This window comes from Ovis canadensis, chromosome 8 (assembly GCF_042477335.2).
Source record: "Ovis canadensis isolate MfBH-ARS-UI-01 breed Bighorn chromosome 8, ARS-UI_OviCan_v2, whole genome shotgun sequence".
Classification (NCBI taxonomy): domain Eukaryota; kingdom Metazoa; phylum Chordata; class Mammalia; order Artiodactyla; family Bovidae; genus Ovis; species Ovis canadensis.
In genome coordinates, this window is record NC_091252.1 from 20,107,081 (window position 1) to 20,251,259 (window position 144,179).

The following is a 144,179-nucleotide window of genomic DNA, read 5'->3' on the forward strand; positions in this document are numbered from 1 at the left end:
AGAATTGATGCTTTTGAACTATGGTGTTGGAGAAGACTCTTGAGAGTCCTTGGACTGCAAGGAGATCCAACCAGTCCATCCTAAAGGAAATCAGTCCTGAATATTCACTGGAAGGACTGATGCTGAAGCTGAAACTCCAGTACTTTGGCCACCTGATGCGAAGAACTGACTCATTTGAAAAGACCCTGATGCTGAGAAAGACTGAAGGCAGGAGGAGGAGAGGGTGACAGAGGATGAGATGGTTGGATGGTATCATCAATTCAATGGACATGAATTTGAGTAAACTCCGGGAGTTGGCGATGGACAGGGAAGCCTGGCATGCTGCACTCCGTGGGGTTGCAAAGAGTCGGACACGACTGAGTGACTGAACTGAACTGATCCCTGGTGGCTCAGATGGTAAAGAATCTGCTTGCCTTGTGGAAGATCCAGGTTTGATCCCTGGGTCGGTAAGATCCCCTGGAGAAGGGCATGGCAACCCACTCAAGTATTCTTGTGTGGAGAATCCCATGGACAGAGAAGCCTGGTGAGCGACAGTCCACGGGGTTGCAAACAGTCAGACATGACTGAGCAACTAACATAACTTGTTTCTAGTTTTATGAAACTGGAACAGCCTTACAGTTGCTGCCAGTCCTAAGTTCATTGTAATGAGAATGGCTCTAGTTCCTGGTTAAACCAGCTCACTCTCTTCAGTAGACATCTTCTACTACTGCAGGCATGAATTTGTTTTAGGTGCTATTTTTTTTCATTAATAAAATTATGTGCCAGAAACAGATCAGAGCCCCAGTACTGTGTTCCAAACAGCTTTCCATGATGAGTGGGATCTGAAAAAAGTTACTTCACAGGGAAGGCATGAAGCCCACAATTTAGCATCTATGTCTCCTCTAGTCACATATTCTTGAGAAGGGTGACACAGAGAGAGAGATTCCTAGAGGAGCATCTTACTACTGAGTCTCATGATTTTACTTTTTTTTCAGACCTTTGGCTGGCCCCATTGGCCTATGAGATCTTAGTTCCCTGACCAGGGATTGAACCCACACCCTCTGCATTGACAGGTGGTGTCTTAACCACTGAACCATCGGGAAAGTCCCTCATGATTCCACTTTTAAGAGCAGCATAAAATAGTGTCTAATAAGTTACCAGAAAGTTCAAGCACTAAGAGAAACCAGAAGGACATAGGAGGAAGGCTTTTCTTACTATATGCCCAGGAAAACTCTGAGTTAATGCCTACAGAGAGAAGAGAAAGAGATGCCAACATAGACTAGTATTAGTTTAATTGAATCTCCATATGTGATTTGATTAAGACTTCTGAAGCGGGGGCAGAGGATGGGGAGGTATATATAGGGTTGTAAGATAGTGCATTCATCACAACTTTGCGTGCCATGTTCTGGTTATATAATTATGAAATAATTAAACTGCCCTCATAAAATTATATGAACATTAAATGATTACATTTTAGAAATGAAGCCCTTGATCCTGCTCAGTTTCTAACCCGTAATAAACTTGGCACCACTGGAGGGAGTTGGAAGGGAGACAAAAAGTGAGCATGGCTTGGCATTCTTCCACTAAAATTCCTGCTGTGGAAGGTTGGCCCTTTCAAAGAACACCAGATACCAAACTGGTATTTAATTTAAAACTCTTTAACAACAACTTGCCCAACAACCACTTCAACTTCACCGCATGTCAATTCTAACTAGCAATTATGAGACTGCTGCTAATGCCATCAACAAAATGGGAAACTTTGAATTAGGGAAGTAGAGGGATTCTGAAACCACAGCGATCAAGAGCCCAGCATCCTGTTTCTGAAAAGGCAAATTCTACAGTAGTTTAGCCAAAATTCAGAACAGAGGTTTTGAGTCCTTTTTAACTGAAAATTGCTTTAGACAGGTGTACCTCATTTAGTTACTTTCTAATTAACATGGCAAAATGATAGTAAAATCCATGTTCTAAAAGCCTCTATCCTGAAACATTTGTTTTCGTCATATTCATTTTCACAGTTAACAGAACCTCGATGAAGAAAAGATTAAGTGGGAGGTGGGAGGGAGGTTCAAGAGAGAAGGGACTTATGTATAAACTCTGGCTGATTCATGTTGCTGTATGGCAGAAACCAACACAACATTGTCAAGCAATTATCCTCCAATTAAAACTAAATGAATAAAAAAAGAAAAGATTAAGACCAAAGATGTCCTTTTGTAAATGTCAGGGAACCATGAGAGGAAGACCGAACTTCCTTAAGAAGAAATGCCCTGATGATGGGATATTTGGGGAAATTAGGGATCTTGACTGCGATTCAACAGATACATATCTCAGCAGACATTCTATGAGGGCTGAGTCATCCATTCAAGTACATCCTATTCAAAACATTTTAGACTTGCCCAGCTTGTCTTATATTTCCATTTACATTCGTGTTTCTCAGTTTATCCATAAGGTCAAGACAGAAAGAAAGCAAGCACAACAGGAAGAGGGCCTGAGAAACACATCTGAGGTCTCTGAGGTCAGCATGGTAAGGACCAATCTCTGTCAGCTGCTAGTAAGCACGTGTTGATTGACACATGCAGATTTGATCAGCTTCTCAGTGCTGGTACCAGAGGAGAGCCCTCTGAGAAACCCAGAAGTACTTTGGGTCAAGATAGAATTCTATCTTGGAAGAAGATAGAATTAGAAGTGGAAGAAGCCCACAAAGCCCAAAAAGCCAAGCCCGCCTCAATTCCAAATGCGAGATCAGTCTTCAAAAGGGCACGCTGATCCTTGGAAACACAAATAAATTAGACCATAGTTTCTGATTTGGCTTCATTTTTTCTAATTTTTACTTTCTTTCTATGTGTGTATGTGTGTGTGTGTGTGTGTGTGTGTGTGTGTGTGTGTGTGTGTGGAGGGGTTGTTTATTGATTTTTAACTTTGCTAGCGGGGGCCAGCTTTTCAAACTCTGGTCTTGTCTGCGTAAAAGCATATCCTTTTCATAAATATAACTGATTAAACCTTTGGACACATTCACATAGTTAGCATTTAAGAACAATAGGTTTAAGTGAGAAGAGTTGGAAGAGAGCATCTTTGTATTTTCAGTGGGATGATCATTGCTGTTTTCTTAGATTATTAACATTTTTCTCTTCTCAGCAGAATCTGTTTTGCAATCAGAAGTGGAGTGGCAAGAAAGTTTAAAGTTAAAACAGCAGTGCAACAGCAATTCTTCTGGATTTCCAGCGTTTTTCTGGCTCTCCACTAAGCCGATTAAAACTTTCTCAGTGACAAAAAGGGCCCCCATGATTGGATATCCCCATAGGAGGTAAATCAAAACTAGAATCAAGCCTGGAGATTCTAAAAATCAGACCCTAATACTAATAGTAGCAATTGTTTTCTAGGTTCATTTAAACAGTCCCTCAATGAAACGTGTATTAGTTGCTCAGTCGTATCTGACTCTTTGCCACTCCATGGATTGTAGCCCTCCAGGCTTCTGCTGCTGCTGCTGCTGCTGCTGCTAAGTCGCTTCAGTCGTGTCCGACTCTGTGCGACCCCAGAGACCCCCGTCCCTGGGATTCTCCAGGCAAGAATCCCATTTCCTGGAGTGGGTTGCCATTTCCTTCTCCAGACCTTTTAAACATCTGTGCCACTAGATGGCACTATATAGACACCTTTATTTTCACTTTTCCCATCTCAACAAAATCGGAAGGAGGCAAAATATTAAGGGAATCCATTCAGTCCTTGAAATTGCTATCGTTTATTAATTTAACGAAATCTTTAAATTATAAGCCTAAATACCTTGTAACCAAGTTGCCAACACTTTAATTCTCTAACAGCAAGTACAGTTCCATTGATGAGAGATTGGCTCAAAAGCAGCTTTAGATGCGGCAGCTAGGAAACTGAATAAGAAGAAGGTCAGAAAATTGATAATACGTGAGAGGGCATATAGGAAAAAAGAACTACATTTACAAGAAATTGTCTAATCTTGCCTTCTCTTTGGTTTCCATTAAAACTCGCAGTGCCTCAGAAGACAGTCAGTGTAATGTTCCATCAGTAGAGCTGAAATTTATTCTTTTGTTAGACCTTGAGGATGGGAGACGAAAAGGCCCATGCTAGCTAGCAGGAGACACAGGAAGAGATTATATATGCAAATCATTCCATTGCTCTCTACCAAGAGAAGGTTTGTCTTGTAATATTTCTTTTAAGTCGCACAGAGAAATCTTTGGTTGTTTGCCAAAAAGCAGAACTGGGAGGTTAAAAAGAAGGGGAAGAAAGGAAGAGACGATTTGAAAGGAGCACGCAAAGCTGTGATGAACAGTCAGAAGATGTGTGATAACTGCAGGGTCTGTGATTTCTTTCTTTTTATTTTTTAGGAGCTGAGAATGGAGAGGATCTGAGGGGTGGGTGAGGAATGCAAAGCAGTTTGGAGAAGCACGGTTAAGTGTATTCAGGCCTGGGGAACTGAGGACATCTGGTCAGATACAGACCAAAAGTAACCTGGGAGGCTAAACTGGCAGTGGGCAGGCATAACCCAGGTCACCTGCCTTCCTAATCCAGGATGGCTACCTCTTGATCCCCCTTCCCAGGAGCAGACAGCAGCATTCCACAGAGTGCCAGATGCTGCTTCTTTGCCCGAAAAAGACAAGTGGAAACTGAGACAGAATTTTAAAGACATCAAAGAGCCTGAGTGAATTATGGCATCCCTGGAGCTGGCCGAGCTACTGGTCCAGTAAGGTCAGGCAGGATGAAGAGGAAGGAGCTGAAAACTGGTAGGGATGGGAGTAGCGGGTGATAGAGAGCTGGTTTGAATGAGCTTTCTTCTTCCTCTAGCGTAGAGTCAGTAAACTTGGTTTTCTTTGTACTTGAGCTTACAAACACTGGCTGCTCTCTGAAAAGGTCACCCTGCTATTCAGGCAGAATTTGTGACTCTCAGCAGCTGGGAATACCTTGGAACCAAAGAGAACTTATTAGGAGAGGAAAAAAAAAAAAACAACCCGAACTCAATCGCTAAGCCAAAATATGGGGGAAAAGATTAACCTCTAAAGGTTTTTTTTTTTTCTTTAATTACAACAACAACACAACATTTCTCTTTGATTCATAACCTTAATAAATTCTGCTTATCATTTGCAATAATTCTAAGTTATTCTAAAGACACTTTTTTATTGTTAGAAAAGAGTTTCATGTTAGTCTAAATTACTTTAGGAAAGAGATGCCCTATTCCACCACTAGAAGTTATGGAAAAATCCATAGGAGGACATGTTTTATTCGCCCTAATGAAGGAAGAACCTAATAAAGGATTGCTGAATTTTGGAGAGGGGGGAGCTGTGTTTATTATACCCACAATAAAATGTTAGGCTGCTACATCAGAAAAGCCTTGGTTCATTTATTTTGACACAAGCATTTGAAATAATTTAGTTTCCTTGGTAAATGGTCTGTAGAGCTCTTTGCAGTGTTGTTAGCTAAAATATTATTAATGTGAATTCACTCAACACATCTCATATTTTTGCTGAGAAGTGAGATGTGAACATTGCATTTTATGGGAACACAAATTGGATGAGGGGAGCAGAGAGAGGCACAGGGATGAACAAACAGTGGGGTTGAGTTTATGAAGTTCTGCCCCCACTGGCTCAGTGGGGAAGAATCTGCCTGATGCAGGAGCTGCAGGAGATGAAGGTTCGATCCCTGGGTCAGGAAGACCCCTGGAGGAGGGCATGGAAAACCATTCCAGTATTCTTGCCTGGAGAGTCCCATGGACAGAGGAGCCTGGATGGCTACAGTCCATGGGGTCACAAAGAGTCGAACAGGACTGAACTGACTTAGCACTCACAGGGCAGGAGCAACAGGAAAAAAGAAATCAGGAAACTTAGATTTTGCTATCAGTTATTCAGATTCAGCTTAAAAAATAAACTCTGTGGTTAATAAATGTACTGGGGATGGTTTCACATGAACTGTGGGCACATCGCCGGGATTTTCCTAAGCATAATTCAGCGTCATCTGGTTCCCACGTGCTAAATTCATTCCCTTCACAAATGTTCCCTGTGTCCTTGTTCATCTAGTATTTCATTAAGTTGATGCTCATCATCAAATTCTAACGTGACAATGCTCCCAGCCCTACCCCAGGCTGCATCAGGGGGCCCTATTCTGTGGCTAGGAGGTTGGTTGACCAGTTATCCCAGTTTGTCCAGGCCTGAGCAGCTTCTTAGGATGCAGGATTTTCAGTGCCTAAATGGGGACAGCAGCAGATAAACTGGAAAAACTGGTCACCCCAGCACTGCTACCCCCCACCCCCCTGAGTAAACTTCCAATAGAGCTCTTATAAACAGACTACCATTTTGATTTTATTTCTCTCTCTGGCTCAGAGGATAAAGCGTCTGCCTACAACATGGGAGACCCAGGTTCGAATCCTGGGTTGGAAAGATCCCGTGGAGAAGGAAATGGCAAGCCGCTCCAGTACTCTTGCCTGGAAAATTCCATGGATGGAGGAGCCTGGGGAGCTACAGTCCACGGGATTGCAAAGCGCTGCACACGACTGAGTAACAACCTCACTTTCTCTCTAGACTGAGTTTCTTGTCTCTCTGAATCCCCAGCATCTAGCACAGGGCCTACTATTTCACTGACACGGATGTTTGTTGCACAGTTAAACGAATGGAGAGACGTAAGGAGAGAATGCCAACAGTTTTCCTTCTTTATTTCCCCATGAAGGGGAGAAACTTATCCTGTCTGTGTTGCAGTCCTATTATAGACGTGCTCATGCTCAGTCACGTCTGACTCTTTGTGACCCCATGGACTGTAGCCCTCCAGGCTCCTCTGTCCAGGGGATTTTCCGGGCAAGAACACTGGAGTGGGTTGCCATTCCCGTCTCCAGGGGATCTTCCCAACCCAGGGATCAAACCCAGGTCTTCTGCATGGCCGGCGGACTCTTTACCGCTGAGCCACCTGGAAGGGAAGCCCTTACAGAAGGTTTTCAGAGAAAGGAGGCCATCAGAAGAAGGCAGGGTTTCAACTGAAGCCCAGAAATTCCTGGATAACTTGTGCACTCTCTTCATAAGGAAGAGGCCCAAGGAGACACTCTGAGCTGCCCATTCTCTCCCCTTTATGGGCAGCTCAAGCATTTTCTCTTTTAAAATGAATTCTTTTACCCTCTGGCTTTCCATTCTGGGGCTTTTATTAGCATTTATTTGTCTCCTCTACTACTCCGAAAGTGTGTCTGTGTGCTAAGTTGCTTCAGTCGTGTCTGACTCTTTGCGACCCTATGGACTGTAGCCCTCCAGGTTCCTCTGTCCCTGGGATTCTCCAGGCTTGAATACTGGAGTGTGTTGCCATGCCCTCCTCCAAGAGATCTTCCCAACCCAGACATCAAACACACATCTCATGTCTCCTTCATTGGCAGGCAGGTTCTTTACTACTATCGCCAGCTGGGAGGCTCTGAGGGCACTTTTTAAAAATTGAGGTACAGTTAATTGACAATTTTGTGTCCATTTCAAGTGTACAGCAAAGTGATTCAGTTGCATGTGTGTGCGTACACATATGTGTATATATATATGTATATATATACTTTTTCAGATTCTTTTCCATTATAGGTTATTACAAGATGTTGAGTATAGTTCCCTGCGCTGTACAATAGGTCCTTGTTGTTTACCTATTTCATACATAGTAGCGCATATGTGTTAATCCCAAACTCCTGATTTATTGCTCTAAGGGCATCTTGAATTGTCTCTTATTTGTTCATGGATCACCAGAAGCTATCATTGTATCTGGTCCATAGTAGGTGAGCAATAAAGGAACAAAAGAAAATGTTGAAAATACAGAGGAATTCATTCACAAGCATTTCATCAGACTGACGTAGACATCAGGGGTGCTGAATTTAACGAGAAGAGGCTCATAATAAGAACACAGACTTAGTAAGCACTCTGTATTATTTTATTTAATCCTCACCACAAACTTCATGAAGTTTGAATCATCCCATGAAGGAGGAAATGAAAGGTCAGAGAGATGAAGTAATTGCCCAAAGTCCCAGAGTTCACAAGAGGCACAGTCCAAGCTGGTTTCACATTCCATTTCATCTCACCGGCTTTTATCTGGGGACAGAGGTTTTTGATGTGGACAAAGAAAGCAGGAGTTTGAAGAACTACCTCCAGTATGTATTAGTGATGAAGGATGGGGGTGGACAGGACATGCTGAGAAGGACATACATTATGACTGGAAGAATTTGTGGGGACTTCCCTGGTGGTCCAGTGGCTCAGACTCCACACTCCCAAGGCAGTGGGTACAGGTTCGATCCCTGGTCAGGGAATTAGATCCCACATACTGCAACTAAGAGTTTGCATGCCGAAACTAAGACCCAGTGTAACCAAATAAATAAACAAATATTGAAAAAAAGAAAAAAAGAATTTGTGGAACCAACCAGCTCCAAAGCTCCCTTTAGATGAGATATTAAGCATGACTTTCTCAAAGTTCTCATAAAGGATATACGTTCTTTATTTCTATAAGAAAAACTTTTGAAAAGTGAAGAAAACATCTTACCTTGATAGTCTCTAGAATAATCTGGAAGTTTTACCCATTTCAAAAACAATATTCAATTATATTTAGAGCCTTTTAAAATATCCACGAAAGTTTTCTCTGACAATGCAATCATTATGTTCCAAGGTTGTAAAAAAAGTCCTGTCCTGTACTCTCAGTCATGTCCGACTCTTTGCAACCCCATAGACTGTAGCCTGCCAGGCTCCCCTGTCCATGGAATTTTCCAGGCAAGAATACTGGAGTGGGCTTCCATTTCCGTTTCCATTTTAAAAAGTATTAACCTTCTAATATATTTGATAATCACATACTGATGCATACAGTATTAAGTATAATAAGAAAAAAAAGTTTTTCTTAATGTTTAATATCCACTTTTGACACTTTGACTTTTGGGATGAGATAATGTAAATCAAAGATAGCTATCAATTTAATTAAAACTGAGTTTTCTAATATTGAGATTAGCTGACAGTGATATCAAAGGCATAGCTGGTTAATTTACATTGATATTGGGACAAGAAAAATTTTTATAAACAACATTTATACCTCTGGATTTTCAGAGATCTTCAATAGGGAAAGGGAACGAGATCAAAAGATAATGGAAAGCACATTGGTTCTAACAGAAAGAACTAATCTGAAAAGAACGGAAGGTAGAGACCCAATTAACTCCAGCTGTGCCAAACCACATGAGACGGAACCAGTGTTAACTCTCACCTTTGCTTAGATTTATGCGACTTTCCCCTGCGCTGACTTGTTCTGCTGCTAGCCCAGTTAATACATTCATTTAACCTAAATGTGTTCCCTCCATATTCACACAGCAGTTATCATCGAGGTAAGGAAGTGGCCAATGCAGCTTTCCAACAACCAGGCAGATTTTTGTGGCAGCTTCCTGTCAATTTCAAGCTCAGCTATACCAAAGGGCTTCGGGTCCCCTCTACCCCTCCCACCTGGGACCTCACCTCCATCACTTCACAGTGGACACAGAATAGGAAGAAAAGTCTCTCATCCTTTTCAGATCTATTTTAGGCACATGGATCAATACCTACTGAACACCCACTTTAAGAAGCCACAGAGACCTTTACCTTCTTTTATATTTTTCCAATATTGATCATTCTTTATTTCCTATATTCAGGGAAAGTATGGGACAGGTAGAAGGCTGCAAGAAAAGTGGTCCTGTGGAATTCACAAAAAACAAAAATAGAGACTTCCCTGGTAGTCCAACGGTTAAGACTCCATGCTTTCAATGCAGGGGGGTGTGGGTTTGATCTTTGGTTGGGGAACTAAGATCCCACATGTTGTGTGGCACACCAAAAAATAAAAAATAATGAAAGAAAGGGACATCCCTGGCTATCCAGTGGTTAAGACTCTACACTTCCGCTGTGGGGGAGCATGTGTTTGATCCCCGGTTGGGGAACTAGATTCCACATGCCACACAGTAAGCCAAAAAAACAAGCCCCTAGATGGTGATGCATCGTGAAAATGCCCAGTAAGCATGAATAGTGTTGGTATCTAGAATTGAGGGCATGGCTATGATCTGAAGATCCTTAGGGAACTATAACTGTGCTGAATGTGCTCTAGTAAAATTATGAGAGAAGCAAATTTAAGAGATAATAATAGCTAAGATTTATTGAGTAGTTTCTATGTATCAGACATTTTCTTACAGGCGTTATTTTATTTAATTTTCACAATCCCATCCTGAGGGAGGTACTACCATTATCCCTACTTTACAGATAAAGAAGTGAGGCACAGAAAGGTAAATTGTCTAGCATCACACACTTAGTAAATAGTAGAGCACTTATACTCAGGGTTGCTGCTGCTAAGTCACTTCAGTCGTGTCCGACTGTGTGCGACCCCAGAGATGGCAGCCCACCAGGCTCCCCCGTCCCTGGGATTCTCCAGGCAAGTACACTGGAGAATGGAAATGGGTTGCCATTTCCTTCTCCAATGCATGAAAGTGAAAAGTGAAAGTGAAGTTGCTCAGTCGTGTCTGACTCTTAGCGACCCCATGGACTGCAGCCCACCAGGCTCCTCCGTCCATGGGATTCTCCAGGCAAGAGTACTGGAGCGGGGTGCCATCGCCTTACTCAGGGTAGACTGATACAAGAGGCCACGCATCTGTTTAGTCTCTATACCTCTATACAAAGAAGTCTATACAAGATTGAAGGCAGGAGGAGAAGGTGGTGACAGAAGATGAGACGGTTGGATGGCAACACTGATTCAATGGACATAAGTTTGAGCAAGCTCCAGGAATTGGTGATGGACAGGGAAGCCTGGTGTGCTGCAGTCCATGGGGTCACAAAGAGTTGGACACGACTGAGTGACTGAACTGAACAAAGAAGTCACATAATCATGATAGACACCTCAGTGAATTAAAAAATGAACTGCAGGGCAGGAATAAGTCCTTGCATATGGTCAAATGATCTTTGACAAAGATATTAAGAACCCTCGATGAGAAACAGTCTCTTCAACAAATGGTGCTGGGAAAACTGGATATCCACATACAAAAGAATGATGTTGAAGCATCATCTTACACCATATGCAAAAATAAATTCAAAATGGATTAAAGACCTAAATGTGATACCCTGGGGACTCCCCAGTGATCTAGTGGTTAAGAATCTGCCTTGCAACACAGAGGATGCAGGTTCGATTCCTAGTCGGGGAACTAAGATCCCACATGCCATGGGGCAGCTGAACCCATGTACCACAACTAGAGATCCTACCTGCTGTAACTACTGAGCCTGCATGCCGTAACTAGAGAGTCCGAGTGCTGGAATGAAAGATCCCGCGTGATGCAACCAAGGTCCAGCCTGCTGCAACTAAGACCTGACAGCCAAATAAATTTAAAAAAAAATAAATGTATTACCCCAAATTATAAAATCCCCAGAATAATTTGGGAACATAGGGGAAAGTCTTCCTAACAATGTATTTGGCAATGATTTCTTGGATGTGATAGCAAAAACACAAGCAACAAAATAAAAAACAGACAAATGGGACTACATCAAACTTTAAAACTCCTGTGCATCAAAGGATACAGTTAAAAAGGCAATCTAGAGAATGGAAGAAAATATTTGCAAATAATACATCTAATAAGGAGTTAATATAAAGAACTCTTATAACTCAATGACAACAATAACAACAAATAACTCTTTAAAAAATAAGCAAAGGACTTGAAGAGACATTTTTACAAAGATAACATACAAATGACCAACAAGCATATAAAAGAGGCTCAATATCACTAATCATTAGAGAAATGCAAATCAAAACTACAATGAAATATCATCTCACACATATTAGGATGGCTACAACTGAAAAAAAACAGAAAGTGTTGGTGAAGACACACAGAGATTGGAACACCTGTACACAGTTGGTGGGATTGTAGAATGGTGCAGCTGGAAAACAGTAGTGGTTTCTTAAAACATTTATCATAGAACTATCATATGCTCCAGCAATCTAGGTACAGAGCCAAAAGAATTCCAAAAGAATTGAAAGCAGGGTCTCAAAGAGAAGTTTGCACATCCATGTACGTAACAGCTCTGTTTACAATAGCCAAGAAGTAGAAGCAACACTAACATCCACGGATGGATGCACAGATAAAATGTGGCATACACATGCAATTGAATATTATTTAGTCTTAAAAAGGAAAGAAATCTTGTCACTAGAAATCTTGTCACAAGAAGTGCTACAGCATGGGTGAATCTTGAAGACATCATGTGACGTGAAATAAGCCAGTCACATAATGACAAATACCGTATGACTCCACTTAGAGTGGTCAAATTCACAGAAATAGAAAGGAGAAAGGTGGTTACCAGGCAATATTTGGGAATGGGGTGGTGGTGGTGGATCTGGCAGTTGTCTAATAGATACAGAGTTTCTGTGTTTTAGGATGAGATGTTCTGGAAATCTGTTGCACAGAGACGTTCTGGAAATCTGTTGCACAGCAATGTAAATATAGTTGATATGACTCAACTGTACAGTTAAAAATGGTTAAGGTGGTGAATTTTATGAGATATATATACCACAATCAAACAAGCAAACACACTGGAGACACGGGCTAGCTGAAAGGCGCATATCGACACTTTTCTTCTATGATTTCTAAGATCTATTCCTGCTCTGATGTTCTTTTGCAATATCCCAAATTGTGCACGGTGATTCCTTATCTCTTTGCAGAACTTCTTTCTAAAGTCATCAGTGTCCACAATCTCCAGTCCTATCCTGTAGTCCTGTAGTACTATTTAGAGTCTCAATTCTTCTGAGTCCATCATCTAACAGCTTTGCAAATAATGAGGCTCAGATTTATCAGATAAACCAATCATGTTAACATACCATCTCACTAAAACAGTACCCAGTCCCTTAAGCTGGAGATATACAGATTGACTATGCCAAAGCCTTTGACTGTGTGAATCACAACAAACTGAAAATTCTGAAAGAGACGGGAATACCAGACCACCTGACCTGCCTCTTGAGAAATCTGAATGCAGGTCAGGAAGCAACAGCTACAACTGGACATGGAACAACAGACAGGTTCCAAATAGGAAAAGGAGTACATCAAGGCTGTATATCGTCACCCTGCTTATTTAACTTCTATGCAGAGTACATTATGAGAAACGCTGGACTGGAAGAAACACAAGCTGGAATCAAGGTTGCAGAGAGAAATATCAATAACCTCAGATATGCAGATGACACCACCCTTATGGCAGAAAGAACTGCCATAAGGGTGAAGAAAAACTAAAGAGCCTCTTGATGAAGGTGAAAGAGGAGAGTGAAAAAGTTGGCTTAAAGCTCAACATTCAGAAAACGAAGATCATGGCAGCTGGGCCCATCACTTCATGGCAAATATATGGGGAAACAGTGTCAGAGTTTATTTTTGGGGGGGCTCCAAAATCACTGCAGATGGTGACTGCAGCCAAGAAATTAAAAGATGCTTACTCCTTGGAAGGAAAGTTATGACCAACCTAGATAGCATATTAAAAAGCAGAGACATTACTTTGCCAACAAAGGTCCGTCTAGTCAAGGCTATGGTTTTTCCAGTGGTCATGTATGGATGTGAGAGTTGGACTATAAAGAAAGCTGAGTGCCGAAGAATTGATGTTTTTGAAGTGTGGTGTTGGAGAAGACTCTTGAGAGTCCCTTGGACTGCAAGGAGATTCAACCAGTCTATCCTAAAGGAGATCAGTCCTGAGTGTTCATTGGAAGGACTGATGTTGAAGCTGAAACTCCAATACTTTGGCCACCTGATGCGAAGAACTGACTCATTTGAAAAGACCCTGATGCTGGGGAAGATTGAAGGTGAGAGGAGAAGGGGACAGCAGAGGATGAGATGGTTTGGATGGCATCACCGACTCGATGGACATGGATTTGGGCGAACTCTAGGAGTTGGTGATGGACAGGGAAGCATGGCATGCTGCAGTCCATGGGGTTGCAAAGAGTTGGACATGACTCAGCGACTGAGCTGAACTGAACTGAATACAGATGTATCCATCAGGATACCCTCAGAAAATCAAACTATATCTGAGAAAGAAATGTCCCATTGAAGGAAATTTTTTGTTAGGAAGCAGGGGCAGGAAGGAAGAGTGTTTTGCCTCTCAAATAACTGGGTGGCTTTTCAGTCCACCAAGAGGAACATTAGGCCAGGGAAGAAACAGTGTGCCTGGAAGAGAAAACAATACCTGGGGATTCAGGGAAGATGGCAAAGACAAGGAATGGTTCTAGGAGAGCTGAAAAGAGAGTCTGGTTGTTGGTCAATTAATTTAGGCCACATTAATAGTCAGCACTGACTGGATTATATTACCTTCTTTCTTCACAGATGCCAGGTCATTGCTTTTGGAGCTAGGTTTTTCCCTCCTATCTTTGCATGCCCAGGACATCACACCAAATGAGACTGTCATGCCGGAATGTATTACAAGGGAGCAGTAGAAGAATGAGAAAGATAGTAAGGAGGCTAGAAGACCCAGTGTGGAGGGCACATTCCTCCCTGTCCAAGATGAGAAAGATGAGAATGATCTAACAGAGAGAAACAAGATGATGACCACTAGCAAAGATCTCTCCCTTATTAACAGCAAAGAGAGATTTTCTCTCCCCAGGTTCCACAGGCAACCGTATCTTTTGTTCATTGGCTTCCAAGAAGGTGATAAATGAATAGATTACCGCCAGAGAAATGGAATAAGGCCTTCTAGACAGAAGAGATGACAATCCTACAGGCTCAAAGCCAAGAGGGAACTAATTCAGTGTGTTATTTCGGCAAAGGCTCTGCTAGTCTTTAAAGTTCTTGCTTTCGTGTTAAAGTAAGATCAACCATCAGTCTCTTTCTGCTATTTTGCGTAATGCAAAGTCGTATCATTTGATGATAGACTTTTTTTTCTGCCTTTTTTCTTATTTCTCTTCAGATCACAAGGTTGCATATTCTTGGCATAATAAATGGATATACATGCACATATGTGGAGACCATTTTTCATTTATGAACAAATGAAATGAGTTCCAGAAGTTCACATGTGGAACTTTAGTCAGTTGATTGGAACCTGGAATGACTGTATATATAAAAATGTTAGAATTTAATGTTTTTAAAATTATGCTCCCATGAGGCCTTGGTGTCCCACAAGGAACTCTTACAGAAAAAATATGAGTAATAGTCTTTCTCCAATTTTCAGGGTATTGTAATTATTGTGTATTGCTTTCTTGACTTTAAAGGGTTTCCTCCATATATTCTCTCTCAATAATACAGGAACATTTGAAAGCTTACTGTGAGATAAGTGTTTTGAATACATCATCTTATTTAATCTTCACAAGGATCTTATTTTATAGATGGAAAAATGCAAATGACTAATTTCCTTCCAGGCTACTCCAATAAGTGAAAGAGTTAGGTTAGTGAATTTAAAAGAAAGAAAGAAAAAGAAAGTGAAGTCGTTCAGTCGTGTCCGACTCTTTGCCACCTGATGGGCTGTAGCCTACCAGGCTCCTCTGTCCATGGGATTTTCCAGGCAATAGTCCTGGAGTGGATTGCCATTTCCTTCTCCAGGGGATCTTCCCAACCCAGGGATCAAACCCGGGTCTCCCGCATTGTAGGCAGACGCTTTACCACCTGAGCCGCCAGGGAAGTCCACCTGGATTTAAACCTGACCACAAATTTTTTCACATTTCTCCCATTGAGAGGTAGGTCTCCTTCCCTGGAAACTGGGCTGGCCTTAGTAGCTCACTTGTAAGAAACAGAATCCATGGAAGTGACACTGTGTAACTTCTGAGGCTAGGTCAGAACAGGTCATGCAGCTTCTGCCTGGCTCTTTTGTGATGCTTGTTTTGGTAGAAGCTAACTGGCATGGAAGAAATTTGGCCATCCTGAGACCTCTATGCAAGAGAGGCCACACACAGGCCCTCTGGTCATCAGCTCAGCACACAGTGAACCATTTACTTTTCCAGCACGTGGAGAGGGTATGGAGAAAAAAGAACCCTCCTACACTGTTGGTGGGAATGTACTGGGTTGGCCAGAAATTTCATTTAGGCTTTTCTATAATGTTATGGAGAAACCTGGATGAACTTCCTGGCCAACCCAATAAATTGGTGCAGCCACTGTAAAGAACAGTATGAAGGTGACTTAAAATACTAAAAATTAGTTACCATATGACCCTGCAATCTCACTCCTAGACATATATAAGGAAAAGACAAAAACTCTATTTCAAAAAGATATATGCACCCCAGCGTTCATAATAGAACTATTTACAATAGCCAAGACATGGAAGCAACCTAAATGTCCGCTGACAGATAAATGGATAAAGAAGATGTGATAGATATATATATATACACACACAATGAAATATTACTCAGCCATAAAAAGAATTAAATAGTGCCATTTGCAGCAACATGGATAGACCTAAGGCAGAAAAAGACAAATATCATATATCCCTTATATGTAGAATCTTAAAAAATGATACAAATGAACTTCTTTACAAAACAGAAATAAACTCACAGACTCAAAAGACATAGAAAACAAACTTATGGTTACCAAAGGGGATGTGGGGAGGATTAGAGATAAATTAGGAGTTTGGAATTTATATATACACATTTGTTGTTGTTTAGTTGTTAAGTCGTGTCCAACTCTTCTGAGACCCCACGGACTGTGTAGCCGGCTAGGCTCCTCTGTCTGTGGGATTTCCTAGGCAAGAATACTTGAGTGGGTTGCCATTTCTTTCTCCAAAATATACACACTACTAATATAACACAGATAACCAACAAGGGCCTACTGATACTCAATATCTTATAATAACCTATAATGGAAATCTGAAAAACAATATATGTACATATACACATATATGGCTGAACCACTTTGCTGTATACTTGAAACTAACACAACATTGTATATTCACTATACTTTAGTAAAAACATAAATTTCCAGCACAGCCAAACCTTTAGTTACCTGTAGCCCAAGATCGACTGCAAATATATGAGACTCTGAGTGAGAACTACTGGCTGCTGGGTTTGAGTTGGGGTGACTCTTATGCAGAAGCAATAACCAGAACAGCCAGTAGTAGAACCCAGGTCTGCTGGACCCTAACACTCATCTTAAGCTATACATCTCACTACATTCCTTAAATGTTTGATACTGTTATTACTTTTCCACAATGAAATCAAGTATGAAATTCAATGTCGTATATACTCACCATCCCTAACAAACCAGAAGATCACTACTTTACAAGTTAACAGTCAAGCTCTCATTCACTCAACCAACTTTTTCTGAATGCCTACTATATGCGAGGCAGTGTAAAAACTGCTGTAGATACAAAAATAAATTAAGTATGAGCCTCATCCTCTCGTCAATGATGTGCATGCTAAGTCACCTCAGTCATGTCCAACTCTTTGTGACCCTAGGGACTGTAGTCTGCCAGGCTCCTCTGCCCATGGGATTCTCCAGGCAAGAACAGTGGAGTGGGTTGCCATGCTCTCCTTCAGGGACTCTTCTCGACCCAGGGATCGAATCCACACCTCTTACGTCTCCTACATTGGCAAGTGGTTTTTGTCTTGTTTATTTTTAAAGCTACCTGGGAAGCCCCTATCAATGATGGGGAGTGGGGCTGGAAAACAATGGGAAAAGATGCACATATACCAAACAACAAACTAAGAAGACTTCCTTAATGGAGGAAAGCACAAATGAGATGCTGCATGAGCAGTCTAGAAGTTGAGTTTTGGAGGTGACTGGAGGGAGGCGGGGAGGAGAACAGAGAAGGGAAAGACCCCCTGGTCTAGTTCATCTACTAACCTCAAGTTCTTGCTCCAAGATTCCTTGAGCTCTGACCAGTCAGAGACAGATGGTCTGCTGGAAAAGCAGTCCCGGAGGGATGTTGAGCTTGAGATAGTCCAGAGGTAAATATCAGATGCATTTCAGTCAGGAACAGTTTCTGATTTAAAGATTGCCTACATTCAGTCTACCAGGCATTGACTTTGGATAAAGACAGTTTCTCTCTCTCTTTCTCCCATAAAAGAGTCTTAACGGTTCTAACTCCTAAACTGATTGTTGTTTCAGAGTAATCACTATGGAGAATCCTGATTTCCCTACTAGGAAAAAAAAAAGCAAGTTTCAGGGAATGAAATTATCGTTATTCCATAGTATAGGTCTACATATTGAGTATAAGGAAAACATCTCTCTATTTTTGTTCAAGCAGTGAGCGCTGCTCAAGGGAGCTATTTTTAACACATTGTATCTCTTGCTTAATGAGGTAAGCTTTTCTCATAAACTTGTCTTGTTCACGTAGCCTCCCACAACTAGCGACTGTCCTATTTATTTAGTTAACAAGTTAGCAATTTTTGTGACTGTTTTTACTTTCTTATTTGAAAAAAAAAAAAAAATCTGCCCAGCCTCCTTCTGTTTTGGAAAGTCTTTGGGGAACTGTTGGGGCTGCTGATAGTATGATTTTACCTGGCTTATTAGGAGCGAGCCTCTGACTTACGCTGACCAATAAGAGTACTGTATTCTCCTCAAACACTGTGATTGGTCCAGGATGGGCACGTGATCCAAGCTGAGCCGGAGGTCTTTCAGGGATCCACATGGATGGTCAGGGAGAGAGCCTTATTTATTTGTTCGAGGTCGTGAGCCATAGGATTATGTAAATCTGATTCTGTCAAGACTCATCTTCTCTATTACATAGACACAACCAGCCTGCAAATTTAAAGCCAACACCTCCCTGCCTTCTGGGGGCGAGGGGTGGAATTGGTAAATTAATGATTCCTGGAAACTTAAGTATTTGGTTCTATGCTGGGAGTCACCAGTCCTTGAACTTTTAGGTTAATTAAGTCATTCCCCCCACTCCCCCATCCCCACCCCCTCCCCCCACCCCCACCCCCGGCTTAAGCTAGAAATTCAATTGGGTTTCTGTCACTTCCAACTGAGAGATGTGGCTAATCAAATTTGTCCTTGTATATAGTTCTCTTTTGGGGATCCTGGACCCAATTCCAAGGGGAGGGGCTGGGAGACTTCCAACACAACACCAGGTAATTCTTATATACCAGTTGGTGGGCTGAGAATTCAGCACAATTCTAGTATCTATTTACCTGGAGACAGCATCAGATTCCACAGGGCAAGAGTTCTGTCCTACCAGACTTGCCCAACCTCCATACGACCCCCACCCCAAAAAGGAAAAACCTCAGACACAGACAAATGCACTACAGATGCCAGTCACAAGCTCAGGCTGATACTGGTGTTTCTGACTGACTAGCCATAGATCACTGGAGAAGGCAATGGCACCCCACTCCAGTGCTCTTGCCTGGAAAATCCCATGGACAGAGGAGCCTGGTGGGCTGCAGTCCATGGGGTTGCCAAGAGTCCGACAGGACTGAGCGACTTCACTTTCACTTTTCACTTTCATGTGCTGGAGAAGGAAATGGCAACCCACTCCACTGTCCTTGCCTGGAGAATCCCAGGGATGGCGGAGCCTGCTGGGCTGCCATCTATGGGGTCACACAGAGTCGGACACAACTCAAGTGACTTAGCTGCAGCAGCAGCAGCCATAGATCACAGGTTCCTAAGACTTCCCCCCTCAGGTTCAAGTAATTTGCTAGAGCGGCTCATAGAACTCAGAGGAACATTTTACTTACTAGATTACCAGTTTATTATAAAAGGATACAACCCAGGAAGAGCCAGGTGGAAGAGATGCAGAGGGCATTGGAGTGTGCTAAGTCACTTTCAGTTCAGTTCAGTTGCTCAGTCGTGTCCGACTCTTTGCGACCCCATGAATCGCAGCACGCCAAGCCTCCCTGTCCATTACTAACTCCCGGAGTTCACTCAGACTCGCGTTCATCAAGTCAGTGATGCCATCCAGCCATTTCATCCTCGGTCGTCCCCTTTTCCTCCTGCCCTCAATCCCTCCCAGCATCAGAGTCTTTTCCAATGAGTCAACTCTTCGCATGAGGTGGCCAAAGTACTGGAGTTTCAGCTTTAGCATCATTCCTTCCAAAGAAATCCCAGGGCTGATCTCCTTCAGAATGGACTGGTTGAATCTCCTTGCAGTCCAAGGGACTCTCGAGTTTTCTCCAACGCCACAGTTCAAAAGCATCAATTCTTCAATGCTCAGCCTTCTTCACAGTCCAACTCTCACATCCATACATGACTACTGGAAAAACCATAGCCTTGACTAGACGGACCTTAGTTGGCAAAGTAATGTCTCTGCTTTTCAATATGCTATCTAAGTTGGTCATACCTTTTCTTCCAAGGAGCAGGCGTCTTTTAATTTCTTGGCTGCAATCACCATCTGCAGTGATTTTGGAGCCCAAAAAAATACAGTCTGACACTGTTTCCACTGTTTCTCCATCTATTTCCCATGGAGTGATGGGACCGGATGCCATGATCTTCATTTTCTGAATGTTGAGCTTTAAGCCAACTTTTTCACTCTCCTCTTTCACTTTCATCAAGAGGCTTTTTAGTTCCTCTTCACTTTCTGCCATAAGGGTGGTGTCATCTGCATATCTGAGGTTACTGATATTTCTCCCAGCAATCTTGATTCCTGCTTGTGTTTCTTCCAGTCCAGCGTTTCTCATGATGTATTCTGCATATAAGTTAAATAAGCAGGGTGACAATATACAGCCTTGACGTACTCCTTTTCCTATTTGGAACCAGTCTGTTGTTCCATGCCCATTTCTAACTGTTGCTTCCTGGCCTGCATACAGATTTCTCAAGAGGCAGGTTAGGTGGTTTGGTATTCCCATCTCTTTCAGAATTTTCCACAGTTTATTGTGATCCACACAGTCAAAGGCTTTGGCATAGTCAATGAAGCAGAAATAGATATTTTTCTGGAACTCTCTTGCTTTTTCCATGATCTAGCAGATGTTGGCAATTTGATCTCTGGTTCCTCTGCCTTTTCTAAAACCAGCTTGAACATCAGGGAGTTCATGGTTCACGTATTGCTGAAGCCTGGCTTGGAGAATTTTGAGCATTACTTTCCTAGCGTGTGAGATGAGTACAATTGTGTGGTAGTTTGAGCATTCTTTGGCATTGCCTTTCTTTGGGATTGGAATGAAAACTGACCTTTTCCAGTCCTGTGGCCACTGCTGAGTTTTCCAAATTTGCTGGCACATTGAGTGCAGCACTTTCACAGCATCATCTTTGAGGATTTGAAATAGCTCTACTGGAATTCCATCACCTCCACTAGCTTTGTTTGTAGTGATGCTTTCTAAGGCTCACTTGACTTCACATTCCAAGATGTCTGGCTCTATATGGGTGATCACACCATCGTGATTATCCAGGTCGTGAAGATCCTTTTTGTACAGTTCTTCTGTGTATTCTTGCAATCTCTTCTTAATAGCTTCTACTTCTGTTAGGTCCATACCATTTCTGTCCTTTATCAAGCCCATCTTTGCATGAAATGTTCCCTTGGTATCTCTAATTTTCTTGAAGAGATCTCTAGTCTTTCCCATTCTATTCTTTTCCTCTATTTCTTTGCATTGATCGCTGAAGAAGGCTTTCTTATCTCTCCTTGTTGTTCTTTGGAACTCTGCATTCAGATGCTTATATCTTTCCTTTTCTCCTTGGCTTTTCGCTTCTCTTCTTTTCACAGCTATTTGTAAGACTTCCCCAGACAGCCAGTTTGCTTTTTTGCATTTCTTTTGCATGGGAATGGTCTTGATCCCTGTCTCCTGTACAATGTCACGAACCTCATTCCATAGTTCATCAGGCACTCTATCTATCAGATCTAGGCCCTTAAATCTATTTCTCACTTCCACTGTATAATCATAAGGGATTTGATTTACGTCATACCTGAATGGTCTAGCGGTTTTCCTTGCTTTCTTCAATTTAAGTCTGAATTTGGTAATAAGGAGTTCATGGTCTGAGCCACAGTCAGCTCCTGGTCTTTTTTTGTTGACTGTATAGAGCTTCTCCATCTTTGGCTGCAGAGAATATAATCAATCTAATTTTGGTGTTGACTATCTGGTGATGTCCATGAGTAGAGTCTTCTCTTGTGTTGTTGGAAGAGAGTATTTGCTATGACCAGTGCATTATCTTGGCAAAACTCTATTAGTCTTTGCCTTGCTTCATTCCACATTCCAAGGCCAAATTTGCCTGTTACTCCAGGTGTTTCTTGACTTCCTACTTTTGCATTCCAGTCCCCTATAATGAAAAGGACATCTTTTTTGGGTGTTAGTTCTAAAAGGTCTCGTAGGTCTGCATAGAACCGTTCAACTTAAGCTTCTTCAGCATTACTGATTGGGGCATAGACTTGGGTTACTGTGCTATTGAATGGTTTGCCTTGGAAATGAACAGAGATCATTCTGTCGTTTTTGAGATTGCATCCAAGTACTGCATTTTGGACTCTTCTGTTGACCATGATGGCTACTCCATTTCTTCTGAGGGATTCCTGCCCACAGTAGCAGATATAATGGTCATCTGAGTTAAATTCACCCATTCCAGTCCATTTTAGTTTGCTGATTCCTAGAATGTCGATGTTCAGTCTTGCCACCTCCTGTTTGACCACTTCCAATTTGCCTTGATTCATGGATCTGACATTCCAGGTTCCTATGCAATATTGCTCTTTACAGCATCAGACCTTGCTTCTATCACCAGTCACATCCAGCTAGGTATTGTTTTTGCTTTGGCTCCATCCCTTCATTCTTTCTGGAGTTATTTCTCCACTGATCTCCAGTAGCATATTGGGCACCTACTGACCTGGGGAGTTCCTCTTTCAGTATCCTAGCATTTGGTCTTTTCATACTGTTCATGGGGTTCTCAAGGCAAGAATACTGAAGTGGTTTGCCATTCCCTTCTCCAGTGGACCACGTTCTGTCAGACCTCTCCACCATGACCCACCCGTCTTGGGTTGCCCTGCAGGCATGGCTTAGTTTCATTGAGTTAGACAAGGCTGCGGTCCTAGTGTGATAGGATTGACTAGATTTCTGTGAGTATGGTTTCAGTGTGTCTGCCCTGTGATGCCCTCTTGCAACACCTACCATCTTACTTGGGTTTCTCTTACCTTGGGAATGGGGTATCTCTTCACAGCTGCTCCAGCAAAGCACAGCCACTGCTCCTTACCTTGGATGAAGGGTATCTCCTCCTGCTGCCCTTCCTGACCTTCAACATGGGATGGCTCCTCTAGGCCCTCCTGCGCCTGGGCAGCCACCACTCCTTGGGCGTGGGGTTGCTCCTCCTGGTCACCACCCTGGCTTGTCGTGTCCAACTCTTTGCGACCCCAAGGACTGTAGCCTGCCAGGCCCCTTTGTCCATGGGATTCTCCAGGCAAGAATACTGGAGTGGATTGCCATGCCCTCCTCCAGGGGATCTTCCCAACCCAGGGATCAAACTGGAGTCTCTTAAGTCTCCTGTATTGGCAGGTGGGTTCTTAGCCACTAGGGCTTCCCTGAGAGCTCAGTTGGTAAAGAATCTGCCTGCAATTCAGGAGACCCCGGTTTGATTCCTGGACCAGGAAGACCCACTGGATAAGGGATAGGCTACCCACTCCAGTATTCCTGGGCCTCCCTGGTGGCTCAGCTGGTAAAGAATCTGCCTGCAATGCAGAAGACCTGGGTTGGATCCCTGGGTTGGGAACATCCTCTGGAGAAGGGAAGGGCTACCCACTCCAGAATTCTGGCGTGAAGAAGGCCATGGACTGTATAGTCTGTGGGGTTGCAAAGATTCAGACACAGTTGAGCGGCTTTCACTTTTTGTTACCACTAGTGCCACCTGGAAAGCTCAGTGCAAAGAGCAAGTACAGGGATAGGGCACCGGGCTTCCGGGGCCCTGTCAGAAGCACATTCTCCCAGCACTGCTATGTGTTTGTTCACCAATCCAGAAGCTCTCTAAACCCTGTCCTCCTGGATTTTTTATGGAGTCTTTCTCACCCAGGAAGTTCTGACTAAATCACTGGCCACTGGCAATTGATTCAAACTCCATGAAGTGGGCCTCAAAGTTCCTATCCTCTAATCATGCTGTTGGTTCTCCTGGCAACCAGCCCCTGACCTAAGGTGCTTTCCAAAAGTTGCCTCATTTTCACAACAAAAGACACCTTAATGACTTTCAACACTTAGGATGGAGGACTTGGGGAACTGGAAACCACAAACTATGGATGAAGACCAAATATAATGAAAAATACATTTCAGTCATCTGAATGACCAAATATCTATTTCTTAGCAATCACAATATCACAGATTCAGAACTCTGGAAACAGCTTTGACTATCCATGCTTTATACCATCTCACTGTCCTCCTTCTAAACTCCCTGGCACACTCATACATCGTGTTAGGTGCAAAGATGCTGAACACAGACAAAACTGGGTTTTCAGCTCTACCATGTACAAGCTGTATGTCTTTGAGCAAATCAGTGGTTTCCTCAAATTTTCTCTCTCTGTAAAATAGAGATTTTTAAAAATTTTAGTCTGAAATAGAGATATTTAAGCATGCATCTTCCGCATTTAGTTTGAGGTGAATAATTTAAAGCACTCAGCTCAGGACCTCTTTTGCAGGCTATCCCAGACAGAAAGAAAAAAAAATGTGAAGGGGAGCTTGGGCAACATATATTGGGTTAGCCAAAAATTTCCTTTGGGTTTTGCCATGCCATCCATGGAAAAATCCAAATGCAATTTTTGGCCAAGCCAATACATCCAAGGGTACCTCTCTCTTTCACTTCTCAGGTCATGTCAAAGTTAACTTTACAGAGGCCAGTATTCTGTGCTTACACATTTCATGTCACTCCCTGACTCCACAGTAAACCCTGAAGACTTGCAGGTCAGAGCTATACCCTCATACTATGATTGCTCCTGGAGTCAAAGTGGTCATTGACCCAGTTAGGGAGTTGGGTTGTAACGAAGTCTCTTCCAGAAATTCTTCCATCACTCTCTTTGCAGTTGCAGACACAACCAGATGAAGGAGCAGCAGGCAGTGGGCCAGGTTGGCTGGCAGTCCTTAGGGGTGGATATTGCTGTTCCATTCTCTGCAAAGATCTGCAGCCATCCCCTCAAATTCGTATTCAGCCCTGAGGAAAGAATCAACACTGCATCCTTTTCTCCAGCTTTTGGTAATCTGTTTTTGCCTCACTGATTTCCAAGAGGAATGTAAACTCTTGTTATGGTTGGTTGAGAGTTTGAGTTTAGAGGCAATAAAAGAGAATATAAAGTTCAAAAGTGTACATCCTTGATTGAGTCTGACTTCTCCCAATGCTTAACTTGACTTCTGGATTGGCTGTGGCAGCTTGGTTTTATGCTTCAAAAATTGCTTTACTCTTTCTTATGATACAGAGGGTTTGGAGCTGATCCATGGTGCAAAGGAGTTGGCCACAAGACCAAGGGGAATACCACTCAAATACTTCCCTTACACCGTGCTCTGCCCAGAACTCAGAACTTTCCCCAGGAATGGGGAGGGAGGGGAGGCCTAACCTCTGTCTCCACAACAGCTCCTGGGTATTAGGAGGGGGACAATGTGCAGGTGAGACAAAATTTGACTCCAGTTACTTCTGCCTTCTAGGAAGTGGCCAGCAGTGGTCCAGCCATCCTTCACCTTGCTAAGTTTCTGTTTTCAACATTACACCAAATAAATACTCAATCTGTTTTGGTGATTCATCATCACCCAATCCCACCTGACCAGTTCGGGGCCTGCAGACTCCTTCGCCAGGGAGTCTCCCCTGCCTTCTGACTTCTGGTTGTGTTCAGCCCCAGGGAAACATCTGCAAGAGCTTGGAGGGCAAGGGGAAGGAGAGATCAAGGTACATCTTTGGGGCCTGTAATCCCTGAAACAACAGCTCTTCCTGACTCTTCCCAGCATGAGCACAGAGACACCACTTCCTCTTCTTATTCCTTCAGCCCTGGGAGTGAAATGCTGCCACACTGCCCCTGTCCTGGGGGTCTCAGGGATCCTTGCTAGCTTCTCTAACCTGCCCACACCTCTAGAGACAGTCCCTTAATTAAATTCTCTTCCTTTTAAGCCCTTTGAGTGGAACTTTGATTTCTGCAGGACTTTGACTGTCATGCAATTAAGTCAAAAAGAGTTTGTTTGCTATGCAAGCACAATTTCAAATCAGATTTTCTCCGTTTCCATACAATTAGACTAAATCTACAGAGCCCCTTGTACACAGAACTTCTGGAACTCTCATGAGTAATGTCATACTTCAATCTGGGGGGTGGAATGGAAGTATTAGTCGCTCAGTCACGTAAGTGTTAGTTGCTCAGTCATGTCCAAATCTTTATGATCCCATGAACTGCAGTTCGCCAGGCTCCTCTGTCCATGGGATTCTCCAGGCAAGAATATCAGTGGGTTGCTGTGCCCTCCTCCAGGAGATCTTCCCCACCCAGGTTCTTTTTATGAACACATCATAATGAGATGGTTATCTTGGTTGAGGACGGTCCCCTTGTCATTTGCCTGCGGGAAGGGGGAGAACTTATCGGTATTTCTGGGGAAAACCTTAAAGAGAGGAGTGAATACATGAGTAAAGAGCCTGAGAAACAGGGAAAAAGAGAAGCAAGAAGGGTCATGAAAGAGAGGAAACTCAAGATCTGGCAGGAGGGAGGCAGTGCGAAATTCTCAGCAGTGGGAAATGGCTCAGAAGTGCCAGGGAGAATGGTGTCTGAAACTAAGGTAGCTTTGTGTTCTGTATTGAAATGGCAGCTATTGTGTTCTCTTTACCCTATCTTCTCCCACCACACCATCCCTTCCTCAGAAGATCAATAACAGCTACCAATAACAGTGAAATTAATGCCCCAGGGGCATGAAGAAGAGAGTGGAGTTACTAGATCATGTTTGTTCAGTAGCTCAGTCATGTCCGACTCTTTGTGACCCCGTGGACTGCAGCACACCGAACTTCTCTGCCCTTCACCATCTCCCTGAGTTTGCTCAAATTCATGTCCATTGAGTCGATGATGCCATCCCACCATCTCATCCTCTGTCAACCCCTTCTCCCCCTGCCTTCAATCTTTCCCAGCATCAGGTTCTTTTCCAATGAGACCCAGGTGGACCCCCTCGAAGAAAATGGAGCTTTGTTCACATTGAGAGGGATGTGAGAGAGAAGTAGGCGTGGAGAAGCAGCCAACTAGGAACCCTAAGGTGAGCTGTGAGTCATAAAAATTTCTCAGAGATGTTGAAGAGAATATATAGGACTTCTTTCATCTTGGATATAAAATGATACACAATGAAATAGCCCCAGAAGGTAGGAGAGTTTAAAGATAGCTTGACGAGAGCAGTTGGGCTGCACTGGCATGTGCACTATTCTTTAATTAATACTATAGCTGTTAACTCCATTGGCTGTTAACTCCAGAAGGCAGGAAATTGTTAGTCACTCAATCGTGTCTGACTCTTTGTGAGCCTACGAGGCTCGTCTGTCCGAGGAATTCTCCAGTCAAGAATACTGGCGTGGGTAGCCATTTTCTTCTCCAGGGGATCTTCCTGACCCAGGGATTGAACCCAGTGAAGGCAGATTCTTTACCACTGAGCCACCAGGGAAGCCAGAGCTCCAGAAGGCAGAAGTTGCATGCATATGGTCACAGGACACTTATATGAATCACTGAGAACAAGTAATAAGGACAATAACATCAAGATTAACCATCCTTGAAAGTGTGTTTCTGAGTATGAAACTTTTAAATAGGATTTCTAAAGTCAGAGGTGAATGCTTGGGTATCTGCACTGACAAACGAGAAATGTTCTCTAAGTGTTTAGAATGGTACCTGGCACAAAGTAATTGCTGTATGTGTGTTTGGTGTTTGATTGTTTCAGATGAGAAACTTCCATTAACAACTAACTTCTTAGTTAGTTGGATAGGACCATACAATTACAGTAGCATAGAGAGAGAGAGAGAGATGAGTAGATAGATGGATGGCTGGATAGTTGGAAGTGTGGATAGACAGATGTAAAATAAAATATTCAACAAATGATAGTTCTTATTTCATTGTTGTTATAGTTACGACTTGGGCATTCTTGTTCCCTTTTTGTTTTCTGCACATAAATTGTACCTTCTGATTCTCATAAAAGTCACGCTGCTATATATTTTAATAAATTTTGATTTAACTCAAGAACATGAATGTAACTGTGTGTTTATGGTCAGTTGAAAGCACTGTTGATGGAAGGCTTCCCTGCTGGCTCAGACGGTAAAGCGTCTGCCTGCAATGCACGAGACCCGGCTTTGATCCCTGGGTTGGGAAGATCCCCTTGGAGAAGGAAATGGCAACCCACTCCAGTACTCTTGCCTGGAAAATCCCACGGACAAAGGAGCCTGGTAGGTTACAGTCCATGGGGTCGCAAAGAGTTGGACCGACTGAGCGGCTTCACACACATGGTGGATGGAAGAGATAACATGACCTTTACAGGAAAGCAGCCACACTAAGTGTTATTCTTGTCTACTGTGTGCAGCACTGCCTTGCAAACCCTTTAGATACATCTGATACTTAGAGCTACCTTCCTCTTGTCATCCCATTTCACAGAGGAGGAAATGCGGCACAAATAAGTTAATCAACTGGTTGGAGATTTCACAACTGGCAGGTACCAGCACTAGGATCCAAACCAAGATAGTTTGATTCCAGAGCTGAAGCCCTCAATGACTAAATTACCTAACCTGAAACCCAGAAATAACTAGTCAGGTAAACATCCCACCTTGGTCCCTCTCCCTAAATATTTTATTGTCATCTTTGGGGGCACAATGCTAAAAGTGCATAAAATATACTAATTCTGTATCACTGAATGTGGGAAGGATACAATCTGTTAGGGATTTTTAATTTTATTGGAGTATGGTTGATTTACAATGTCGTGTAGCTTCAGGTGTATGTAAAGTGATTCAGTTATGCATATGTTCACTCTTTTTTAGATTCTTTTCTCAAAAAGGTTATCACAGTCTAGTAGGGAGTTAATCATTCTTTCTACAGGTACTTAGTAAGCATCTACTAAGTGCCAGAAACTCTTCTAGGCAGTGGGGCAATAGCTGTGAACATATGGACAGGAATCCATCCTTCATGGAGAGTAGCTTCTATTAATAGAAAAGTGGACACAGGTGAGAAACAAAATAAGCATCCATACTTATGAAGAAAAATAAACCGGAAAAGGGTGAATAGACAGGGAAAACCTCCACAAGAGATCTTTGTTCAGGAGGCTGTGGGGAAGGAAGGGAAATCTGTGTCCTTTCCCCTTTTAAAAAAATATTTATTTAAGGAGTATGTCAAGGCTGTATATTGTTACCCTGCTTATTTTACTTATATGCAGAGGACATCATGCAAAATGCCATGCTGGATTCAAGCTGGAATCAAGATTGCGGGGAGAAATATCAATAACCTCAGATATGCAGATGACACCACCCTTATGGTAGAAAGTGAAGAGGAATTAAAGAGCCTCTTGATGAAGGTGAAAGAGTCAAATGAAAAAGCTGGCTTAAAACTCGACATTCAGAAAACGAAGATCATGGCATCCGATCCCATCACTTCATGGCAAATAGATGAGGTAAAAATGGAAACAGGGACAGACTTTATTTTCTTGGGCTCCAAAATCACTGCAAATGGTGCCTGCAGCCATGAAATTAAAAGATGCTTGCTCCTTGGAAGAAAAGCTATGACAAACCTAGAAAGTATATTAAAAAGCAGAGATATCACTTTGCCAACAAAAGTCTATATAGTCAAAGCTATGGTTTTTCCAATAATCATGTATGGATATAATACTTGGACCATAAGGAAGGCTGAGCACCAATGAATTGATGCTTTCAAACTGTTGTGCTGGAGAAGACTCTTGAGAGTCCCTTGGACTGCAAGGAGATCCAACCAGTCCATCCTAAAGGAAATCAGTCCTGAATATTCATTGGAAGGACTGATGCTGAAGCTGAAACTCCAATACTTTGGCCACCTGATATGAAAAATCAATTCATTGGAAAAGACCCTGATGCTGGGAAAGACTGGAGGCAGGAGGAGAAGGGGGAGACAGAGGATGAGATGTTGGATAACACCACCAACTCAATGGACAGGAGTGTGAGCAAATTCCAGGAGAGAGTGAAGGATAAGGAAGCTGGTGTGCTGCAGTCCATGGGGTCACAAAGAGTCGAACACGACTGAGCGACTGAACGAATTTGGCTGTGTTCCTGTTCTAATGAGGTGGATGAAACTGGAGCCTATTATACAGAGTGAAGTAAGTCAGAAAGAAAAACACCAATACAGTATATTAACGCATATATATGGAATTTAGAAAGATGACCCTAGATGCGAGACAGCAAAAGAGACACAGATGTAAAGAACTTTTGGACTCTGTGGGAGAAGGTGAGGGTGGGATCATTTGAGAGAATAGCATTGAAACGTGTATATTACCACATGTGAAATAGATCACCAGTCCAGGTTCAATGCATGAGACAGGGTGCTCAGGGCTGGTGCACTGGGATGACAGTGAGGGATGAGATGAGGAGAGAGGTGGGAGGGGGCTTCAGGATGGGGGACACATGTACACCCATGGCTGATTCATGTGAATGTATGGCAAAAACCACCACAATATTGTAAAGTAATTAGCTTCCAATTAAAATAAATTAATTAATTAAAAAACAACAACAACAAAATGTGGCTGTGTTCCGGTCTCAGTTGCTGCACACGAGGTCTTCATTGCCGCATGTGGGATCTTTCGCTGGGGCTGGCAGGCTCTTCATTTTGGTGAGCAGGCTTCCCTCTAGTTGCAGCATGTGGGCTGTTTCCCCCTGGCATGTGGGATCTTAGTTCCCTGACCAGGGTTCAAACCCAAGTCCCCTGCATTGCAAGGAAGATTCTTAACCCCTGGGCCACCAGGAAAGCTCCCTCCCCTATACTTGTATTCTCCTTTCCGCCAAGATGACACTTGAATTTAGTGGGTGCGAGTTCGCCCCAGGAGCCCGCTTACCACAAGTGTAGAGATTCACTCTTCAGCCAGTGCAAAGCCAGAGTGCTCTCACTGGGTTGTTGCCACTCCTCATCAGAGTCTCCTTTAGGTCCTTTGAGGTTGCTGGGCTTTCCCATACAATGCTACCCTGTGCTGGGGGCACTCACATGTCTGTAGTTCTCGGAAGATCCCTCTAAGCCAAGGAAGCTCCTCCCTCTGAGGGACTCTTCACCCAAGTGATACGGAGGTTTGAACTTTACCCAATGCTAGGCATGTCAGGGGTCCTCGATCGTGAGACACCCGGTTTATCAAGAGATGAGCTGGATTCTTTGAGGCTTGATCTCAAACTTGTCTGCAGTTAAAACATTGACTGATGAAATTTTCCCTTCTTTTTCTATTTTGTATGTATTTGTATTTGTGCTAGAAAGACGACGTTGTCATAGAACCTACAGAAATAATCATTAAAGAACTATCAACCCGTGGTAGGAAATCACGCTGACCAAGTATGGGTTTTCCATGTATTCTCACAAATAATCTCATCTACATATTCTGAATAACAGTCCCCAAACCAGGATAAAGAAAATTTGAGCAAAATCCCCAGCATGAAAAGAATATATTTTGACTCACCAAAGGGTTTATTTCCACTCATTGAAAAAAAATCTCCAGAAATCTGAAATGGTCACCATTTACCTGCTTTCTCTCGGCTTCTTGAGGAAGGGCATTTCTTCATTCATAAAGCGGAACCTCAAGCTACTCGTCTGGTTTTGAATATTATGGAAAACGTAAGCTAGGGTCCCAGTGTACCCACGGTGATGCTGTAGCTGTGGGGTGGTTTTACATAATAGTTCTCATAGCCAGTGCTTGACTTCAGTCCATTCAAGCATGAGAACAGGTGGCAATGAGCAGAGAGGCGCATTCTCCAGGGGGCATCCTCACCACCCAGAGTGCAGCCTTCTTTCCGCCCCACCTGTTTCCTCCGCATCCAAAGCTAGGTAGCAATGACCGATTTCTCCTGTCACCCTTCCCTCCCCTCTTTGACAGTTTATTCCTGGATTCACAGTCCTTCTCAAACTTGAGAGGAAATAGGGATCTCCTCAGAGCCCACTAGACACATTTCTGAATCCCTCCTCCCATTACACAGACTTTTTTAGGACTATTATTTCCCCAAGCTTTGTTGATATATAACTGACATATAACATTGTGTAAGTTTAAGGCGTACAAGGAAATTATTATATATATATGCACACACACATATATACATATCTTGTAAAATGATTACTGTAATCAGGTAGCTAACACCTCATAGTACCATCATTTTGTGTGTGTGTGTGCGTGTGTGTGTATATGTATCTTGTGTGTGGTGAGAACTTTATAATACTGTTAACTATGGTCATTCTGCTTATACATTTGTTCCCATCCTCAAGATTTTGATTTAAGAGGCTTGGGTCAAGGCTCAAGATTCTGGTTTCGTTGTCTGTTTGTTTTGCTGCTCAGCTTGCAGGATCTTAGTTCCTCAACCAGGGATCGAACCTGGGCCCTGGCAGTAAGGAGTGCCGAGTCCTAGCCACTGGAACATCAGGGTATTCCCAAGATTCTGCATTTTAAATAAGCATTCCAGATGATTCTGTTAGAAGGAAGCTTGAGGATCACAATTTAAAAATGGTGTTAGTGGCAGCAAAACGTCTCAGGCGAGGATGCACATAGAATGTGAGATTTCACAGACGTTCAGTGTAGAAAGAAGATGAAACCTGAGACCTGTAGAGACATAGCATTATGGGCTATGCAGGTGGGAAGGAAGAACAAGTCTGGCCTCATGCCTTCGTTTCACACACAGGAGATACAGGCTCTGGGAAGTTAGGTGATATGTCCAGGGGTTTACATCACATTTGTGGCAGAATCGGGGCTAGAAATAGGGTCATCGTTCCCCATTCAGGTCTTCTCTTCTTCCATCTTCCATTCTAAAATGAAGCAAAATTACTACTGTATTAAATAGAAAACTAATAAGAGCCTTCCCCATAGCACAGGGAACTCTACTGGGCTCTGTGGTGACCTAAACGGGAAGGAAATCCAAACATATGTATCTGTATGGCAAATTCACCTACTTTACAGCAGAAACTGACATAGCAGTGTAAAGCAACAATGCTCCAATAACAAAACAAATGAAATGAAGTAAAACTAGGAGGATTAGTTAGAACAGTTCTTTCGTCTTTTGCAAACTTTGGTAGCACTCTAGAGTTTTTCTAATTGTCTCTCAAAATATAGCTCCAGTCTATTTAAACACTGGAAGGGTAACAAAGAAGCTGACTTCCACAAAAGCAGAAAAGAGCACAGAAAAAATACAGCTGGTAGAGGACAAGCTTTTCTCTGCAAAGAGATTCTAAACAATGATTTTATGCTTCAAATACCTGTAATTAGACCCCTCTGTATAACCATTTCAGTCTCCTTTTGTTTTTTTTCCCACATAAAATCTGTTTTTTCAGCACCACAAGGTCAAATTGTACACAGGATGAGCATGGTGTATGTGTTATGACTGCTAACACAAATGACTTCTTTATTTTCAAGAACCAGGTATTAAGCACCAACAACACCAACATGGAAAAACAAACCTTGGACTCTAGCATGTCAAACACTTCTTCATGTTGATAAAATAAAAATCAAACTCACAGTTATGCTGTTAAGAAGTTTTATAGGATATTTGTAGTTTTTAAACGCAGTGATTTTCACGTGGAAAAAAGACAAACCTAAGTAACATAGAAATTTATTATACAAATTGCATTGCCTCAGTTGCTTGGAACATCTAGCACCCCAGACATTCTTCTTCAAGGGCAAGGGTTCATCAGGAAGTAAACGGCACATTCAGAACTTGAAATCTGACTTTCTTTGTTTTTTTTTAATGTTCATTTTTAAAATTAAATAATTAATTTATTTCAGGTGCACTGGTCTTCGTTGCTGCGCATCACTCGGGCTTCAGTGGTTGTGGCACATGGGCTTAGCTGCCCCGTGGCACATGGAATCTTCCTGACCCAGGGACTGAACCTATGTCTCCTGCATAGGCAGGCATATTCTTAACCACTGGACCTTAGGGAAGCCCCACAAATCTGACGTTCTCGAAGGAGGAAAAGTTTCCGCTCTTACCACAAGAGAGACAGTGGGATATACTAGAACAGAAGGAACACTTTCTGTCCAGGTGACAGAAAGACCATGGTTTGGCTATTACAAGTTTTAATTTCAGTTTGCTCATATGCCAAGTCAGGCTTTCCTAGCCTATCTGACTGTCATGAAGCTTCCATGAGTTTATATTGTATAATTAAATAAACATTGTTCTTTAGTAACTCATAGTGAAACTAGTATTAGGGATACTACAATATGTGGTATGAGGAGGAGACTGTGACAATGTTTACCATTAAATAAGACCAATGCTTATCTTTGGCAAGCATCAGTCAGTTCAGTTCAGTCACTCAGCCGTGTCCGACTATTTGTGACCCCATGAATTGCAGCACGCCAGGCCTCCCTGTCCATCATGAACTCCCGGAGTTCACTCAGACTCACGTCCATCGAGTCCATGATGCCATCCAGCCATCTCATCCTCTGTCGTCCCCTTTTTCTCCTGCCCCTAACCCCTCCCAGCATCAGAGTCTTTTCCAATGAGTCAACTCTTCGCATGAGGTGGCCAAAGTACTGGAGTTTCAGCTTTAGCATCATTCCTTCCAAAGAAATCCCAGGGCTGATCTCCTTTAGAATGGATTGGTTGGATCTCCTTGCAGTCCAAGGGACTCTCAGGAGTCTTCTCCAACACCACAGTTCAAGCAAAGCATCAATTCTTCGGCGCTCAGCTTTCTTCACAGTCCAACTCTCACATCCATACATGACCACTGGAAAAACCATAGCCTTGACTAGACGGACCTTAGTTGGCAAAGTAATGTCTCTGCTTTTCAATATGCTATCCAGGATGATAACTTTTCTTCCAAGGAGTAAGCATCTTTTAATTTCATGGCTACAGTCATCATCTGCAGTGATTTTGGAGCCCAAAAAGATAAAGTCTGACACTGTTTCCACTGTTTCCCCATCTATTTCCCATGAAATGTTGGGACCAGAAGCCATGATCTTCGTTTTCTGAATGTTGAGGTTTAAGCCAACTTTTTCACTCTCCTCTTTCACTTTCATCAAGAGGCTTTTTAGTTCCTCTTCACTTTCTGCTGTAAGGGTTGCATAAAACATGATAGTGGGACTTCCTGAGTGATCCAGGGGTTAAGAATCCTCCTGCCAATGCAGGAGACATGATCCGTGGTCCAGGAAGACCCCACATGCAGTGGATCAACTAAGCCCACGCACCACAACTACTGAAGCCCATGCCCTGGAGTCCGCAACGAGAAAAGCCGCCCCAGTGAGTAGCCCACAAACCGCAACTAGAGAGTAGCCCTCACTTGCCTCAACTAGAGAAAGCCCATGCACGATAACGAAGACCTGGCAGAGCCATTGATCAATTAATTGAATTAAAAGAAAAAGTCAGACACTGAGCGACTGAACTGAACTGAATGTTATTCCGTGTTTCCCTAGGGGTTTGGAACTAGCTTGTAGGTATCAACTGGCTCAAATCCCAAATCTCCATTCCAGGCAGGAATTAAGCCCAGTATTGACAGAGAAGCATGTCATAGGGGAGGGTAGAGATAAAAGAGTTACATTCTTCCTACAGCTTTGTAATTCCTTGTTATTGTTGTTTAATTGATAAGTTGTGTTTGACTTTTTGTGATCCTATGGACTGTAGCCTGCCAGGCTCCTCTGTCCATGGGATTCTCCAGGCAAGAATACTGGAGTGGGCTGCCATTTCCTTCTCTAGGGGATCTTCCCCACCCAGGGATCCAACCTGCATCTTCTGCACTGCAGGAGAATTCTTTATCACTGAGCCACCAGGGCAACCCCAATTCCTTGTACACAAGCCCAAACTTAACATTTTTCTCCAAGTGGATCACCCACTGCAAGCTCTTTGCTTCTGTAACTTAAATCAAATTCACTGTATGAGAAAAATCAACAGCAGTGGTCTGAGTGCCCCTTGGTCGTAATCAGAGTTTGGGGCTGGAAGGGAGGCACTTTTAGAAGTGCTTCTTAGTGCTTCTAACCAGGTTCGGGAATCAAACTCAGCTTTCGTAATTGAACTCAGGAGCTCTCAATCTCTGCTAGAAGCAACAGGGGAATTAAAAAAATTACCCAGATTTTTTTTTTGGACTTGCACATCGAAGTTTTCTAAGTCTCAAGATGTTTCTAACATGCAAGAGGGGGTAAAAACAATTAATCTAGTTTAATTCCTTATTTAGTGAGGAAACTGAGTTCCTCTCCTCTTCTTTAGTTGCTAAGTCATGTCCTACTCTTTGTGACCTCATGGACTGTAGCATGACAGGCTCCTCTGTCCTCCACTATCTCCTGGAGATTGCTCAAACTGATGTCCATTGAGTCGGTGATGCTATCTAACCATCTCGTTCTCTGCCATCCTCTTCTCCTTTTGCCTTCAATCTTTCCCAGCATCAAGGTCTTTTCTAATGAGTCTGCTCTTCCCATCAGGTGATCAAAGTATTGGAACTTCAGCAAACTAAGTAATTAAATTTCTATAAGCACTTACAAATGGCGACTACTCAATTCAACTCAAAAAATCCATATTGAGTACATACATATCTATGATATAAAAACTGGTCTAAATGACTTCATCATAAGAGGGATGAAAACCATTCAAAATTATACAAGGCAGAATAATGTAAATGATTATAGAGTAGGAAAAACAGGGTGTTTTAGTATTCCAAAAGGCTGAGAAATAACTTGAGATCTTTATCAGGAATATGGCAGATGATTTCTTACAATCAGAGGATGCCGACTCCTGAAAGCTAGTGAGTCCTAAACTTGCGGAACTGTAAGTAATCATACAATATGGATACTGCAATTCTATCTCATGCTTTGAAAGTTAGCCTGTGTGTCAAACAATTGTAAATACTTTGCTTATCACAGACAATAGAACTGCAAAAATGTCCTGAAAGGAATGTTGCTACAAATCAGAGTAAATTTTGATTTCTTTTAAGTATTTAATTTATAAGCATTGCACTATTTCCCAAGTCCTGAAAAATTAGTTGAGAATGACTATAGATGATGGTCATGGAATATGTGGTCACTCCTGGATATCTTTTAAAATACTTTTTATACCTCCAAAATATGTTCTACTATGTCACTACTCCTATTTCAGAGGTATCCACCTAGTTCAGGGTCTCATCTTAACCATCCCAAAGTCTTCCTAGTTTTCTTTTCTCTAATGTCTTACCTCACTCAATCCATTCTACATAATGTTGTAAAGTAAGGCATTCTAAAACACTGTTACAAAATGTTTTAAATGTAAAATGAAATTTTACTATACATACTGTTATACTCTCCATTTATTTTCTCTCTTTTCAAGGTTTAATCATTGTTTATCAAAGTAATATATTTAATATTTTAAGAACAGAAAATATTACAAAGCTTATAATGGACACAGCTCTCTCCTGCTTTATCCCTTTGTGTTCCCAATTGCTGCTCCCCAGAAGAAATTGTTTTCAAGTATCTTACAGGTTTCTACTGGTATTATTTGATATGATATGTTTGTACTGTTATTTTAAGATTTCCCAATATTAGACATTGCCTGTTGATTTTCTATCTGAAGGATGGTGATTTATTTCAGTTAAACATGCCTTGCTCCCATCCATTTTGGAAATAATTGGGGACATATCAATGGATAAGACCAAGTCCCCATCCTTAGGAAATTACATTCATTCTGGTGTGAAAAAATAAAAAACAACAAGTAGCCAAATAATTGGAGAATTCCAGAAAGTGATCCATGACATGAAAAAAATTAAGCAGAGGAAAGAATACATATTCCCTTCCTCCACTCACCCAATATAGTTCTAATAAAATGTTTGGTGCTTGCATGGGTATAACTAGATAAGTATTCCTCAGCACTGCAGCATACATCATATTATGATTAACTTTCACTTATTGTACAACTATTTTCTCTGAGTCTGAAAGGGCCTTGTTATTGCATTTCCTGTTTTCCATGTACCAAGAGTGAATTCATTCCTAAACATGCTGCCAGGACTGGAAAATGTCTCTCGAGACGATCCAGTCCTCCAGCTGATCTCTCAGTTCCTCCTCCTCCTCCTCTTCCTCTTTCATAACCCCTTCTGAGACCCAGGCCCTCTTTCCAGTGCTGTCTGGGAGCTTTCCAGGTAGCACAGCTGTTACCCCGGGGTCTCCTTTACCACCTTCCAGGATCTTCCTCTGATCCGCTCTTCCTTGCCTGGACACCACATCCTCCTCATTCTTTAGTCTTCCAGTAGCTTCTTGAGAAGCAGTGCACAGGGAGCGAATGTCTGCAGCCTTACATGACTGATGCGCCTCTCCTTGCCGAGGGCCTGCTATAGAACTCTAGACAGGAAAGGATTTTTCCTTAGAGATCAGGAGTGATCGCTCCCTTGCCACTTGGTGTGCATCGAGTGCTATTGAGAATTCTGATGACATTCTTGTTCCCAGTCCTGGGTGTGTGACCTGGAAGAATTAGCGTTCTAAAATTTCAGAATAATTGGGATTTTTGCAAGATTTTTTTTTTTTCTTTTTCTGGAGAGGCAAAAATGTGTGGTGATTAGGAGCCAGATTTTAGAGCCAGACTGCTGGGTCTGTCACTTAACTAGCTCTCTACTTTGCAAGGTACTCAACTTTTCTATGCCTCTGTTGGCTGTAAAATGAGGTTAATACTAGTACCCCCATCAGGGTCTTGGTGAGGATAAGAGGAATACTTCAAGATGTTTAGAACCATGCTGGGCACAAACGCTCTCTGTAAACACTAGCCATTATTATCATGTTATTACTATTAACTTATTTCTTTATTGCACTGGATATTTAGTAGACTATTGTAATTTGGAAACTCAAACTTTCACAGTTGGGACATCTGCTTGTATTATTTCTTTAATAATTTCCTTTCACTTCCTTCACACTTTTTTCCTGGAATCCTTGTTATCAGTCAAATTTCCTCAATGTTATATTTTAATCTACCAGCAATATTTTAAATATTCAATATTTTTGTCTTATCTTTTGAATATGTGTATATATATATATACACACATATGTATTTTATGTATATATAGTATGCATGGATGTATATTATATGTGTTTGTGTGTGTTCATCACTCAGTCACAACCCCATGGACGGTGACCCGCTAGCTTCCTCTGTCCATGGGATTTGTCAGGCAAGAATACTGGGGTGGGTAGCCATTCCCTTCTTCAGAGGATCTTTCCAACCCAGAGTCATAACTGGGTCTCCTCATTACAGACAGATTCTTTTATGTCTGAGCCACCAGGGAAACACTTACATATATGTGTGTGTTAGTTGCTTAGTCGTGTCCGACTCTGTGACCCCATAGACTGTAGCCCATCAGACTCCCCTGTCCATGGGATTTCCCAGGCAAGAATACTGGAGAGGGTTGCCATTTCCTTCTCCAGGAGATCTTCCCCATCCAGGGATCAAACCTGGGTCTCTGGGATTGCAGACAGATTCTTTACCATCTGAGCCACCAGGGAAGCCCTGCCCTTGGATATACTATATATGTATTATATATGTATGCATTGTGTGTGTGTGTGTGTGTGTGTGTGTGTGTGTATGTATATATCCCAGGGATGGGGGAGCCTGGTGGGCTGCCGTCTATAGGGTTGCACAGAGTCAGACACGACTGAAGTGACTTAGCAATAGCAATAGCAATAGCAATAGCTATATATATATATAAAGCTTTGGAACTTTCCAGGTGGCTCAGTGGGTAAAAAATCTGCCTGCAATGGGGGAGATGTAGGAAACAAGGATTCCACCCTTGGGTTGGGAAGAGCCCCTGGAGGAGGGCATAGCCACCTGTTCCAATATTCATGCCTAAAGAATCCCAAGGACAGAGGAGCCTGGCGGGCTATAGTCTGTAGGGTCTCAGAGAGTAGGACACTACTGAGGTGACTGAGTGCATATAAAGTTTTTAAATGAATATAGTATTTTGTCTTTTCTTCCTAAAGATATTTCTTAAAAGGTTTATTTTTATTGTTGAAATTTCTTGCTGCTTTTTTTCTGTTTTGTTGAAGGCTTTTCTTTGGTGATTCTTGAATGTCTATTCATACTAAAGGTAAGGCTGTTAAGCTCTAGGACTTGTCAACCAGTGAACTTTGTTGTAGGGAGACTGGGTCAGAGTTGAATCCCCTGAAGAGACAGGTGGGCCGGCGTAAATGTCAGTTTCTGCAGATCTTTGGCTTTGAGCTGGTCAGTGTTTTATAGTCTCTTGCCTGGGAGTATAGTGTGGCTATTGTACTCTTGCCTGGAAAATCCTATGGGCGGAGGAGGCTGGTGGGCTGCAGTCCATGGGGTCGCTAAGAGTCGGACATGACTGAGTGACTTCACTTTCACTCTTCATTTTCATGCATTGGAGAAAGACATGGCAACCCACTCCAGTGTTCTTGCCTGGAGAACCCCAGGGACGGGGGAGCCTGGTGGGCTGCTGTCTATGGGGTCTCACAGAGTTGGACATGACTGAAGCAACTTAGCAGCAGCAGTGTTCTGGGAGCTGAGATGTGGCAGGAATGGAAGAGAAATGTTTTTCATGTAGATTCTCACACAATCCTCTTGCTTTTAACACATGGGACCTAATTAAACTTAAAAACTTTTGCATAGTAAGGGAAACCATAAACAAAACAAAAAGACAACCTACAGATTGGGAGAAAATATTTGCAAATGATGCAACTGACGAGGGATTCATTTCCAAAGTAAACAAACAGCTCATGCAGTTCAATATCAAAAAATCAAACAATCCAACTGAAAAATTGGCAGCAGACCTAAGTAGACATTTCTCCAAAAAAGACATACTGCTGGCCACCAGATATATGAAAAGATGCTCAATATTGTAAATTATCAGAGAAATGCAAATCAAAACTATAATGAGGTTTCACCTCACACTGGTCAGAATGTCTGCCATCAAAAAGTCTACAAATAAAAATGCTGAAGAGGGTGTGGAGAAAACGGAACCTTCTGACACTGTTGGTGGGAATGCAAATTGGTGCAGCTACAATGGAAAATAATATGGAGGTTCCTTAAAACGCTAAAACTAGATCCAGCAATCCCACTCCTGGGAATATACCCAGAAAAGATGAAAACTCTAATTTGAAAAGACACACACACCCCAAAGTCATTGCAAAGCTATTTACAATAGCCAAGACATGGAAGCAACCTAAATACCCATTGATAGATGAGTGGATAAAGATGAGGTACACAAATACAATGGAATATTAACATTACTCTGCAATAAAAAGAATTAAATAATACCATTGGCAATAACATAGATGGACCTAGAGATCATTATAACAAGTAAAGTGAGTCTGAGAAAGATAAACACCATATAATATCAGTTTTATGTGGAATCTTACAAAATGATACAAATGAACTCATTTACAAAATGGAAATATTAACAAATTCACAAACATAGAAAACAAGCTTACAGTTACCAAAAGGGAAAGGGCGAGAAAGGATAAATTAGGAGTCTGAGATTAACATACATACACTACTTATAAAGTAGATAAACAACAAGGCTCTACTGTGTAGCACAGGGAACTATACACAATATCTTATAATAAACTATAAGAGAAAAGAATCTGAAAGAAAATGAAAAAATATATATGTATATGCATAACTGAATCACTTTGTTGTATACCTAAAACACAGTAAATCAGCTATAGTTAAAAAAAAAAAATTCCCCCTTGGATGTGAGAATTGGATTATAAAGAAAGCTGAGTGCCACAGAATTGATGCTTTTGAACTGTGGTGTTGGAGAAGACTCTTGAGAGTCCCTTGGACTGCAAGGAGATTCAGCCAGTCCATCCTAAACGAGACCAGTCCTGAATATTCATTGGAAGGACTGATGCTGAAGCTGAAACTCTAATATTTTGGCCACCTGATGTGAAGAACTGACTCACTGGAAAAGACCCTGATGCTGGGAAAGATCGAAGGTGGGAGGAGAAGGGGACAACAGGGGATAAGACGGTTGGATGGCATCACCGACGCGATGGACATGCGTTTGAGTAGGCTCTAGGAGTTGGTGATGGACAGGGAACCTGGGGTGCTGCAGTCCATGGGGCCCCAAAGAGTCGGACATGACTGAGCTACGGAACTGAACCCTTGTTTTTAAAATGGTGTCTCCTGGGTTCAATCTCTCCACCCTCTCTAGGATGGAGGTAGGTTTTGTGGGATCTCAAGCTTATGTCATTTGGAGGACCCTCTTGCAGACAAATATAAAATTATGAAGAACAATTACATCGAAGGCCTTGGAAGGGACCCCGGTATGGGCAGCCCCAGGCCTACACTTTAGTAGCCTCAGGATCAGGCTGCATCCTGCCTTCTCCCAGATGCTGGAGGGGTATGCCTGATGTTCCTGGCTGCAGAGGGCATCTGGAGTCTTATTGTCACTTACTGTCATTCAACTCTTTACTTTTTAGCTCCATCCCACACCCTGGTTCTTCAGGGATAACCAGTGTCTTCCTATCTTGGAGCTTCATGGTATTTATGGTTCAGCTGGTCCACTTCTCGTGGGGCGGGGTGGGGAGCATCTCTCACTGCAGGCATGTGGGCTTCCGTTTCTCTGGTGAGCTAAATCTCACCATTCAGTCGTGCCCTTTCCACCTTCTAGAACCACGTGGCCATCTCTTGGCTGCTATTATTACCTACCTTGTTCTCTTTGTCAGAGTGGGTTTATTCCTTTTTTCATTCCACTGCTGCCATTGATGAGCTTTAGGAGAGTGCAGAAATACACAGGCTCAATTTACTGTGTTTAATCAGAAGTCTTGTTCTGACCTCAGATAATTTATATTTGTCATTAACACTACTGTTGTATTTTATTCATTTAAGTAGGTCAGGTGGTGCTAGTGGTAAAGAACCTGGCTGCCAAGGCAGGAGATGTAGGAGACATGGGCTTGATCCCTGGGTTGAGAAGAGCTGCTGCAGGAGGAAATGGCAACCCACTCCAGTATTCTTGCCTGGAGAATTTCATATACAGAGGAGCCTAGCGGGCTACAGTCCATAGGGCTGAAAAGAGTAGGACACGACTCAAGCAACTTAGCACACAGGCGCACATTCTAAAACTAAACATTTGCTGTACTGTACACTTGAAACATAAATACTTCCATGTTCTCCTAATCTGGTACATTCTGAGACAATAAATGAAGCTAGTGTGTGGATTAATCAAACTGAATATTCTGTAAAGGAGAATATACCAGAAAATGTCTACAATTTTTTAAAACAAAATTACAAAGTGATTCATATTAATAAAGGAGTCTACAAAATCCTTATGTTTTACGAAAAAATATTTAGTCTAGTTTATTGCTCTAAATGGTGTTCAATAAATGTTTGTTAAATAAATGAATGCTCCCAGAAATAGTCCATCTCATCCACTCAGATGACATCATTTCTATTAACACACTTCCTTTTCCCAAATGACTCTCCAAACTCTTGGTGAATGAGATGCAGAAATATTTATGGTAAGTTTTCCCAAACTGTGCTCCTTGGAATCTCAGATTTGCAAGAATACTCTAAGAAAATCATGTGGGGCCAAGAACATTTTATAAACTCTAAGTTCAACAAATTTCTTTACATTAAGGACTCCTTAGGGTCTTAACTATGTTAATATGAATTGTGAATCTTTTAGAGGGGGATCATGATAACTATTTCTCAAATTTATTTCTTACCAATCCCATTTAGACAGCATACTATTTATTCCTTCCAGAGAAAATTGCATCAAAATACAATTTAGAACATTTTTTGTCAACAGTGAAAGTGAAGCTGCTCAGTCATGCCTGACTCTTTGCAACCCCACGGACTATAGACTGCCAGGCTCCTCCACCCATGTGTCAACAGTGGGTTTCCTAATTTTGGACCTTGAAAAGACCTCTTTTTCATCCTGAGGAGGAGGTTTCTTTCCTCCCATGCCAACTCTATTCTAGATCTTAATCCCTCAGCATTACCTCTCCTTGAAACTCTCTGGAATATCAGACTGACTGTCCTCCCACAGGATCTCAATGATCCCGAGTGAAATAAAGCCTGTGTCAGAGAACCTTTGATAAGAGCTACTGGGGGAGAAAGCAGAAATGAATAGAGGATAACAGTGAGGTGGCCTCCCAGCTGACGCCAGCGGTGAAGAATCTGCCTGCCAAGGCAGAGGCCTAAGAGACCCAGGTTCAGTCCCTGGGTCAGGAAGATCCCCTGGAGGAAGACATGGCAGCCCGCTCCAGTATTCTTGCCTGAAAGATCCCATGGTCAGAAGAGCCTGGCCTGCTGTAGTCCATGGAGTCACAGAGGTGGACGCAACCGAGGGCGGCACTACTGTGCGCTTCTTCCACACAAAGGTGCTATAAACTCTGCTCTGTACCTTGTTTTGAGAAAATCAGGTAAAAACCTAACTTATATCTTGGAGATTTTTATAGATTGAATTGGGTCCCCAAAAAGACATGCTGAACTCCTAACCCCCAGTATCTTAGAAAGTGACCTTATTTGGAAATAAAGTCATTGTAGATGTAAATAAAGTTGAGATGAGGTCACAGCGGAGTAGATTAGCCCTTAATCCAGTGTGACTGGTGTCCTTATAGTAGGACGTACATGCCTGGTGACACTGTGATGTGGTGACTGACATCAGAGGCAGGCATGGCCAGGGCTTTGCTACGAATGATCACCAGAAGCCGAGATCAGGCAAGGCGCCGTTTTCTAAGTTTCAGAGGGAGCAGGGCCCTGCCAACACCTTGACTTTGGAACTTTTAGCATCCAGAACTGTGAGCAATACATTTCCATTGTTTTAAGCCACACAGTTTGTACCTCTTTTTCCCAACAGCCCTAGATCTTTCCAAATCCATGGAGAGATGCTTCATTCTATTTGACAGGCACATAGTATTTAACTGCATGGCTGGACAATGATTTACTTTTAATTTCATTTATTTCATGCATTAGGCCATGCAGCATGGTTTGTGGGATTTCAGTTTCCAGATCAGGGATTGAAGCCAAGCCACAGCAGTGAAAGCACCAAGTCCTAATCACTCGACCTCCAGGGAATTTATCTACTCAGTTCTCTACTGACGAACATTTCAGTGTTTAATTTTGTCATTAGAAACAACACAAAGCAAATAACTATATACATATATATTAATATAGTCATATAACATAACTTATTATAACTTACAGCTATATTAACATATAATATATTATATATATAGTATACTATAGTATAGTAGAGCTTCCCTGGGGGCTCAGATGGTAAAGAATCTGTCTGCAAGACAGGAGACCTGAGTTCAATCCCTGGGTCTGGAAGATCTCCTGTAGAAGGGAGTGGCTACCCCCTCCAGTGTTCCTTGCCTGGAGAATTCCATGAACAGAGGAACCTGGAGGGCTACCGTCCATGGGGTTGCAAAGAATAGGACAGGACTGAATGAATCTCACAACACGATAGTATAGTATAGTTATATTCATAACTATATATTAACATATAACTATATACATTATATACTATAGTATGTGTGTGTGTGTATATATATATATATGTAAATATATATATATATATATATAAAATTATATGTCATTTCAAACAATTGTGAGACTATCCTGAGATAAATGCACAGGAGTGGTGGATCCTTAAACTGAATAAGATGTTTTGTACATGAACAAGTAAGAAATTATTATGACTTGAATAACCTTAAGTTTCCACAAACAGAGAGTATAATAAAATGGTGCTTAAGCCAATAATGATGCTAAATGGCATAGCTTTGTCCTGACTTCTCCGCCATCTCTCTCCCTAACTGTCCCCCTGCTGTGTAACCTTTCAGACAAGCCTCCTTTCTTTTCTCTGGATCTCTGCTGCACTTGAATTTTCAGGAGTTTTTTTCTTTTTTTTTTTAAATTGTTGTATAGTTGATTTACAACATTGTGTTAATTTCTACTACACTGCAAAGTGATTCAGTTTTATATGTATATTCACACACATACACACATATATATATATTCTTTTATATATTCTTTTCCATTATGGTTTATCACAGGATATTGACTATATCCCTGAGCTATAGTAGAATCTTGTTGTTTGAGTTTTTAGTACTTTAATGTTTAATTTTTAAAATAAAATTTAATATTTAATATTTTAAGGTAGATATGAGAATAAAATTACAAAAAAAATTATGAGAGTAATTGCCCTATATAAAGATAGGAATTTCTATGTTTTTGCCTGCTTTGATTACTTTATTATGCCCTTCATCCACACTCTGTCCTCACTAACACACACACACACACACACACACACAGCTGCACCGGGTAATATCTGTTTCTCACATTTGTTGTCATGTATTTAGAAGTTTCTTACTGTCTCCTCTATATTTGCCCACAATAGTTAGCCTATTGTCTTTTCCACAGATGTTACTACCTGACTTATAAGTATCTACCCAGCGCTTTCATATGCTAAGTTTTTCATCAGTGAAAATTCTCTATCTCCTGAAGGCAGCCTGAGGATTTACTTTTATGGATTACCGTTTCTGTGAACCTCGTTCTTCCTCTTTCTTCTTTTCTCAGAACAGAATAATGGTTGGGGATATATAATTTTAACCAACATATTTTAAAAAATCAGTACAAGATACATTTGATTGTCACGGCTAATCCATGATGACAGCCCCATAAAGGAAGGAGGTAATTTACCTTGATTTCCTAGATCATGGAGACTTTTCTTTCTAGAAAGGGTTTAGGATTGGAACTCTGGTCACGTGGCTATTATTCTTAGTATCCTCAGCCATGTTGCCTGCCAAGAATCATTGGAGCTAAGAGTAGGCTGCTTATATGATATAATTGGTAAAGTGCTGGGAAGAGGCCTAAGTCTCCACAGGTCTCCCCTAGAGCGATCCAAAGTACTTAAATTGTTACCTTCAGCATCAAAGCTTTCTCTTACTCAAATGTAAATAGCCTGAAGGGATATCATAATAAACCATTATCAGAAATCAGCAACTCAGTGGGAATGGGTCTCTTAGATTCTTTTCCTGCTAACACTAGTTGGCCAAGAAGAAAGTGAGAATTCAGCCAAGACGTTTTCACTGAAGTGAGCTGAGTCCTGCGTTATTGCTGTCGTGATGAGAAAAGGCTGGCCAGTTACATGGCCCCCATCACTCTCTCTACTGACCAGGAGACTAGAGCTCTTTTGTAAAGAGGAACTACCGGGATTGGAGAGGTCTAGGGAACTGGGTTACAAGGATCTTCTTCACTTGCGTACAGGGTCAAATGGATCATGAAAAGGTAGCTGTTAAGTTTTTCTAAACTTTCAGCACAGCAAGCTGATGATTCTGGTAAAGCTCAAAATGGCATCTGGCAGTCAGAATGGTTCATCACATTTTTTAAAACATAATGTTGGAAGCGCCTGTTTTTGAACCAAGCTGTGTAGCAAGATGAAAGTACTCTGTACTCTCCTCCGCTTTCCCTTCTCCCCACTTCTCTGATCATGTGGGTCTACGGGTCTCCCGTACTGCCAGGGGCTACTGACTTCCTTGATGAATATTTATGGATAACAAAGTAGTCACTATTTTCCACTGGGTCTTACTAATGCTAATTCCCAAACCTGAGATCTACTTGGGGATTGACCGCCTGGTTAGTTGAGATAGATGTGTTTGTCTGTCTCTCCTTTCAAGTCTCACATGATTAGAAAAACTGTTGGAAGGAGGTGATCTAGGTAGACCTGCCCAGACTCTCGTTCATTTCAGAAGAAGTTACATTCATTTCAGAAGCAGTAAAGAATTACAAATTGAAAAACTGAAAGTGCTCCATGGAGGAAATAACTTACTTTGCCTGAGAACAGCCAACAAATTGCAGGTGCTTTCATAAATTAGATTCACCCATCGTTGTTTCAACTCAAATATTACTTTCTGTTACTGATTTATTGAACTTGTCATATTATCTCTTTGTGAAATTCATCCGTTATGAAACTATCTTATCTAAGTAAAGAACTCTCCGCTTCTTACAATAGTATTTTTATTCAGCTACTGGCCCTTTCTCTTCCACCTAAAAACATGCACAAGCCTCTCTCCATCCTAAAATTAAAAAAAATTCCTTCTTGGCGCTCTTTCCTACTCTAGTGAATGATTCACGTCCCTCTTCTTCCTGGTAGACTTCTTGAGAAGCCCTTATGTCCTAACTTCCCATTTTCTCTTTAACTGCAATATATCATTAATAATAATAGCTAATATACATTGAGTGAATGATGTGTGCCAGGCACTGCGCAGCTTATATGTATTATTCAATTTAAGTCTTCCAAGCACCCAACGCAGTAGGTATCATCAGCAGCTCTGTTTATACAGATGAGAAGACAGAGGCTTAGAGAGTGCTTGTCTGTTGCTTACTCAGACAGTGAGTGGGTGGCAACAGAGCAACTCTAGTTTCCTCCTGGAGATGCTGTCTATATTACTGTTGCAATGCGCAATGTGTACTATCTCTAACAACTTCCTGCAACCAATCATAGCCTAATCATCATATCCATGGGTCTACAGTCAGTCTTCATTCTACTCTTTCTTCCAGCAGCTGCCACTGTTGGAACTTTGGACTTTTCTGCATCCTTCATGTCTATGATGATGTACAACTGTTGCTTCTACATTTCTAACTATATGACTTTCTGATTTGTCCTCCCTTTCTCTCTAAAATGTTGGGTTTTCCTTCTTTTCAATGTCTCCCTTAGGTGATCTCAATGACTCCTATGTTCTCAATGATCAGCTCAGTTCAAATTCCGCTGTCCCTTTCTCCTGATCTCCAGGTTCATCTGTACTTATAGGTACTAGAAATACACAAGTCAGGTTTCATTATGTGTCCTTTAAAGCCTGTTTCTCCCTCTGCATTTCCTCCATAATTTAAAACATAGATTATCTAACATACAAGCTGAAGGATGGCAGAAAGGTTTTCTTTTTTTTTTTTTTTTACATTTATTTCTTTTTCACATCTGCATTTAGTTGGTCACTATATCCTGTGTATTCTGAGTTTTTAATTAAAACATTTGTCCATTCATTTCCATTACCATTCCTGCTGCTTTAACTCAGACTCTTACCCTATCTTATCCCTTTTAAGGTCAAGTATTGTGTGTTGTACTTCATAGTAGTCCCTACAATAGCTAGCCCAATTTTGCACACAGATATAGATTATCAGGCATTTGTTCAGTGATAAAGTGAAAAAAAGTGAAAGTGAAGTCACTCATTTGTGTCTGACTCTTTGTAACCCCATGGACTGCAGCCCACCAGGCTCTTCCATCCATGGAATTCTCCAGGCAAGAGTACTGGAGTGGGTTGCCGTTTTCTTCTCCAGGGGATCTTCCTGACCCAGGGATTGAACCCGGGTTTCCCGTGTTGCAGGCAGACGCTTTACCGTCTGAGCCACCAGGGATAGATGAACATCTATTCAACACTTAACATTTCATGAAGATTATTCTACATGTAAATATTCTATGTAAATATCCTAATATTTACATAGAACTTGCTCTCATCAGACATGATTTTAAATACTCTAGCTGTATTACCTTAGCTAATCGTCACAAATTTCTTCTGAAGTAGGTACAATTATTATGCCCATTTTATAGATGGGGAAACAGAGAGAGGAACTGACTTGCTCAAGTTTATAGAGCTAATAAATGGCAGAGCTGGAATAAGATCACAGTCTGGCTTCAAATTCATGTTGTTAGCCATTGTACTTCCTTGTTGTTTTAGTTGCTAAGTCATGTCTGACTCTTTTGTAACTTCATGAACTGTAGACTCCAGGCTCCTCTGTCCATGGGATTTCCCAGGCAAGAACACTGGAGTGGATCCATAGTGCCTACTCCCGGGGATTTCCCAACGCAGGGATTGAATCCATGCCTCCTGCTTGGCAGGTGGACTCTCCCACTGAGCCACCAGGGAAGCCCATTGTACTTCCTTATGTTTCCCTTTGTTCTGCTTCTGTGCATCAGACTGAGATCCCTATTATTTTCCATTAACAATTTTGATTCTTTTGTCCACTTCCTGTTAGATCTGATTAGATGGCCATTATTTTTATACTGCAATTTGGCTGACAGAGAGCTTTTTCTTAGATTCAGAAAAGTGTCAGTAATGTCATTTTCTTGTTCACTGGCTCTTACAGATCAGCAGTATTTTCATTACGAAATTTCCTTGCAAAATCTTTTCAACAAGTGGGAAGCCGCTGTAGAGCACAGGGAGCTCTGCTCTGTGACCTGTGGTGACCTACAGGCGTGGAATAGGGGTGGGAGCTCAAGAGAGAGGGGATATATGTACACTTACAGCTGATTCCCATTGTACAGCAGAAACGAAAGCAACATTGTAAAGCAATTATACTCCAATTAAAAACTGAATTAAAAGGGAGTCTCAGAAATAGAAAGTAGTCTGCTGTAGCCAGCCAATGAAAATATAACATCCAATAGAAAAGAAAAATCGTTTCAAAAGGGGTATCCATTATATGAGTGCTAGTTAACTAGAGCATGTAGTACGTACTTTTCATTTCCCTGACTTCTTGGGTTCCCTCAAGGGAAGGACTAAGTGCAGGTCACTTTCTGGGGAGCTGACCCTTGGAAGCACAGGGAAGGAGCAATGCAGTGAGATACAGGGTGTGATGAGGCTGCTCTGGGCTCAACCCCAATAGTGACCTTCAGAGAAGCCAGGTGAGATATACCTCAGAAGCCCGTGCCTGGATGCATTGCGGCTGCAGCACTTAGACAGCAACTTCCAGTCCCCGAGGGTTGATGGACGTCCCTCAGCGGATGGTGGCTTTCCATCCGCTTGACTTCTGGGTTGCCACTGTCTTTGGCAGAGCAAACTCCTGTGGTGCTGGAGAACTGGGAGGAAGAAGAGAGACATTGGTGGTGCTAGAGGTAGGAAGTTTTTAGATCGCAGCCGACTGCATCTAAGGTGAAATCAGGTATGTCTGGCAGGTATGGGGCATGGTATCTACAGTCTCCACTACACTGGGTGAAACTGAAGTTGCTCAGTTATGTCCAACTCTTTGTGACCCCATGGACTGTAGCCTACCATGTTCCTCTGTCCATGGGATTTTCCAGGCAAGAGTACTGGAGTGGGTTCCCATTTCCTTCTCCAGGAGATCTTCCTGACCCAGGGATGGAACCCAGGTCACCCACATTGTAGGCAGACGCTTTACCGTCTGAACCACCAGGGAAGTCCAAATCCTAACCTTCTCCACCTGGTGAAGGTTAGGATTAAGGTCAGGATTAGGACACTCTGACAGAGAAGGCAGTGGCCCCCCACTCCAGTACTCTCGCCTGGAGAATCCCATGGATGGAGGAGCCTGGTGGGCTGCAGTCCATGGGGTTGCCAAGAGTCAGACACAACTGAGTGACTTCACTTTCCCTTTTCCCTTTCATGCATTGGAGAAGGAAATGGCAACCCACTCCAGTGTTCTTGCTTGGAGAATCCCAGGGACGGGGGAGCCTGGTGGGCTGCCGTCTATGGGGTCGCACAGAGTCAGATACCACTGAAGTGACTTAGCAGCAGCAGCAGGACACTCTGATGAAGCAAACTAAGAAAGGAGGGCACCAGCATCTATTTCTTCCTTTCTTTGCTCAGGATGTATTGAGTACCACATTTTGGCAACCATGTATTAACCATTAGCAGGAAAGCATAATTTCTTTAACATTTTGGGGCTTCCCAGGTGGTGTTAGTGGTAAAGAACCCACCTACAACGCAGGAGACAGAAAGAGACACAGGTTCGATCCCTGGGTTGGGAAGATTCCCTGGAGGAGGGCATGGCAACTCACGCTAGTATTCCTGCCTGGAGAATCCCATGGACAGAAGAGCCTGGCAGGTTGCAGTCCATGGGATCGCAAAGAGTTGGACACGACTGAAGCGACTTAGCACACATGCAATATTTCCTTTCCACATTTAGAAGATTATCTCGTCTGTCTCTTGGGAGCCTGCCAGGTGTTGCAGGCTCCAGCAGCCTTTGTGCTTCCAATGCAAAATTGTGGGTTTCTGCATACTCTTCAAGGACAAGTGTCAGAATATTCTGGAGACCTCTGGAGGGCGCTGAAACATCAAGGAGCCCTCTTACAAGAAGTATTGCAGGGAGCTGCTGACTATTCAAGAAAATGAACTAGAGGAAGACGATGATACCTTATTTACATATATGTTGATCTATAGACAACATAGATCAATATTATGTTGCTCTAAGTTTCAATTATGTCATTGATGTATATAATCATGGTGAAACTAAAACTTTCTCTAAACACAACTTTGGCATTGTCACAATTCTATACTTGAATTTAAGAGAAATTAATTGAATAATCTGACATTCTAATGGCATTGATTAGGTAACTCCTGTATGCTAAATCTCTGTAAAAAGTGGTATGAGTTATAAAAAGTTGAGTGAAAGTCAGTCTCTTACTCACAATGCATTAGAAGGAGTGAGCATGGCATATAAGCAACCATAAAGCAAGGTGGAAAGTGATAAGATCCACACACAAAAAATACCATGGGCTGTGAAAATTCTAAGATAGAAAAATTATTTCTGCACCAAGCGATTTATTATTTCTTCTGGTAATATTAATAGCTAAGCCTCGCCCAAATGACCTGGAAATTTCATTAAATGTGGCCTACTTGCTGGCCCACTTGCCAGCCCGCTAGTTGAAGTTTAATAATAAGCAGACTTGGGCTTAGAAAAGACAGACAGGTCCCAGATGGGCCTTTAACTCAGTGATAACTGCACTGGTCTCTAAAAATGCTCTCAAGAGGAAAAGCAAAGTCCTTCTCTAATTCTTAATTATAAAAAAAATCTAACATCATGTGGTCTGCTTTTAAGCCACAAAATTTTAGGTATACAAAAGGAACATCGGAAACAAAAATTGTGCATTATTTGTATTGACAAAACTATTGTTGAGTTTTCTTGAACATGAAAATGTTTTTCTCAACAAAGATTTTATCATAAAATAGAAATGTTAGGTGTCTTTTTTCTTAACCAAAAGTCAATTTTTAATGAAATTATGCACATGAAAGAGTCTATAGCAGATATTTTAATAGAAAACCAAATTCAGCTAAACCATTGAGAATTATTATAAATATTTCATGCTCAAATAAGTAGGAACTCAGTACTTTTCGCATTGGATACAACTTGTGATCACTAAGTATATTTTTTCATTCTGTCCAAAGACTAAAAAAAATGTTATAATGAATTGCCTGTGATAACATCCATTTGTTACATTGTCTACATTGTCTTAGACAACTCTTTGAAAACACGTTTCAGACACAATCTCCAAATTAGTATTTACATATAATTATACAAGGTTATGGAGCTTGCAGCTCAGATGGTAAGGAGTCCACCTGCAACGCAGGAGACCGGGGTTCAATCCCTGGGGTCAGGAAGATCCCCTATAGCCAAGGGAATGGAAACCCACTCCAGTATTCCTGTCTGGAGAATTCCATGGACAGAGGAGCCTGGTCGGCTACAGTCCATGGGGTCAGAAAGAGTTGGACACGACTGAGCGACTTACACTTTTACTTTCATGCATAGTTATATTTTATTTAATTATATATAATTACAATTTCATACATTTTCTTTATGTGAACCTGATAAGTGACTTCCCTGGTGGCGCGGTGGATAAGAATCCTCCAGCCAATGCAGAGGACAGGGGTTCGACCCCTGGTTCGGGCAGATTCCACACGCCGCAAAGCAACTAAGTCCAGAGAACCACGAATACGGAGTCTGCTCCCTGGAGCCTGTAAGCTACAGCTACTGAAGCCTGCATGCCTGGAGCCCGCGCTCTGCTTCCAGAGGAGCCGTTGCAACGAGAAGCCTGCACTCTGCGGGGAGGAATAGCCACCCCCACTCACTGCAGCTAGAGAAAGCCCACGGAAAGCAACAAGACCCAGCGCAGCCAAAAATAAATAAATAAAAATATTTTTAAAAAACTTCTAACACCCAAAAAATGGAAGTATCAAGCTAAATTCCATTGTTTGAACAATGACTATTGCAATAGTGAATGTATATCATGGGAAGTCTATTATTATTTTTTAACTTTTTTTTTCCCCATGGAGTACTTTTTTTCCTTTAGGAAAAAGAGTAAGAGAAAGATCAGTTTGCATGAAAAGCGATGTTATATAATCTCTAAAGCTTTTTCTGAAAACTTAAAAAATCATTCTAAAAGTCCTATTAGTTAGGAAGCCATCAGATTTATCATTTAGGTACTTCAAACTACCCTAAGATTAAAGTAGATGATTGAGAACTTGTAATTAGTTTGCAATTTATCCATCCATCCATCCAGTCCTTCAATAAATGCTTTCCTTGACACTGAAGATACAAAGAAGGAAGGACTATAGTCTGATGTAAAATTCAACCATGTAAACAAATAATTATCATACATGAGGAGGCATAATTTGCATGGGTGTTGCAGAGGAGGGGTCAGTACATGCTATTTGAGGCCAACATATGTCAAGAAGCTGATGTTAAGCCAAGTATGAGAGAATAAATCTGAGTTTACCAGGCAGGTGTAGAAAATGTGTGTGTGGAAAGTCCTCTGAGCAGAGTGTTGAATGCTCAGAAAATAGAAAGAAAAAAAATATGACAGGTTTAGGGAACCATAAACTGAACGGTATTGCAGGAGAATGGAATACAAGGAGTAGTTTCAGGCAAGTGGTGTGAGCGGCTTATTATACTAAAGGTCCATTATCTTACTCTGGAGGTAAGGAGCTACCATTAGGGCATTGAGCAGGGAATGAACTGCTCAGAATTTTGCCTTTAGAAAGACCTCACCTGTGATAGTGTGAAGGGCGAGTTAGAAAACAGACAGACTGGAAGTACTGGGTTTGGTACATGTATTTCTACTCTCTATATGAAACGGATTCACATCAGGTTCTTTAATCTGTGAGACTGGAAGTTTAACACTTCCACAGATTTCTCCCAGGACTCTCTTACTTATGGTCATTATTATGTCTGAAACTTACTTGCCCAATGGTGTTTCTTTTTAATTAAAAAATTTTGCTATTAACAGTTTTGAGATATAATTTACATACTAAATAATCTATTTAAATACTAAATTAATTTTTGTGGATACACACAGAGTTATGAAGCCATCACCAAAATCAAATCAATTTTGGAACATTTCCATCACTTCCCCAAAGGAATCCGTATGCATTAGCAGACACTCCCTATTTCCCCCACTACCAGTTCCAGCCTTGGCCAACCACTCTACTTGTCTCTATACACTTGCCTACACTCGATATTTCATAAAACTGGAATCATACAATGTGTGACCCCTTTTGACTGCCTTTTTTATATAGCATGATATTTATGATTCACTCATGTTATAGCATATATTAGTATTTCATTTTTATTGTCAAATAATATATCATTTATTGACATTTTTATTGTCAAATAATGTACCATGAAAATATTGACATTATTATAAAGAAATATGACTTTTACTTTTCACACTCCTACAATATTTTTTTTTTATAATTTACCAGTTGTTAAAGATTTGGGAACAATGTCCAAACACTGTTCAAAGTGTGAAAACACTTTTTGGCTAGTACGCCTAACGCTGCTATGAACAGTCATTTATGAATTTTCATGGGGACATACGTATTCCTTTCTCTTGGATATTTACCTAAGGGTGCAATTGCTGAGTCACGTGATAACCTTTTACTTAACATTTTGAGGAGCTGCCAAACTGTTTTCCACAGCAGCTGCATCATTTAACGTTCCCACCAGCAGTGCCCACAGACTCCAGTTTCTCTAAATCCTCACCAACGCTTGTCATTACTTGTCTTTCTGATTATAGTCATCCTAGTGGGCTGGAAGCATTATCTCACTGTGGTTTTATTTTGCATTTTCCTAATAGCTAATGATATTGAGCCTCTTCTCAAGGACTTATTGGCTATCTGTATATCTTCTTTGGAGGAATGTCAATTCAGATATTTTGGCCATTTAAAAAGCAGGTTTGTATTTTTGTTGCTGAGTTGTAAGAGTTCCTTGCATATTCCAGATATAAATCTGTTATCAGATATATGATTTATATACATTTTCTTCCATTCTGGGAGTTATTGTCTCATTTCTTGGTAGTGTTCTTTGAATCATAAAAGTTTTTAGTTTTGATGAAATTTGATTGATAGATTTTGTTATTAATATTGTTGGTGCTTTTGGTGTCATATCTAAAAGACTTCTCCTAACCCAACGATACAACGATTTATTCCTATTTTTTTTCTAAGAGTTTTTTAGTTTAACCTCTTATATTTACTTCTGTGATCTATTTGGAGTTAAATTTTTTTGTATATAGGTAAAGAGGGAAACCAACTTCAATTCATCTGCATGCGGATATCTAGTTGTACCAGTACCATCTGTTGAAAGACAATTCCTTCCCTTTGAATGATCTTGGCACCCTTGTCAAAAACCAACGAAACTTAAAGGTGAGGGTTTATATACAGACTCTCAGTTCTATTTTACTGATCTATAAATCTATCCTCATGAAATCACCACTCTCTCTTTTTCTTTTTATCGGAGTATAGTTGATTTACAATGTTGTGTTAATTTCTGCTGAACAGCAAAGTGATTCGGATGCACACACACATTCTTTCTAATATCCTTTTCCGTTATGGTTTATCACAGGATATTGAATATGGTTCCCTGTGCTATACAGCAGGACCCTTGTTGTTCATCCGTTCTGTAGATTGTATTTGCTAATCCCAAACTCCCACTGTCCCTTCCCCACTCTCCTTGGCAACTACAGGTCTGTCTTCTGTGTCTGCAACACCACACTCTCTTGATTAATGCAGTCGTATGATACTAGTTGAAGTTGTCAGGTGCGTGAGTCCCCCAACTTTGTTCTTTCTCAAGGTCATTTTGGCTATTCTGGGTCTCTTGCATTTTGTAAAATGCTTTTAGGATCAACTTGTCAATGATTTGTAAAAAGCTCAAGTGAGAATTTAATAGGGACTGTTTTGAATGTGCAGATCAATCTGTAGCATACTGTCATCTTACTATTAAGTTTTATGAGCAAGGGATTTCTATCCTCTTATTTGGATCTCCTTAAGATATTTCAGCATTTTGTAGATTTCATTTTTATTGAGATATAATTGAGGTATAAAATTATATATATTTAAAGTATACAATGTGATGATTATATACATATGTCATGAAATCATTACCACAATCAAGTTAATTAACACATCCATCAACTCACATAATTACTTTTTTGTGTGTGGTCTATAAGATCTATTCACATACTCACCATGCTGGGATCCTCATAATGTATTCATCTTATAACAGTATGTTTGTACCCTTTGAATAACATCTCATTTCCATCACTCTCAGACCCTAGAAACCAATATTCTACTCTCTGGGTCTATGAAATACAAACTTTTTTATTCCCTATATAAGCAACACCATGTAGTATTTGTCTTTTTCTGTCTCGCTTATTTCACTCAGCATATGCCCTCCCAGGTGTATCTATGTTGTCACAAATGGCAGAATTTCCTTTTATTTTGTGGCAAATAATAGTCCCTTGTGTACATATACCACATTCTATTTATTTATATGCTGATGAACAGTTAGACTGTTCACATCTTGGCTACTTGTGAATAATGCTGTGATGATCATGGGAGTGTAGAAATCTCTTTGAGATACTGATTTCATTTTCTTCAACTATATATGAAAAAGCAGAGTAGTGGGATCATTTTGTTTTTTAAGTTTAAAAAATTTTTTAATTTAAAAATTTTTTTGAAGGACTTCCATATTGTTTTCCATAATGGCTGCACCAATTCTCATTCCCACCTAACAATGTATGAGGGTTTCCTCCTGCACGGTTGGTGGGAACATGACTTGATGCAGCCACTTTGGAGAATAGTATGGAGGTTCCTTAAAAATATAGTCCGTAATCATATGATCTTGCAATCTCAATCTTGGGCATATATCTAAAGAAAACTCTTCTTTGAAAAGACACAAGCACCCCAATGTTCAATGCAGCACTATTTGCAATAGCCAAGACGTGGAAGCAACCTGTGTCCATCAGCAGATAAATGGATAAGGATGATGTGGTGTATACACAACAGAATATTACTCAGCCACAAAAAAGAATGAAATGATGCTATCTGCCACAACATGGATGGACCTAGAGATTGCCATACCAGGTAAAGTCACACAGGAAAAGACAGGTATCATATGATACCACTTATATGTGGAATCAAAACCAATGATACAAATGAACTTATTTTCAAAATAGAAACAGACTAACAGTTATAGAAAACAAACTTATGCTTACCAAAGGGGAAAGGTGCAGAGGGAAGATAAATGAAGAATATGGGGTTAACAATACATACTACTATATATGAGGTAAACAACCAACAAGGACCTACGATATAGCACAGGGAACTATATTCAATATCTTATAATCTATAATGGAAAAGAATCTGAAAACCAGTATGTGTGTGTGTTTGTATGTGTACATATATATAACTGAATCACTTTACTGTGCACTTAACACAACATTGCAAATCAACAACACTTCACTAAAAAGAAATGTTACCTTTTCTATATTTGGAAAAATTTATCAAAAATTAGAACTCTTATTTAAGTGTTTGGTATAAATTACCTGTGATGTTGCCTGGTCATTGGCTTTCCCTTGTGAAGTTTTTTGATTATTAACGAAGTCTCTTTACATGTTAGAAGTCTATTCCGATTTTCTACTTCTTTTTGAGGCAGTTTTAGTAACGTCTTTCTAGAAAATTTTCCATTCATCCAAATTACCTCTTTTATTGGTACGCTCTTATTCATAGCATTCTTTCATAATTCTTTTTACTTTTGTAAGTTTGGTGATAGTGTGCTTTCATTTCTGATTTTAGTAATTGGAGTCTTTTTAAAGTTTTATCAATTTTGTTGACCTTGAAGAACTAACTTTAGCTTTTATTGATTTTATTATTTTATCCATTTCATTTATTTCAGTTCTAATAATTATTATTTCTCCCTTATCCTTGCTTTGGATTTAATTTGATCCTCCTTTTCCAGTCTCTTTAAAAAATATATATTTATTTTCATTCAGTCGGCTGTGCCGGGTCTTAGTTGCGGCACGTGGGAGCTAGTTCCCTGATTAGGGATCAAACTGAGGCTCCCTGTACTGGGAGCACGATGTCTTAGCCACTGGGCCACTGCAGAAGTCCTCCCCGTATCTTAAGTGAAATGTTTAATCATTGTTTGAGATTGTTTCTTTTTTCCCCCTCATGCAGGTATTTGTTGTTGTTCAGTTGCTAAGTTGTATCTGACTCTTTGTGAACCCACGAACTGCAGCACGCCAGGCTTCCCTGTCCTTCGGTATCTCCTGGAGTTTGATCAAACTCATGTCCGTCAAGTCAGTGATGCCACCCAACCATCTCATCCTTTGTTGTCCCCTTCTCCTCCTCCCCTCAATCTTTCCCAGCATTAGGCTCTTTTCCAGTGAATCTGCTCTTTATATCAGGTGGCCAACGTATTGGAACTTCAGCTTCACCAACAGTCCTTCCAATGACTATGCAAGGTTGATTTCCTTCAGGATTGACTGGTTGGATCTCCTTGCAGTATAAGGGACTCTCAAGAGTCTTCTCCAGCACCATAGTTCAAAAGCATCAGTTCTTCGGTGCTCAGCCTTCTTTATGGTCCAACTCTCACATCCATACATGACTACTGGAAAAACCATAGCTTTGAATATACAGACCTTTGTTGGTAAAGTGATGTCTCTGTTTCTTAATATGCTGCCTAGGTTTGTCATAGCTTTTCTTCCAAGGAGCAAGTGTCTTTTAATTTCATGGCTGCAGTTACCATCTACAGTAATTTTGGAGCCCAAGAAAATAAAATCTGTCACTGTTTCCATTGTTTCTCCATCTATCTACCATAAAGTAATGTGATCACAAGTAGGTGTTTACAACTATAAATTTCTCCCTAAGAATTTCTTAGCTTCCCTGGTAGCTCAGGTGGTAAAGAATCCACCTGCAATGCAGACGTGGGTTCAACCCCTGGGTTGGGAAGATACCTGGAGAAGGGAATGGCAACCCAGTCCAGTATTCTTGCCTGGAGAATTCCACAGACAGGGGACTCTGGTGGGCTATAGTCCATGGGGTCACAAAGAGTTTGACAGAACTGAGTGACTAACACGCATGCATATGAGAATGGCTTAAATTACATCTCGTACATTTTAGTATATTTTCATTTTCACTCATTCATCCTAAAATATTTTCTAATTTTTCTTTTGACTTCCTCTTTGACCCATTGGTTATTTAGTAGTGTACTGGTTAAATTCCTCCTTATTTGTGAATATCCCAAATTTCTTTTTGTTTCTAATTTCTAATTTCCACTGTGATATACTTTCTATAATTTTAATCCCTTTAAATTTGTTGAGGATTTTTTATAGCCTAGCATAGTCTATCCTGAGCATATACTCAGACAAATGTGTTTTCTGATGTTGTTGGGTGGAATTTTCTATAGATGTCCAGCAGACTGTTTTGCATATAATGTTCAAGATTTCCATTTACTTTGTTGATAGTCTACTTTGATGTTCTACCCATTATGGGGGAAAGCAGTGAACTCGTGAACTGTTTTTGCCAAATTGTCTATTTTTCCTTACATTTATGTTTGTTTTTATTTCATGTATTTCTGAGCTCTGATGTTGCAGGCATATAGGTCTATAGTTATGATAACATTCTGATAGTTTGACTCTTTCATTATAAATTGCCCACTGTATCTCTAGTACCATTTTCTTTTCATTTTAAAGTCTATTATATTTGATATTGTTGTGGTCATTCTCGCTTTCTTTGGTTGCTATTTACATGATTTTATCTTTTTCCATTCTTTTACTTTCAATCTATTTGTATCTTTGAACCTAAGAAGCTTTTTCTGTAGAGAGTAAATAGTTGAATCATGTTTCCTATCCAATTTGACAATTTCTGCCTATTGATTGGACTATTTAGCCATTTGCATTTATATTGATATAGCTGGATTTATGTCTGTCATTTAAATTTTTATTTTCTACTGTCTAATGTAATGACTAAGGTCCGTCTAGTCAAGGCTCTGGTTTTTCCAGTGGTCATGTATGGATGTGAGAGTTGGACTATAAAGAAAGCTGACCACTGAAGAACTGATGCTTTTGAACAGTGGTGTTGGAGAAGACTCTTGAGAGTCCCTCGGACTGCAAGGAGATCCAACCAGTCCATCCTAAAGGAAATTATTCCCGAATATTCATTGGAAGGACTGATGTTGAAGCTGAAACTCCAATACATTGGCTACCTGATGCGAAGAACTGACTCATTTGAAAAGACCCTGATGCTGGGAAAGATTGAAGGCGAGAGGAGAAGGGGACAACAGAGGATGAGATGGTTGGATGGCATCACTGACTCCGTAGACATGAGTTTGAGTAAACTGTGGGAGCTGGTGATGGACAGGGAGGCCTGGCGTGCTGCAGTCCATGGGGTCGCAAAGAGTCGGACACGACTGAGCGGCTGAGCTGAACGGAACTGATGTCTTTTTGTCTCTGTCTCTCCTACTGCTCTATTTTGAATTAAGTGAGTATTTTCTAGAGTGGTACGTTAATTACTATGATTACTTTTTCACTATTTTAAAACTTATTTTGTTAGTGATTGCTCTAGGGGTTAGTATGTACATATTATCAGAATCTATTTCAGATTTAAACATTCTTAACTACAGTGTGATATAGAAACATTACTTCCATGAAGTGTTATTCTCTCTTTCCCCTTTCTCACTATCATTATTATACATGTCACATGTATATATGCTATTAATCCACCAATAGTACTATCTTATATAATTTTATGTGTATTAAACAGGCTGAGAAAAGATGGGAACAAGTTTATTAGAGTTTGTTAGAGTAACCTTTCTATTTACTGATTTTGGTTCCCTATGTATGTTCTAAGGATTCAAGCTACCATCTGGGTTCCTTTCCTTAGTACAACACAGCTTTGCTCTCATCTATCTTCTTGATGTTGTTATTGTCAAATATATTACATTTCTATATGTTCTGGTCCAACAGTACAATTACAAGCAAAATATACAATTGTACTTTAAATTAGTTAAGAAAAGAAATATGAAGACATATTCATTTACACCATCTTATAACTAGAATGAATTATTTTATTGAAAAAGTTAAGTTTGAAATAAAAGATTGAATATTGTGTGGCTCCATCCACCCACTTCCTAACTCATATGTTAGCACCCAATGTGCTTATGTTAGAAGGCGAGGCCCCTGGAGGTAATTAGGTTTAGATGAAGTCATTAATGGGAGGCTCCCATGAGGTTAGAATTCTTACCAGAAGAAGAAGAAACACCAGAGCTTCCTTTCTTGGCCATACACACAGAGGTTGTATGAGCACGAGGCAAGGTGATGGCTGCCTACAAGCCAAGGTAAGAGGCCTCAGACTGTAACCCACCCTGCCAATACCTAGATTTTGGACTTTTCTAGGCTCTAGAACTTTCAATTTCACTTTCATGCGTTGGAGAAGGAAATGGCAACCCACTCCAGTGTTCTTGCCTGGAGAATCCCAGGGATGGCAGAGCCTGGTGGGCTGCCGTCTATGGGGTCGCACAGAGTCGGACACGACTGAAGCGATTTAGCAGTAGCAGCAGAAGGCTCTAGAATTGTGAGAAAAAATGTTTAAGTCACTCAGTTTATGGCATTTCAATATGGCTTTATGTCACTGGCAGCCCGAGGTAAGACATTAAATTAACACTATCTCATTTAAAAACATCTCTAAGATTTGTTTTGACAAAGAGGGCTTTTCTTAGCTCTCTCTTTCACTGACTCCCTGGTGAACCGGTTAGACTATGGTTCTGCTTGTTGTTTTTAATTATAGGAGCTTTTTTTGGGGGTGTGAGTGCCCTAATTTAATAGGTTAAGTATTAGTTTCTTTAAGATATAGTGATCAATTGAAAAAAATTAAAAAACCCATTGGAACTAAATGGGCAAAAGATATGAACAGGAGAAAATATAAATTGTTTTTAAACATATGCAAAGATTGTCAACCTCACTTACAATTAAAAAATACAAGTTAGAGCTATGCAAAAGTAACATTTTCATGTGCAAGATTGGTAAATATAAAAAATGATAACATACCCCCAATACTGTTGATGGGAATATACAGTTACAATAACCTCTAAACAGTGCTTCCCAACACCTATCAAAATTACAAAAGCTCATCTTTTAATTTTGAAGTTCACGTCTCAGCATTTATTCAAAGAGATACTGGTATATACGAAAGATGACGTGTATTTAGTCATCCATGCATTGCTTGTAACAGCGAAAAGCTAATAATCTCTTAATGGGAGGTTGTTGAAATAAACTGTGGTACATCAGCTTCAGCATGTGATGTGCCTTGGCTGACAGCACGGTGACAGATGTGATGGACGCAGTATCTTGAAAGGCATGGATTAGGCTTGCTCCCTCCTGTGCTTCTATTGCCTCGGCTGCTATTCCACTGGTCTTGGAAGAACGTAACAGCCATTTGGAACAGAACTGTCTTCAGATAAGGTAGTTCAGTCAAGCCCAACCTAAAATACAACCCACCAATCAATTTGCAGAAGTGAGAGCCAGCCCAGCTTAGCCAAGTTTGCCAACCAAGTCCAAGCCAAACCATCTAATCCTCAGCCAACATACAGATGCATAAGCTTTGCTTATAAAGAATTGTTTTAAGCCACTGAATTTTCAGTGATTTATTCAGTGTTTTTTTTTTTAATTCAGTGAGTTTCAGTGGTTTATTAGACAGCAAGTGAGGCAGCTAATTACACTGTCCAGTGAATACTGTCTGCCCATCAAAGAAGTCTTTAATACCCAAATAATGTAGAATCTCCGAGTCTCATGGTTCAGTTAAATGTGGTTCAGAACAATGTGCAGTGTTCATTTTGTGAATGGAAATTTGTGAAGTGGAATTTGCATACACTTGCATAAGATCTACCTGGCAAGATACATACAGAAACCGGATAAAAGCTGGTTGTCTGTGGAGAAGGTGAATGGAAAGTCAAAGACAGGAGTGAAAGGAGGTTTTCCTTTTATAAACTTTCTTCCACTTTTGAATTTTCAACAGCTTAAATGCATTATATATTCAAAAAAAGAAATTATTTTTTAAAAAACTCAGTCTATTCATAGAGCTCCAAATTCTTCTATTATCTAATAGAGCAGAAAAACACCTAAAATCAGTTAACTTTTTATTCTCTTGACAAGGGCCAATTTTGCTTCAATAACTGCAGAATCTTTATTATTTCCTTACATTAGGAGTGTCAACTATGTTTATCTAGGAGTAGAACTCTATTATTATTTCCTTGTAGCTAGAATACATATATAAAGGACTCTTAAAACTCAGCTGTAAGACAAATGACTCAATTAAAAAAATGGACAAATCAATTGATCAGATGCTTCATGAAAAAAGAAAATACAGATAACAAATACACACATTAAAAGGTGCTCAACATCACTGAAAAATTAAAAGCAAAATTAGATACCACTACACACAATTTAGTATATCTAAGATTTAAAAATCTAATGATATTAAGTATTGGAAGTACATGGAGCAACTGGAACTCTTCTTCACTAACGTAGAGCAAACACTTTTTCACTAATGGGAAGTAATGTAAAATGGTATAATCACTTTAGAAACTCAGTTTGGCATTCCTGATAAAGTTAAAAATGAATCTACCATATGACCTAATCCCACCTCTTGATATTTGCCCAAGAGAAATGAACGTATATGCCCACAGACTCAAATGCGAATGTTTATCACAGCTTCATATGTGATAGCCCCAAACTGGAAAAAGTCCAAATGTCCATCAGTAGGTAAAGGGATAAGTAAATTTTCCTATATCCATATCACAGAATACTACTTAGTAAAGAAATGAATATGAATTTCTGATACTCATAACATGCATAAATCATAAATTAATTATGCTGGGTGAAAAAAAGGCAGATGAAAAAAGAGCACATACTATACGATTCCATTTATATAAAATTCTAGAAAATTCGAAGTAGTCTATAGTGACAGAAATCAAATCAGTGGTTGCCTGGGCATGGCTTGGGGTGGGGGTGACATGTAGATAGATTACAAAAAGTCATGAGAAAACTTTTGAGGGTGATGAATTCATTAATTTTCTTGAATGATGGTTTCAAGAATGTTTGCATATGTCAAAACTTACCAATTTGTCATTTTAATTATCTACAAAAGAAAGCTGGAGAAAAAACCAAATGATAGGATTTGTCAAGCTGAGTAGTTGACAAACTTTTGTTATACAATTCTCAGTTTTTAATGTGTTTTCTATATTTAATAACAAAATATTTTGATTCAATTTTTAAAAGTGAAAGTGAAGTCGCTCATTCGTGTCCAACTCTTTGCGACCCCATGGGCTGTAGCCTGCCAGGCTCCTCCATCCATGAGATTTTCCAGGTAAGATTACTGGAGTGGGTTGCCATTTCCTTCTCCAGGGAGGAAACTAGATTTCTCTCACTTGAGCTGATTTAATAAACTGACGGAAACAATAATTTCCATGAAAACAGGGCTTCTGTCTGTTTAATTCACCATTTCATCCCCAGTTCTTGGGACAGGGCCTAGAAGCACTTATACCCTTCAAAATTACTTATCTATCACATAATGAATAAACTCAATTTATTCACCCTACTCGTTATTTTCTTAAAGATTTCCAATTCCTTATGGTAAAGCTTAGAAGTTACGGAACAATTTTAGTGATTACCTGTACAGTGGAGAGTGCGAAGAGAATCAGAAACCTTTGCACTTAACTGCTTGTATTCCGGCAGCTTGCACCAGCAAAGCCCTATTGTTTGTTGATAGGTGGCATCCAGTCTGATTATTAAACACTTAGTGGTCAATGAGTTGATAGGTGGCATCCAGTCTGATTATTAAACACTTAGTGGTCAGTGACTAGTTGTAAACTATTTTGAACATTACCCCTTTTCAAATGTCATCACACCACTACTTTGTGGGTTCAAGTGTCTCTTTATGTCACACATTTCTCCTGCAGGCTTTTGTTCAAGTTCAAAATAGGTATCCTTTGACATGCACTTTGTACCCAACTCCTTTATTCTAACATTTTAAATGAATTAAAATATTTGTTATTAACTACAGAAGACACATAACATCCACTCATTGTTCAGGCCGTAAGATTTGATGCTGGCTTGATTTTGTTTCCCTAGTTAAACATTTTTTTTCACTGCCAAGGTAATGTGATAAATTTCTATTCCAAAATACACAATATTTTCAGTCTTCTCTTCTGGATTTTTGTATGGGGGAGCTAAACCAAATCTGATAAATATTCACTTCTTGGCTTTAAATATTTCAAGCAGTGCTACAGGCGACTTATTGACCTACGTCCTTTAGCTCACCGGATATGACTTGGAGAATAGATTAAAGACACCTGGGTCATATATCTAAGCTTTGGCCCAGGTCTATCTGCTGAACCTCTGCCATGGACATGCACTAGACTGCCTATCAATGTGCCAGAATTAGAAAATTTTTAAGAAAAATTTCTGGCTTTGGAGATGGCTCTATTTGGAAGACAAAGTGAATTCCATACAAAAAGGTACATTAGTAAACATTTATTGAACTGTATCAAATTTAATTGAAATTAATTAAATTTGGATGATAGCTACAAATGCAACTGCTCCCATTGCTGGGCTGAATTCCAGTTTTGGTTTAGAACCCAGTTTGGGCAAGGACTAGAGAAATGGAAAATCTTCAATGTCAACTTCAAAGTTGAATTAATTTACATTGGAAAAAGAGTATTAGGTAACACTACTGAATTAAATTTTTATTACAATTTCTTTTGAAAAGACAATAATTACAAACAAATAAGCTAGGTCTTCTTCAAATGAATAGGTTCACTGTTCTATCCTTTCCTCTAGGTATTTTTCAGCTTCCTTACAGTAAATTTGACTCTTCCATCTAGAATTATCAGGATTTCTCTTAGACATCATTTAAAATATAGGAGTTATCTGTTATGTCACATGTTTTAGAATTATAAATGCCTGTATTCTCCCCTCCATGCTGAATAAATCAACAGGATTTATAGATTCTACCTCAAGTATTTATATGGGCTATTTGCAACCTTTTTAAAAACAAACATTTTATAAAGCCTTTATATAAAGCATACCTTCATGTAAATTTTAAAAATACATATTATACTAACTATAATATAAAAGAGAAATGAGCATAATTAAATAATAAATAACAGGTAGTATAATATACAAATAACTATACTGCTGCTGCTGCTAAGCTGCATCAGTTGTGTCCAACTCTGTGCGACCCACAGATGGCAGCCCACCAGACTCCTCTGTCCCTGGGGTTCTCCAGGCAAGAACACTGGAGTGGGTTGCCATTTCCTTCTCCAATGCAAGAAAGTGAAAAGTGAAAGGGAAGTTGCTCAGTTGTGTCCGACTCTTAGCGACCCCATGGACTGCAGCCTACCAGGCTCCTCTGTCCATGGGATTTTCCAGGCAAGAGGACTGGAGTGGGGTGCCATTGCCTTCTCCAAATGTCTATACTAGAAGACCTAATGAAGCGTTAATTGCACCCCAGGTGGCATATTGGTAAAGAATCTGCCTGCAACGTAGGAGACCTGGGTCAGGAAGATCCCCTGGAGAAGGGAATGGCAACCCACTCCAGTATCCTTGCCTGGAGAATCCCAGGAGCATGGCTGGCTACAGTGCATGGGGATGCAGTCAGACACGTTTGAGTGACTCACACACACACACTTATAAACAGGCTAGGACTTGAGAAAGTAGACTAAGATTCAAATTAATAGTGAAAACAGTTTGTCTTTACATTAGATATTTTGAAATAAGAATTACTGTAAATGCAATAAATGCAAATGCACACGGATATGGTTGATTTGTATTAGTGATTTAAATACCATGACCAACACAGCTGTCAGAGATACAATTTTGGTCGTGTCCGAAATAAAACAATGTATATTTTTCCTTTGATGAACACAGTAGCTGCCTTCCTGAAAAATTCAGCGTATATTAAAACCATCCTATAAGTATTTGCAGTTTAAATATAGGATGGTTGTTTAGGTTTTCACCTGCAAGAATGCCTAGATGGATACCTGAAAGTCATGTGGGAAGCAGGATTATTTTTCATTGTATGATACTGTCCCTTTAATTGCAGGATGTCTAACATCCCTGGCCTCTGCAGGCTAAATGCCAGTAGTTCTCCCCGTTGACTATAACATCCAGAAAATGCTTCCAACAAATATCCAAAATGCCCACTAGGGGCAGTGTCACCCTGGAGAACCACTGGTCCTCATACCTGTTCCTGCCTTGTCAGTCTTTTAACACCGCTTTGGTTTATAGTTCTTCAACATCTATCACTCGGCTCTCCTAATTTCTCGGTGTCCCTAGTCTCTCTGCCTGTGAATTTATCCTTCAAATAGATCGCGAAGGTGATCTTTGTAAAATACACACCTAATCACGTCATTCTCCCGCTGAGTCTTCGGAGGCTTCCCAGCTCTACCGGATGGAATCAAACTTTTTAGAATAGAGGGCAGTAATCCTATCCCAACATATATCAGACCCATGCTCTTACCACTCTCTTCAATGCGTGCTGTGCTGTGCTCTTCCCCATGTGGTCTTTAGAACTGAACAAGTTTTCTGAGTCTTTCCACCAACTTGGCGATCTTCTGTCTGGCAAGTTCCTACTAATAATTCAAAATGCAATTCAGGTATTACTTCCCCAAAGAAATCTTCTTCAATCTCCCTAGTCCACCCTGACCTTTGCACTCACCCTGTTTTGTAACTGGTAGGTAGCCCGCGTTTACCACTAGACTGTGAGATGTCTGAAGGCAGAGATTTTTATTCTATCTACCTTTATATTCTAAGAAAATCAAATAGGCAGAAATATACAGTAAGGTCTTAGAAAGTTAAACACATTTAAAGTTGAATAATCCTATAATGTTATTTGGAAATTTCTGCAGATTGCTATATTATTTTTTTTTTACCTTTCAATATCTTCCCATTCTTAAAGAAACATATACTTCCATCCAATTTAATCTAATATTACAGCCTTTTAGCTTGTTCTATTTTTATTATTTAATTTCTGATAAATCCTGAAATGTCTTCATTTTATTTTTCTTTTACCAGCTTCAACTCCCCTTGTATTGACTCATGATACAAATATGTCCTTTCAACCCATTCCGAAGTTGGTATTTTTACTTAATTTAGTGTATATATCTCAGCTAAGAAGCTTTTTTCTCAAATGATTTGAAATCAGCACATGAGTTTTCTTTTTAGTCATTAACAATTAGAAAATATTTTTCATGAATGTATAACTTGTTTCCCACAAACTGTCAAATTGATAGTTCTGGTTTCAAGTGTTGATTCGTGGTTTTACATGTGTGGTTGATGTTCACCAATGTTTAATTTTGTTTTAGAAGTTTTTTAGATTTGAGAGTGTTCACCTTTTTCAGTTCCTTTGCTAATTTGCAAAATTAACTAGTCTCAAATAATCTTGATGTTTGTCCATGCTGGACCACATGGTTTCTTTCTTCTGGTTACCATAATCATCCGTCGTTTTTTTTTTTTTTTTAATACCTCATTGTTCTTTGCCTTCCCAGAATTTAACAGCAATATTTCAAAAATTTACTAATGACTTTCCTTTGGGTCATTAGAAGAAAAATGGTTCCTGGAGAAACAATGTGCTGCATAAATAACAGTGCAGAGACATTTTCCTGGAGGCCACAATGTGACCTATGAAATGCACTGGATTGGTTCTTCTCCATTAGGACATTCAGATCCTTCTTTTATTTTGGAAGGGAAGAATAAATGGAGGAAAATGTGCTTTGAAATTCTCTGTCCTGCTTTAGAGCATGTAAATAGCATCACACACAAAAAATTTTCAAGCTGTCAGGAGTTAAGCAAGTATGATAATTTCGGATAATTAAATGCTTAAGACAATCAAAATAGAACTCATCCTAGTAAGCTTTTCTCACTTGAAGGAGAGTTCTTCAAAAAGTAGTTACTGATCTTACTGTCTTTCAATAGGGCAGTTTTAAAAATGTGGTAAAACAGTCCACACTACATTTTGCAATCTTTAAAACAAAGAAAGTATGGACACAGAATGAGGCATAGTTGTCTTAAAATTTTAAAAATCATGAATAATATAATACATAGACTATGATCCCATTCATATAAAAAATATTAGAAACAAAAGTAAAATATATACAAACAGAGAGACTGGAAAGATACCCACAGTAAACTGCCCTCAGTGTTCTGCAATGAAAGCTTTTATTTCTGTCTGTTTCTTCCACCAGGTTATGAACTCTTCTGTTACCAGACCAAATATAGGATGCCCAGTTAAATTAGAGTTGCAGGTAAAAAGGGATTTTTTTTTTAAGCATAGGTACATCCCAAATATTGCATGGAGCATATTCATACGAAAAAAAACCATTCATTGTATACCTGGAATTCAGGTGTCCAGGTAACTGAGTGTCCTGTATTTTTATTTGCTAAATCTGGCAATTCTACTTGAAGGAGACCTTAGACTATCCATCCTTGGACTCCTATAACTAATATAGTTACAGTGATTTGGTGGGTACAGAACAAATGGCAAGCGAGAGAGCAATGAAGATTAAGAATAACAAAATAATAACAGGCAATTCTGCCAAGCATGTTAGATATCTTATCTCAATTCTCATGGAAATGTCATAATGTTTTATCAGTGGTCCTATTTTACAGATTAAGAAACAGAAGTATACTGAAGCCACACAGTAAGTGGTAGAGCTAAAAATGACCCCAAATTTCTGAGTCCTGATTCAGCAGCCATAACCAACTAACTGCCAGCTGCAGGCAGGTAGAAGAAAATAAGGAGAAAGCGAACCAGGGGAGAGGCTTTGGTTCTGCCTAAGGTATGCAGTGTAGGACTTTGCATAAGTGCCTCAATTTTGCCTAGACGTGGAATGTGAGATACACACGAAAAGCAGACAAATCTGGGCCCAGTCCTTACCTCCACCACACATTAGAACAAGTTACATAATTTATTTCGGCTTCAGTTTTCTTCTCTTTAAAACTGGAGTGAGAGAATCTACCTGAGTACTGATGGGAAGAACAAATGAGATGATTTCTGTAAAGTGATCAGCAGGAGGTTTGGCAAGTAAAAGACACTGTCAATGTGAATTAATCTCAGCTCAGAGCCCCAGTTTTTTCATTTGTGAAACAGAATTATACGAATAACTACTGGTATCTATATTGCTGAGCTGATGGGAGATCAGATGAGAATATATCTTTCTAAATTCTAAAGATATTTAGAATCTTCTTACTCTCCTCAATACAGCAGAACCAGAATACCAAGGCAGAGCATTAGTATTTTTTTCCCATGAATAACTAATTTTGTTTAAAAATTATCATACAGTAAAACTGATTCAGTGTGCAAGGTTCTGTAAATTTTAACGCATATCTAGACTTATGTAACCACCACCACCATCAGGATACAGAACATGACTCCAGCTTTTGAGATTCTTTTTTTGAAAATGTTTCACATTCGTATTACAAAGCACTTTTAAAAACACGAAAAAGATTTAGATAAAAGTGCTGAGGATGCAAATGAACAAAACTGGCTTTTTGCACAATTCTTTTGCAGTCTTCATGCCCTCTAGGTATCACCTGGGCCCTTCTTGCTGTTGGCGGTGCAGTCTATTTCTTCCCACGAAAGTAATCAAGAAGTGACTTGACAATTGGGACCTTTCCTTCACACTAAAGGCAGGCCCATGCCATAGGTACAAACTTCAGCATTCCTTATTGGATCCTTTTTATATTACCAGATCTTATTTTTTTGCAACTGTTTTCTCTAATTGCCATTTTCTCTCTAAAATGAAGAACCTTGAATAACCAGCACTTTCTCACTCTTTTAGGGATATTATTTTTTCGGGACAAAAGAGACAGACACTCATTGAGAGAACAAGAATAGAGCTTTCAGGACCCCAAACCTCTCCGGGGTAACAAATCCTGTCTGTAATCAATCATTCCCTGTCTCCTGCCCCAATCCTAGCCTCTCTGCTCCTTGCCTACCGGGCGCATCCTGCAGCGTCAGACTTGGGTTACCAAACTTCTATTCTCCCTGGCGGCCTCCCACCCCCTACCCTGCGAACTCTCCCAGCTAACTGACTTGCGCTGACACACGGCTGCCACGTCTGGGGAGGGGGGCGGGTCCGCTTTCCGGTGACTCACGTCCTCGCTATTTGTCTTTTGTTTCTAGGACGGTTTGGCGGCCGTTTTCTTCCCTCTGCTTTTAATTTGGGAAGCAGGAAAACTAATGAATCAAGAGTGAATCGCTTCTCCACCCATCGTCTCCCCCGCCCTTCTTCTTCAAGTTGGCTCTCTTCCCTTCACAAGTTCTGTAACTATCTGAGAAGTGCGGGGGTGACGGGGGCGGGACAGGTGGGGACGGATTAATTACACCTAAATCCGAAGTTGGCAGTCTAAAGCATCACTTGGCTGGGGAGCCTTTCCGAAACTCCCTTGCAGGCAGCTGGGCGTTTTCCTGCTGCCGCTGTACATTTGCAGCTCATTTCTTGACGCTCCTGCTCTGTTATGCCTCTATCTACCTGGTTACCGCTTTAAGTGCCCAGATCAGGGCGAATTTCACGAGATGCACGAGAGGTTTTGTTTCAGTCCAAGGTAAAACCCAGTATGCAAAATGAGGAACCACCAAAGGATCCCAGGGAAAGGGGGAGAAAAAGGGATTCCCTCACCTTTTCCGGCACATTCCTTGTCAATTTCCACCAGGAGGAGGCGCGCGGTCTAGATCCCCCCTCGCCTCCTTCCTTACATCCCCCTACCGAGCGCAGCTCAGGCTCGCCGCGCAGCCCTGGCCCTCCGCACCTCCCCTCCCCGCCCCCAGGGTTGGTTTTTCCCAGCTGCGGAGGTTGGGCCAGGGGCTGGGGTGCGAGGAGAATCGGCGCCTGCAGCGCTGAACGGGCAAGTCGCTGCGACTCTGGTGAGACTGGGAGTTATCTCGAGTGCGGAGGTGAGCGCCGGGGAGTAAGCGGAGAAGGCGAGAGCCTAGGGGGCGGAGGAGGAAATAGGGGCCTGGGGGGCGGCTCCGGGGCCCCTCCCCATCCTCAGGCAGGAGACTAGCGCCGGTCCGGGGGGTCCCACCGCCGCTTGGTTTGCGGCCTCCCCCACGCCTCCCTTTTGGAGATGACTTGAACGCCCTCGGGTCTAATGGGGCTGGCTGGGGCGCGGGCTGGGGGCGCCAGCCGAGTGCTTTCCACTTAATCCTTCAGGGTCCTGAAAGACATCAAAAGACTCCTGTAACCTGAAACTTCCATCTCGTCCTAACCTGGACCTGGAGGAGAGGTCCGGGCGGGGGCGGACACCCCGGAAGGCAGGTCGTCCGCGGAGGCGGTGGGGGGAAGGAGCTGGGAAGGAGAAGTTTTAGTCGGGAGGCGCTGGGAATTAAGCAAGAAGTTTAGACGCGGGGGATGAGTCTGATCGGGGAAAGGAGGAGGGCGGGAGCTGGGAAGGGTATATATAGTGAGGGCTCGGGACGCTGCAACACTGTGCTTCGCCCCTCGGGTCGCCTGCCCCTCGCCCGGGAGGCGAGGCCCGGACGGGCTTTCGGAGGGAGGTCTCGGGTACCCGGTGGGGTCGGCTTGGCTCGCGGCGGCGATTCCTGCCCTCGGGGAGCCGCGGGCGCCACCACGCCTCACGCTTGTCTCCCGCTTGTCCCAGGTCGCGCAGCGGATCCTGCGGGAGGCGCCAACAAAAGAGGCGGGAGGTGCCACCCGGGGGCGGCGGCCGCAAAGAGAGCGGGAGGAGGAGCGCGGAGCCGAGCGTCCCGACCCGCCGTGCGTACCTTCTGGAGGGAAGGGGCGGGGGACTCGGCCCCGGGAGGGGGACGCCCGGTGGCCAGGGGGTTGGCCAAGTTCCGGCGGCGGCGTTGGCGGCGGCCCTCCTCCGCTCCCACGAGAGGAAAGTTTTCTCCAGAAGCTTCCGGCCGGCCCGCGCCCTTCGGAGCCCCGTCTCCCGAACCTTCGGAGCGGGCGGCGTCCCAGCCCGGCTCCGGGGACACCCGAGCCGCGATGCCTGGGGGGTGCTCCCGGGGCCCCGCCGCCGGGGACGGGCGGCTGCGGCTGGCGCGGCTGGCGCTGGTCCTCCTGGGCTGGGTCTCCTCGACCTCCCTCCCCTCGTCGGCGTCCTCCTCCACCTCCTCGGCGTCGCTCCCGGCGCCCGCGGCGTCCGGGCAGCCCGCGCTGCCGGGCCGATGCCCAGCGCCGTGTGAGTGCTCCGAGGCCGCGCGCACCGTCAAGTGCGTGAACCGCAACCTGACCGAGGTGCCGGCCGACCTGCCCCCCTACGTGCGCAACCTCTTCCTCACGGGCAACCAACTGGCAGTGCTGCCCGCCGGCGCCTTCGCCCGCCGGCCGCCGCTGGCGGACCTGGCCGCGCTCAACCTCAGCGGCAACCGCCTGAAGGAGGTGGACGCCGGCGCCTTCGAGCACCTGCCCGGCCTGCGCCAGCTTGACCTCAGCCACAACCCGCTGGCCGACCTCAGCCCCTTCGCCTTCTCGGGCAGCAACGCCAGCGTCGTGGCCCCCAGCCCCCTGGCGGAGCTCATCTTGAACCGCCTCGAGCTCCCCGCGGCCGAGCGGCAGAACCTGAGCCTGGAGGGGATGGTGGCGGCGGCCCTGCGAGCTGGCCACGCGCTGCGGGGGCTCCGCCGCCTGGAGCTGGCCAGCAACCAGCTCCTCTACCTGCCCCGCGACGTCCTGGCCCATCTGCCCGGTCTCCGGCACCTGGACCTGCGCAACAACTCTCTGGTGGGCCTGACCCACGTGTCCTTCCGGAACCTGACGCACCTCGAAAGCCTGCACCTGGAGGACAACGCCCTCAAGGTCCTGCGCAACGGCACCCTGGCCGAGCTGCAAAGCCTGCCCCACGTCCGGGTCTTCCTGGACGACAATCCCTGGGTCTGTGACTGCCACATGGTGGACATGGTGGCCTGGCTCAAGGAGACCGAGGTAGTGCAGGGCAAAGGCAGGCTCACCTGTGCGTTCCCGGAGAAAATGAGGCATCGAGTCCTCTTGGAACTCAACAGCTCCGACCTGGACTGTGACCCTATCCTCCCGCCATCCCTGCAGACGTCCTATGTGTTCCTGGGTATTGTTTTAGCCCTGATAGGCGCCATCTTCCTCCTGGTTCTGTATTTGAACCGTAAAGGGATAAAGAAGTGGATGCATAACATCAGAGATGCCTGTAGGGATCACATGGAAGGGTATCATTACAGATACGAAATCAATGCGGACCCCAGGTTAACAAACCTCAGCTCGAATTCGGATGTCTGAGAAGCGCGTGAGGACAGAACCAGGACAACTCTGCATGAGATGTAGACTTCAGCTTTATCCCGTCCTAGGCTTGCTTCACCTCCACCCTCCACTGTAGCCGCCAGTGACCTTGACTGAAAGCAGCGAAGGGAATTTCTCCCTTCTGTAAAGTTTCTTGGTGTGTTCTGTTACTGTGGGACGATGAACAACTGTGCATAGTGTTTTATCCTCTTCCTTCTTGGAACTCAACATGTGTGGAGGGATGTTTTCAAGTTTCAGCATGAACATGGCCTCCTGGCTGTTTTTCTCTTAGTACAGTTCAAGGTGTAGCAAATGTACTCTCACTGATAGCATTCAACAAAAGCTGCCTCAACTTTTTTGAGAAAAAGACTTATTTCATAAATATCAGTTTTATTCTCATGTACCGAAATCGTGGAGAGAATGATTGCATTTCATAAACTGCCTGCAGACCTTAGCAAGCTCTTCAGAGTAACTCCATAGTCCACAGGAGCCCCTGCATTCGAGAGCATGCTTACATTTTACTGTTCTGCATATTTCAAAAAATAACTTGCAACTTCAGATAACTTCTTGACAAGTTACTTTTTTGATTGCAGTTTATATGAAACTATGCTGAAGTTTTTTTATAAACTGCATCGAGAGCCAACAAACTAAATTGTTAAAAAAAATTCAATAAAGATTCTTAAAAGAATTACAGCTGTGTTCAAGTTTGCTATTTGAAAAATGGATTAGGGGCAGTGATACTGAATGGTTTTGGTTCTGCTGATAATTAAGCTGTTAGTTATAGCTGAGAATGAAACAGGAGCAGTGTTTTATACAGATAGGCTTTGGAGATAGATTTGAGATGGTGGATCCTTTCACGATTTACATAGAGAAGTTGAATATTCATGTGAAAGTTAATGCTATTCATTAAACAGTTTTGTAAAAGCATTACAAAGTTGGTAAGAAGGAAGATTTCTGTAAGACAAACAGTTCACATTTTGGGGTTTTTCCTAGGCTGATTAAGTTAGGACAGAACAAAATTAGTTACATAATAAAACCCTCCATAGAAAATTGTTCTGTGGATTTTTAGAGCAGAGTGTGAAACAAATATAACGCAAATAAATGTATGAAAGTGAAGTGTCTTAAGACAATATTCTAAAATAAAAGATTTAAAAATGTAAATAAATTCCTGATATCATAATGTAAATTGGAACTTAGATTTTCCTGAGAATATATTTTTTTTAATGCATAGAATGGAACATACAGGGTTGATGGTTTGATTATCAGAGACCCTGCTAATGTGCTTAAAAAATTGTCATGGTATGATATGAATTTGAGGAAATAACCAGAGCTAACTGTTTATAAACAAGTGTCTCAATCAGTTTCTTATGTTCAATTCAGTATTTAAGCATTTGGGGACATTTTGCTAAGCTAAATTCAGTGTTAGCATATACACCTTTATGAAGAATGAATCACATTTAACGATAAATAAAAGCAATTGGTTAATGAAGTGGTATTGTCAATGATAGGCAAGAATTTCTTTTTTTTTCAGTTTATCATTTGCCAATTAAGCTTAAGAGTAAATTCCATTAATCTCTAACCTCTTATATACAGTGATCTTAATTTAGCTATTATTATTTAATTTAAAGTGTAGGTAAATTTGTATCAGTAAGTCTTAGGGCCCTTCTTTCCCTTTAAAATGATTATGTTCTAGAGAGTTTTATATTTGAAATAAAATGTTTCCATATTTTTATAAATGAAATAGGATTAGGTACTACTTTAGTTGTAGAAATGTTTTTTTAGAATAGAATAGAAACATTTTCCCTCTTTGAGTTAAAGTCAGAAGTTTTCAAAATAGAGCTAAAAATATCTGAATTTGTTGCTTGTTTAGACAGATATGATATTTTAATTTTAACTTATATTAAGTTTTCTAAGGCTCATTTTATGAAATAGTATTCATTATTTTGGGGTTATACTTTAGATCCTATAATTACCTAAAAAAAGGTTAAATATATGGTACTTAATATTCCATTAAACATTTTAAATGTTCACCAGGAATTCATAAACTGGCCAGCTGCCATTATTTCCTAAGGATGATGCCAAATTACCAAAAATATCTAATAAATAAAAGCACACCATCTTAGGAATAAACTGCCAATGGACTTTCATTGGTAAGTTTGCTGATATTGTACAAAACAACAAATTGTAATATTTATAGAGTCTCTGTTCAGAAGAATTATTTCATCATGTGAAAGTCTAACAGTTAAAACTGACCTTTAAGATCCAGGAAAGCAGTAGATAGGTTAGTCTAGATTTTCTCATCATCAACTCACTGAAGCAGAATCTGTGGTACAGTGAAGCTGAGTTTTTAGCCTGTTAAGTGATGGCTTTTTTGAAGTTTGATTTCTTGCTTCTTCCTTTGTATATACTTCCCAATTTAATATCATATCACTGCTTACTATTCCCCAATACATGGTGATACACATTCTTAAGGTAAAAAATGTTACTGTTTGAAAACAATTCTATTGTATGGTTATAATACTCTAAGTCTATAAGCTTGTAGGGCTTCTCTGGTAGTGCAGCTGGTAAAGAATCTGCCTGCAGTGTGGAAGATCTGGGTTCGATCGCTGGGTTGGGAAGATCCCCTGGAGAAGGAAATGGCAACCCACTCCAGTAATCTTGCCTGGACAATCCCATGGACAGAGGAGCCTGGCGGGCTACAGTCCACGGGATCGCAAAGAGCCAGACACAACTGAGCCGCTAAGCACAGCACAGCGTAAGTTTCTAACGCATTCTGAATTCCTTGGCAGATAAGTGCTGCAGAAATTCAGTAAGGATAACTGAATAGGCAAAAAGAAAATGACAGTATTGTCACTTGAAGTGTACTTGTTTTAAACACTGTTTCTTGGTATCATTATGCATTATCAATCCTAGAAACCTACAAGTAATCCATTTTTGAAATTTATTTTGCTTGGTGATACATTCTGTTACTCAGCAAAGGTTTCAGCAGAAAACACCCTTTTTTCTTTGCCAGTTTCATTTGAGGAAAGTTAGAAAAATACTTAAAAATGTAAGCACTTGATAAATCCCTCAATTTAAAAGGTTATTAAAATGTCCAATAAATTTCAATTTAAAGTGGCAAGAATTTAGGCTAATACACCTTGACCCTGAATTGTAACTCCCCCCTTCCAATGGACTAATTCAGTTTGCAACATTAATACATGTATCATCAATTTTGCTTCCCCATGTGATTTAATAGTGACCCACTAGGCACATTTATACCTTACAACTGATAGGTTTTTCTTACAAAGTGAGGAGTCTTTGAAGCACATTAAATAAAAAATTTAAAGACAGACGAGCTGCTTAAATTGAAAGACTGATAGTAGATAAGATTTTTCCCCCCTAGAGATAGAGAAAAGATTGGTTGAAATAAATGGTAAATCCTTTAAAATTACCTTAATTGGGAGCAAATGTGGATTATGGTCACCTCAATATAGAATCAGAAATAAGTTACAGCTTTGTTTTCTGTCTTAACTAAAGTGGGTAGGGAAAAAAAAAGACGATCCCAAATGAACTGTCATTGTTTCCTTAGGGATTCTGTCATTCATTTCAGTTGCCAACTCTTTGTGACCCCATGGACTGCAGTACACCAGGCTTCCCTGTCCATCACCAACTCCGGAGTTTGCACAAACTCATGTCTGTCGAGTCGGTGATGCCATCCAACCATCTCATCATCTTAGACTTGTGTTCCAAATGTGGGGCTTACTTACTTGAGGACATCAGAGGCTTTGCAGCTCTAGTTTGGGAAGCTTTGCTATCATCTGTGCTGGTTTGCAAGGTTAAAACCAGTTTGGTCCGTGCTTTCTTCCTGCTCCAAAATCCATTCGGTCATCCATCCTTCAGAGAGCAGCACCCTAAAGTGAAGAGAGACATTTTTCAGATGAGATTCAAGTTTCACTTTTACACTTGTGCAAGGATTTTTCATAGTAAAGGAGAGGGAAGAAGGAAATGAGACTTCTAGATTGTATATGGAAAAGACCTCGATGATGTCCTTTTTAAATCTTTCAGTAACTCTGCAGTGCTGTGCTTGAAATAGTTTAAGAAAATATATTCTGTATTGTCCAGGTGATCCTGTGTTTTAGAAGGAGAAAAACAGCTCCTTGAGGGTGTTTTGTACAGATATGTTTCATTCCTAGAAATGTTCGATTAAAAACACAGGCTGGTTTTATGTTGTGTTTTACCTTTTTTTTTTTTTAGTTTAAAATTTATTTTTTATTGAAGGATAATTACTTTAAGAATTTTGTTGTTTTCTGTCAGACCTCAACATGAATCAGCCATAGGTATACACGTATGCCCTCTCTTTTGAACCTTGCTTCCATCCCCCTCCCCATCCCACTCCTCTAGGTTGACACAAAGCCCCTGTTTGAGTTTCCTAAGACATACAGCAAATTGGCTATCTATTTTACATATGGTAATATAAGTTTCCATGTTACTCTCTCTTGCCTTAAAAGAGGTCATCTCTTACCTTAAAACATTTCTGCAGCTCTAACTTTGCCATGAGTTAAACAAAAAAATCTAGATTTAAAAATATTTAGTATATAATTTATGTATTTTTAACAAGAATCAGAATTCTCACTATTTTAAAACTGGATGGGCTCTTAAATGTGTCAAGCCCAGATTCTCATTCTACCCTACAAATGAAAATCTTAATAGTGGTGACCTGTTGTTATACAGCAACAACCAGGACTAGGTCTTAGGTTCCATCCTCCCCTTCCAGTCCTTTTATGACCACATGATGGTATTGTTAATTACCTACCTTGAGACCTTTGAAATCCTCATGTCTAATTTTCAAAAAGGCAATTGATGTGAATTTGTTTTATTGTTTTTGCTTTGCACTCAAACATGCACTATATTTGTTTAAATTTAACTTCCAGTGTGTTAAAAAAAAAAATGAATTTCAGACCCCTATTGTTGTTGTTCATTGGCTCAGTCATGTCCAGCTCTTTGAGCCCCCGTGGACTGCAGCATGCCAGGCATTCCTGTCCTTCACCATCTCCCAGAACTTGCTCAAATTCATGTCCATTGAGTCAATGATGCCATCCAACCATCTCTTCCTCTGTCATCCCCTTCTCCTGCCTTCAGTCTTTTCCAGAATCAGGGTCTTTACTGATGAGTCAGCTCTTTGGATCAGGTGGCCAAAGTAGTAGAGCTTCAGCTTCACCATCAGTCTTTACAGTGAATATTCAGGGTTGATTTCCTTTAGGATTGAGACTCCAAAGGACTCTCAAGAGTCTTCTCCAACATCACAGTTCAAAAGCATCAGTTCTTTGGTACTCAGCCTTCTTTATGGTCCAACTCTCACATCCATACATGACTACGAGAAAATCCATAGCTTTAACTATACAGACCTTTGCTGGCAAAGTGACATCTCTGCCTTTTAACACACTATCTAGGCTAGTCATAGCTTTCCTTCCAAGGAGCAAGCTCGTTTAATTTCATGGCAGCAGTTACCATCCTCAGCAATTTTGGAGGCCAAGAAGATAAAATTAATCACTGCTTCTACTTTTCTCCCATCTATTTGCCATGAAGTGATGGGACTGGGTGCTGTGATCGTAGTTTTTTGAATGTTGAGTTTTAGGCCAGGTTTTTCACTCTCTTCTTTCACTTTCAAGAGACTCTTTAGTTCCTTTTCGCTTTCTGCCATAAGGGTGCATGCATATCTGAGACTATTGATATTTCTCCTGCCAATCTTGATTCTGGCCTGTGCTTCATCCAGCCCGGCATTTCGCATGATGTACTCTGCATAGAAGTTAAATAAGCAGGGTGACAGTACACAGCCTTGACGTACCCCTTTCCCAATTTTGAACCAGTCTGTTGTTCCATGTCCAGTTCTGTTGCTTCTTGACCTGCATACAGATTTCTTAGGAGGCAGGTAAGGTGATCTGGTATTCCCGTTTTTTGAAGAATTTTCCACCGTTTGTTGTGATCCACACAGTCAAAGGCTTTAGCATAGTCAATGAAGCAGATGGTTTTCTGGAATTCTCTTGCTTTTTTTTAATGATCCAGAGGATGTTGACAATTTGATCTCTAGTTCCTCTGCCTTTTCTAAATCCAGCCTGAACATCTGGAAGTTCTCGGTTCACATACTGTTGAAGCCTTAGCTTGGAGAATTTTGAACATTACTTTGCTAGCATGTTAGATGAGTACAATTGTGTGGTAGTTTGAGCATTCTTTGGCATTGCCTTTCTTTGGGATTGGAATGAAAACTGACCTCTTCCAGTCCTGTGGCCACACTGAGTTTTCCAAATTGGCTGGTATATTGAGTGCAGCACTTTCACAGCATCATCTTTTAGGATTTGAAATAGCTGAGCTGAAGTTTCATCACCTTCACCAGCTTTGTTCATAGTGATGCTTTCTAAGGCCCACTTGACTTCTCACTCCAGGATGTCTGGTTCTATGTGAGTGATGACATTATTGTGGTTATCTGGGCCATTAAGCTCTCTTTTATATAGTTTGTCTATGTATTCTTGCCACCTCTTCTTAATATCTTTTGCTTCTGTTAGGTCCATACTGTTTCTGTCCTGTATTTTGCCCATTTTTGCATAAAATGTTCCCTTGGTATCTCTAATTTTCTTGAAGAGATCTCTAGTCTTTCCCATTCTATTGTTTTCCTCTATTTCTTTGCATTGATCACTAAGGAAGGCTTTCTTATTTCTCCTTGCTGTTCTTTGGAACTCTGTATTCAGATGGGTATATCTTTACTTTTCTCCTTTGCCTTTCATGTCTCTTCTTTTCTCAGCTATTTGTAAGGCCTCCTCAGACAACCATTTTGCCTTTTTTGCATTTCTGTTTCTGTGGGATGGTTTTGGTCGTCGCTTCCTGTACAATGTCACAAATGGTTCTTCAAGCACTCTATCAGATCTAATCCCTTGAATCTATTTGTCACTTCTACTGTATAATCATAAGGGATTTGATTCCAGTCCCCTGTGATGAAAAAGACATTCAGACCCCTGAGTATGCTTAAATATGTTTGAAATAATTTGGTCACAGGAAATCTTATTACTGTAAAGCTCCTCTGAGCTCATATGAGTCCATCATATAATAGGAAGTATTTCAGAAATTTAATGGTGGTATTTCTTGGGAAGTGAAAAAGAAAACTCTGGAAAGCTGTACTAGCCTCTGTAATTCTATCTTAAAAGATGAGTTAGCTCAGCTGGTGAGAACAACAAATAAGACCAAGTTCAGGGCCGTGAAGTCACTCAATCACCAGGTGAGACAGCTTTGCATGCGCAGCTCTCCAGGCCCGCACCAGCTCCAGGTGCAGGCTGCCTCCCTTTCTCTGAGGACCGAGACCAAACAGGGAATCCAAATCAATGCAAATCCATCATCACCCTGGAAAACCAGTGGACTGACGGGCCAAATCCTGCCAGCCCTGCTGCTGATATGCCGAGTTCATTGTCTTTATATATACAAGACTGACCTCATGACAACCTCTATATCCGCACCTTGTAGTATCATGTCACAGATCCCAAAGACTTCCTCATCTATGTAAATTTTGAGAAAAATCTATCGTTGGTGCCTTTTAACGTGTTACATGGAAGTTCGTTAGGTTTGCTTGACTACTGAAAATGAAAACACAGTGTAAGATTTGAGATCATGATTACCATATCACAAACCTGTATGGAAATGTTGATAAAAACAGAAATGCAATTTATGTTTAGCTGACATTTTCTGATAATAGGATTTACTGCTGGTTCCCATTTGAAGGTGGTGAATATAAGGGTACATTTGCTTTTAAGGAAGCCAGAGCTTAATATATGAACAACTATAATACTTTTTGTGAAAAAGCAAATATTTGAGAATATGTTTTCCAGGGCTTGAAGATGTTACCAAGAGAGGCTTTTTTTAAAGTGGAAGTTTACAGTTCTCCACTACCCTGAACCCCTGTAGTCATTTTTGTACAACTTTGTCTCCCTTCCTCAAAGAGAACCGTGCTACGTAACATTCCACGGTGACGACTTGGCACCGCAGAGAACTGTGCTGACTGGAACGCTAGGTCGGTCAGTTAACAGATGTACCTTTCTGTGTGTGATGCAGCTTCTCTGAGTTTATGACAGTACAGCTAGTTAAATGTATTCAAGGATGACTTTACTCTTTCAGTTAGACACATTCTGTAGTTTTTATTTATTTTTTGGCTGCGCCACGCGGCATAGGAAATCTTAGTTCTCCAAGTAGGGATTAAACTCGCGCTCGCGCCCCGTGCATTGGAAGTACAGAGTCTTAACCACTGGACCACCAGCGAAATCCCTCTGTAGTTATTCTTATAGATCATAGCTATTAAACATATAAAGGACATTTTAAAATTAACTCATGCTTCTTGCAGATCATTTAAAAATACAGGGGGACAAACACCATGAATAATCCTATTACTAAGGGAAAAGCACCTTAATATCGATTAAACCACCTTCTGTTTGTATTATGTTATACCTTGTCTTTTCATTTACAATGTTATGAGCATTCCCCACTATCATTAAATACTATTTTAATAGTTTAAAGTACTATAGACAATCAGGTATTTTACACAAAGAGGATGTTTCTTGCTAGTGTTCTAATAAGCACCGTTGAACCCACCTGTGTTTCTATTATACTACATCTCCCTGTATTTTCACCTGTGTTTCTATTATAATACATCTCCCATTTTTCTCTTAAAGTAGATCCTTGAATGAGATTCACTGCAAAAGATGGCAATCTTTTTTTTTAACTCTAAAAATATTTTTGATGTCTATTTGAGAATATTAAATGTAGAATAGCACTGTTCATTGTATATTTTAAGAGTTTCATATCAGATTTCTTATAGAGTGCTGAATGATCTGTGGACAAGATTTTGAACAGATAGAAAGTTTAAACTGTTATTTAATTTGTCACTGTTTTTAATCCAAAAATGTCCGCTCTGTTAAAATATCAGAATTAGAAGATAGCTAATGAAATAACTCATTTGTATGTGTGTTTGTGCGTGTGTGTGTTGCAGGGTTGGGAGAGGTGGTATGGGATGTGGAGGAATGTCTGAGAAGTTAGTTATAAGTTAGCAAGCAGGTTTTAGAAGACAAACCTGTTTTCCTGAATTCTCTCTTTTTTGGTGATTTGTGTGTTCTTAGAATTAGATTCGTGCACATGATTTAATTGTGCTAATCTTATGGTTAAATTGCTTTAAAATTTCACTGAAGTCCTATGAACCATTTATTCGGTTCACTCATATTTATTCAGTGCTTTCTATATACCAAACGTTGTTGTATTAGAGTAAAAAATGAATTTCTGAAATAAAATTGCTTCTGATCCAGTGGAGAGGATAAATAATGATAATTGCAAACATTTTATTGGGTGCTTAGTATGAATCAGATACTAGGCAAACCCTTCACATATAAGATCTTACGCTCACTGGAAGAGAAAACAGGCTTGGAGATGCTAGGTGACTTGCCCAAGGACAACTAGGTAGCAAGAATCAGATGCGGGATTTTTTTTTTTTTTTGGTCTGTTTCCAAGACATGTGCTGTCAACGCCTGACCTTTAGGAGCAATAAGATGTGAATGACTTTGTTATAGGGCAGAATATGATAAAGCACTGCCAGCTATTTAAACCGTGTGATATGAAGTTCAAACCAGGGAGAAAGCTTATCTAATTGGAAGATTCAGAGAAATGTTCATGGAGGATTGGCAAATCCTTAAATCTTTAAGATGAACTTGAAGAAGAACCAAATGGAGACAGTGGGTAGAAGAGAAAACTCGGGTCAGAGCATAAGCAAAGGGAATGAAGGCGACTAAGGACCAAGCGTGTGCTAGGAACGATAGCATTTGAAGCATGATGTTTATCCAGGAGAAAAGTGGAAAGTGCTAGTAGAAAGATATATCTGTGCATGTGGGCATGCATGCTAACCCACCTCAGTCATGTCTGACTCTCTGCAACCCTATGGACTGTAGCCCACCAGGCTCCTCTGTCCATGGGATTTTTCCAGGCAAGAATACTCAAGTGGGTTGCCATGCCCGCCTCCAGGGGATCTTTCTGACCCAGGGATCAAACCTGCGTCTCTTATGTCTCCTGCATTGGCAGGCGGTTCTTTACCACTAGTGCCACTTGGGAAGCAGTTATGGTCAATAGTTTCCATTTAATTCGGTGGACAGTGGGGAGGTATCAGAGGTCTTTGAGCAGGGGAGTGATATGCATAGATCTGATTGTTCCCTCAGGGATGACATCCACACTGCCTCCCCAAATACGTTTGGATGATCAAGCCTGCTGACACCACAGGTGCATCAGGAGGGAACGAAAAATGTTTATTACTCTCATACGGGATTTTCTGGGAGGGCAAGGCTTGGCTGTGTTTTTCACTGTGACTAGAGGGTAGGGCCAGAGTGAGTTGGGGTTTTCACGATTTTAACTGCCCACCGGGTGCCAAAGGATGAAGCTCATAGGCCACCTTATGGGTTTGCCCCAGCGTGGGGCAGAAAGTGGAGGAGGGGATGGGCTTGAAAGCTATCAGTACTCAGACATCACAGGTGAAGTCAGACTCAATTATAAGCCACCACTAACGTTTGACTGATGATGTGCTGTGTCTCATTTAATTGATGTTGGACTTGTTTAAGAAAGCTGTTATGCCTTTCTAAAGTGTAGGGCATGTGGCCATTAGGGAGGTGGAAGTTTCACTGAATGTCTCATTCTAGAGTTTCTGGTATATGTTTTGAGAAGTGAAATGCAAGCCATGGTCATCATCAGTAATGTCTGGAACTCTGAAAGGGATAAGGAATGTTTTGAGGAGGCCTTTAATTTTGACCTTAGTATGGAAAAACCTAATGTGGGCAAACAAATTAATAAAAATCAAGCCTTGATTTTTATCTTAGGTATCTCCAGGGCAGTCAATCCCATAGTGCTTTAGCCCAAAGGTGACAGCCTTGGATAAGGAGTTGTTGCCACTGGTCAGACTAAATGGACAGATAATTGGTATTGCCTCAAGATTTTGTTAAAAACAAAACAAAACAAAACATGCACACTGAACCAATTATTGATCAAGGATTTTTCATCACTGCATGTAGTTTGGCCAGTTGTGTTAATCCTTGAGCCTCATCCTTGATGTAGGTTGACTTGGTTAGGGAGTGGATAGCAGCAGCTTGCTAGATGGCTCCATCAGGTTTTATGGTGACTTTATCATAGATAAATAAATGAATTCCTTTTTCCCAGTTCATCCTGAGTGATCTCTCTCTCTCTCTCTCTCTCTCCCCCCCGCTCCCTCCCTCTCCAGGTGGCCAGTGGCTCTCCCCACTCTTTGCACTTTGGTAACCATAGGTTTGTTTTCTGCCTATGAGTCCATTTCTGTTTCATAAATAATTTCATTTGTATGTTTTTTTTAGATTCCACATATAAGTGATATCAAATAGTACTTGTCTTTGTCTGACTTCTTCACTTATATGATGATTTCCAGGCCCATCTATGTTGCTGCAAATGGCATTATTTCCTTCTTTTTAAGGGTGAATATTCCACTGTATGTATGTACCAAATCTTCTTTATCCATTTACCAGTCAACAGACATTTAGGTTACTTTCATGTCTTGGCTGTTGTAAATAGTGCTGCATCGAGCATTGGAATGCACGTATCCATTCAAATTAAAAGTTTTCTCCAAATACATGCCCAGGAATGGGATTGCAGAATCATATGGTAGCTCCATTTTTAGTTTTCTAAGCCCTCCATACCATTCTCCATAGTAGCTGAGTCAGTTGACATTCCCAGGAACAGTGTAGGAAGGTCCTTTTTCTCCACACCCTCTCCAGAATTTTATTTGTAGATTTTTTGATGATGACCATTCTGACAGGTGTGGGTTATCTCACCTGGTGTGAGGTGGTATCTTTTTGGTTTTGATTTTCATTTCTCTAATAATTAGTGATGCTGAGCATCTTTTCACATGCTGTTGGCCATCTATATGTCTTCTTTGGAGAAATAGCTGTTTAGGTCTTATGCCCATTTTTCACTTGGGTTGTTTTAATATTGAGCTGTATGAGCTATTTGTATATTTTGCAAATTAATCCCTTGTCAGTCACATCATTTGCAAATATCTTCTCCCATTCTGTAGGTTGTCTTTTTGTTTATGGTTTCCTTTGCTGTGCAAAAGCTTTTAAGCTTAACTAGGTACCATTTGTTTTTGTTTCCATTACTCTATGAGATGGATCTAAAAAAATGTTGGTGCGATTTATGTCTCAAGAGTGTCCTGCCTGTTTTTTCCTCTAGAAGTTTTATGGAATCTGGTCTCACAGTTAGTTCTTTAATCCATTTTGAATTTATTTTTGTGTACGGTATAAGAGAATGTTCTAAATCATTCCTTTACATGTAGTTGTCCAGTGTTCCCAGTCCCCCTTATTGATGAGACTGTCTTTTTGGAGGGGCTTCCCTGCTGGCTCAGATGGTAAAGAATCTGCCTGAAATGTGGGAGATCCAGGTTTGATCCTTGGGTCAGAAAAAATCCCCTGGAAAAGGGAACAGCTACCCACTCCAGTATTCTTGCCTGAAGAATTCCATGGACAGAGGAGCCTGACGGGCTACGGTCTGTGGGGTTGCAAAGAGTCAGATGACTGAGCAGCTAACACACACACACATCTTTTTGGATGTGGATCATTTTTAAATTCTTTATTGAATCTGTTACAATATTGCTTCTGTTTTATGTTTTGTTTTTTTTTGGCCACAAGGCATGTGGGGTCTTAGCTCCACAACTAGGGATCAGACCCACACTTCCTGCACTGGAAGGTTAAGTCTTAACCACTGGATCACCAGGGAAGTCCCCCAAAGACTATCTTTTATCTCTTGTATATTCTTGCTTTGCAATAGATTAATTGACTGTGTGTGTTTATTTCTGGGCTTTCTATCCTGTTCTGTTAATCTAGGTATCTATTCGTTGTGCTGGTACCACATTGTTTTAATGAGTGTAGCTCTGTAGTATAATCTGCAGTTAGGGAGTGTGATTCGTCTGGCTCTGTTCTTTTTTCTCGCGATTCCTCTGGCTATTCAAAGGAATAGGGTCTTTTGTGTTTCATACAAATTAAAAAAAAAAATTGTTTCAGTTCTGTGAAAAATGCCATTGATAATTGGGTAGGGTTTGCATTGAATCTATAGACTGCCTGCCCTGGTGGCTTTCAGCTGGTAAAGAATCCACCTCCAGTGTGGGAGATCTGGGTTCGATACTTGGGTTGGGAAGATCCCCTGGAGGAGGGGATGGCAACCCACTCCAGTATTCTTGCCTGGAGAATCCCATGGACAGAGTAGCCTGGCAGGTTGCAGTCCATGGGGTTCCAAGAGTCAGACACGACTTAGCGATTATATTATTATTATAGACTGCCTTGGGTAGTATGGTCATTTTAACAATATTGATTCTTCCAGTCCAAGAACGTGGTACATCTTTCTATCTGTGTCATTGTCCGTTTCTTTCATCAAAATCTTACAATTTTCAAACAACAAATTTTTGCCTCCTTAGATAGATTTATTCCTAGGGGAGTACCTTGTTTGAATGTATTACAGCTGTAATTGTAACTTGGGCACCAGTATTCCGTCTTTAAAGGCCAATGGGTACATCTCAGCTGATGTTTACGTTAATTTAGAAGCAATGTTGCAGAGGCACAAAAGACAATCTGTTCTCTGTTCTAGAAATTATTTTAGTATATTTTGGATTTATGGTTGGATCTAATTGCAGAACTCTGTTTAATTTCTGATTCGTCCCCCATAACAAAGTCCCCGACACCTCTACTTGGTGGTTACTGGATATACTTTGAAGGGTTCTCTTTGGTCATATTTATGTTTCTTCCTATAGAGAGTCCAGACTCAGGTTTAGGGGCTTCCATGGTTAACTGTTGCTTTATTGGGTGAAGAGACACTGGGCTTAAGGCAGTTTTGAAATAACTCTTCAGCATGTTGGTAAATCTCTGCACTCAATAGAACCCATAGTCCTGGTTGGTCCATTTTGCAGTTATCCAAAAGAGCAATGGCATCTTTGGCCCTTAAGCTTTCTTAGCGGAGGTATAGTTGACATGCAATATTATATTAGTAGCAACTTGAATTTATATACATTACACACTTCTTACTGGTTTTCCCAGATGTGAGGCCTCAAAGGAAGAGGCGGAATTGGGGCTTGAAAGTCTCAGAGATGAAACAGCAAAGATGGAGTCAGACTCTTACCTCTTTGCTTTAGGAAGACTTATCTAGCAATAATGTAGGGAGAGATGAGAGACACGTGGCTATTTCAGTAGTTAAGATGGTACTTTATATCGGTTTTCAACTTACAAATTGAAAAGAAAAAGTTGCCCTGGTCAGTTCTTAAGACGGTGCCACTGCTGGTGGGTCAGTTCCTGGGGCCAGCTGGTTTGAATGAATGAATGGAGAAGACTGACTCACTTCATACTCTGTCCTTTCTTCTTTTCTATCCTTTGATTTGTGATCAGTGAGAAAGGAGTTCACCAGAGAGACTGCTTGAACAAATCTGCAGTCTTAATAATTTAACTCTGGCTCGTCAAGTTAAATGTTGGGTGGTATTATGTTCTAATAGTCCTTAGAGGGAGTTGGTCACATACAGATTTTTAAATTAGCTTTTTACTGTCCACTGCAGAGATATTTTGTATTATATAAGGAAGTGCTCTGGTGCCAAGTACTGTATTAACATTAAATTATCTTGACCTCTTAATGGGACAGTGTTGTTTAGTTGCCAAGTCACTTCCAACTCTCTGGCAACCCCATTGACTGTAGCCCACCAGGTTCCTTTGCCCATGAGATTTCTCAGGCAGAAATACTGGAGTGGGTTGTCACTTCCTCCTCCAGGGGCTCTTCCCAACCCAGGCGTCGAACCCATGTCTCTTGCATTGGCAGGTGGATTCTTTACTGCTGAGCCACCAGGGAAGCCCAGTGGGATGGTGTGGTAGGGACTCTTTAATTGATGAGGAAACCAAGGTACATTGGAAGTAAACTAACCTGCTCACTGTTCACAGAGCTAGTAAGTGGTAGAGTTAGGATTTGAAGCCAGGATCCTAGAATTTGAATCTGGATTCAAAGTCCACTTTTTACAAATTTTATTTACTTTTTATTAAAGTCTAGCTGATTTGCAGTGTTGTGCCAATCTCTGCTGTACAGCTTGGTGACTGAGTTATACACGTGTATGCATTCTTTTTTATATTCTTTTCCCTTTTGGCCTATCACAGGATACTGAATATAGTCCCCTGTGCAATACATTAGAACCGTGTTTATCCTAAATCCTGGACCTTGTTGTCTGTTGTAATAGTAATACATTGTTGTCCAAATGTAACAGTTTGCATCATGATCCAGCAATCCCACTCCTGGAAACATACTCGAAGAAAACTGTAATTCAACAAGATACATGCTCACAGCAGCACTGTTCACAGTAGGCAAAACATGGAAACAACCTGAACATCCATTGAAGAGGCATGGATGAAGAAGATGTGGTTACAATGGACTACTACTCAGCCAGCATCCGTCTCTTAACCAATGTGCTGTATTGCTTCCCACACGTACCGTGATAACCACAGTGCTATACATTCTTAGAGAAATTAAGACTATATAAAACAGGTTTCTCTTTAAGGAGTATGGTATAGAGGATTATGTATATAAGTCACCAAAATAATTTCAGGTTCAAAGTCCTTAGGTTTTCATTTTCTAAAGTTAAAGGATAAATACACAGTCACTACATTTCAGTAGTATGTAATGTATGTGAAGAAATGGTAAATATAAGGCCCTGAATAAGATATTGTATATGGAAGACAGCAACATGAGAATTCAGTTTGCAAATCTCAAATGGGAAGAGAATCACAATAGTTTAAAAACAAAAAACAAAAACCCAGTACTTTAAGAAAGGTAGTATTACTATTTTACTTTTAGTACCAAATGGGTTCATAGATTTCCTTTGTGGCTTTAAATGATCAGTTTTATGCGACTGGCTGCACCCATTTTGGGGAACTGTTTTCCACCAAGTGAAACTTGGTTTTGAATATCAGTATAATAGGGCATCACAAACCACTCCAGTATTCTCGCCTGGAGAATCCTATGGACAGAGGAGCCTCGTGGCCTACGGTCCATAGAGTCACAAAGAATCGGACACGACTGAGTGACTAACACAACACAGTATGATAAGACCAGTTAGATAAGTCAGACAGTTCAAGCCTTCTCTTGAATGTTTTGACCTTAATTATATGATCTGAGGTCTATGTTTATCATTTGAATTAGATTGGTTGTGAAACACCCCCTGTTAGAATTTAGAACAATCTGTCATGTCTTTTCAGCTTAATCTTGGCTGGACAGTTGCCCTCTGGGTGGAGAAACTGAGAACAAGCATTCCTGCCCTTCTTGTGTGTCTGCCAGGGTATTAATCCCACTGTCCTCAGCAAGGCCCAGCTTCAGAGATTCCTCTGCTGTTTACATAAACCCTGACATGTGCTGTGAAGGGATATTTTTCAAGCTACCTGCATCTTCATGTACTAACCAGCTGCTTCTTGTTTTAACTGACTCTATCGGTCCAAAGAAACAACTTTTCAGTTAAACTGATCTTTAGAATAAAATACAAAATGCACTTTTAGACTGACTTTTCTTCCTGTTCAGTTGACTCTTTTGCTTGTGCGAGTTGCCACAGTGTTAGTTTGATAATCTTTAGTAAAAGATACAGCAATATAAATAAAAAGCAAGGAACCACTAAGTCAGGTTTTTCCATGTGTCTCATCTACCGCTTGGATGGAGGTAAGCTGCTTTTCCACTGGGAAGGTCTGATTCAGGTCTGTGACTCTGTGGCAGAAGAAATGGCATTTAAATAAACACAATCAGCACTTTTGATTAGGATGACAATCCTAGTTAGTGTCCTTTGTTTTGCTTGAGAAACTCAATAGGCAACCAACGTTTTGCCAAGAGAACTGAGTGCAGAGAGTTGATGGTACTTGACTGGATAGAACTAGTGTTGGATCGTCTTCAAGTTGAGCTGAGTTCCAAGCTGGGTTGAGGCTTAACTCAAGAGGACTTTCCTACTGGCAATGACTTCTAGATGCCCTGACCAGCTCCAAAGGCTCTCACAGTACCATAGTCTCCTGGGTAGAGAGGATGCTTTCATTTGGATTAGGTTTAGTTGTGAGTGGCAAAAAACTCAGTAGAAGTACATTTCTCTCTCTTACAAGTTCCTAGATTTCAAGTCCAGCAGTGATATGGAAGCCTTGCTCTATGAAACCCTCAGGATACTCTTAGCTCATTGCTCCTCTGTCCCTGGTAGGCAGCCCTGATCCTCTTGGTCTAAATTGGTTGAGTCTGGGATCTCTTTAGGATGAATCCTTGGGAGTCTCCTTCATCCAGAAGCTAGTGGGCCATTCTTGAGAAAACAGCACAGGATGTTTTTCTGCTTGTTTTTATTTTGTTGGTAGAGAGAATAAGGTCAGCCTCCCTCTATTTTTAATTTTGTTTCTGTTACTTCTGTACTTGGCTTATTGAAAAGCAACATTTCTATTAATTACAAATGTGGTAAAAGCTCTAAGTGGTGTGTGTGTGTGTGGTTTTTTTCCCTTGGAGGAGGTTATGATAGGTCTTTTTTTATTTCCCCCTGTAGCTAGTGACTCATCTAACTGTGGTTCAAATTAGTGAGGTCTTCAGGAAGTATTTATTTAACACTTTCTAAGGGTCAAGGACTATGCCAGAGGATATGGGAATAAAAGATGAAAAAGATAGGATTGATGCATTCTCACAGTGGAAATGAGGCAAGTGTACAGATAATACAAAGTAAAATGTAAATATAAAAGCTACAGTGTTGTGTAAAACCAAAGAAGAGGTAACTTAGTGGATGACTTGGAGAGGGCTTCATGGTGTCAGAGTTATTAGATCTGGACTTCGGAGGACTAGAGGCAATTGTTGTTCACCGGTCCCATCTGTCCCATCCTCCTCCTGGATAGTACAGCACATCCCCCATTTTTGAGGCTAAAAGTACTACTGTAGATGCTTACATTTCTTGCCTTCTTTGAAGCTAGAGAATGAGCACAGATGATTCTTTTCAATTAGCACCTCAGCAGCGGTTTGCTAAGTACAGAGGAATTTCTCAGTTTCTCTCTGTTGACATAGAAAGGGATGCCTGGAGCAGTGGCAACTCTCTTGTGACTATAAGGAAACAAGCCTCAAGACAGTGGCCAACATGCTAAAGATAGCAAAGTAGACTGAAAGCAAGCACATGGCTCTTTTCTATCTCAGAACTTCTTGCTATGTATATGGTAAAGGTCTGTATTGTTTACAGCAGTTAGTTGAGTACTCTGTTATAGGAAGCTCTAAGCATCTTAACAAAGAGTAGGATTTTCCCAATCTGGGGTTATGATAGGGGGTGGGGTACGGTGAAATGGTGTTAGAGAGAGAATAGTCTAGTCAATAGAAACAGTGTGAACAAAAGCATGGAAAGGAAAAACTCAGGTTATATAAGGCAAGTGGTTTGATTCCACTGGAGCAAGAAGAAAAGATGGCGATTAGTGGGAGTTAACTCAGATGGTAAAGCATCTGCCGTCAGTGTGTGAAATGGGTTCAATCCCTGGGTCGGGAGATCCCCTGGAGAAGGGAATGGCAACCCACTCCAGTATTCTTGCCTGGAGAATCCCATGGACAGAGGAGCCTGGGGGGCTACAGTCTATGGGGTCACACAGAGTCTGACTGAGCGACTGACACTTTCACCTTCAACTGGTAACATAGTTTGGGACAAAATCATGGAAGAATTTTAGCCATTAGAGTTGAGAACTTAGACAGCAAGCAGTTGAAAGTTTTTGAGTAGAAAGAACTGTAATCAAAACTGTGCTTAGTTTTGGGAAGGAAATCACACACACACACACACACAAACACTGTCTCATGGTTTCCCTTTTCTCCTTTTGCGTTTTCTCCGTCCTGTCATCAGGAACATATCACTTACAGAGTTAAAAAGAGGGACAGACTTTTATGCATTTTTATACCACTGTTGGTTAATTTTGCATAACTGATTAACAATTTTAATTGCATAAGGTAGTTTCCCTTTAATTAACTGATGCTCATTTAAGCATCTATAAAATGAAAAGATGTGATTTTTATGGACAGTTTGCAGATGAGAAGAACTCTTATCAGAGATGCTCATTCTGTTTCAATGTACATCTTACGAAGAGCTGAAGCAATTTAATCAAGCTAAGTTACTTTACCCTTATACCACAGTATTTGCCCTTTAAGCTTTTTTTCCTGAAATGAATTTATTTTTAAAGGATTGAAGATGATGTATTACAATATTTAAACTTAAGGAGAAAATATGTAATTGGCTTATGTAAGTGAACCAATTAAACCTGACCTCATGATTTGGCAGTAAAATGTTATATCATAGCTCTAAATTATTATTTAGATAATATGTTCTTCAGGAAACATGCATATTATTCATTAGGAGTTTCAGTTTATTTCAGAAAGTGAAGGCAGATTATGTCAAGAGTAAACAGAGCAATTGCTCTTCCTTAGTAAAGACTGAGAAAACCTCAACTTTTTTTGGATTTCTAGAAAGACAGCCACAATCCAGTAGAGGTTAGTCTTGATCTGAACAAAGCTTTTTTAGAATTTTTCTGGATAATTTACAGCATAATGCTGTTTTCATAAATTCTGAAAATGTTGCATACAAGGCACAAAGTATTTGATAAATAAGGGCAAAATAATAAACTTGGTCCATTAAAAAAATATTACAGTAGACAAAACTAGCTGTTAGATCTGTCATTGATCATTTTTTCTTGAATCAAGAATTATCCTCTTATTCTATAATTTACTTACACATTGTTTGGGACCATTTTAACAAATCACCAATTGTATGAGAGAATTTCTAGAAAAAAATTAAAGTCATGCTAATGTTTTACTCATTGAGTTGACTTGAATATGTAAAAGTTAAAAATTTAGAATAAAAAAAAATCTTTTTGACTTAATTTTAATAATTAGTTCTGAAAATGAAAGAGCCCATCTCTGCTTCGTAAGATATGCAGACTTGTTTTAGCTCGGTGCTTCTCACACCACAGTAAGTTACCTGGAGAGCGGCTGGTTCAGAAGGCCTGGAGTGCAGCTGAGATCCTGCATTTCTCACTAGCTCAATGTCAGGGCTGCTGGTCCACCAGTTACATTTTGAATATCTTGGTTTTAGAGGAACAGAAAGAAGAATTGCTCCTGTTACCACACCAGAAAAATGTATTCTGCAAACCATCTGACAGATCCGTTTAATCACATGTAAATTGGTCATGAAATGCTCTGATCAAGAAGGCCATCACTTAATACTCAACTACTTGGAAATGCAAAAATGCATGAAATTTTTACTCAGTTACATTTGCTGAAGTATTTTTTCTTTTGTGCCCTTAATCACTCGACGGCCCTGGCATTCTTCCACAATGGGTTAAAACTGGTCTAGGCTGCAGACCTCAGACATCAAATACAATTCATATTTTGGATTTGTGTGTGGAAGGACACTTGGAATGAGTGGTTTCCAAATCTTTGAATATGTTTAAGTGCAGTCATTTTCATTAATTACCCTAAGCAAGTAATTAAGGCTCTGTTTGGAGCTACATGCCAGCTCCTGTCTTTCGAATACTGGATTTGTATTTGATACCATTTTGCAGGTATTCAGGCTTGTTAAATGGTTTTTCATAAACACTCATGAAGCAGGAAAGGAAGGAATTTAGCCAGAGCTAAGACTGTAACTATGGGCTTCCATGGTGGCTCAGCAGCAAAGAATCCCTCTGCCAATTTAGGAGACTCTGGTTCAATCCCAGGGTTGGGAAGATCCCCTGGAGAAGGAAATGGCAACTCACTCTAGTATTCTTGCCTGGGAAATCCCATGAACAGAGGAGCCTGGTGGTCTATAGTCCATGGGGTCTCAGAGTCGGACATGATTTACTGACTAAACAGAATCCTGTAACTAATAACAGATGAGATATAATTATATAGAGTTTTTTAAAAAATATTTAACTCAGGACATTTTATAGAAAGACCTTCTATTTCTGGAAAGCTAATTTTTTTTCCCCATCCCTTGAGTAAAATCATCTTACACAAGTAAAGGTTACGGGAAGTAAATATTTATCTCACTGGCTGCAAACAGAGCATTTTAACAAGGAAGGTACAGACTCTTCTGGCCCATAGTGTTGGCTCCAGATAGATAGTGCCTGGTCCACAGGCATGGATGCTGGGTGCGCCCCGTAGGATTCCTCCTGCTGCTCAGAACTAAGCCCTACAGACGGCTCCTGAGGATGGAGAGCCAGATGCAAATTAGCTTGTGTGTGTGTGAAAACTGGCAGTTTTCTCTCTCTCACCTGTGTATGTCAGCAAACTAGTCACTAAATACATTTCTGTCAAAGTTCATTTGTCGTATTTCATGTTTTTCAAAGATCAAGTCTGAGGTCAGCGATGAACACCACAAATCTTAACTGGAAGTGATGCCTTTATTATAAGCTACAAGAATGCCAGACTCTGATAAGTCAGTTACTGAGCTAAAGGAGAATTTCGTTTCCCTTGACATTTCCAAGTTGTTATTGTTTCCCTCACTAGTGTGAAGATCTCAGTTTCTATGGGAGGAAAACGTCCCTAAATAAAAATGAGAAGGAGGAGGAAACATCCAAGAAAAAAAGTAGAAATGCCATGATACAATCATCCTCTCAGCTTAAGACTTACTGTGACCCAAGATGTATGGCATCTGATACACAATTGCCTGCTCATTAAATAACAGAACATTTAGTAATACTTCAGTCACAGCATTTGAAAATTTTTTCACATTAAAGTAGAGGGAAAATCAGGATGTGTGTGTGTGTGTGTGTGTGTGTGTGTGTGTACATTCAGGTGTGTCTGACTCTCTGCGACCCCATGCACTGTAGCCCACCAGGCTCCTCTGTCCATGGGATTCTCCAGGCAAGAATCCTGGAGTAGGTTGCCATTTCCTGGAGTAGGTTGCCATTTCCTCCTCCAGGGTGATCCAGGGATCAAACCTGTGTCTCCTGTATTGGCAGGTAGTTTCTTCACCACTCAGTCTCCTGGGAAGTCAGCAAAAAACAGGATTTTGTCATTTAGTCGCTCAGTCATGTCCAACTCTTTGTGACCCCATGGACTGCAGCACACCAGGCATCCCTGTCCTTCACCATCTTCCAGTTTGCCCAAACTCATGTCCATTGAGTCAGTGATGCCGTCCAACCATCTTGTCCTCTGTTGTCTCCTTCTTCTCTTGTCTTCAATCTTTCCAGCATCAGGGTCTTTTCTAAATATTTAGCTCTACGCCAAAGAATTGATGCTTTTGAACTGTGGTGTTGGAGAAGACTCTTGAGAGTCCCTTGGACTGCAAGGAGATCCAACCAGTCCATTCTGAAGGAGATCAACCCTGGGATTTCTTTAGAAGGAATGATGCTAAAGCTGAAACTCCAGTACTTTGACCACCTCATGCAAAGAGTTGACTCATTGGAAAAGACTCTGATGCTGGGAGGGATTGGGGGCAGGAGAAGAAGGGGACAACAGTGGATGAGATGGCTGGATGGCATCACTGACTCGATGGACGCAAGTCTGAGTGAACTCTGGGAGATGGTGATGGACAGGGAGGCCTGGTGTGCTGTGATTCATGGAGTTGCAGAGTCAGACACAACTCAGTGACTGAACTGAACTGACCTGCCTCTTGAGAAATCTGTATGCAAAAAAAGTCACAAAGAGTCGGACACGACTGAGCGACTGAACTGAACTGACTCATCAGGTGACCAAAGTATTAGAGCTTCAGCATCAGTTCTTCCAAAGAGTATTCAGGATTGATTTCCTTTAGGATAGACTGGTTGGATCTCCTTGCAGTCCAAGGGACTCTTACGAGTCTTCTCCAACACCACAGTTCAAATGCCTCAGTTCTTTGGTGCTCAGCTACCTCTATGGTCCAACTCTCATGTGCATACATGACTACTGAAAAAACTATAGCTTTGACTATACGGACCTTTATTGGCAAAGTAATGTCTCTGCTTTTTAACATGCCGTCTAGGTTGGTCATAGCTTTTTAATTTCATGGCTGCTGTAACCAGCTGCAGTGATTTTGGAGGCCAAGAATATAAAGTCTGTCACCGTTTCCATTGTTTCCCCTTCTATTTGCCATGAAGTGATGGGACTGGATGCCATGATACAAAACTATATAGATTTTGTGTAATTGATAACTATAAACAAAAATGCATAGAAAAATATCTAAAATACTGTCAGCGATGGTCTTTGATTGATAGGCTCATGGGATATCACTTTTTTTTAATTCAACTATAGTTGCTTTACAACGCTGGGTTAGTTTTTGGTGTACAGCAAAATGATTCAGTCACACACACACACACACACACACACACACACACACACACGTTCCTTTCAGATTCTTTTCTAGTATAGGTTGGTACTATATATAGTTTCCTGTGCTGTGAAGTAGGACCTTATTGTTTATTTTCTATATAGCAGTATATATCTATTAATCCCAAGCTACTAATTTATCCCCCTTCTTTCCCCTAAGTGTGTTTGTTTTCTAATGCACAGCATTTTTAACCCAAGCTCTCTCCCTCCCATCCACCTTCCCTTCTCCCCACATCAAAGTGATTTAACCTAAGCTAAACCTAAGCTGAGCATTCAGTAAGTGTCTACTCTGTAGCAGACATTTTCCAAAATAGCATCTCACCTAAGCTAACCTTTCATTGTGGCCTCTGCTCTAGAACAGAGCCTTGCACCTCCCTGTCCCCTTCAGGGTATATAGCCTTCTATCATGGGAAGTCCCAAGCAAGCTTTTGGTGACCAGTATTATCCAAACATGAAGGGATGGTCTTAGCCAGAGAACTTTATCACTGACATCCATCAAGATGCTCTGCTGATCCTAACTAGGCTTCATAACGAGTATTCTCAGCCTGCCAGAGGGGGAATGGAAAACAAGCCAAGTGCTCCATTACACCTGTGCAGCTGGCTAAGATGAAGAATTACAGGCTAACATTTTGGTTTGTTAACAATATTTCCCTTTATAAAACTGCCTCAGGATAAAAGTACAAAACTTAAACCATTAATTAATACGCATAAACCAACAGTGATAATTAAGGTAGCATCGAATCCTCCTAGAGGAAGCAGAGTAAACAGAAGGCAATTAGTGATGTTGAAATTGTGATTATTGTCACAATTTTTCACTTCTCTCATTGAGAAGATAAGCAGTTTTGCCCTAGATTTAATTGTACATCAATTTATCTTTCAGTGAAAGAGGAGAGTGAAAAAGTTGGCTTAAAGCTCAACATTCAGAAAACTAAGATCATGGCATCTGGTCCCATCACTTCATAGCAAATAGATGGGGAAACAGTGGCTGACTTTATTTTTCTGGGCTCCAAAATCACTGCAGATGGTGATTGCAGGACTGAAATTAAAAGACGCTTACTCTTGGAAGAAGTTATGACCAAACTAGACAGCATATTAAAAAGCAGAGACATTACTTTGCCAACAAAGGTCCATCTAGTCAGTTCAGTTCAGTCGCTCAGTCATGTCCGACTCTTTGCGACCCCATGAATTGCAGCACGCCAGGCCTCCCTTGTCCATCACCAACTCCTGGAGTTCACTCAAACTCACGTCCATCGAGTCTATTATGCCATCCAGCCATCTCATCCTCTGTTGTCCCCTTCTCCTCCTGTCCCCAATCCCTCCCAGCAGCAGAGTCTTTTCCAATGAGTCAACTCTTCACATGAGGTGGCCAAAGTACTGGAGTTTCAGCTTTAGCATCATTCCTTCCAAAGAAATCCCAGGGCTGATCTCCTTGCAGTCCAAGGGACTCTCAAGAGTCTTCTCCAACACCACACTTCAAAAGCATCAATTCTTCGGCGCTCAGCCTTCTTCACAGTCCAACTCTCACATCCATACATGACCACTGGAAAAACCAAAGCCTTGACTAGATGGACCTTTGTTGGCAAAGTAATGTCTCTAGATGTGCCATCTAGGTTGGTCACAACTTTCCTTCCAAGGAGTAAGCGTCTTTTAATTTCATGGCTGCAGTCCCCGTCAGCAGTGATTTTGGAGCCCAAAAAAATAGTCTGACACTATTTCCCCATCTATTTGCCATGAAGTGATGGGACCAGGTGCCATGATCTTCGTTTTCTGAATGTTGAGCTTTAAGCCAACTTTTTCACTCTCCACTTTCACTTTCATCAAGAGACTTTTTAGTTCCTCTTCACTTTCTGCCATAAGGATGGTGTCATCTGCCTATCTGAGGTTATTGATATTTCTCCCAGCAATCTTGATTCCAGCTTGTGCTTCTTTCCTGCCCAGAGTTTCTCATGATGTACTCTGCATATAAGTTAAATAAGCAGGATGACAATATACAGTCTTGATGTACTCCCTTTCCTATTTGGAACCAGTCTGTTGTTCCATGTCCAGTTCTAACTGTTGCTTCCTGACCTGCATATGGGTTTCTCAAGAGGCAGGTCAGGTGGTCTGGTATTCCCATCTCTTTCAGAATTTTCCACAGTTTCTTGTGACCCACACAGTCAAAGGCTTTGGCATAGTCAATAAAACAGAAATAGATGTTTTTATGGAACTCTCTTGCTTTTTTGATGATCCAGCAGATGTTGACAATTTGATCTCTGGTTCCTCTGCCTTTTCTAAAACCAGTTTGGACAACTGGAAGTTCACGGTTCACGTATTGCTGAAGCCTGGCCTGGAGAATTTTGAGCATTATTTTACTAGCATGTGAGATGAGTGCAATTGTGCGGTAGTTTGAGCATCTTTACAATTGCCTTTCTTTGGGATTGGAATGAAAACTGACTTTTTCCAGTCCTGTGGCCACTGCTGAGTTTTCCAAATTTGCTGGCATATTGAGTGCAGCACTTTCACAGCATCATCTTTCAGGATTTGAAACAGCTCTACTGGAATTCCATCACCTCCACTAGCTTTGTTTGTAGTGATGCTTTCTAAGGCCCAGGTGACTTCACATTCCAGGATGTCTGGCTCTAGGTGAGTCATCACACCATCGTCATTATCTTGGTCATGAAGATCTTTTTTGTACAGTTCTTCTGTGTATTCTTGCCACCTCTTCTTGCCATCTTCTCCTTCTGTTTGGTCCATACCATTTCTGCCCTTTATCGAGCCCATCTTTGCATGAAATATTCCCTTGGTATCTCTAATTTTCTTGAAGAGATCTCTAGTCTTTCCCATTCTGTTGTTTTCCTCTATTTCTTTGCACTGATCACTGAGGAAAGCTTTCTTATCTCTTCTTGCTATTCTTTGGAACTCTGGATTCAGGTGCTTATATCTTTCCTTTTTTCCAGTGGTCATGTATGGATGTGAGAGTTGGACTATAATGAAAGCTGAGTGCTGAAGAATTGATGCTTTTGAATGGTGGTGTTGGAAAAGACGCTTGAGAGTACCTTGGACTGCGAGGAGCTCCAACCAGTCCATCCTAGAGGAGCTCAGTCCTGGGTGTTCATTGGAAGGACTGATGCTGAAGCTGAAACTCCAATACGTTGGCCACCTCATGTGAACAGTTGACTCATTTGAAAAGACCCTGATGCTGGGAGGGATTGGGGGCAGGAGGAGAATGGACAGAGGATGATATGGTTGGATGGCTTCACCAACTTGATGGACATGGGTTTGGGTGGACTCTGGGAGTTGGTGACGAGCAGGGAGGCCTGGCGTGCTGCGGTTCATGGGATCACAGAGTCGGACACGACTGAGCAACTGAACTGAACTGACTTATAGTGTTGATCAAAAGATCAAGACTGTATTGAGTATGATTCTGACCTGTCCTCTCTACACTGATTGAGCTTTTAATACTGCTAATAGCAGCCCACAGTACAGTTATCACCCAGGTGACTCTAAAGCATTTGGAGATACTGTGTAAAACCAAAGTGATGGCCTAGGACCATTATTAGCCTGATTTTGGGAAGCAATAATAGGCTGCAAAGGTTTAAGGATCCCATGCTCTTGGTAGGACTGGAAAGAGAAACTTCACTGATCTGATAACCAGAACTACAACAGGCTTCAGACACTGGAGCTGTTCCTGGAAAGACATTTCTTTCTGCTTTTCTGAGCAGATCTGATTCAGCCACAATTTGATGTGAACAGCATGCTATCTGATAAAGAAGTTCCAGACAACACTACTCTGCTTGCTGATGTATTCTGTGTACGCGTGTGCAGTGATGTCTGTGCATGTGAGCGTGTTTCCCCTCTAACTCTGCTGCTCTGAACCACCAGGCCACACTGGTGCAGTGACATTCCCTGCCTGGATAGTTCCAGCTTGTGCTTCTAGACTCTATCAACTCTTCTCTTGATCTTGGATTACTTCTCCGGAGTCACTTAAAAAGAACTGGAGTATGATAGGATTATTGTAACATTAACACATTCACAGTGGCATTTTCTCATGAAAGCACACGAGAGAATCTTTTCATCTTCTTTGCCTGTCAGTTAACAGGATGAGGTGGAATAGAATAACACAAATTAGCTTAATGGAAATACAACTTCTGTATCTTTTAGAGCAGCTTTTCAGTTAGAAGATACCAAGTATAAATTTTAATGTGTGTGTGTGTATATAGATTTATGTCTGTGTATATATATGTATTTATTGCAAATGAATAAGATGCCTACACACAAGGCAGCAAGAGTGTTAACGCATTTGTGAATTCCTCTGTATCCTTGATGTATCACTACTGTTAATTTATAATAAAGGAGGAAAACATCTGGCAGGCTGGAAAACAGTTCTGAGGATTAGTTCTATGCAGAGTGAATGTTTATGTGGTGTATTTTTTATGTTCCAGTGTTTTTGGAAACTGATAATATAAATTGAACGCAGCAGGATTTTTTTTCCTAGGAGGAATAATTGTTGTGCATTTTTGTGTTGCTACTTAGCATTGGGAAAATTGTACCGCCTGGGGATAAAGTGTTATTAGCAATGGTAAACGTCTATGTTTAGTAAAAGGGGCTCATTGACATTGTACAAAAATCCTCATTTGGATGAAGCTTTTACATAGGTAGTTGTTTCTGAATAATTGGATTCCTCCCTGGTGTTTAGTTGTTCTTCATTTTGGACCCTTCTAACACTTCAAAAAGTGAACTGAACTCACTGTGATACTTACTGTTTATAATATTTATCATTAAGAAAAACATGCATATTCAGAAAAACAAAACTAAGCTAACCTGTTATGTGCTATGCTGTGCCACACTAAGTCACTTCAGTCATGTCCAACTCTTTGCACCCCGTGGACTGCAGCCTGCCAAGCTCCTCTGCCCATGGGATTCTCCAGGCAAGAATACAAGAGTGGGTTGCCGTACCCTCCTCGATACGATCTTCCTGACCCAGGGATTGAATCCTTAAGCCTCCCGTGTTGGCAGCTGGGTTCTTTATCACTAGTGCCACCTGGGAAGCCCAGCCTATTCTAGGAGGTTCAAACAATTAAATATGGTTTTGGAAAACTTTCTTTTCTGAGCTGAAAGCCATAGCAATTTATACGACATAAATGTTTTTAAATTTTTTCTGTTTAATAAGCAGATGTACATCCTCAAGAAATCACTATTAAAAAAATAATCATTGTATATTATTTCCCCCAATATTTAGAGTATATTTGTTTCCCTTTGTCTAAAATTTAAACTAATTTACATATTACCTTTTAAAATAATTGTTTTGGAAAATTGCCAAAGTTTAAATACTTGTTCAGATAAAATGCATACTAAGTGAGCACATGAAGTCAGTGGCTAACTTATTTATGTTACTTAATTCCACACCGATTATTCATAATACTTATGCATCTACTGTCATTTTCCTGGACCATCACAGCATTTTCCTGTTTGGAAGTGGTGAAAAGATATTTATTACAATTCCAAAGATGAAAAAGAAACTTCCAAATAATGCATGGTTACATTTTTTTTCCTGGCAGTGGCAAATGAATACTGGCTTAACTGTTCTATTTGAAGCTTTCATGAATAGATGAGAAATATTTGATCTTCTCTAAAGAAAATGCATCATCTTCTTATCAAACCCACACAGTTAACAAAGCAGAAGACCTAATGTTTCCCTATCTCCCGCCTACTAGCTCACAGGGGACAGATTCTCCTATGCTTATTTTCATTCAGATGACAAAGGGCATGCATTTCGATTTGAATTTTGGAAAGAAAGATAGATCTCAGAAGTGTTATACTGACAAACAACTGCAGCATTCCATGTGGACTGATGTCGGGCTTTATGCAGTATTGCAGAGTTTGGGATCAGGGAACCTAATCTGGAGAGGCAGTCACAAAGTGTGAGGAAGAACTTAGATTATGGAATCAAAGAGGACAGGGTTCAAATCCTGGTCTTTCTCACCTCCTATTGAAAGCAAGTGACTTTCATGAGTCCTGATTTTCTCATTTATCAAGTAAACCTTTATAGTGGTATTTACCTCAAAGTGTCAACAACATTCATATGAAATGTGAACTATTTAAATGAAATAGTTCATACAAAATTCTTGGCACACAGTAGACCATAAATGGTATTTGTTGAATCAGTTTCCTCCCCAGCCAACCAGATATGCCCAGTGATGATCTGGATCATATATTTCATCTAATTAGAAAATTATGCAATTTCAGTCATGATAATTGAACATGACTATTAATACCTTTATGTATATGTTTATTACATCATATAATAATTTTACTTGTGCTCATTTTAACTGATTCCTGTGTAGTATGATAAGGAGGTAGAATTATCTCACAATCCACATTTTTCAGTGGGGAAGTCAAAGCAAAGAAAATTGAGTGAATGGACTAGAGTTACAGAATCCATAAAAAATGGGAAGTATTCATATTAAAATTCCAAAGATTCAGAACTTTTATTCAAATAGGATAAAGCAAATTTATATAATAAATTATGTAATTTTACACTGTATAACCTATATGCAGAGTATATCATGTGAAATACTGGACTGGCTGAATCATATGCTGGAATGAAGAGTGCCAGGAGAAAGGTCAACAACTTCATGTATGCAGATGATACCACTTAATGGTAGAAAGTGAAGAACTGAAGAGCCTCTTGATGAAAGTGGAAGGAGGAGTGGAAAAACTGCCTTGAAACTCAATATTCAAAATACTAAGATTATGGTCTCCAGTTCCATCACTTCATGGCAAACAGAAAAGTGAAGGCATTGACAGATTTTATTTTCTTGGGCTCCAAAATCACTGTGGATAGGTGACTGCAGCCACGAAATCAAAAGATACTTGCTCCTTGGAAGGAAAACTGTGACAAACCTAGACAGCATATTAAAAAGCAGAGACAGCAATTTGCTGACAAAAGTCTGTATAGTCAAAGCTATGGTTTTCCATTAGTCATGTACAGATGTCAGAGTTGGACTATAAAGAAAGCTGAGCACCAAAGAATTGATGCTTTCAAATTGTGGTGTTGGAAAAGACTCTTGAGAGTCCCTTGGACTGCAAGGAGATCAAACCAGTCAATCCTAAAGGAAATCAATATTGGATATTCATTGGGAGGATTGAAGCTGGGCTGAAGCTCCAATACTCTAGCTGCCTGATGTGGAGAACCGACTCACTGGAAAAGACCCTGTATGCTGAGAAAGATTGAAGACAGGAGGAGAAGGAAGCTGCTGAGGACGAGATGGTTAGATAGCATAGCATCACTGACTCAGTGGTCATGAACTTGAGCAAACTCTGGGAGATGGTGAGGGACAGGGAAGCCTGGCATGCTTCAGTCCATGGGGTCACAGAGTCGGATATGACTTAGCAACTGAACAGCAGCAGCAGCAACCTAATCGATTCTATAAAGATATTTAGCATATTGATTTAGAAAGCATAGAGTTTTCCTTTGCAGTTGAATTTTCATGCTAATAGTAGGAAAGGTTTTCATATACTTTAATTGCATTCATACTTATTTCTAAAATACTGGCAGAAAAGAACTCGTACTTTTAAATAATGGAAACGTCTTTCAAAATATGGCAAAGGAAAAAAAAATCTTTTTTTTCATGGCACTTAATGCCAAGTTAATGCTCAGCTCAGCTTCTGATACACATTTGATGTTTCTTGAGGGCTTTGACACTGCTGTAGTCATCATGCATATTCTTATACAGACATCACATCCTTTATATTTTATATAAAATCCTAGCCTTGGCCATATATAAATTTCCATTTTGCTATTCAATTTTATTACATACAACTTCTCACTTTTTTGATTTCACCATGATGCACATTTATTCAGTTTCATTAAAATCTGTCCTGCAAGACAAAGTATTCTTGCTGTTAACAAGTATTTGTCAGATTAAAACAATCAGTATGGTGTGGCCTGATTCCCTCATCTATTATTCAAAGATCTTTTCTCCTAATTAGCAAACCAACATCTGCAGAGAAGAATTTCTCTTAAGTTTATTCTATCCTCATTTGAGATAGAGAGATGAATGCCTTCTGATCTTATCATTTTAAAGAGTTTAGTGTTTTATCATGGAGAATCATTAATCCAACTAACTTGATAAGCCTGTTAGCTGTAGGTCTTCCATATTCACATATGCCATTTCAGACTTCCAAGGAGAAAGATCTCACAGAAGAAAAAATTTTACATTTTTTAAGCAGTACAGTATCCATGAAATAAATAGTATACTCTTCTTGGTTCACCAAGGAGGCACTTCTTTGCCCTCTGTGGGTCCCCAGTGAACTGCAACTCATTAAACCTAGATGCATTTGGACCTCAGGCCCCCTCTCTAACAAGGAAAGGGGTCAACTTAAGAAGAAATGCAGGCTGCCAGGTGACCCACCTCCCACCAGAAACCTGCTTTAATGAGCATGTTCTTGCTTCGCAGGGCAATCCTCACTCGCTCACTCTGCTCTCAGCCTGAACACCTGGGATTCTTCAGCCTTGCCATGTGTGGAGAACAGCCCAAAATAGGCCTGCGAAGACTTCCAAGATGGATTGCTAGACTCTGTGAGTCACCTTGGAAACCTGAAGCTCTGTGATTTCTGTTTGGATCATTAGGATGAGGAATTTCAGCAAAGCTCACTACAATTACTTGTAGCTAATCATAGCTGATATAAAAGCAAGCATTTTCTCTTTCCCATCCATACACATACAAGGGACAAAGAAAACCCAGAGCTAGATAGCCCTTTCACAACTACCCTCCTCAACAGAATGCTTTTGTTTAATTGCAAAGTCATGTCCAACTCTTTTGCAACCGCATGAACTGTAGCCTGCCAGGATCCTGTGTCCATGGGATTTTCCAGGCAAGAACACTGGAGCAGGTTGCCATTTCCTACTCCAAAGATGCATCTCTTGTGTCTCCTGTATTGCGAGCGATTCTTTACCATCTGAGCCACAGGAAGCCCAGTATAAATCTGATGTTCCACTGAAAAAAGAGAAATATATTTCCCAACTTGATGTGGTTTTGAAAATTTACTTTTATATAGAATGCCAGGAAAGAAAGGTTCAATCAAAGATATTAAGTGTACAGATTTTCATACTGGTCTTCATAACAGGGAGACAGGCTGGACTCTGGAAAGTCCACGGGTCGGTTGGCATTCTCATGAGACCAAAGCACGAGCCCAACTGGGCTTGATGAAATACATGAAATGTATTGTGAAGAGTTATCATGCGAGGGTCATGCTTTACTAGAATGAACTCTAGTACCTAAATCCTGTGTTTCTGCTTGTTTTGTTAGATGGTTGTGTTTTGGCATATGCACACACAGCAAAGTGAAAAGCAGAACCTGGAAGTAACTTGGAAAACAGAAAAAGGATGATGTAATATAATGGCTTAATAAACATGGATTCAATGACCATTCAAATCTAGGTTGCCTCTTATTGAAGGAGAAGCACATATGTCATTATGTAACTTAATGCCGCAAACAGATTTAAGGGTAATAGGTTGGAATGTTTGAGTTTACATGTACTCTGGCAAGTAAGAAACAAGAAAAAGTGAGAGAAGGAAGACAGGCGATAAAAGGACGGGATGTATAGAGTAGGAAAGGAAGAATAGAGAAAGGAGAGACATAGAAATGGTGACTTTGGTGCCATAAACTTTCTATTCCAGATCCAAAGGGTACATAAAGGTAAATGAATATATTAAACCATTACCTCTCAGTTACTTAGGACATAGGAAGAAGGGGAAAGCACGCTGAAGGAAATGAAGATAAAAATGAAAAAGCAAATTTCAAAGCTGGTGGTTTCCATTTGCCCTAACAACCTAAGCACATTTTTCAGAGCTTAAAGTGTTTATTCACGTTTATGGAATTACAGTCTTCAGTGCCTCACAGTCATGTCCAGGTGATAAATGATGACCTACATTTCCGACACACCCTTAGCCAGTGTTCTCAAATCACGTTAGCAATATCTGCCCTCATAAACTTTAAGAGTACGAAGCATTATTACCACCCTTGGTTTGGAAAAAGGAGGAAACGGAGAGTGAAGTGAGATCGGTAGTTGCTCAAGATTCCATTGTGAAGGCTGGCGCTGAGTGAAAATGCAGATCAACTGATTCTGCTTGCACATCCACCTTCCGTCCTTCTCACGTTCTACCCTGAGTTACTGGTTTCCGGACTGGGCAAAGCTGTCATTTTAGAAACTTCTAAAGTGTACAGGAATTCCTTCTGACTGGATGTGACTCACAATATAAACACATGAGAAATGGTTTGGTTCTGTAAGTTCTAAGACAGTGCGAGTCTGGTCAGAAATGTAATTACCTGAGGGGCAGATGTATAAGTAATAACTGGAAGAGGAGGCGCTTTTATAGAAGTTAGCTTGTGGGGGAGTAGGATACATACCCAGAGACCAGGTTTCTGACTTCTTTCAGAAGACAACATTTTCTTAAAGCTTCAAAGGGTACAAGGAGCAGGAAATGGATTGGTTATTACTTCTTGGAGGGGACTGGCAGAAGACTGGAGTCTGGAATCAGCTGGCTGGCACTGGTTTGTGAGATCCGGTTGTTCAATTTTTAGGTGTTTTGTGAGCTAGTTTTTTTTTTTTTTTGTATTTTAACCTGAAATTTTATTTATTTATTTATTTCCCCTCATTTATTTTTTAATTTTTATTTTTACTTTATTTTACTTTACAATACTGTATTGGTTTTGCCATACATTGACATGAATCCACCAAAGGTGCCAGTTTTTAATTAGAGTCATTAACAAAAATTTAGCTAAAATTAATGATATTAAAAACAGGTATTAAGGACTAAAAATTCACCACTTTTGATTATTTTATTATATTCCATTATTATCTGTGCTGTTGAGGTTGTTCATGTCCCCCTAGTCTGTATGCGCGGAATGCTATAAATAGCATGCTTCTATGTAACTCTGTACTTTCAGTGACTGCATGGTGGTCACCTGAAGTAGCCAATGGTGAGAATATTAACACAAGGGAAGCCGGCAAGCAGCAGGGCTAATGATTTGTTGTCTTCTTGAGTGTCCAGACCAGAGTTAGGAAAACTAGGGCCTGCTTATCATGCGTCTTTATAAATAAAATTTTATTGGAATACAGCATTGTCCATTCACTTATGTATTGTCTATGGCCACTTACACACTACAGTGGAAGAGATGAACCATTTGGAAAGAGACGGTGAAGCCTACAAAGTGTGAAATATTCATTCTCTGGTCCCTGATAGAAATTGGCCCACCTCCTATATAGACTTAAAACAGTGATTCGGATAATGTTTATAGTAATGCAAATTAAACTAAAAGCATGTTGTTGTTTGCAGTTCTTACACTGCGATCACACAAAAAGCTGAGGAAAGACTCTTCCAATATTAGAAAATTATCTGACTCAGCAAGGCAATCACTTACACTGTTACGAGTGAGTGAAATTTTAACATATGTAAGCTGAACCTAAGACAAATTTTAGTTTATTGAATATAATTTGTGTGAGAGTAAGAAACAAACTAAAACAATTATACCGCAGGTTATTTTACCAGAAAAACAGATTTATTCAGCAGCAGCAAACAACTGTAATTTGGGATACACAACTATGGCAAACCACATGCAAATCCAGCAAAGACAAGACAGGAAACTCTTCTATAGAAGAGAAGGGAAAGTTACAAACAAAAAGTCCACTGAAGGAAACTGTGAGTTTAAAGGACAGTGGTTTTTTCTCATTGGCTGAGCTGTTGCCAGGAGAAAAGTTTCCTTCCTCCTCCCAGTGATAATAAAGTAGTGTCACCTCCTGCCAGAGGTGTAAAGTACAGCTCTCTGTTAGGATCTGTAGTGGGGCTGTGTAGTATATGCATGAGAGCTCCCCCTTCTGATCTCTCATTTCTGTTTTAGTGAGATTTGCCTTGATTAATTTTCACATTTCTCCTTTTTGATCAAGACCTTTCTCTGAAAGCATTACTGATCGAGAGTCTGTTTTAACTAGCATTCAGTGGCTTTTTCATCTCTCAATGCCGGGAAGGATCTTTCCTGAAGGTCATGTCCCTCATCAAAGAGCAGGTGTACAGCCTGGAAACCTACTGTGGGTGAGTAATAAGGAAGGGTAGAAGGGAACTGTCTCAGACATCTTTCATCTCAAGTCTGTATCCTATTCATCCCACAGTCACAAGGATGGTTCAGCAGATGCAAAAGATATGTGCCAGACCACATTCATAAAAGACAAGAACTACATGATCATCTCAATAGGTGCCGAAAAGTCATTTGATAAAATTCAATGTCTATTCATGATAAAACCTCTTACCAAAGTGGGTAGAAGGGTAACATATATCAAAGCTATTTATGACAAACCCACAGCCAACATAATACTCAATGATGAAATGCTCAAAGCCTTCCCACTAAAATCTGAAACAAGACAAGAATGACCACTCTCACCACTATTGTTTAACATAGTATTGGAAGTTCTAGCCATAGTAATCAGACAAGAAATAAAAGGTATCCAAATTGGAAGGGATGAGGTAAAATTGTCATTACTTGCAGATTATATACTATATATAGAAAACCATAAATACTCCACACAAAAATTACTTGAGCTAACAAATGAATTCAGCAAGGCAGCAAACTACAAGTTTAACAAACAATTGAGTTTCTTTACACTAACAAATATTATAAATGAAATTTTAAAAAATCCCTTTTAAAATCACATCAAAATATACTTGAGAATAAATCTGACCAAGGAGTTGAAAGACTTACATGCTGAGAACTATAAAACTTCAATAAAGGAAACTGAAGACAATTCAAAGAAATTAAAAACCTTATGCTCTTAGATTGAAGAGTACTATTGAAATGGCCATACTTCCCAAAGCAATCTACAGATTTAATGCGATCTCTATCAAACTACCCATGCCAGATTTTTACAGAACTAGAATAGTCCTAAAATTTATATGGAACCCTAAAACTTAGAAGAGAATACAGGCAAAACATTCTCTAACATAAATTGTACCAATATTTTCTTAAGTCAGTCTCCCAAGGCATAAAGGCAAAAGTAAACTAACGGGACCTAATCAAACTTACAAGCTTTCGTACAGCAAAGGAAATCATGAACAAAAATGCAACCTATGGATTGGGAGAAAATATTTGCAAATGATGTGACTGACAGGGTTTAATTTCCAAAATATACAAACAGCTCATGCAGCTCAGTAGCAACAACAAAAAGAACCACCCAACTGAAAAATGGCAAAAGACCTAAATAGACATTTCTCCAAAGAACATATATGGAGGCCAAAAGGCACATGAAAAGATGCTCAAACCTGCTAAGTATTAGGGAAGTCCAAATCAAAACTATAATGAGGCATCACCTCACATTGGTCAGAATGGCTACCATCAAAAAGTCTACAACTAACAAATGCTGGAAAGTGTGTGGAGACTACTTATACTACTGGTGGGAGTGTTAATTGATACAGAACTATGGAGAATAATACAGTGGTTCCTTTAAAAACGAAAAAATAGAGTTACCATGAAGCAGTGTGAAAGTGTTAGTCGCTCAGCTGTGTACAACCCTTTGTTATCCTGTGGACTGTAGCCCACCAGGCTCCTCTGTCCATGGAATTCTCCAGGCAAGAATATTGGAGTGGGTAGTCATTCCCTTCTCTCGGGGCTCTTCCCAACACAGGGTTCAAATCTGGGTCTCCTACACTGCAGGCACGTTCTTTATGTCTGAACCACCAGGGAAGCCCAGATCCTGTAATTCCACTCCTGGGCATATATCCAGAGAAGACTTCAATTTGAAAGGATACCTGGACCCCAATATTCACTGCAGCACTGTTTACAAAAGCCAAGACAAGGGAGCAACCTAAACGTCTGTCCATGGGTGAATCGATAAGGAAGCTGCAGTACACAGATGCAATGGAATACTACTCGGTCATAAAAAGAATGAAATAATGGCATTTGCAGCAACACGGATGGACCTACAGATGATCATACTTAGTGAAGTCAGAAAGACAAATACCATATGATATCATTTTATGTGGACTCTAAAATATGACACAAATGAACTTACCTACGAAACAGAAACACCACACGGTAAACTTATGGCTGCCAAGGAGTAGGGGAGTGAGGCGGGGGTTAACTGGGAGTTCTGGATTAGCAGATGCAAACTATTATATATAAAATGGAAGAACAATATAGCATCAGATACTATATTCAATATCCTGTGATAAACCATAATAAAAAACATAAAAAAGAATGTATATATGTGTAACTTGAGTCACTTTGCTGTACAGCAGAAATTAACACAAAATTGTAAATCAACAATACTTCAATAAAATAAATAAAGTCTGTATCTTAGAATAGTGACTATAATAAGAACACACTAAAAACTGAAGGAATGAAAAACATTTTTTGGGACAAGGCATTGTAGGAATAAGCGTGAAGTAATTAAACGATATTGTTACCTTAAACTGTTTGGAACTGTTTTCTTGTGTTATAGCTTATAGGTTGCAAAGTCAGAGAATATGAGTTCAGGTAAGAATCCAGATGGTTAGTTAGCAGTACGTGATAGCGGCCTTTCCAGTGAGGTTGAAGAGAGCCCTTCTGGAGCCCGTCTTTTCCAATAAATGGAAAATCCGACCTGCAAGGTGTGATGCTTAAGGTCTTCATTTCCTGAGAGCACAGTATGAAAAGATTACTCTACTGAAACAGAGTTATTCTTAACACAAGCAGTTAGGCCTGTGCAATATTGAAGTATATCTTTTCTTATCAACGGTGGATCAAAGGAGTCAGAAGCCAATTGCATTGGGTATCCCTTGGACCATCTCAAAAGAAAAGAGTTTATAAGTTTCAAAAGGAGTGGATCTGAGCAATGCTTTTGGCCAGGGTATCTGGATAGTCTCTCTAAATTTTGCTAGTTGGGTCTTTAAAACAATTTTTTAAAGATCAAAGTATAGTTGATTTACAATGTTGTGTTAATTTCAGATGTACAGAAAAGTGGTTCAGTTATATATACACACATATATATATATACATGTGTATGTATATATTTTCAGGTTCCTTTCCTTTATAGGTTATTACAAAACACTGAGTATAGTTCCCTGGGCTAATTATTAGAAAAATGCAAATGTTAGGACATTACACCAACCCTGATGATTAAGGATGGTAAGTACAGCAGAAATTAACCAAATTGTAAATCAACAATACTTCAATAAAATAAAAAATTAAGTCTGTCTGTATCTTAGAATAGTGAAGACACAGTAAAAACTGACTCAAAGCAGACTTGTCCAAATACCTGGCCAGTAAAGCGGGTTCTTTAACCCTGTGAAATTCAAGAGGAGTCCCCCAGGCGGGGATCATCTTTTCTAACAAAATTTAGCCACAGAAGCAGCAGTAGCCTGTCTACAAGGGAAAGTGTTGGTCCAGTGAGAAAACATACGTACCATGACTAAAACATTTATATCCATGAGATAGGGGCAGTATGAAATCCATTTGCCAAACCTTGCATGGCCCACTTGGCATTCCAAGATACCCAGGAGCAGTGCAGCGAGGTTTCCCCGGATTGTATTTTGGACAGGGAGGACAAGAGAGGAAAGCACTCTTTGTGGCTTTATTAGAATTCCCCCAACAATATTTCTTCATGAATGCCATCATTTTGTCAGTGGACCACTAGTTTAATGCATGTACAATCATAAGGAATGGGAATCTTAAAATTTCTCATAGGATCAGTTTGTTATTTAACCTGAACCAGAGGTTTTTTTTTTTTTTAATCAAACCAGTGTCCTTTAGGACCACAACAGAGATCTGGTTATTCCTTTGAAAGCGGCATTTTGGGCCTAAGTATCAGCACAGTGGTTTCCTTTTGCCTCTAGGGAGTCAAGCTTGACTTGTCCAGGGATCTCAATAATAGCCAAGGCTTCTGGCAAGGTATGGCAACTAATTAATTCTGGATGCAAGGGAAACTTAACCTCATTGTTTTCATAGCATCCCAAAGTCATGGGCTGCTCCAAGGACACACTGTCTACAGTATTGGTATAAATGTTTGTGGCTTTGCCCTTGGCTAAATTCTAAGCATGAGAAAGCATGTGTAGTGAAGCCAATTGGGCCAAAGTAGCTATAGGTAAAGGCCTCAGTGATGTCAAAGGAGTTGCAATAGCTTATAGAGCACTCTATTTACCATTTTCTTTCTTTAAATAAGAACCACCTGTAAACCATGGAAATCTGCACTGGTTAGAGGAATCTTCTGTAAATTATTACAAGGAGTTGGAAGATGTTGGCCATAATACCCTTATGGGTCACTGACAGTCCCCCTGTTTGGGGGTGAGCATTCTATGGGCATTCCTTTCCTTTTCACATATGTAAGGGAAAAGGGAAGCTGATAATGAGAATGTCCAAGGGCAAGTGATCTCAATAAGCTTTTCAGTAAGCGTTCAGAAGCTGTGTCATCTTGACCTCCCGAATTAATGGGATCAGCTTTGCTAGGTTTTTAATAAAGCATATGGTGGATGAACCATAAGAGAGAAATTTGGAATCCAGGTTCAACAGTAACTAGCTAGCTGGAGAAAACTTTGGAATTGGTGCTTAGGTTTAGGTTTGTGGAAGTTCAGAAGGCCAGAAAGCCTATGAGGAACCAAATAGCAGCCCTTGTTCTAAAATCAGGTGCTATAAATACTGATCCTGAGTGTGAGCAGACTGCAGCTTTTCTTTGGAGATTTTATGTCCCTTCAAGGCCAAACATTTTAATAAGTGGATACTATCATCTGGTGTGGAGATTTGGGAAGGACATCATCTACATATTGTAAATTGTCCATATAACTAAGAACCTGCAGAAAACTATCCGCTTTAAAGATTTGTGAAAAATAAAAAAGACTCTGTGAAATCCTGGAGCATGCTTGTCCAGGTGTCATGTTACCCTTCCCAAGTAAAGGCAGAAAGATACTGACTTGCCTCACCAGCTAGAACATTAAAGTGTTGTCGCTCAGTCGTGTCCGACTCTTTGCAACCCCATGGACTATACCCCGCCAGGTTCCTCTGTCCATGGAATTCTCCAGGCAAGAATACTGGAGTGGGTTGCCATGGCCTCCACCAGGGGATCTTCCTAACCCAGGGATGGAACCCAGGTGTCCCACATTGCAGGCAGATTCTTTACCATCTGAGGCACCAGGGAAGCCCAGAACAATAAAGAATACGTTATTAATACACCCATCAATTATAGTGAAAACCTGCTCCCAGTGGGAATGGATAGAACAACAGGGTGTCAAGGGATAATGGTGTTATTTATTGCTCAGGGGTTCTGAACAAACCTACATCCTTGGCCCCTGGGTTGTCTCATAGGTAAATAAGAGTATTATTTACGCCAGACTTCTCTGTCCATGGGATTCTCCAGGCAAGAATACTGGAGTGGGTTGCCACGCCCTCCTCCAGGGCATCTTCCTGACACAGGGATCGAACCTGTCTCCTGTATTTGCAGGTGGGTTCTTTTATCACTAGTGGCTCTTTACTTATAGGGTATTGATTAATTCTAAGAAGAGATTTTGAGGAGTTCTGTTTGAATCTTTTGTGGGAGACGCACTGTGAATTTTTCCATTACTAGAGATTTTCCCATAAAGGAGATGGGAACTGCTTCAATAGAGAAAAATTATCGGTGTCTCCAGAACCAGCTCCTGTACTGTTAAAGGCAGAGAAAAAGATGTTGAAGGGTCGCTTAATTCACTTAGTTGGCTAATTTGATGGCTTCTGTCAAATTCTAGAAATTATTTTCCCTTTTTAGAAGAAATAAATCCTGGTCAGATACTTTTCCGAAATTTCAGCCTAATAAGTGGATAGGGGCAGAGGAGCTTAGGAGAAAGGGTGTGCATCTCTCAAAGAGCCTAAACAAAAGAGAATCGGCTCAGGGATAAGGACCTCTTGAGGTTCACTACAGATTCCCCTCAATTTGAACAGTTTTAGTACTTCAAGGCAGGGGCTGCTTTATAGCAGTGGTATTGAGTTCCAAGGGTGTGGCTCCAGTGTCCATTAAGATAGAGAGATCTCATTCCCCATCTGGAGACTTGTTTCTCTGAGCTGATTGAGGAGAAATCGGGAAAGTATCTGCTGTTGCTCAGAGGTCCATCACTGGGAATTGGGAGAACAATGGAAAGACTGGTTAGAAGGCTGAAGATACCAGAAAGGTTTACATTTGTAACAAACATTTTCCCCCAATCTCCTGGCTCTTTGCAATAACAGCAGAAACTGGAAGGTTTTGGTTTTGTTTAGGGAACTTCATTTGCCAGAGTTGAAGATTAAGAAATTTAGCAATCTTTTTTGGTGACTCACCTAGAGTTTGAACATGCTAATTTGCTAAATTAACTAAATCTGAAATGGACATAGTTTCCCATTCCATCCTGGTCCTTTCAACTAAAAGAGAAAGGTTCTGATTAATAAACATACAGTTAGAGGCTACCCCAGTGGACTTGACATCTCAAGGAAGACCAGATTGTCTTTAAAAATATTCTGAGGTCAATTACAATAGTCATGGACTGGGTCATCAGATTTTTGTGTGAAGCCTGAATTCTGTTCCCATCAACAGGCTTAGGGAAGGCTACTGTCATTCCTTGGTGGATGTTTTCAGGGAGTGCTGTAGCCTCTTGCCAAGTGAGGGGTTTGATCTTCTAATCCCTTCCAGGATGTTCCCACAAGGCTAGTTTCATCCAATGTTTGGCTTGACCCTCACCAGCAAGCACGTGGATTGATACAAATCTGAGAACCCAGGTTGGTAGGTTTGAGTAACTGTTAAATTCTTCAGCAAACCTGTCGGAGTCCTTGATTACTTTAGAAAACTAACTGTAACTCACAATTTGGCCTAGTCCAGGAACCTAAGTAACTTGGGGTTTATTTGGACTCCGACACGACTGCAAGCGACTAAGCACTGCACTCACTAGTTTTTAATAGCTTGTTTGCCTCAACTAATTTAATTATTGTATTGTGCAGAGAATTTTCTGCATAATACAATTAATTATTGTATTGTGCAGGCAAGTTTCAGACTGCTGATAATATTTGGAAGCCTCAAAATACCAATCAAAATATGTGTCCAGTTCAGTTTAGATGATTTCAGGGGCATGGCTATCTAACATTTCAAGGAAGGTAAGTCTAGAGAGTTCTGAAGTTCCCCACAATGACCACTGATGTTCTGAGTTGCTTTTGGTTAAGTCCTTTACACAAATAAACGTGAGGAGGAGACCATGGATTTTAAATGAATATAGGCCGGGGTCCATGAAGGTTGGTGGGGTGGGGCTCAATACATTCAGACAACTGGGATCCTATTTTCACAGATTCCCCCCCCCCCCCTCCCAGAGCAAAGAGTAATTCTTAAATAGGCTGCAGGCCAAAATACCAACACAATTACAGTAGGAAGGGCCTGATTTCAAAAGTGCCACCCACAGCGTGAATACTCACAGCACAAAGCTTTAAGAAGTAAATGACAAAAGCTTGAAACACATCCCCAGTACAGCCTGCAGAGCTTCAAAATGCAAAAAGGGCGGAGCTCGGATCCAGCAGAAAAACTTACCCTCAGATTTCAGGGTCAGCGAGAAAGCATGAGCTCCGTGGACTAGGCCACACTTGGAGTTGTCAGTGTTCTTCTCTGGAGCTCTATGAGACTTCAGTGTAATCGTAAAACAGCAAGTTACTTTACCAACAAAATGGGTTTATTTGAGAGCAGCAAACAATCCAGGACACACGACTACAGTGAACCACAAGCAAGTGTGGTAAAACAAGCCCGGGGGGACTCTTCTATAGAGAAGGGGAAGTTGCCTGGGTTACAAACAAAAAGTCCATTGGAGGAAACCGGGAGTTTGAAGTATAGTGACTTTTCACTGGCTGAGTTGTATCAGTCTCTCATTGGCTGAGATGTTGCTAGGCAGAAGAACAATCTCTCTCTCTTGCTAGTGGTGGTAGAGTACTATCAGAGATGCAAATACAGATATTGGGATCCGTATTAACAGGAGAGCTTCTCCCACTGGCCTCCTGACTCCATTTTAGTGAGCTTTCCCTTTATCAATGTTCACATAATCTAACAGGGGATCACATGTCGGATTTAAGAATAAATTTTATTGGGTAAGGAGTTAGTGGATCATCTCACACCCATTAGAATGGCTGCTATCAAAAACCCAGAATATAAGTGTTGCTGAGAAAATGGAGAGGCTGAAATGCTTTTGCGCTGTTGGGAATGTAAAATGGTGCAGCCACTATGAAAAAAGAGCATGACCATTCCCCCAGAATTTTCAAATAGACCTGCCATATGGTCTAGCAATTCCACTTCTGGGTATATATACAGAAGAATTAAAAGCAGGATTGTAAAGAGATGCTTGCACAGCAATGTTTGTATCAGTACTATTAATAATAGCCAAGAGATAGAAGCTACCCAAATGTCCATCAGTGGATGAATAAACAACCAAATGCAGTCTATACATACAGAGGAACACTATTTAGCCTTAAAAAAGGAAAGAAATCTTTTCATATGCTACAGTATGGATTATCTTGAGAACATTATGCTAAGCAAAAAAAAAAAAAGTCACAAAATGACGAATACTGTATGATTCCATTGAAGTAAAGTATCTAGAGTAGTCAAATTCATAGAAACAGATAGTAGAATAGTAGTTGCCAGGGGCTAGGGAGAGAGAATGAGAAGCTATTGTTTAATGGGTATAAAGATTCAGTTTTACAAGATGAAAAAGTGGAGATTAGTTGCACAACAATGTGAATGTGCTTAACACTATTGACCTATACATTTAAAAATGATTAATATAATAACTTTTGTGTTATATGTATGTTACCACAATTAAAAAAAAAAAGTTAGTGGACAAAGACCCATCTGAGCCAATCCATGTGCTGGCTATGAATATAAGAATTGAGCAAAAGTTAAACAGAGCATCCAGTGAGAATCAACTGGTCATATGGAATTTACATTAAAAGGAATTGTATATTTCATTGATCATTTGTAAGGGATGTGTTATTTATTCATATGAGTAAAGTGTAGAATAAAATTACATATAAATGTACATATAATATGTATACAAACATTTTCCTACCAGGAGAACTGGTTGTTACCATTTACCAGTACATCCCTGTGAGGACTGGGCTCTGAGCCCTGAAGTGAAGTCCAGTCTGATGGAAAGACATTGGCCTGGGTTCTATTTTGGCTCCTCCACTAACTATGTGGACAACTCTGAGCAACATGATTAGGCTCTTGAGTCTCACTTTCCTCCTCTTAAATGAGAGGTGGGTTGGGTAACCTGATTATTTTCTGCTGTAAAAGTCTATGATCATAATAGATTGTAAGCTCCATGAAAGTAGGGGCTGTTTTTCATCTTTGCATTTCCAAAAGCTCTTAGCATAATTCTTTGCACACTCAACTAATGTCTGTTAAATTGGGCAGAACTTTTTTTCAAAATGTTGGGGATCCCTAAAGATAATAATGACAAACATTTCCTTTACTACTATACACCAGTTGCTTTATCTCATTGAATCGTTTTATCTCTATGCAATAGGAACAGTTATTAACCCTGCTTATACAAAGTAAATGAGGGTCCCAATATCTTACAACTTGTAAATGACAAATTAGGATAAAAACTCGAGTCTGTCTCATTTCCTCTTAACCACTGCACTGTACTGCTTTGTATCAAGAATTAAGGTCTCTGACACAATTCTAACCTTGGGGAAGCCTCTATAATGTTATAAAGTGAACTGACAGGCAATTGTTTACATCCCTTCATTGCACCCCTTGAAGTGTTATCATCTGAGCCTGTAATATTAGTGATTCAGTGAGAATCACCTGTAGTTCTTCTTAAATACAAATTTCTGGGCCTCACCCTAGACCTATTGAATCAGAATTTCTGGGATGAGGCCAGGAAGCTGCATTTTTAGCCTAATTATTAGGACTTGAGATCTGGAACTACATTTGGGAGAAGCACCGGCCCTAAAACACTTTAAAGCACAATTCACTTAACAGAATATTTTTATATTATAATCTATAAATCACAAACACATGCCAACAAAAATGTAAGCATATTGACTTTTTTTTTTGCATGTTGACTTTTTTATTGTGTGCTCTTATTTGTTAAATGTTCAAAAGCCAACATGTGCAAGGCTATTTAGCAAAATGCCACCATGGTGTCCATAGTTTAGAATTTTCAAAGACAACAATCAAAAGCTGCTATACCTCATAAATTATTCAGTAAGAGGTTTTGCATAAGATTGAAAAATAGGAGTAAACCTATATTCGCAGCAGGAAAAAATATTGCTTGACATTTAAAAAAAATTGTTCTACCCTCTACTCAACTTTCTTGAGGTATGAAAGTGAAAGTGAAGTCGCTCAGTTGTGTCCGACTCTTTGTGACCCCATGAACTATAGCCTATCAGGCTCCTCCGTCCGTGGAATTTTCCAGGCAAGAGTGCTGGAGTGGATTGCCATTTCCTTCTCCAAGGGATCTTCCTGACCCAGGAATCGAACCCGGGTCTTCCGCATTGCAGGCAGACGCTTTACCATCTGAGCTACCAGGGAATGAGGTACAACTTATAAAACTGTATAAAGGATGCAGTGTAATGCGTTTATGTATGTAAACTTTGTAAAGTGATGTCCACAATCTGATTAATAAAACAACCATCACTTCACAGTAATTAACAATTGCTCCTTGGGGAAAAATCTATGACAAACCTAGACAGCATATTAAAAAGCAGAGATATCACTTTGCCAACAAAGATCTATATAGTCAAAGCCATGATTTTTCCAGTAGTTATATATGGATGTGAGAGGTGAACCATAAACAAGACTGAGCACCAAAGAATTGATGGTTTTAACTGTGGTGCAGCAGAAGACATTTCAGAGTCCTTTTGCAGCAAGATCAAACAAGTCAATCCCAAAGGAAGTCAACCCTGAATGTTCATTGGAAGGACTGATGCTGAAACTGAAGCTCCAATACTCTGGCCACCTGATGCAGAGAGCAAACTCACTGGAAAAGACCTTGATGCTGGAAAGATTGAGGGCAGGAGAAGCAGGCAGCAGAGGATGAGATGGTTGGATGGACTCCTTGACTCAATGAACATGAGTTTGAGCAAACTCTGGGAGATAGTGAGGGACAGGTAAGCCTGGCATGCTGCAGTTCATGGGTCTGCAAAGAGTCGGACACGAGGACGGATTGACTGAACAACAATGAAAGGGGTATCTAAATCAGAGTGGCGGAGTCAGGTAAGGCTGTTCTGAGGAGGAGATATCTGAGCTAAGTCTTAAAGAGTGAATAAAATTATAAAGCAGCCAAACAAGGGGGAAGTAGGACCTTCATCCTAGTTTGGATGTCCCTGAAAACACAACCTGCAGAAAGGCTTAGGTGAAGGTAATTCCACTGATCCCAAAGAAGTGTGATCCCAAAGAGCTGGAGTGAAAGGCTTCAAGGAAAAGAAGGTCAATGAAGATTGTGTTTTTGAGTTCATTACAACTGTGGACCACTAGGACTTTATTCCATTGAAGACTCCTGAAGGAACACGTAAAATATCCTGAAAGATTGTGATCCCAAGGATGAATGCTAGGGTATCTCTCCATTACTGTGTGTGTGTGTGTGTGTGTGTGTGTGTGTGCATGCGTGCATGCGTGCACTGTGACAGAAGAAACGTGGAAAATTGACTTACTTTCTAGTGGGTAAAGCTCACCTCATTTTTTGAAGCCAGTGACAAATGGGGTGGAGTTGAGGGGTATCTTGTACCATTTTTCAACTGTTCTTTTAAAAAAAATTATTGGAGTATAGTTGCTTTACGTGTTAGTTTCTGCTTACAGCAAAGCGAGTCTGTTATAGATATATCCCCTCTTTTGGGGATTTCCTTCTCATTTAGGTCACCACAGAGCGTTGAGTAGAGTTCCCTGTGTCATACAGCAAAGTGAATCATTCACGTGTGCCCACACTTGTGGTCAGTCCTGTCCAACTCTTTGATACCCCATGGACTGCAGCCAGGTTCCACTGTCTTTGGAATTTTTCCAGGCAAGAATAGTACTGGAGTGGGTTGCCATTCCCACATACATCCCCTCTTTTTTGGATTTCCTTCCCATTTAGGTCGCTAGTCTCAGCAAAGACTACTCTCTTGATATTCTAAGCTCCTGTATGACAGTGTGTGTACCCTATCCTACATTGGTGTCAGGCTAAGTGCTAACGTCATTTACAAAAGGAACATCTGTGGAAATCAACTTTTTGCCTGATATGAACAGTTTTAGAACTGCTTCTTAGGTTCTGTTACTCCTGGTTTTTCTGTGTGCATGAAACTAATCAGAAGAATTATATTAATTTATTCATGATTGGTAAGCAGTAGAGATCAAACTGAATCTCACAATTGTAAAGTTAAAAAGAACACTATGCACTAATGTAAGAAAAAATGTGCATAGGAAAATAATTGAATAATTTTAAAGCAAAATATAAAATTTAGGAATAAAATTTATCAATAGAATGACTTTCTGATAATTTCCATTTTCCTCTCACATTATCTAATCATATTAGGATAACTTTCTTTGTAATAAGGCAATTTGTAATAGAAACTAATCCCTGGGATAAAAAAAGTGACTTTGAATATAAGAGAAATAAAAAGAATCATTGGAAATATTATTCAAATATCAACTTGTTTTCTATTCTTTGTATTCTCCAGATTTTATTTTCAAAATAGCTAATTTATGTTATTTTCCACAAACATTACAGTTTGTCATTTCTTATTCTTTCAAGTTGGCATGCTGAGATTGCTTTTTAGAAGATTTGACTTGTTACTTTAAAATGAAAAAGGATTTTAGGTGCAAACACTGCTGCAAAATAGAGGTTTATGAGATTTAAGAGCTTTTAAAAATAGCACCGACAAGAAAAAATACTCCAAATCATAATTGAAAAATATATGGAAATACTCCATCACTAGTATGTATTTTAAAGTCAGTATTTATTTATTTTTTCTTTTCTTGGAACTTTTGAGTAAATTCTTTTTTTTTTTTTGTAGTTATCACAGTCTCAATTAAGTAAAATATATTTCCAGGAGTAAAAATTGGGGCCTCTATGTCTTATGGAATTAGGTTTTAAGACTGTGGCTGCTTAAATATAACAATTTACACAAATCAACAAGTCCCCTTATAAATGCATATCATGATACCATAATAATAGACATGCAAACATTGCCAAGTCAGACTTAAAAATGGAGCCACTGAATTACAGATTATAATTAGAATAAGAGACTAAATGATATTTAGGGCCATTTGCAGGACTTACTTCCTGAAATTCATGCCTGGCAAATGATTACAGTCATATGTTCCATATATATTTGAATACAAGGATTCAATCATTTTTCAGACCAAATCTTAAAGGCTACCTTCCCCCCAAGCTGTTAATACATAATCAGTGTGTTGTTAACTATTGATGCTTCCATGATCACTGGGAGCATCTGTTCCTCAAAGTGTTCAACATGATATCGGATGGTATTAAGCTCAGAATGAACTTCAAAAATTATCTATATGTGTGGAGTGCTTTTCCATTTAAAAATCAGGTAGGTATGCACAATGCTGAAAAATGTGCAGCAATCAGTTCTCTGGGGATTGGGGGAAGCTCTGATGTAAAGAGTTTACAATTTCTATGATATAAATACTTCCATGGCCAATTCCAAGCTTTCAATAAAATGACTTCACTGAATTTCCAGCACACTGATTACCAACACATTGACATAAACTTCTGTGCAGTCAGTTCAGTTCAGTCACTCAGTCGTGTCCTACTCTTTGCGACCCCATAAATTGCAGCACGCCAGGCCTCCCTTGTCCATCACCAACTCCAGGAGTTCACTCAAACTAATGTCCATCAAGTCCATGATGCCATCCAGCCATGTCATCCTTGGTTGTCCCCTTCTCCTCCTGCCCCCAATCCCTCCTAGCATCAGAGTCTTTTCCAATGAGTCAACTCTTCGCATGAGGTGGTCAAAGTACTGGAGTTTCAGCTTCAGCATCATTCCCTCCAAAGAAATCCCAGGGCTGATCTCCTCCAAGGAGATCCAACCAGTCCTTTCTGAAGGACATAACCTTAGGGGCATGATAATAGTAAAATACTTCTGAAGAGATGAGTTTTGAATGTTTATTGCCTTTGTTTTTAACATAGATTATTTAATGGTAAAAAAAGAAAAGTGAAAGTGTTAGTTACTCAGTGGTCTCTGACTGTTTGTGACCCCATGGACTGTAGCCCACCGGCCTCCTCTGTCCATGGAATTCTCCAGGCAAGAATACTGGAACACTTTCTCCAAAGGATCTTCCCAACCCAGGGGTCGAACCTGGGTCTCCCGCATTACAGGCAGATTCTTCACTGCCACCAGGGAAGCCCAAAGTAATTTACTATTTATTATTGGCTGTGTGAAAAAAAAAAAAAAACAAAAACAGGCTTGCAAAGTTCTTACAAATTTAACCAGCTCTTGTGAGCTGGTATGAGCCAGCAGCAACTGGGCTGTAAAGGTATTGTTATTGCTGACTTACAGATGGAGACACTGGGGCTGAAGAAATGGGAAATTAACATTTACTGACCATCTGTTTGAGGCCACACACAGTGTTGAACACTTAATAAATCATAAGTCATATAACTTTCAAAATAACTCAGTAAGGCAAGAAGTATTACTTTACAGATGCAAAAACAGAATTTTCCTAATGCCATAATGCTTTTAAGTGACAAAATCAGAATTAGAGCCGAGGTTCTCTGACTTAGGATTCTCACTTTTGTTTATACTCTCTCTCTCTCTCGCCTACATAAATCGTGCAAGAATACCACAGACACTGAGATAGAGCAATGGACTGCATGTCTCCGAAAACACTATTTTTTAGTGGTGAATATGCCCATAGGTTTCAAAACTCACAATATATAAACTGGAAAATTATTAGTCTGTGATGATTTGATCTTAGAAATAAAGATACTGGCCTTAAATTTTTAGTAACTAAAAAGCTTAGGTAAAAACAAAGTTAAGGACGAATAGAAATATATCGTAGTATAGTGGTTATATTATAATATCGAACAGTATGACATCCTGATGGGTGGAGAGTGTAACACTACTGAAATTGTAAATAATTCCTTTTTGAGTATTCAGGATTGTGAGGAACCACGCTCAGTATGGAGATAGGTTTTCAATAAAACAAGGTCTAAAGTGAATCACTATTCAAGATCAATAACTTACTTTTTTTATTATATGTTGCTTTTAATTGGACATCAACAACAACAAAAAGTCAACATAAAACAAACTAATGTCCATCATCACTAACAGATTCTTTGCAATCCCTATGAATATTAAATATTAATGTAACATGATACTATCACATAATATTAAAAAGAGCCAAAAAGTCATAGTACAAAGTTAAGGAAAGATTTTACATTAAAAGATTCTAATTATGATTAAAGTACATTGCAAGAATAATGAAAATGTATTTAGAAGATGTACCTTTTCAGAAGTCTCTTTGTAAGTACACTACTGATTTAACATTTTTTATGAAGCAAGGTAAGGTTTATGAGGAATTTCTGTGCAAATATTATTGTATTCACAAATAAATGGGGAATTCTTTTTTTTTTTAATTGGGTACTGTACATTTCACATAGCATGGATAAGATCAAAAAGTTCAGAACCACAAAGTTCTGAATCTCTTTGGGCAATAGAAACTATACTTATTTCAGGCCTGAAAAGTGGTTTAAATTCTGAATGTAAAAAGTTATTTTTGTAAGATAAACTACTCCACCTTTTTAAAAACTTTTTATTTTTTATTATAGTTGGTTAACAATGTTGTGATAGTTTCAGGTGTACAGCAAAGTGGTTCAGTTATATATATACACACACACATGCACACACACACATACACACATACACATATCTATTCTTTTTCAAATTCTTTTCCCATTTAGGTCATTACATAATGTTGAGCAGCGTTCCCTGTGCAATATAGTAGGATATTGCACTTCTTAATTACCTGTCTTCTCTAAGTCTCTAAGTAATTGAACTTACATCATAATTAATTTTCTTCTGTCAAAATTATATCCCCCAAAGTGACATCTGGAACAAGCACTGAATTTAAACAGAGATGCGCTTGTTTCTATTCCCACCCTTCATGGCAGTTGCAGGGAGAAGAAAGGCTTTTGGAGGGATTCACAGAGTCGTTTCTAAATGGGAAGCACCCTGTCCTTCCCTGTGGCTCCAGCAGCTCTTCCTGGCAATGCCGCCAGCCTGAGCAGTCACAGTAGGGGCTTGAAAGCCTGGGCCTTGTCACTTGTCTCCCTCCTCTGCCTGCTGACTTGAAGCCTGAAAAACAACAAATGAGAGGGACAAATGGCTGTTACTTGCCCTCCCAGACGTGACCCACAAGGACGTTGCCTGACCGTGGAGCTGAATGTGCCTCCAATCAAACAGAAACAGAAACCCAATCAAACTAAAATTGTTAAATGAATTAAATTATTTACAAGTAAACAAACTAGGAAAGGAAGGCACTCCTGCCCAAAACAATGTGGAAATGTAGGAGCGTAGAGTTAGATTTTGTCTTCATGTGTTTCCAGTACCTTTAACAGGACATTTTTGTTTCACGAATAATTTATGGAGTTGTATCTAATATGTAATGATATCACTTATATGTGGAGTCCAAGAAAATTATGTAAATGAACTTGTTTACAAAACAGAAATAGACTCAAAGACTTAGAAAACAAACTTATGGCTACCAAAGGGGAAAGGTGGGCACAGTGACAAATTAGGAGTCTGAGACGAATACACACACACTAATATATATGAAATAGATAACTAGTAAGGACCTACTATATAGCACAAATAACTGTCTCACTACTCTGTAATGACCTATATGGAAAAAGAATCTGAAAAGGAATAGATATGTCTATGTATAACTGATGCACTTTGCTCTACACTAAAACGAACACAACATTGTAAATCCAGTGTAAAATTATACTTAATATAAAATAAAAATTGAAAAGAATCAATTTAGATTTTTCTTTTAACAGTACTCTAATTATTCTGTACTGTGGAATTCATTATGAAGTAGAATCACTGGGTTTCTTGTCCAAGGACAGTGATTATTGGAAGTACAAGAAAATTTAATTAAAATACTTTAACATTTAGCTATGACAATACATGTGTTAGAGATATATGGCAAGTTTTATACCACTGCATCTCAATGTCACCATTACTTCTCTGTCTTTTTGGTCTAAGATTCAGAAATCTAAGCCAGGATAGCCAAGGTCTGAGTTATGGTTTGGTGATTCAGCCAAAAAAACACCAAAGAAGTTTCCTGCTACTATTCTTCATTGTTTTCATTATCTGTCCTCTGCATTATTCTTCCCACTATTAAAATGTGATAGAGACCGGGGGAAATTTATCTTTCTCTTTGTAAGCATGATTCATAAATTTGTCTGAGGGCAGAGACATTATAGTGAGAGGTGCTTCCAAAGAACCTAGAGATAAAAAGAGGCACCTAAATCAATGTCCATTGAACAATAGAACCATTATTATTTATATGAGAGAGAAGCAGGTCATAGTTATGAACATTTTTCTTAGGATTAAAAAAAAAGAAGGAAAAATTCTTGTCTTTTTGCTGACAGCAGTGAATTCTTTTGGGGAGGCTAGTATATGAGAGTAGGGCAGGGGGGTCAAGAATAAGACCTTGACCCTTTCCAGACAACACTTGGATGTAAGCCCTGTTCTAGCTCCTCTTATATCTGTGTCATGAGTGAGCGTATGCGTGTGTGTGATAGACACTCAGTCGTGTCCGACTCTTTGCGACCCCATGGACTATAGCCTGCCAGGCTTCTCTGTCCATGGAATTCTCCAGGCAAGAATACTGGAGTGGATTGCCATTCCCTTCTCCAGAGGATCTTCCGACCCAGAAATTGAATCCTGTTCTGCATCTCAGGCAGATTCTTTACCATTTGAGCTACAGGGAAGTGCATTTCTTCAACTTAAAATGGGGATAAGAGCACCCAATTATTGAGCCTTATAATGAGTTGATACGGTGTTGTATTAAGTAAGAAATCAATGAATATTAGCTATTACTATATAATATACCATGTTTAAAATAACTCCTTTTGCCAATTATATAGAATAAATATATACAGTTTTCCAGATAAGACCACTGTGTGTGTGTGCACGTGGTCTGTCATGTCCGACTCTTTGTGGACCCTGTGGACTGTAGCCCGCCAAGCTCGTCTGTCTATGGAATTTCCCAGGCAAGAATACTGGAGTCACTATGAGGATTAGATAAATATCTCTTAATTTAATAGAGTAGACTCCCACCTGGATGACTGTGCTATTTCACAGTTGTAATTATTAATGATGTATTTGTTTATCTGATGTTAGATGTAATACTATGGTAGATATATTGGAAGTAGTAGGCTTTCATTAGTTGGATTTGTAACTGGTTCTCAGAGAAGAATTTGTCAATATTCAGTATATTCTAGTTCAGTAAAAAAAAAAAAGCCCCACACTTATCTATATTGAAATATGTGAATATACTTTCTTCTTGGAAAAAAAAAAACTATGTAGACACGATTTACCTTGAAGAACTTCTAGCATAAATTGCTTAGAACTATTTTTATGCACCATTGGTCCAAAATTTGAGAGTGATACATTTAAATTTCAGCAACCCCCCAAAAGACCCCCTTATTAAAACTACTCAATACGATCTATAATGATGATAGCATTCTGTTTTCTAATTTTATATAGAAAGACATCTCTGAAAAAGATAATTACCATATGGACAAAAATTTCACATTTTCTAGAACAAAGTAGGTATTTGATACATTCTGAAAAATAAGTGAAAACATATACAAAGAGATCTAATTTATCCTGGATCCTAGAATTTAATATTTATGTTACTTAAATTTAAACATTAAAATGAAAATTTTAATTTCATATACAATATTATGATATGAAAACAGACAATACCAAAAATTTATAAAACAGCATTAGAACTCTTTCTTAAAACACAATTTAGACTTTAAGCTACATTAGAGCAGAGGCTGTTTCTCTTGTTTGTCGTGCTTGCCCAAGCGTCCCAGACAAAGCCAAGGCACATAGTAGGTGCACAATAAGAATATTTGTTGTCACTAAAGCTCTTGAACTGGACTAAAGAAAATAAGCAACCTTCTTTAGTCCAATTCACAAAAACAGATTAGATCATTCTCTAACACCATACGCACACAAAAAAACTCAAAATGGATTATAAGACCTAAACGTGAGACTGGACACTATAAAACTAGAGGGAAACTTAGGTGGAACACTCATATAAACTGCAGCAATATCTTTTTCAGTCCATCTCCCAGAATAATGGAAATTAAAAGTAAACAAATGAGACCTATTTACACTCAAAAGCGTTTGCGCAACAAAGGAAACAATAAGCAAAACGAAAAGACAAATATTTGCCAATGAAGTGATCGACAAGGGATTAGTCTCCAAAATTTACAAACAGCTCATGATGCTTAACAGCATTAAAACAAACAACCTGATCAAAAAATGTGCAGAAGACCTACGTAGACATTTCTCCAAAGAAGACATACAGATGGCCAAGAGGCACAAAAAAAGATGTTCAACATTCCTAATTATTAAAAAAATGCAAATCAAAACTACAGTGAGATATTACCTCACACCAGTCAAAATGGCCACCATCAGAAATCCACAAACAATAAATACTGGAGAGGGTATGGAGAAAAGGGAACCCTCCTACACTGTTGGTGGGAATGTAAATTGGTACAGTCACTATGGAGAACAGCACGGAGCTTCCTTAAAAAAATAAAAATAGAACTAACACACGACCCTGCAGTCCCACTCCTGGGCCTGTATCTGGAGGACATGATCTGAAAGATACATTCACCCCAGTGCTCACTGTAGCACTATTTGCAATAGTCAAGATATGGAAACAACCTAAATGTCCATTGATAAAGGAATGGATATAGAAGAGGTGGTGTGTATATACACACACACAATGGAGTATTACTCAGCTATTAAAAAGAATGAAACAATGCCATTTGTAGCAACATGGGTGGACCTAGAGATTGTCATACTGAGTTCAGTCAGTCAGACAGAGGAGAAATATAACATCCCTTATATGTGGAATCTAAAAACAATTAATGCAAATGAACTCACATCAGAGAACTACTTACAGATTGAGAGAATGAACCATGGTTGCTGGGGGAAGGCTGTGGAGAAAGGATACTTAGGGAGTTTGGAAGGGACATGTACACATTGTTGCTGTTCAGCCCCTCAGTCATGCCCAGCTCTTTACGACCCCATGGACTGCAGCACTCCAAGCTTCCCTGTCTTTCACTATCTCCTGGAGTTTCCTCAAACGCGTGTCCATTGAGTCGGTGATGCCATCCAACCACGTCATCCTGTGTCGTCCCCTTCTCCTCTTGCCTTCAATCTTTCCTAGCATCAGGGTTTTTTCTAACGTGCTGGCTGTTCGCATCCGTTGGCCAAAGTATTGGAGCTTCACCTTCAGCCTCGGCCTTCTTTATGGTCCAACTCTCACATTTATACATGACTACTGGAAAAACCATAGCTTTGACTCTATGGACTTTGATGGCAAAGTGATGTCTCTACTTTTTAATATGCTGTCTAGTTTTCTCATAGCTTTCCTTCTAAGGAGTGTCTTTTCATTTCATGGCTGCAGTCACCACCCACAGTAATTTTGGAGCCCATGAAAATAAAGTCTGCAACTGTTTCCATTGTTTCCCCATCTATTTGCCATGAAGTGATGGGGCTGGATGCCACGGTCTTCATCTATTGAATGTTGTTTTAAGCCAGCGTTTTTACACTCCTCTTTCACCTTCATCAAGAGGCATTTTGATTTCTGCCATACGGGTGGTGTCATCTGCATATCTGAGGCTATTGATACTTCTCCCGGCAATCTTGCTCCCAGCTTGTGCTTCCTCCAGCCTAGTGTTTCACATAATGTACTCTGCATATGAGTTGAATAGGCAGGGTGACAATATACAGCCTTGACATACTCCTTTCCCAAATTTGAACCAATCTGTTGTTCCATGTCTGGTTCTAACTGTTGCTTCTTGACCTGCATATAGGTTTTGCAGGTGGCAGGTAAGATGGTCTGGTATTAACATCTCTTGAAGAATTTTCCACAGTTTGTTGTGATCTCCACAGTCAAAGGCTTTAGAGTGGTCAATGAAGCAGATGTTTTCCGGAATTCTCTTGCTTTTTCTATAATCCAATGGATGTTTGCAATATGATCTCTGATTCCTCTGCTATTTTAAAAGCCAGCTTGTACATCTGGAAGTTCTCAGTTCACAAACTGTTGAGGTCTAGTTTGAAGGATTTTAAGCATTACCTTGCTAGCATGAGAAATGAGTGCAATTGTGTGGTAGTTTGAAGATTCTTTCGGTCTTCTTTGGGATTGGAATGAAAAGTGACCTTTTCCAGTCCTATGGCCACTGCTGAGTTTTCAAAATTTGCTGGCATATTGAGTGCAGCACTTTCACAGCATCATCTTTTAGGATTTGAAGTAGCTCAGCTGGAATTCCATCCCCTCCACTAGCTTTGTTCATAGTGATGCTTCCTAAGGCCCATTTGACTTCACACTCCAGGATGGCTGGCTCTAGATGAGTGATCACACCATCGTGGTTATTTGGATCATAAAGACCTTTTATGTACAGTTCTATGTACTCTTGCCACCTCTTCTTAATCTCTTCTGCTTCTGTTAGGTCCATATGTTTTCTGTCCTTTATTGTGCCCATCTTTGCATGAAATGTTCCCTTGGTATCTGTTATTTTCTTGAAGAGATCTTTAGTGTTTCCCATCCTATTGTTTCCCTCTGTTTCGCTGCATTGTTCACTTAGGAAGGCTTTCTTATCTCTCCTTGCTATTCTAAACTCTGAATTCAGATAGATAAATCTTTCCTTTCTCCTTTGCCTTTTGCTTCTCTTCTTTTCTCAGCTATTTGTAAGGCCTCTTCAGACAACTATTTTGCCCTTTTGCATTTCTTTTTCTTAGGGATGATCTCGATCACTGCCTCCTGCACAATATCACAAACCTCCATTCATAGTTCTTCAGACAGTCTGTCTATTAGATCTAATCCCTTCAATCTATTTCTCATTTCCACTGTATAATCATAAGGGATTTGATTTAGGCCATACCTGAATGGTCTATTTGTTTTCCCTGCTTTCTTCAATTTAAGTCTGAATTTGGCAATAAGGAGTTCAGGATCTCAGTCATAGTCAGCTCCCAGTCTTGTTTTTGCTGACTGTATAGAGCTTCTCCATCTTTGGCTGCAAAGAATGTAATCAATCTGATTTTGTACACACAGCTATATGTAAAATGGATAACCAACAAAGACCTACTGTATATGGCACACGGAGCTCTGCTCAATGTTACGTGGCAGCCTGGAGGTGAGGGGAGGGGAGTTCGTGGGGAGAATGGATACATGTATATGTATGGCTGAGTCCCTTCACTGTTCACCTTGGGCTTCCCTGGTGGTTCAGACAGAATCTGCCTACAATGTGGGAGAACTGGGTTCAATCTCTGGGTTGGGAAGATCCCCTGGAGGAGGGCATAGTAACCCGCTCCGGAATTCTTGCCTGGAGAATCCCATGGACAGAGGAGCCTGGTGGGCTGCAATCCATGGGGTCTCAAACTGTTGGACATGACTGAGTGACTAAGCACCACACAATACAAAATTAAAAGTTTTAAAAAAACACACTTTAGACTTCAAGCTGCATTAGTGTAAAGGCTGTGTTGCTTCTCTTGTTCACTGTGCTTGCCCAGTGACCTGAACAAAGCCAGGCACACAGTAGGTGCAGAGTAAGGATATTTGTTGTCACCAAAGCTCTTGAATTGGACTAAAGAAAATAAGCACTTTGTCTTCACACCTAAAATAAAAGAGAGGGTAGGCTTTTTTTGCTCTCCTTTCTCATACTTTTTTTGTAAGAATGTGGATTTTTCAAAGGGTACTTTATGCATTTAATCCAGATAGTTCCAGGTTCCTACTGCTGCTGCCACCTCTGAAACCACACTTTAGAGCAGGGAACAGGGAGCCCACACACACTGACTGCTGCTGCTACTGCCTGCACTCTCTTTATTACTGAATTTTCCAAGTTAATGGGTTTTCAGAGTCTTTAGGCCTCTCTAAGAGTTGACTCATTGGAAAAGACTGTGATGCTGGGAGGGATTGGGGGCAGAAGGAGAAGGGGATGACAGAGGATGAGATGGCTGGATAGCATCATGGACTCGACGGACGTGAGTTTGAGTGAACTCCGGGAGTTGGTGATGGATGGGGAGGCCTGGCATGCTGCAATTCATGAGGTCGCAAAGAGTCAGACACGACTGGGCAACTGAACTGAACTGAACTGAAGATGTGTATATTAGGAACTGCATTAACAAATATACAAGGCAAATAGAAATTTTTTGGTTCAAAGACATTTTCAAAGACTTTTAAAGGCTATTTTATTTTATATTTAAGATGATTCATTCATTGTATAGATTATTTTAAGATTTTGAGTTGATTCTCTTTGCTTCAGGAAAAATTTACATAATAACAGTAGTTAGAACAGTGACAACCCACCTACGAGCTACTGAGTGACTGCAATGTGCTAGGCCTTGTCCTGAGCACTTTGCAGGCACCGACATGGTGGTTAGCAGAGCAATCATGCAACTATGCATGACTATTATTAATGACTATTATGTTATTTCATAGATGAGGAAACAGAGAGAAAGTAGTGACTTGCTCAAGTTCACAAAGCAGGCATGCACCAAAGCCAACTTGTGAGCCCAGGCAGTGTGCCTTCCACCCTCATTAGCTGAAATCAAAGACTTTATAAACTTTATAAATCATATCATATAAACTATATATGAGTTATATATGTGGTATAGGATTAGCACTCAGATTCAGTGAATGATTATTCAAGGACTACTTAAAAGCAGTTTTCACTTGAGTAAGTATGAAAGTGTAAGTGTTAGTGGTTCAGTCCTGTCCAATTCTTTGTGACCCCATGGACTGTGACCCATCAAGCTCCTCTGTCCATGGGATTTGCCAGGTGAAAATACCAGAGTGGGAAGCCATTCCTTCTCCAGGGGATCTTCTTGATCCAGGGATTGAACTCAGGTCTCCTGCATTGCAGGTAGATTCTTTACTGTTTGAGCAACCAGGGAAGCCCTGAGTAAGTATAATCACAAATAATAAAGTTACCAAGAATTAAAAAAATATAATTCATATCCTTTAGTTCTTCTGTCAGTCATGGAAACAAATCCCTCCAGATATTTTAAACAGGGTGTCTTAACAGAGTGAATTGGTTACATAGGTGTTGGAAAGTCTGGAGACACAAAAAGCAGGTGATGCAGTGATCCAGGTATGTAACAACATGAAGAACTTCAAGGTCGAATCTGGGAGTGAAGAGGAAATGCTGTTACCTGAGCCCATACTTCCTGGAGGCAGGTTTACCAGAGCATCTGCTGACCCTGCGGGATCACCGGGACCACAAGAATCACTACCCTGCATGAAGCCAGGAGCCCAGGAGCTGGGAGTCACCTGTCCACCACAGCTTCCTCTGGAACCAGTTCAACAGCTTCCAGGTTCCTACTGCTGCTGCCACCTCTGAAACCACACTTTTAGAGCTGGGAGCAGGGAGCCCACACACACTGACTGCTGCTGCTACTGCCTGGGACACTGCCAGAAGCAGAAAAGGTAAAGAAAAATGGCTGATCCCTTTCTGCCACCTTGCAGCTCCTTCCAGTGTCTTCCGTTGACAGGAATAACCTGCAGCCACCTGGCCAGAGTGTCTGGGAAATAGCAGTGGCAGAATTCCAGTCCCCAGAGATGCAGAACAGAGGACCGGAAGTCAGAGACGTCAGGCAGCTTCTGTTGTGGCATTGTGTTTGTTTGGATGCAATGCATGCATGCTAAGTTGCCTCAGTCGTGTCCGACTCTTTGTGACCCCATGGACTGTAGCCTGCCAGGCTTCTCCGTCCATGGGATTCTCCAGGCAAGAATACTGGAGTGGGTTGCCATTTCCTTCTCCAGGGGATCTTCCCCACCCAGGGATCGAACCCAGGGCTCCTGCAGTATAGGCAGATACTTTACGCTCTGAGCCATCAGGGAAGTCCTAGGTTAAGCAAGAGTCATTCAAGGTTTTTCTGGATAGTTCCCAGAATCACTGAAAGGGCTGCGGAGTTGGACATCAAGGGTACCCAGCTGAGTAAAACTCCTGTAACATATAGCAGAGCTGTTCCAGGAAAGTCCCCATTGCCACCTCTGGGCACTGACATCATGCTGTGCACTGCTGACCCTGGACACTGAACACCCGCATCTTCTTCACTGTTTAAATCAAGTGGCTTCTGCTGTTCATGCTCTTCAGAGAATGAACCCTCCATGGTGCCTCTGTCCTCACATTGTTCTCTTTGGAAGCGAAGTCTTAGAGACGTCTTTACCACATGCCTATCTCCAAGAGAGGCTGGGGAAAGTAAGTTTCTGACCTCTACCTTGGGGAGATTGTATCCATAGTGTCCTTCAGTCCTGGGATAAGCCACTGTTTGCAAACTACCTAATGTGATAAGCCATTGTTTGCAAATTACCTCATATAATGACTTATGTGGTCACTAATATTATTGAATATTTACTATGTGTCGGCTACAGATCTTATCACTTTACAGATAGTCACAATACTCCATAATTTCCATGTTACAAATGAGAAAACTGAGGCACAAAGGGATCTTTTTAATCAACTCATGGTCCCAGAGCTCCCAAGGGCCAGATCCAGGATTTGAACTGCAGCTTGCAGGCTTATAAGCTTGAACTCTTAATCACTCAACTGTAGTATACACTGTAAGTGTTTAGTGTAACAAGAGCTATTTTGGGTTATGTTTTTTTTTAAACATGAAAATCTTTAAAAAATATTTATTTGGGTGTGTCAGGTCTTAGCTGCAAAACACAGGATGTTCTTTGCATCATGCCACCCTGTGGCATGTGAGATCCTAGTTCCCTGACCAGGGATCAAACCAACATCCTCTGTATTGCAAGGTGGATTCTTAACCACTGGACCACCAGGGCAGTCCCTATCTTATATAGCTTAGGGCATAAAGAGGAGAGGACAGAGGATGCTGGAGGATGGCCATGTCAGGAAGGAGCCTGGAGTCATGTTGAGGAGTCCATATGGAATTATCCTGCCAGGGAGTCGTCCCCAAATACAGCATTATATTGGGATCACCTGAGTTGAAGCAGCGACAGCAGAACTCAGATCTGTGACTGAATAACTCTTTACAAGTATGAAGAGGAAGAAGAGAACAGGACCAAACATAGAATTCTCTTTGCTTTGTTTTTAAACTTAAAAAAAAAATGCACAAAGGAAGAAGAATCCAGAAAGCTGACTGAGAAAGACTGGTTACAAAAGGTGAAAGGAGAAACAAGAGAATGTTATCCCGCAATTCAGGAGAGAGCACTTAAGGAGGATGGAACTGGCCAGGAGCATCAGCTACTGCAGGGAGGTCAAATAAGAGAATGAAAAGTTGGCCTTTAAATTTAGAAAGTTGGGTTTATTGAAATGATCTTACCAAGAGCAGTTTCAATAGCATAAGTGAAGTAGCAGCAAATTGCAAAAGGTGGAGGGGTGCACAGGAGGATATGTAGACAAGAAGCATAAACAACTCTTACAGGAAGGGAGGAGTCAGAATGGGTCAAGGGTAGGTTTTTTATTAAGGTGGGAGAAACAGGAACATTTTTAATATGGTGCTGAGGGAAGGACTCAGTTGAGAGGAGGTTGATGATGCAGGAAAGAGAAGAGATAATTGAGAGTATAAAGATTTTGAGTAATTGAGAGCAGATAGGATCTAAAGAATAGAAGAGGGAACAGCCTTTGGTAAAAATTTCTTTCTCTAGGACATGAGTAAAAGATGGCATAGCTCCAGATAAGTGTATCTGTGGGGAAAGGAATTGTGAAAAAGATTGTTCCTGATAGACAACATTTATTTGTTTTCCCAGTGAACGGTGAGGAAGTATCTGTTGAGAGAAAAGAGATTTGGGAAGGGATATGATGTCCGGGGAGAATGGTGGCTGTTAGGGACAGCCACTGAAGGGAATGGAAAAGACAGCTAACCAAAAGTTGACCCAGAAAGCTCAGGTGAGGAGATAGGCAGTATATTTTTACCATGATGTTTTGTAATAGTTGTCAGGAGTTTGGGTATAAGAACCTAGAAGGCAAATGTTTTGAAAAAGATCTTCAGTTAGCAGGGCTGGAGGAGAGGGCCTTGATTCTAACAAGAACTTTCTTGAAATGATGTGCCATGAAGTCTAGACTGGATTAGAAGGAATTTGGACAGGGAGGTGGCTGGGGTTGGGGTCGGGGAGTAGATGATGACCTCGGAGAAAATAGAGGTGATCACAACATTGGAAACTGAAGTGAATTCAAGGATAAAATATACCACTGGGACCTCTCTGGTGGTCCAGAGGCTAAGACTCTGTGCTCCCAATGCAGGGGCCCAGGTTCGATTCCTGGTCAAGAAACTAGATCCCACATGCTGAAACTAAGAGTTTGCATGCCCCAGCTGAAGATACTGCATGCCACGATGAAGACTGAAGATTCTGCGTGCCACAGCTAAGATCCAGTGCAGCTAAATAAATAAATTAAAAAGAAAATAGATAAACCGTATCAGGAGCAACAGAGTGAGATCTTTAGAAAGATGTAGGCTGTGATCCGAGTGAGATATGAAGGTGTTTCAGGTGGTGATGACTCGGGGCATGGAGTGATCAAAAAGGATCGGAGCAAAAGGATACTGGAGATAAGAAGCTTAGGGTTGGGATGTCTCCGGAGTATTGAGAGCTGTAACTTAAGAGTTAAAGTTACTTTATAAATTAATTTTTCATTTCTCCCCACAATGAAAGGGATGATGGGATTACTTTGGTAAATACCTCTTGATTGTCAACTGTGATTTGTTAAGTGTTCTTTCATCAGCAATGTTACTATGCAAAACTGTTCATAGCTGTTTTCAGGAGGGCAGATTAATTGGTGAAACAAAGAAATTCCAAAATGTATTAGAGCCCAATCAAGACAGAAGAAATCACATAGACTATTTCAGCCCACAAATCAGGAAGATAGATGATTAGAGCATTAAAAAAAAACAACAAACAGGATGGGATGAATAAAAGAGGAATAAATTATACTGTGCTCTTTTTTTTCTTTTAATTCCATTTCTGAAAAGGCATCTCCAGAAGACGTTCATACTGAGAAATGCACGTAGGATCACTCAGTGGTATGATAAAACACATATCAGAGGCAGAGATGAGGCAGTTTGGGCTAAGGACAGATAACAGAGCCGAAGGAGAGAGAGGAGACACAGCTGAAGCAAGAGTGGCTCCAGGCCTGAAGATCAGAATCACCGTCATGGAGCCCGTTGTCCTCTTCTCTGAACAAACTCCTCCTTCTCTGACTTCCTTATTTCTGTTAATGGATCCCTGAATCTTTCCACCTGCTGGGTTTAAACACTGAAAGTAATTTCTTTTTATGCTCCTCATACCTCCTTAAGTCCTGCACACACCTTATACATCATCAAGACCTCTTCATTAATCCTCATCACATCTGAAACAGCCTGAAAAATGACCTGCCAGGCTCATGGCACCCCACCCCTGGCAGAGGGAGCAGGGACTTTCTGCCGTAGCAGTCATCACAGGCAGCCACATGTGTTTCCTTGGAGATGGCTGGCATTGCCCTAGGAATGCTTCTGTGGGCTGGGTTATGAGACTCTACTTTCACAAAGATCTCCCCCTTCCAACCCTGGGGTAAGATTCTATTAAATGCAATGCATCCACATGCCACTTTAAAAAGCAAAGCAGAAATTCGGGGCTTTGTTTTCCAGATTTAAAGCTTATACGAAATATACAAGTCCTATCTTCTAAACAGTATCCACACACACACACACACATTCATTCAGATACATAAACTTTTTGAAAATTCTCATTTTAAAAGGAGTGTCTTTAATCTGCTATGTAGTCAAACCACAAAACCAAAGAGGTACTCCTTATTTAGCACTGTTTTTATGCAGAGATATTCCTAGCTATACCAGAGTAGGTTAACTGGTGAAACATAAACTCCCAAACAAACAAGAAACAGGTTTATTGCTTGTTCATACAAAGCCCCAGATGAGTTTTCCCTATTGATAGATCTTCATTGCATAGCATTGAAGACCCAGTGCAAACAAAAATAAATAAATATGTAAAATTAAAAAACAGGCCAGCTTCAAACCAGTGAAAGGAAATAAATGTGAAAGACTGGCTGCAGGGGGAAGACACTTCCAGGATTGGAAGGGGCACATGGGACTTTCACTCACATTCAATCTCCAGAAGACAGTCACATGAGCAATATAATCTGTGTTTTCAGGAAGATGAGGCATGAAGCTGGTGAACAACTGGTAGTATTTTCCACAATGGTGCAGCAACTAGACTAATGCGGTGAATTTACAGGAGGAACATCTGTCCTCCCGTACCCAGCCTGGGGATGGAGGGACATCAGAGACCACTGGCTGGGGAACGGGTCTGACCTTTATACGAACAGAAAGCCAGGGATTACATTTAAGGGGAATGCCCCACTAGACATTCTAATAAAGTCTCCTTGTTGTCTAAAACACACCAAAAACTTTTCTTAAATGAACACACTTCGGTAATACATGGTTGGCAAGGTGACAGGTTGAGACGTGGGCAGTAGCAGTTTGAAGGAATTAGGCAAGAAGCCCAGATGAAAGAAGCAAAGCCCAGGCAACAATCCAAGAATGCCAGGGCGGGCTTGGGAAGAGAAATCAAATAAGTGAAAAGAGATCAAGAAGCCATAGAAACCTTGGGGCAGAGTAGAATTGGAGTCACCAACCTTGACGTTGAGTCCTGGCCTTGCCACGTACCAGCTGCCATAGGGGAAGTTGTTTAACTTCTCTGAGCTAGGGTTTTTATTTATTAATTTGGGGTGATAATATCTATTTCACAACGATTCGCTGGAGAAACAAATGAGATGATGTGTGTGAAAACTCACGAAGCCTGGCAGAGATAAAGAGGGCTAATTTTAATTCTATTTTTATTTTCACAAGCTTAATAAGCTTAGAGTTTTGAAGAGTGCCGTTTAGGAAGGAGAAGATTTGGAACCCATTTTATGTATAAGTCAGTCCCTAGTTATGAATCAGAAGGAGAGTGAGAACTAGCTTGTGCTAAAGGCTATCCTTTGGGCTGGGGAAACTTTATGGAATCAGTTTCCTTTGCGAAGTCCTGCCTTGCTGCATGTCTGTCTTCTTTCCTTCCTCCTTTTCTATCTACTTTTCTTCCTTTCCTCCCATCCTTCTTCCTTCCTTTCCTCCCTCTCTTCTTTCCCTCCCTTCCTTCCATCCCTAGTTTATTTATCTTCCTTTTCCTCCATCTAATTCCTTTGTTTGATAAGCCTAGACATTGAGGAGGGTGAAAGCAATTTCATATAAAGGATTCTAGACAGGAGTTTGCTAAGGTAGGATTTTAAGAGGTTGACTCAATAATAGAAACAGAAAGGGTGCATTTCTCATGGATGTGTTATTTGGTGCAAATTTTTTGGGAAAAAAATTGTAGTATGTACCCTCAAGATGAGAATTCCCTTTGCCCTGCATTAACTCTTCTGGGCAGTCATCCTAAGAAAACAATCAAAAAAATATTAAGTCTCATGGGTAAGGATGTCCATCCATCATAGTTTTATTCACAGCCGTGAAAAATCTGAAACAGGTTAGGTTAATTGCTCAACATTAGACAGATGGAAAATTAAACAAGGTTATAGCCACCTAACAAAAATATGTAATTGTTAAAAATTGTGTTTATGCAGTGGTTTCAGTAACATGGATAGTGTCATAATAAAAGGACAAATGAAATGGGTAGATTACAAAGTGAGCACAGCTATGTCAAACCTGCAAGCAGGAAAAGCCTAGGAGGAAACACATCACAGAGGCAATAGTTGCTGTTCACTGGTGGGCGAACACAAGTGCCTATTTTCTCTCTACTTTTCTGTGTTGTCTGTATATTTCTAATGCACCTGTATCATTTTTATATTTGAGAATACAAAGTCAAAAACAAAAAGACTCAATCAAACAAAAAAAACAAGATACAAACTCAACTGTAGTTTGACAGAGTGATCTCTGTTCATTTCCAAGGCAAACCATTCAATATCACAGTAATCCAAGTCTGTGCCCCGACCAGTAATCCTGACGAACCTGAAGTTGAACAGTTCTATGAAGACCTACAAGATCTTCTAGAACTAACACCCCAAAAAGATGTCCTTTTCATTATAGGGGGCTGGAATGCAAAAGTAGGAAGTCAAGAGATACCTGGAGTAACAGACAAATTTGGCCTTGGAGTACAAAATGAAGCAGGGCAAAGGTTAACAGAGTTTTGCCAAGAGAACGCACTGGTCATAGTAAACACCCTCCTCCAGCAACACAAGAGAAGACTCTACACATGGACATCACCAGATGGTCAATATCGAAATCAGATTGATTATATTCTTTGCAGCCAAAGATGGAGAAGCTGTACACAGTCAGCAAAAATAAGACTGGGAGCTGACTGTGGCTCAGATCATGAATTCCTTATTGCAAAATTCAGACTTAAATTGAAGGAAGTAGGGAAAACCACTTGACCATTCAAGTATGACCTAAATTAAATCAACTCCCTTATAATTTTACAGTGAAAGTGAGAAATAGATTCAAGGGATTAGATCTGATAGACAGAGTGCCTTAAGAATTATGGATGGAGGTTCATGACATTGTAAAGGAGGCAGTGATCAAGATCATCCCCAAGAAAGAGAAATGCAAAAAGGCAAAATGGTTGTCTGAGGAGGCCTTACAAATAGCTGAGAAAAGAAGAGAAGTGAAAGGCAAAGGAGGAAAGGAAAGATATACCCATTTGAATGCAGAGTTCCAAAGAAAAGCAAGGAGAGATAAGAAAGACTTCCGTAGCGACCAATGCAGAGAAATAGGGAAAAGAACAGAATGGGAAAGACTAGAGATCTCTTCAAGAAAATTAGAGATACCAAGGGAACATTTCATGTAAACATGGGCACAATAATGGACAGAAACTATATGGACCTAACAGAAGCAGAAGATATTAAGAAGAGGTGGCAAGAATACACAGAACTATACAAAATGATCTTCATGACCCAGATAACCACATTGGTACGATCACTTACCTAGAGCCAGACAACCTGGAATGTGAAGTCAAGTGGGCCTTAGGAAGCATCACTATGAACAAAGCTAGTGGAGGTGATGGAATTCCAGTTGAGCTACTTTAAATCCTAAAAGATGATGCTGTGAAAGTGCTGTACTCAATATGCCAGCAAATTTGGAAAACTCGGCAGTGGCCAAAGGGCTGGAAAAGGTCAATTTTCATTCCAATCCCAAAGAAAGGCAATGCCAAAGAATGCTCAAAGACTTGCACTCATCTCACACTCCAGCAAAGTAATTCTCAAAATTCTCCAAGCCAGGCATCAACAGTACTTGAACTGTGAGCTTCCAGATGTTCAAGCTGGATTTAGAAAAGGCAGAGGAACCAGAGGTCAAATTGTCAACATCCACTGGATCATCAAAAAAGCAAGAGAGTTCCAGAAAAACATCTACTTCTGCTTTATTGACTATACCAAAGCCTTTGACTGCGTGGACCACAACAAACTGTGGAAATCACCGCATGGATGGCATCACCTGCTCGGTGGTCATGAGCTTGTGTAAGCTCCAGCAGTTGGTGATGGGCAGGGAAGCCGGTTGTGCTGAAGTCCATGCGGCTGCAAAGAGTTGGACATGACTGAGCGACTGAAATGAACTGAACTGCCTCAACTTTAGTTTCTGGGAAAACAGTTGATACTAACTTGCCTCATTTTAACCTAGTGCTGTTGAACAAAGAACTGGTGTAATTAACAGCAAATCAAGTTCCCTTGCATCATAATGCATCATAATATAAATTACACTTTCAGAAGTGAATTTAAATGTATTAAATATCTATCTTTCTCTCTCTATAGAGATTTATAGGTACCATGCAAGTATGTAATGAGTTTTAACATTAAGTATTTTCTCTCTGATAAGTCATAATTTTGCTTTAAGGATATAATTGGTAAGAATAAAATGTAAATCTTTGGTGCTGGATTTTTAGTTCCTATCATCATGACAGCACAGATTCCATAATCTGACTCACATGATTTGCTTATTTCACAAGGATTGCATTGGAGTCTGTCAGCATGAGAATGAACATCTCTTTCAGCTGATTTGATGATTCTTAACTCTGGCTACTGGTAGCCATGGACATCATGCCTTCTTTGTAGACTATGGTGATGGGGGCTATAGATAATGAAAATATCTGGATAAGCATTATTGACATTGACAAATATTCTCAAACATCATGACCCCACTGATGATCCTGGGAGTCTGTCTGGGTCCATCACAACCCACAGTGGGATATGAAAGAAACATAATGTAACCTTACTCAGATGGCCATTTAATTTAAAAATATTGATTTAGAGTGACACTCTAAATCAATTTAGAAGTTCCAGGGAAGATTTAAATGCACTGAAGAGTCACTGTTAGCTGCGAAGAAATTATCAGGCAAACAAGTCATTAAAAGTTGGTTCAGAAAGTCAGAAAGATTGACAATGTTCTGGAAGAATCATATATTAGAAGATATTGCTAAACAAGATAGGGAGAGTTGGCCAAGGAATACCAAGATGTGATTTTCTCTCTTCAACTCCAAATAAAATTTTGTAAACTACAGGAAGTAGATATGGAGA

At 40.5% G+C, this 144,179-nt stretch overlaps 1 protein-coding gene and 1 long non-coding RNA gene across 6 annotated transcripts; one reads left to right on the forward strand and one right to left on the reverse strand.

The window, feature by feature from the left end:
* Positions 1–31,342: 31,342 nt before the first annotated feature.
* Positions 31,343–118,211, reverse strand: LOC138445214 (uncharacterized). Of its 3 annotated transcripts, none has more exons than XR_011258755.1 (5): positions 117,965–118,211; positions 78,853–78,996; positions 50,462–50,624; positions 42,479–42,539; positions 31,343–32,684 (listed from the first exon to the last, which is right to left on the reverse strand). It is a non-coding gene; the product is annotated as an uncharacterized lncRNA (long non-coding RNA). The 3 variants fall into 3 exon arrangements; XR_011258757.1 differs by lacking the exon at positions 31,343–32,684 and adding an exon at positions 68,350–68,461 and having other exon boundaries at positions 41,138–42,539; XR_011258756.1 differs by lacking the exon at positions 42,479–42,539.
* On the forward strand, positions 71,283–75,791 carry TPBG (trophoblast glycoprotein). 3 transcript variants are annotated; one of them, XM_069598968.1, is made up of 3 exons: positions 72,588–72,783; positions 73,043–73,143; positions 73,491–75,791. In XM_069598968.1, the coding sequence occupies exon 3, from the start codon at positions 73,841–73,843 to the stop codon at positions 75,101–75,103; it is 1,263 nt and encodes a 420-aa protein (XP_069455069.1). In that variant the 5' UTR covers positions 72,588–72,783; positions 73,043–73,143; positions 73,491–73,840; the 3' UTR covers positions 75,104–75,791. The 3 variants fall into 3 exon arrangements, with proteins under 3 accessions (XP_069455068.1, XP_069455069.1, XP_069455070.1); XM_069598969.1 differs by having other exon boundaries at positions 72,693–72,783; positions 73,043–73,115; XM_069598967.1 differs by lacking the exon at positions 73,043–73,143 and having other exon boundaries at positions 71,283–72,783.
* Positions 118,212–144,179: the final 25,968 nt, after the last annotated feature.

Bases quoted from the DNA above. Each gene is read 5' to 3' on its own strand.
- TPBG (XM_069598967.1), top strand. From the start codon at position 72,447: ATGCAAAATGAGGAACCACCAAAGGATCCCAGGGAAAGGGGGAGAAAA. The intron at 72,784-73,490 runs GTGAGCGCCGGG...CGCTTGTCCCAG, and splicing joins GAGTTATCTCGAGTGCGGAG to GTCGCGCAGCGGATCCTGCG.